This window comes from Bombus pyrosoma, linkage group LG10 (assembly GCF_014825855.1).
Source record: "Bombus pyrosoma isolate SC7728 linkage group LG10, ASM1482585v1, whole genome shotgun sequence".
Lineage (NCBI taxonomy): Eukaryota > Metazoa > Arthropoda > Insecta > Hymenoptera > Apidae > Bombus > Bombus pyrosoma.
In genome coordinates, this window is record NC_057779.1 from 15,623,232 (window position 1) to 15,767,410 (window position 144,179).

A 144,179-nucleotide genomic window follows, 5' to 3' on the forward strand; every position below is an offset into this window, starting at 1 on the left:
AGTATCAAATTCCCCATTTTATATATACATCAAGATAGAAATTCTTTTTTACAATTTTAATACGAATTAGTAAGAAAAAGTGTTTACTCAATATGATACATGGAAAACTATATATAAAATTTAATAACTTAAAATGTATACTCTTTTAATTAGTGAAAAATTTAGTTTAAATATAGCTTATTTCCTATAGTATAATGTCAGACAATAGGACTTTATACAATTCTATTTACTTAAAACGTTTAATATTGTTAAGATTGCGTTTTGTACATTTCGCTTTAACTGTGAAATTAAAAAAAAGGCATTATTTTTTGTCTAATTTTTTTTAATGTAATACTTTTGTGACATAGAACAGTGTTGAATTTGAGAAAAATACAATATTTTCTTTTAGTTTAAAAATCTTATTACGATGTTTTTTGCCTAGAATGAAACTATCGGTATATAAATATAATGTATGTATGTGTTGTTCTTGAGTGTAGAGTAAAAACTGAAAGAATATCTAGATCTCGATGCACGTACTGTGGTAGAATCAGCAAAATATTGTTTGTAATACAAATTCACTAAATCTTTGTGTCAGTCTTATTTAAATCTAATGTATAGATGTTTATCACTATATTTTAAAGAAGTATTGTGTACATACTGTTTTCCAAATATTAAATTATTAGGATCGGTTAACACAAATACAAACATACGCGGTATATATTATGTACACAAAATCAATTTATTTTATCCTATTTTTCTTACCAATAAGGAAGCAATAATCTTTTTACCTCATTTCATACCTCACACAATCATTATAAACAATTCGGTATTTTTCATTTTTGTCTTATCATAGCCGTGTAAAAAGTACATTGCCTGCTTACTTTTCTATAGTAGTTTTCTTCTTATTAAGTTTAGTTTATAAACAAATTATAATAATCTTATTGTTAAAAATAGGGACGTAGGTATTTCTCAGTAGTCCCAAGCGATGAATAAGAAACTTGATTCTTCCTAATATATCTGTATTTAAATTATTTCCTATCATCTTTTGCTTTCCCATTTGCACAAAAATATTACGTTACAATATTTCATTGTAAGGCATCTTGTCTATACGTTTGGAATAATTATTACGCCAGCATTCATATCATTCCATATTTGTATTAACAGAATATTAATAAGTTTGCAACCGTATTGCGATGTGACATTGCCTTACGCTGAACAACGTAACGTACACTAACGGTAAAAAAAATTAATGATAAATAAGATGAAATGAGATAGGGGACCAATGTGAAATATGAAGTATTTTTCACTTTGTACAAAAGGGTAAACGAGAGATGGAAGAAAGCATTGTGTACCTATATGTATATATATAATATATATATAATATATATATGTATATATGTTTGCTTTTGTTGTCTTGATAATACAGATGTATTGCTAGACGAAAAACGTGAAGCTATTACAGTTTTTGTCGTGATTCCTGATGATTCATTTTATTTTGCGGCAGTAGTCTGCGTTGTTGAAAATCTTGCTGAAAGTGGCGTGGTTTAATGGAATGATGATTTAACGAGTTATGAGATTTGTGGATGGACAGGAAACCTGAAAAGAAGAATAAATATTCAAATGTATTGCATTGTATTGTTTGTGTATAATATTTATATTACATCTTCTTAAATATTTTTACTATGTAACCACATGAAACCATTTTGGTAACATTAAACATAAATGACATTGGAAAAGGAAGAGAAAGGTTGTTGAGACTGAACTTATAGATGTCAGGAAGCTATGATGACTCACCAGCGGTTACAATGCGAATTGCATTGCGGTCGCAATGAATGATTTCCATTAATAGGGTTGGTGCCTTTGGTTCTGACGACCACCTCCCCTCTGCTTTCCGCCGTAGCCTGAGCCTCCTGAAACAATATCCACGATGTACGTTAGTCCAGCAACTTGGATATATACCCCCGCTTTCTTCCTCCCGCCGTTTTTTTGAAGAAATTACAAATTATTGACCACAAAACGGTTCATTTGTAGAAATTACCGCACGCACACTTCTATTAATAACAGAATAAAGTACGAAACAATATATAAAGATAAAGACTAACGTAATGGATATAAAACTACGAAGAATCTACATAGAGGCTACAGGCTAAGGTAGTAAGCTGCAAGGCTGCGTTCTGATTCATACTCTCCTTTTCTCCTTACACATTTCTGGAATCTGCATATGCTGAAATACTGAAATTTCCATATTGCGATACTGTGTACATACTTAAACAGATTTCAAATTACTTAAATAATTTACAATTACTTCACTAAGACTTTACTTTATACTTATATTAATAGTTCTTATATACTATTACCAAAATATAATTTATAGATATATCATTAACATCATAATAACAATTTGTTGTTTTTATCAAATAACCAGAAATGTTTAAGGTTAAGGATATGAAAAATGAAATAAAGATGAAAATGGATTTAATACCAGCATGAAAAATTTCAATTATTCATTTTTCTTTCAACTTTAATATGCACCATATTGTACGCATGAGATATGACATGCTTTTATATGTAAGATATATATTTCACTTATTATCAAAAATATATATTCTATATATCTTACATATATCTTTCAGATATATAAATTTCACACACACATACATATATACGAATGGTGTAATGATATTTTAGACTATGAGTAATTTGAAATGATAACACAATCACTTGGAAAATCTTATTAGTATATTAGAAATATATATCAATTATTCAGAATGATAAATTATATATACTCTTAAAAATGATGAAACTATCTCAATATATATAGAGAGAAACTTAGTCTCCCAACACTTTCTTTAACCAAAATTTTATTACTAATAATACCAAAATATTTTAGTATTCACACATTAAGATTTATGAATTTATGAAATTGTACGATTTTCTAAATGAAATTTCTTGTATATTACAATTACATAGTTGTGTTAATTCAAATAAAGTACGGACTACATATATATTAACACATTTTCTTTCTTCTTAAAACTATGATATATCAATGTCTTTCCTAGTTTGTTTTTAATATATATGTGTAAACCAGGAATTTTAATTAATTTACAATAAATTTTTCCTATTTAATTAATTTCTATTCAATAAAATGATAAATACTTCTTCATGAATTTATAATTTGAATTATCCTTAAATAAGTATGATATTTGTACAATAAAGTATATATGAAAGTGTAAGATAATATTTCTTTAAACATTATCTTTTAAAAGCGGTTAAAGAAAATAAGACAAGTGAATATATATTATAAATATTGAGAAATAGAAAAAAAGCTATTTCTAAAAATATGTGGCAGGAATGGAGTATTTACATTTAGGTTACACAATAGTAAATATTTATGTATATAATAATATATATCAGTAATTGCTGAAAATTCATTATTCTCATTAGTATTGTAACTATAAAAATAATAAAATATCAGTTTCATATGCTCACACGTACATGTACACACATACTTAGAGAAAATAAAGGGAAATGATGATGAAGGATAAATATAAACAAACATAGGAGGTAAAGTAATGGTGATGAAAAATAATTGATGAAATGAATGTGAACTTAGAAAGTGGATTTCTGCTAACAAAGTAGGGCACGTTTGGGAAAATACAAAACAATAGAGAAGGAACGCTAATGCGTACCTTTACCGCGTGCACCACCGCGCCCACCACTGTAGCCACCATCGTAACTACCACCGCCATAGCCATAGCCGTCTGCGTTTCATGGAACACACGGTATAAGAGACAAATGGGGTCAGTATTAACATGGACCGGCAATTGTGTATAGTATAATATATCTACGATACCAATAAAAATTATCGCCGGTACACAAGTATGTGTGTAACACAATATGTAAATTTGTATGATCTTAGTAAATTTAAGCTTTAAAATTAAATATTCTCGAAAATATAATTTTAAATGTTATATTAAATTATTTATATATATATATTATACGAATTTTTTAAAAAATACTGCTTAATAATATTAAAAGATAATTTTATCTTCCAAAGGGTTCATTGTTTGCACATCTAACATGTAATATAAGTGCAGAGGCTGTTCATAAACTCATGTATCAAAAAAGATTACAATTGATTTTATTTACCGTTAACACGAAGTGGCATGCACTTAAATTTCTTTACGGCAAGAAAGTTTAGTGTAATAATTTAATTATTTGCCACAGTCCCAGGAAAAAAGTGTGTGCAGGGTCGAACACGCAAATAGATAAATATAAATTCAATGTGGACTTGCTATTGTGTTTTTCAACATTTACTCTTATTTGGCGTATGCAATAGGAAATAATTTTATAAATTGGTTTATAGTGTACAAAATGTTTCTCCGTTTTAAATGATTTTGTTCGTTTTCTCTCATAAATGAACTAAAAATCATGCTAAAAACAATGGAACGTAATTAATAAAATAGATCAAACACAATGATTGCAAGTATCAATAATTCATTATTGTTGAGGAGTGTGTTAGTTTTTTCATGAATGAAGTGGTTATGTGAAATGTGGAAATATGTGAAAGCATGCATATTAGGAAACGTGGCAGGACTTGAAAGCAAGGATTGGAGGTTTAATATTCCATATCATACGACATTATCCTGTATAGTTTTGCTTTAATGTTCTCCACACATTTCAAGTTCACATATAACTATGTTACAGTGACTGCGTGTGTTTTGAAGTCAGCGAGTCTGCAGAACTTATAGTAAAGATAAGAAATGTAAAAAAATTAATTTATTCCACGGATTCACAGACATCAATCAGTGAACGTATGAAATTAGTACTTTTATGTACATTTACTAAGTGAAATGATCTATTATAACATTTACATTGTTTGAACTATTGGTAAATTACTAAAAGAAGTTAATTGAAATGTTTATACACTATTTACCAATTAAATATACGTAAAGAAATTAAATTTTTTGAAAATACCACATTGAACTATAGTAATTCTTAATCATCTTCACACATTCACTGTTACATATTATATGATATCCTGCTTTTCTGCGTTTAATGTGGTTCATATGTATGTGTGTATATATATGTATATATAAGTCAAATATTAATAAGGCATTAAAAAGTTTAACTTAGGAGGTTATTAAAACCAATAAGTTAGTTGATCACAGCTCAAAAACAGCCAACCCTCTGGAAGTAGGGATTTACTTTTCGGATTATGCTTTTTTTATTCATGCGCAATAAAATTTTCTTTTGTAGCCAAAAAAAGGGAAAATATGTATTATACATACTTAGAGGTAAAAAACATAATCCGAATGTACTTCCTACGTATCTGAGCTGCTGGTTTACTTTCTTAATTAGTTTCGTATATAATTTTAATTCAGAAATATCAACACTCAATAGATATTTTCAATAATATTCGTAAATAATCAATTAAAATGTTTAATGTAAATAATTTTTAAAGTCAAGATATCGCTGATCTGCCTGCAAACCAGCGCTCAATTTTCAACATTAGTCATAAATGTAATATATCACATCAATTTTATATCATTTCAAAATATAATTTAGTCATATAATACTAAGTTAGTATTATATTATGTTGAGGCAAATGATTTAAATTTATGTAATATAAATAAAAATTTTCTATAAGATTTTACATAAAGCAAAATTTTATAGGAGGTATGGGTAATTAAAACTTCGTGTCAGGTAATTTTGAAAACCTTCTCGACATCTGATTGTTATTTTCAAAATTCGTCCCATATGTATATGGCTTAAAACATTTACTTTGAATATAAGCTATCATTTTTAATAATACTATGATGAACTCTAGAATTTATTAATTTATTTAAACTTATATTTGCTAATATTATTAATCAATATTTATTAAATTACTTCACAAAAACTCAATTATTTACTGTTAATACTAATCAATTTTAAAACAAATATTGTGCTAAACTTTTTGTTTAACAGGAAATATATTTTGCATTCTATAAATTAAATAGCTTTCTAGTTTCTGATAAAAAAGAAACTTTATTAATATTCGTTATATCGAATGATTTGCTGAATGTCTAGAAGTTATTTCAACATATACGTAACATTATTGAATTTTAAAAATTTTAATGAGCTGAAATTTTACCAGAGATTTATATAAATTGCAACAAAAAATAATTTAAATGCATGAGGAAAGAAGCTAAGACAACAAATGTAACAATGGCAATAATTTTAATATTACGTTTGTTTACCGCATACATTGGGACGATAGCAGTAGAGAATTATCTGCTATTGATTATTATAAAAAAGAGAAATTAAATTCTTCAATATAATCCTACACAGCGATAAGCGCGTGTAAGTTCTTTTAGTAATAATCAATAAAATTACCGTATCCACTGTAGTCGTAACCACCATAGCCGCCGTACCCACCGCCGTAATAATCGTAGCCTCCTCCGTATCCATCATAGCCACCGCCATAACCGCCTTGACCGTAACCGCCGCCATATCCACCTCCGTATCCGCCTTGGCCCCAGCCACCTTGACCGCCAAAACCGCGACCTCTACCTCCTCTACCACCACGACCGCCTCGACCACCAGCGCCACCGCGCATTCCTCCCATACCATCAGGCTTAGGTGTTGCTTTCTTCACATCGACCTATTTAATATATTAAAATGCATTAAGTAGGATCGTCAATATGTATAACATTTTTTCTAAAATTAATTATTTTATTTATTGGTATAGGACGTACCTCTTTACCATTAATTGTTTGCTTAGGAGTTTTCAGCAATTCATTTACTACTTGTTCAGATTCGAATGTAATAAAGCAGAAACCTTTCCTCTGGTTCTTTGTCTTGTCAAATGGCATTTCTACCTCAACAATCTGCAACATTTAATTTCATTGTATTTTTTTCTAATAGGCATAAATATTTATAGCGACAAATAAGAAAACTAAGATACTTACTGTTCCAAATTGAGAAAAGAAATGCTTAATATCATCATCTGACAATTCTGTTGAAAGGCCACCAACAAAGACTTTGCCATGTCTAGCCTTTGCTTTCTTAGGATCAACTTTCTTATTATTAATTATATGATCGCCAGCTGCCATGATCTGAAACATAAATAATCTCCATGAAAACTTTAATTATTTAGAATTCGCATGATTAGTCCTAATAACTTATTTTCAGCAATTGGAATTACATCAAATAAAGTCAGTAGCAGAACTGGATAAGTTTATCATCATATTAGTTTTACTTTAATATGTAACTATTGGTTTCATTAATTTTACCTTATCTAACGATTCGGCTTTAGCAAAAACGATGAAGGCAAATCCACGCGACCGTCCGGTATTAGGATCTGTTTTGACATTGATGCTTTCAATGTCTCCATATGTACCAAAATGATCCCTTAATTCCTCTGTAAATTAATGTGTTTATTTAAAAATGTTAGGTATTGAATTCTTCAATTATTTATACTACTAAATTTATAATACAAAAACTCAGTATTAAATTTAGTCTCATATGACTTGTCATCTGAAGGTGTCCTAAGTAAGTAACATCATAGTTTGTAAATATCTTGTAAAGGACTATAATTCTTAAAATGCAAAATAATACTCACTGTCTGTAGTCTCCCAGCTTAAGCCACCCACAAATAATTTCCTGTAAAAATAAAAATAAAATAAGATTTGAATTAAATTAAATAAATTTTTTTATGAAAATGAAATAAAATATTAATTTTTGAAATTTTTCAAAATTTTGTAATTGCATAACTATTCATTTATAAATAATTAAATGTTAACAACTTATACTTTAATTTATACATATTACAATGTGTTTAAAACTATTACAATGCAAAAACTGTTTGGGAAACATTTATTTTCATTTTCATGTGCAAATTAGAAAGTAAAGAAATAATAATGGAAATAGAATGTACCTATCATTTAAAGAATCCTGATTACCTCCGGTTGACCTGCAAAGCAATGTAATGTATGTTATTATAACGATCTTGAAATTTATATAAATTTTTAGGACTAAGGTTGAAGCAAAAATTTAAGTTTTGTTACAAATTATTTCCATTTATATTTGAAAAAGGAGTTTGACTTGACCCCTGGAAAAATTAGAATAAACGTTAAAATATTAAAATTTAATATTGACAATATATAAGAAATGCAATAGTATATCATTTGGAAAAAGGGCACTGGATAAACTTTTAAAGACATTTTGGTAAGGAATTTTATTTAACAGGTAATGTATGCAATTTATTAAATGCTTCTTATGTATATAAATATAAATATATACTCATGTATAAATGTAATCTACAATTGATTAAGTGACCTACATTAATGTCTACTTTAAAATTTGGAAGAATAAATAACTTTGCAAAACTAAAATTATCTTAATTTCATAGTTAAGGTATTAATAAGGACACAAAAATACCTAGAATAAATTAACTCACTAATACAATCTTATATGAAAATTGTGCGTTTATCCTTAGTAAGAAACATAGGATTATATGAAACAACCATCAGAAGACTGCTTTGCACACCACATAGACCTTGATTTGAACTTCAGATAGATGTGTTTATCAACAAAAATTAAAGGAAAAAACTTGGAAAAAAGTAGATATGTAAAAATTAACGCATTGAGAGAGCAAAGTACTTTTCACGACGTTCATGTGAACTCGAACAATAGTTATAACTCCAGTTGACATACAGCTGCTCCTAAAGGAAATAAGATTTAACTTTTCCAAGTTGAACTCTGACTGCTGATTGGCCCAAAGAATTGACATATGGTAGATAGACTGCAACTCTATTAAAAAGCTAAAAAAATTGTTTCCACATTACAAGTTAATGATGGTCACTTCTTGATACTTTTTAAATATCTATATATGCACACAATATTTTATGTTTATTTATAGTATATTTATATATGTATAGTATTTCTCTCTCTTTGTTTATTCATCAGCAAAATATTATATTTCAAGTCCTGATATACTTTTCAGCCTTTTCATATACAAATATAACAAGCTGCAATATTTTTCACTTTTCTGGCAGTGTGATGATAGTTGTCTGTACTTAGATTGATCTTTTCATATATCATCTAGGGCTGGTGATAAATACCGTAGGCACCAGTCACTCGCCGGTAATCAGTTGTTGGTCGGGTCACGGTTAGCCGGTTGCGAGCCGCCCGCCATAATCGCACTGGGTCGTTTGCCACCTGCAGATCAAGCCACATAAACTGGGTTAATGGCATTCCGACCTATCGGAGTTTTTCGCTTTGGCCCTAGTGACTCTGTGCTTTGATCACGCCCAAACAGCATTGACATCTGATCAGAAATTACTCTACGCGTGACCCAGCAGGCAAGTGTATGTCTGTGCGAGACTTATTGATCTGACGTAATTGACTCGACTTCCAGTGCTTGTGTTGTGACGAAACATGACGGACTTGAACTTGACGTAGACTTCTCACAATAATTCAGACTCAGAAGTCAATCATAAGGCTTCACGGTTCAGTTCACAGATCCCAGGTAAGCGTACATATTGTCAATCATGAAGAATTGACTAACCAGAATTCTGCTGCAATGAATCAATGAGGAAGACTCAGCTGGCCAAAAATGCATTACAAAGTTTATGCTCTATAAAAATATTACAATTATTATTTGTGTAATATGTAGAAATTTTTATCATTGATGAAATCACAACTTGTCTTTATCAATTACAAAACTAGAATAGAATTAACTAGGAAGGAGAGCAGAAATAAGGAGTTTACAAAAAATTACAAAATTTTAAACAGATAAACGTATACCTCGCAACAACAGCACATATAAAGTTATAATATTTATAATTCTTATATGTATATAGTTACCTTATCATAATTTTGCAATAAAGAACATGCAATACTTAATTTTGTTTTTATTTTTACTTGTATATTAAATTGATATAATAAATAAGAGAATGCCAGTTTTCAGTTATTTATTTTTGTTACCTTATGTATAGATATCACGTCCCTCAACACACATTTGTACTTTCATTATGGGTGAGAGGAAGCATACCTCCAAATTCTTCGTACCTTATATATATAATTTTATATTTTGTACTCGACATTTATACAACCTTTTGTAACATAAGAATTTGAAAATTCATATAATTTTACTAAATTTGAAGGTTACATCTTCTTTCCCGATATCAATTTAAGTAGTTCTACAAGTTACAATCTAAAGTAGCTTACCCATTTTGCAAAAACATACCCCAAACTATGTAAGAGTTTGTGACAATCCAAAGCTGTAGGGATACAAAGAAAAAAAAGTCGAATCCCTTAGGTATAGAACTAAAAATGCTGTGATAATAGTAAGAGAATAAGAACGAACGTACAATGCGATATTATAAAATATTTACATAGACTGTGTCCGTACATCAACATTGACATCTAAACTTGTCGATGAGCAAATCGTCCAGCTTGAGATCTCGTTACGCTGAAAAGGGGGAAAGGCAAGGTGCTGTGCCCACCAGCCACCAAAAATCCTTATAATCTATTAATATTTCTAAATATCACGACAATACTAAATAACCAATAATTATTGCGCATTACCCTCCCTGAATAATCTACATACTCATATTTACGTAATATGTATATTATTTAGTGTTTTGGTTTGACGCATAAATGCGTGTTGTGTGTGAAAAACACGAGGACGTGATACGATATGTAATGGTAACAAAAATTGAAAAAAGCGAGCCCAAGCAAAGTGTATCAAATTTATGCATGAAATTGCTTGGCTTGATATAAAAAATTGATTTTTCTGTGGGTTTACTTTACAACAATGCGTGGGCGCGCCCTTTCTAAACTTGCGGCCGGCATTCCTTTTAATTTGACCGACTCACTTCCTTTTCTTATTTGTTGTTTCTTTTCGAAAAAAAAGATTGATACCTAGGATTTCTTTATACTGCAGCAATACAAAAGAAGTTAACTGCAATACTAGGAACGCTCGCTTTAGAATCGATGGGAACGGATTACGATTTTCGGGATCTCGCGCATCCGCCATTTTGTCATCGCGACAATCGTATCGCACAAAGCAACTCTCGTTTGGAAGCTTTACTACATATTCCCGCGCGCTCAAAGTACCAAATGAATCGAAGTCGATAATTTCGTAGAACAACGATTAATTTAATTGCAAGATCGAAATTTAAGACGAAAAGGGTTACCTGTCCTCCTGTGATTCTTGGCCATTTTCTGCGGCGTCCCCGCCGCCGTTCTCTGCTTCGCCGTTCTGCTCGAAGTTTTGATCGGCAATATCTTCGCTGAAGTCCTTGTTCTCCTGATCGGCCATTATTTATTCTATTTTTTTTTTTATTTTAATAAAACACTTAAAACACAATTATAAATCGCGCTTTAACAAATAATTAAATACACTACACGAGCTAACACACTCTCACGTCCGTACTGATCGACCGCCAAATGGAGAAGGAAGAGGTACGACTTGCGCTCCGTTTGACTCAGGAGATTCCGCGCAAAGCATCATGGAATCTCTTTTACTTTCCCCTCCCCCTTACGGCTCTCTCAGCCAATCAGGTTTCATCACACAGTATCGTACCTAAAACTCCCAATGCCACGTTGGTTTGCACTTTCCAAAAATATCGCGTTACTTTCAGCGTGCTATAATTATATATGCATAGCAGTCAAGAAAAGAGAATTAATATTTCTTCTGTAGCATTGTTCACGACGCTTAATCTTTAGTATCTGGTTTTTCAAATTTCGATAGAACAAAATGAAATCGAATAAAATTTGAAAAGTTATAAGTAATAGACGATATTATCAAAGATAATATTATGAGTATTAATATATCTTGTTTAGCAAACTGGTCCTCTATTTTACTTGCATCGATAGAACTAAATTTTACATCAACTACGAAATAAAAAATATTTTATTCTGTATCTGAAATCATGAAAAATTATTTAGTTTCAAAAAGATAATGCATACACATTATTTCATAGCATTGTTACGGCCCTGTTACACCAATCGATGTTGCCGAGTATTTCAGTGATGTTAAGGGGAAATAGTTAATACAATGGCACGCATACGAAAATTTTAGCTTTGCGTGGGGAATGGAGCGAAAACGAAGAGCCAATAAGATTCGTGGGAAATACTGAGTAATACGTAGCAGCCAATAAGAATTCCGTAATGATTTGGCTCCATTCGGCATCACTTCCCAGAATTCTGTGCGCGTAATTTGTAAGAAATCAATAAAATATTGCTCCCAAATTAATTTTGATATAACAATTTCTTCAATTTATGTTGTTATATTTTTATTTTTATTACTTAGTCATGACTCATTATTTAAATGTTTAAATAAGAAGGAGAAGTCCATCTTTCCGTTGATGTCCAATAAAAGCGGGAAATGTTTACTGTTGATTCAGCGTTCTTATAGTAGACGCTAGTAGTTGGCGCCAGCATCAACCTAGATGTCACTCTAGTTGACTCGCTCAATGCTATTATTTTGTGTATATATGTATATATATATACACGTATATATTTACGTATACGTATAAATATGAATATTTGCATGTGCTATCATATACATATCACATGCATTGTAAGATTATAATTTAATGAGAATTATTTGCTTAGCCTCTTTAATCGATATCTATATTATATCTATATATCTTAAAGTCTTTATGTATTATTATTATTTATTCGTTATTGTGACGACAATAACAATAAGTAAACATTATAATAGGTCATTTAGTGCTCATTTAACCTAACGCTTGATTTAATTAACGTTCTTCCTATTCGTTTACAACGTATTTTTTTGAATAACGCTAGTAAATAGAATATTACTAGCAAATTACAATAACTAGTAAAACGAATATTTTATATCTCTATCAATGTTAACGTTTGTTTTTTGTTTGTGAACGGAATTATCGTTTACGATTAGCAAAATTTATAGATATTTACAGAATAAAATTTTTGTAATACCTAACATTTTACTTTTTAGTTGTCCAAAATGCCTGAGCAGCAGAAGGTAAAGCCACGATTTCTATCACACTTACAATAAGATATAGGGAGAAAATACGTTTAGTTTAAATAACTTTTCACGTTTAACAAATGCTCTATCTATAGATTTTGAGGCTACAGGACGTTTGGCGTACTTGTAATAAAATCCGAGCGGCAATTTTTCGCGTGGGTATTAATTTATGGAATTTTTACAAACCGCTAGATCCTAACAATAATTGTTTAATCTCAGGTAAGGTTACACAATTTCAATTATTATATTAATTACAAATTTTTATTTTTGTTGTCTTGAACACCTTTAATCGTGTTTTTCAATTGTTTCGTAGTTTCCGAATTATCATATTAAAATTTTATTTTACTCGGTACCGTATCTTGATTTTTAGCAGATATTTAGTATTTACAAACATATTGTTTCACGAAGATTGTAAATGACGATCGTGAATTATACAATATATATTTTTAATACGCAGAATCGAAATTTATTTCGGTATTGGCTGGGCCGCTGAAGGATCAAATTGGTTTGTCTGACAAAGAAATTTCCGATTTGGCCGATTATTTCCGCGTTCAGGATGGTCGAATATTTTACACCCAGTTTTGTGAAATAATTCACGATAGTGGTATGATGAATTTATAATTTGATATATACTATAATATTAATATATAGTTTACAAGACTAAACAAAATTTTATTAAATTATTTTATAATTATATTTTATAATTATATGCATTACACAGATATTTATAAGTCTCTATATTTATATAAATGATTATATTGTAATATATATCTACAAGTAATTTTCTTTCTTGACCCTCTTCGGGGTAAGTGTCTTAGGTATTTAAAACAAGTAAGCAAATTTCTATTATTCTGTAAGAATAAATTTCAGAAACTGTTACTGCCGTATCTGAAAAGAAAGGAATTTGACTGACATACATAATCCGGTACCGTTAGGTGAACTCATCGTCGGAACAAAATTCGTGTCCTTTTCTAAATGTTCCTTTATTTCGTTAAGCGCATTAGTATGAACAGCAATAAAATTGGTGTTTTTCTTGTAGCCCCTGAATTCGACAAAAGCGAACCGCTTGTAACTGGTTTGGAATGGGAAGATCCAGAGCATGTAAATCGTATAAGTGCAACGGAACATCGAAAATTATGTCTCGTACTCACTCAAATTGCCGTTCTTATAAACAAAAGAAGACTCGTGTTGAGGCCTTACTTTCAAGATTACGAACTGGTCTGCGTGAAAAATAATCTTCTCCCTAAGAATCTATCGATACATTTTTCTATTTTATAATTATACGGTAAACGTCAATTATTTATCTTTTAGATTGCAAAAAATGCCGGGACTGTAACATTTACGCATTTCGGGCGAATCCTAAAATTTCTAGGTATCGTTCTTGCTTCCGAAGAATTCTGTTTGCTTGTAAAAAGATTCGCGAAAGATGCTTATACGATCAACTATGTGGCCTTTTTAAAGGCGATTGACGAAATTCAATCTTACTTTGATAAACATCAAATGCTGGCTCTTGGTGGAGTAATATTTTATTCTGCATATTTTACAAATGTTCCTCTTACGTTCATTATTTACCATTACCGATTCATTCGTTTTGTTATCAGACGTATTGAACGATAAATCTATGATAAATATTGTATCTTATTTATTTAAAAGGAATTACTTGATCAATTTCCTGGTCGAATTATTACGGCTGAATTACCGAAACTTCCAAGGCCGGAAATTGGTAAATTCATACCAAGCAAAGTATTTGGGAAACAAGCTGTGTTCCATCCGGTAATGGAAGAACGAAGAAGTACAATGCCCTTGATAGAAGTTATTCAACGTATTCAAAGACATATCTTTGAAAATCGATTACGCATTTCGGAATTCTTTAAGGTAATAATCCTTTATTTATAAAGATTTGTAATTAAAATTTTAAAAGTGGGCTTGCTATTTTTATAAAAATATTATAACTCGGTATAACTACCACGCTCATAAAATATTAGTTACAGTTTATTTACAATTGTTATTATAGTAAAATGGATATATCTATTTCATTAAAATGTCAACAACAAATAGGAAATTAACGATTACGACAAATAATAGGATTTTGATCCTTTGAACGCGGGCAGAACGACGATTTCCAACTTCAAAAGAGGATTAGATGGTCTTCAGATTTCGAGCTTGGGACGCCTTTATCTTGCGGAAACGGAAATTGACGCACTCGTTACGCTTTATAAAGACCCAAATGATCCAGATCGTGTATGTTGGCGTACATTCGAAGATGACATCGATAAAGGTATTTTTGGGACAGAACCCATTTTCCCATTTTCGTTATCTGATCGTGATCGTTTCAAACTTTACATTTTACGAACTGTTTCTGTTTACAGTGTTTACCGTGAAAGAAATTGAAAAGCTGCCCAATTTGAAAATTGAGTCGCCGCCTAAAGAAATAGCGAAACTAAGTCGAAAAGGAGCGTCTAATTGGCAATGCGAAGGGAAAGATATAAGAGATCTTTGTGAGAAAACATTATTAAAAGTTCGACATCGAGTCGAGGAAAGAAGAATTATGATAAAACAATTTTTTAAGGATTATGATCGGTATATGTATATTCCTTTAACGATATTTATATATTCCCGAAAAATATTTTTTTCAAAAATGTACGTATATTTTTATACTATTATTTATATGCTTCCGTTCCTAATTATTTCTTAGACATAACAAAGGTCACGTATCACGTTCGCAATTACGTCAAGTTCTAAGAACTGCGGCTGTACTACTTTCTGAAGAAGAGGAGTTTGCATTGGAAAAGAGGTATAATAATGATTTAGGTTTCAATTATAATTGGTTTTTAAAAGAATTAGAGGCTCAACCAATCGAAGAGCCCTTGTACCACACTATGGTGAAAGAAAAAAGAAAAATCAACGCTGAGAAACTATCACCGGAAGCAACAGCTGGTGAAACAAATATCGTTTTAATTTTAGCCAAAATCAAAGCAAAAGTTGTGCGGGAAAGAATAAAGGTAAAACACAAAATGTGGGTATTTTTATATTTTTCCTTTACATCCTTTATTTGTTCTTTTATGGGAAAGGTTATCGAATTCATGCGTCAATATGATATTCATAATGAACACGTTATAAAAAGAACAGAGTTTCTGCGAGCTTTGGATCAACTACGTTGTAATTTGACTTGCACAGAAATGGGAACTATTATGAATATTTTCCAATCACCTTTAAGGTACATAAATACATGTAAACTTAACATATATTTTACGTAATTAAGTAATAATTAATACGTTCTTTATTTTATTTCATAATATCTGCTGAAAAATATTTCAATTTCCAAATTAATCTCTTCAATTACTTTATTTATATTTTCAATATTTAGATCAATTTTTAATTATTCTATTATTCTGTTATTTTATGTTAAAGATCAGATTCCGTGGATTATGTGAAATTTGGGGAAGTGGTCGAAGAAGCTGTTGCTATGGGAAGTTTAGAAAGAGCACCACTTTTAGTGCCTGTACAACACGTGCCTTCGGAAGCTTCCCCTAAGACATTCTTGAATTTCGATGAAAGGCACATGGCCACAACGGCAGTAGACAAGCTAAGCAGAATGCAACAACCAAATCTTGAGGAGTTGTTCAGGGTCCGTAATTACGAAAAGAACATATTGTTTAAAATCATTAAATAATTTCATATTCAAAAAATTAGTTAGTCAGGATTAGGGTTTAATTAGTAAGGATTGTAAGGATTCAGAACTTTTACCATCAATTCACGATATTATATTTAGAATTAATTTCATAATTTAATCTATTGGCTATTTGGTATTAATTTATTGATTCTAAAATCGTACAGACCTTCGTATATATGTACAAAATTCTGAAATCATAAATTTCGAAATTACAGGGCTACGATAAAGAGAATATTGGTACAGTTTCGAAAGAGTGTTTGATCAAAGTTCTGTCTATCAGGCGTATGTTACAATTAATTAGCAACAGAGAACTGGACGCTGTGCACAAATGTTTCTCCGTAGAAAGAGGTGGTCGATTAGAAATTGATTATCGAGCATTTTTACGCGCTTTGTATCTGATGCAAGAGAACAGAAAACATCTGTCTTTCTAGCTATCTTGAGCATTGTATTTTGAGCTAAAAAATAAACATTGTTGATGCGTGAAGATATAAAATATTTTATGGAGGTAACTCAAGTATGTTTTTTTTATTTGTCGATTTTTATGTACATATAGTGTAATGTCCCCATAAAATATTATGAAATATGAAAACTCTAATTTTACAATATTTTGTTTTTGTTTTAGAACGTTTGGACGATATTATTCCGATTGCAATACTCGAATTACCTTACATAATTTTTGTAAGCGTATTTAATGTATATTATGTATGAAATTTTCTTATCTATTAAATTAATTATTGTATTATATACTGGTATTATATTTATGATTTACATGGAACAGTTTATATTTGAATACAATACTTTTATAAGAAGTGAAAAAAATTTTTTTTTTATTTACAAGTACTTTACAATCAATTCTCACATTGAGAAAATAAAGATTATTTTTACGATTTAATTAATCCTAACTTGGAAAATCCTGGCGTATCGTTGTGTTGTGATTTAAAACCATTATATGGCTGAGAGAATTGAGGTACTATTTTTCCTTTATTTTGTACCTACCGTTAATACTCCGAAGAGACAATAAAACCTTACCCTCTTAAGCAAGATACGATCCTTCTGATATTTTACCTGGCCTTAGCAAAAGACACTTTCGTTTCTTACATGAGTCATAAAACGAACATTGTGAAAAGTAAGATAGTGTTGTGTGAAACGATGTTTCTATTCGAGTTTTCACTATTATTTATACATACAGTAAATTAAAAAGTATTTGAACACTCCTAGAAACTTTCTATGTGCACAGATGAAGAATTGGAAAAAATTTAGCATCAATCGAAAATAGTATTAAAAACCAACGACAATTTTTTAAGAGAATAAATAAAGAAAATAAAAAGAAGAATAATAAAAATTGGCAATAAAAAAGGAAATCCCGCTTTATACATAAATGTAATGTATACATTGAAAATTGTTATAAATTACAAACAGAACTTTGGAACAAATAATAAAAAAATATAAACATGACTAATTCATATAAGAGTAAATATATTTGTATGTGTGGTGGAAACAAATATTTTAGGTTGAGTAATTGTTTAGTTAGTGAAGTGTAGTTAGGAGAAGGGTTTGTGTTGGTGGGGGTACAATTGAATCATGACCTTGTCTTAACACGCTACTTTTCATTACATACAAACACGAGATAACTCACTGATGGAAGAATGTGAATACAAACGACTACGACTTTGAATAAAGATATGAGACAAAACAACGCGACGTGTGACGAGGCGAGAATTCCTTTCAAGGAAGAGCGGAAGAGTCGATTGCGGACTGATACGTTACGGGAAATATAACGTAACGGTGAAACAGAATTATTCACTGGACATTATGTTTTATATGTCTTCATACATTCGGAAATATAAATTTTTCGATGATCTTTATTATTTTAACGCGAGTGACCTTGTGCTCGATCTGTTACGGAGAAAGTAATTTAAAGGATTGGCAATTTCGTACAAGTTAGTTCGTAGTATGTATAACTATGTAGCCGAAACAGTACAGTGTAGACAGTATAGTGAGAGCTGTAAAAGCAGAAAAGTAGAGAACAAGCAGTGCGGATACAACGTCCAAAAGTAGAAGTAAAAAAGGCGTGAAGATGAATACACACGAGCGACATTTTACTGCGCGATATCGCTGCGATCATATGTCTGTTTTTGTTATTTTTAATAAGAAAAGAAAAGAAAGATAGCAGAATCGCGCAATCAAATGTAGCTCGTACATTCAAGTCAGGGCCGGCGTGACCTTTTGCGGGGCCGGGTTCAAAAATTTTGCGGGACCTGAATACACATTCAAATCCTATACTTAAATTTTACAACGAGGAATTATTTATTTACAAATGCTGTTACATATTATATATTTTTTATAAGGTGAATATTAAATAATAATACAATCCAATAATAATATTAAATAATTTTTCTCGCTTTTTTTGACGCCAAATCTTTGATAACATCATCAAAATCAATTGAATTTGCTACTTCACTTTCTATTGACAGAATAGCCAGAGATGAAAATCTCTCTTGGCTTATCGATGATCGCAGATAATTTTTTATTAGTTTCAATCGCGAGAAACTACATTTTGCTGAAGCTACGGTTACTGGCATCGTTAACATAATTTGTAATGCGATTAATAAATTTGGATATGCTTTCGAGAGATTGTTCTTTATAATGTAATTCATCGAATCTAAAGTTGAATAATTGGTTTGCGTTATTGACCGGAACATCTTAATTTCTTCAAACATTTCAGTTCCGTCGAAATCTCCTTCAAAATGTAAGTGAAGATCTTGACAACACTTTAATAAATATTCATCATCTAAATTCCCAATCTCATTCATGTATAGAGAACCAAAAATATTTTGGTGATTTGCATATAATGTAAAAAACTATTGATGTAGTTTAATTTCTCTAAAAAGCACATTTCTCTGAAAGTGCCTGGATTTTTTTATCTAAAGTAGTTTCCAGGATATGAGGACTTTATGGAGTTACACTTAACTTTGATGATTTTTGTCACTCCTTTAAACTGAATCATCGCTACTAAAAAAATGTCTTGCATTTGTTAAAGGTATCATCATTCTGTAAAAAATTAATCAAAATCGGTGTTTTTTAATTGGGTAATTTTCGTAGACTGCTGGACCGGGTTCCGTCGTACGCGCTGAATCTGCCTTGGGCCAGCTCTGCTTCAAGTTAAAAGTTTTTTTTTTTTATTATTTAATTTGTACTTTACAATTTGTCCAGCTGCTAAATAACATGTGAATGGCTATCCCCAGCGGGATACCATCTCCGAGTTTGACTATTTTATTTCTTTAGTGAGGTCAGTGGGGTGTTTTCTTTTTAGTCTTCTTTCTGAGAGTTTCGCTCGCTTCAGCAGCCAGTCGGTTTGGATGTGTTGCCGTTCTTTCCTTGTATTTTTCTGCGTACCTGCCGATTTCTTCTTTGACAGTTGGTATTTTTAAGTCTTTGCGTATATCCTCGTTTCTGACATACCATGGGGCGTTGACTATTGTTCTCAGTATCTTCGATCGTAGCGACTCTAGTTTATTTATGTGGCTCATTGTTGATGTCCCCCATAGCGGTATTGGTTTTATTATCGTTTCTGGTTTCCAAATTGGTTTTATTATCGTTTTGTAGATTTTTAGTTTATTTTCTATGCTGAGTTTAGAGTTTCCACTAGTTAGCTAGTACATCTATCTTCTTTTTATCCGTATTTTGTCTATAATTCATTTAGTATGTTCTTGATTTTGTCAAAGATGTCTGTTGGAATTATTTTTGTTTGCCTGTTGTTTGGTTCATAATTAGTAGTTGCCCATGCTGCTTCTTGTATAATTTCTGTCAATGTTGTTACTGCCTGTTCGATATGTTCAGATGTTTTTAGTGGAATATTGCAGTTGATTTTGCTCTCAATTAGTTTTTTAAATGTATGCTATTTGGTGCTTTTATTGCAAAGCGACTCTGATTTGGATTTTATAAAGTATTGCCTTGCTTGTATATTCTATTATTATCGGTGTACAATCAGAGCTAAGCTCAAGACTGGGTGATATTTTTAATTTGTTTGCGTTTAGTCCTTTTATAACTGCAAAATCAAGCAAGTCAGGAGTTTTGTTTAGATCTGTCGGCCAGTATGATGGTCTTCCTGAGGATAATATGTTGAGATTACTAGTTCTAATATATTTTTCTAGTGTTCTACCTCGAGGTGTCTTCATTCTTGAGCCCCATAGCATGTGCTTTGCATTGAAGTCTCCCGCTGCGATGTATTTGTTACCTAAGGATTGAAAATACTGTTCCCATTTTTGTAATGTCATTTTGTATTACGGTCGTGCATGTACTGCTGACATCTGGAAGTAATTGCTGTTAGTTTGTATTGTAACGGTGGTTGCTTGAACGTTTTCCTGACTAATTTGACTATGTAAGTGGTGTTTAATATCATTTCTTATCACTGCAGCCTCACCATGTGCTTTTCCTGAGCAGTGTTTGTTATTATAGATGGTGTAATATGGTATTTTCATGTAGCTTTTTGGTGTGAAATGTGTTTCTGAAACAAGTAATATGTCAATATTATTGTTATATAGAAATGTTTTAGTTTCGAGGGCCCGTTGTTGTAGGCCATTGGAGTTCCAAGCTGTTATTTTCAGCATACCCATTTCTATTTTTTACTTAACATGTATTTTGCTCACTTATCATTTTTGTTAGCATTTCAGTGTTTTTGATGGATTGCTTGAGCAGTTCCTTGATTTCTACAGCGTTGTTATTGTTGTTGTCTTGGTTGTTTAAGGGTGGTGTTTGATTAGTTACTTGTGCATAACTTCGGCTACCAAAGGTGTTCATGTTTCTATGATTAGTATTCGGTATGTTTTGTACATTTGGTGTTAGCTCTAGTTCTACTATTTCTTGTTGTGGGGGATAGTTGCCATATGTTCTGCTTCGAAGTGATGGAAACAGTTTTTGTTGTAGTTATTTTCTGACTTCGCAGCCTTTATAGCTTGCTAGGTGGTTTCCATCACAGTTATAGCATTTTACTTCGTTTATTTTTCCTGCTTATGGGCAGTTTGTTGTTAGGTGGTTTTCTGCACATTTGACACACTCCGGGTTTCTGTTGCAGTAGTTTTTTGTGTGTCCATATTGTTGACACCATTTGCATTGCGGTATGTCCTTCTTATAACAAGGTGGCTCAATTGTTACTATTGTGTTTAGGATTTTTTTAATGTCTAAGATTTCTTTGTTATTACCTTTGGGTAGTTACCCAAGGGTAGTTAACTTTACCAAGTTCTATTAGAAACAGTGACAATTGCTGTTTCGTATTGTATCTGGTTATATTATTTATTGTTCTTGCTTTGTTTCCGATTTTTGCTAGTTCCTCACATATACTTTTTGTGTTTGTTCTTGTGTGTAGTCCTCTAATTACTATTTTGTAGTTTTTTTCTGTTTTGAGCTGGTATGTATGATACCCAGTGTTTTTCTCCTTTAATAGCGTCACTTTTCTGAAGATTTCTGGAGTTTTTGTTTGTACTTTCTCTTGTTCTAGTTTCAACTGCTTTATACTGCAGTTTTCTTTTCCAGCAGTGTTATTCAATAATTTGATTAGTGGATCTATTATTTGGGCATCTATGTAGATCGGTGGTGGTTTAACGATATGAGTTTTAACCTTTTCTTTTGGGTCTGTATCTATTTCTTCTATTAGTGAACCGAATGAATTTCAGAGTGGGATATCTTGTAGCTATTGTTGCTTTTCTGTATGTGAAGTTTTCATGGCGTTTGGGCCTGGTATTATTTTACGCTTTTTGTGCGCTGTTACTGTCTTCCAGTGTTCATCTTGGTATGATAGTTCGTCATCGTAGCTGTTTCCTTCTTGGTTTTGAATCATTTCCATTTTTTTTATAGCTTTATTTATGTAATATATTTCACCTTTGTTCGTTATTTTGATTGGTGGTATTTGCTGTTGCATTTTGTAGCTTTACCATTTGCCAGTGTTTGTTGTCTTTTCATTCACCTAAATTCACTGCTTGTCACACTTTCACTGAAGCACAGTTTCTCACATCTGGCTGCTCAGGTAGAACTGAAGTTAAAAATGAAATCAGAAATCCTCGTGCAGAGAGAGACATGTTTAGTTTGTTTTCGATTAGTTTAATATTTTCTTTCTGTCTATATATTATTTGTTTAAATAAATATTTTATTTTCGTATTAAAATATCCTGAGACGATCAATGCACGTGCAAATTCCACGTGTTTAACTTAACAATAACGATGATCGATGATCGATAATATCATAACAAATCAATGCTCGAGTTAGGCCTATGCAGACTCGATGTGTGCGAGGATCGGCAGGTTCGTATGAATCTCCATGCGCCCTACTTCTGAATTTTGTGGATGATTCTGAACACCAACTGCTCAATGTATATCTAATGCCGTATATTTAATAATAATAAATTTATAATTTTGTAGAAATAAAAATATAGATTATATAAAATAAGATATGAATAGTTGTAAGAGAAAGATAAAGAAAAAATAATAATCTGCCTGATAATACTGCTAGAAAATTTTCTTGTAATGGGCACAATGCCTAAAATATAATAAATTATTATTATTATACACGAGTTCACACAATTACACTAAAGAACATAGATTACCCACTTCAGATTTCATTGAATAGTTGTAATATTGTCAATGAAATTTTTTAAAGCGGATGATTAATTTTATATCCAATGTAAGCAATATTGTCCCCAGCTATGTTCCCATCATAAGCCACATTACTTTGTGTCGTTGATGATTTAAAAAAACAATTATATCGTGGTACTCCTTTTTTGTTAGTTGTAAAAATCTATTCCATAAAACAAAATAATTAATAAAATACAATATATTTATGAATTTATTAGGCGATTGTATATCTTACCATCTTATAAGTTTCACTTACAGTAACATATAAAATATCATTTATGTATTTTATAACTGTACCAATTGTTAAATTTGTTGCCTTATGTAATATAAAATTATAATATATATCTGATAAAATAGGTGATAAAATTGAACCTTGAACCTTTTGTTATGACATTAACCTTTTCATCTATTTTTACCTATAAATTAAAATATCATGTTTTGTAAGTTCAGATACTAATTTTAGATAGTATTTATAGTATTTTAATAATACAATTTTCTTAAAATTTTTTTTCATAATTTTTGACAAAAAATGAGCAGAAATTTTTTTTGTAACCAGCTGTTTTTTACTTGTTGTCAATTCATATTTGTACTTGAATATAAAGTACCAGATGTTAGGAGTAATAACAAATTTGAATCAGCAAAATATTGTTTATAACATACAATCTCATCAACAAATTTTTTACTTATAATCGCATAATACTATTACAAATACTTGAGTATCAAATTTTCAAGAAGATTCTTATGAAGAGAGAGTGATTGTTTAATGTTATATAATTTCTCTAAAATATAAAGTAAGAATTTTGGTACTTATTTCTAAATATATCAAATATATAAAATTGAAAGTAACTGTACCTTATATTTTAGGAGCAAAAAGACTTGTTATATCATAAGATATAAAGATAAGTGTTGTTTCTGTATCACATCTGTGTTGAATAATTGATCCCCATTTGTTTTCAAAATTAGTGATTCTAAATATTGTAGTTATATTCAAATGATTTATTTCAGGTTTCTTATGATAAATGGTATAATACCTAGAAAATAATTTTTTAGACAGTTTGCTTGATAGAATATAAAATTACTTGTATTTAAATAGTGTAATTACATATATTGGTTTAATATACTTTGGTTTAAATATAGGTAGTAGAATTTTCAGAATTTTTAGAAATTATTATATACCTACTAGCGGCTTCCATTCATTACATTTTGTATCAGGCTGCAAGACTTCTGAACGTATTCCTTTCTTAAATTTCCTTTGGATGGAGTTCCAAGTTGAATATACGATATATAATGTTCCATTATTATTTCCAGAAGCTGATGTCATATGAAAATAAGCATGTAATATTTTTAAAAGAAATCTGACAAAAAGTCTATTCAACAAGACAGGATAGTAAATGTAAACAAAATTTGATTGTAGCCACAGCAATCAAGTTTTGTTTATATTTACTACCTTGTTTTGTTGGATATAAATATTATATAAATATATTCATATGCTGAAAATTCATTGTTATATTTTGTTAAAAGAATATAATTATGTATATTTAATTTTTCAATAAAAGGTTTCAAATTAAACAGTTTAAAGCATGATATATCCAATACCTGAAATATAGTTCTTTGTACTTTTCTTAAATTTCATAACTTTCTAAATAAGAGGAATATAATATCAAAACGTGGCTTCAATTGCTTTTTATTAACTTATATTTACATTCTGATTTTAGTTGTTTAAATTCTTTTTTATGGATTAAATGTTTCAAAACATTAAAATAATAGAATTTTTCATGAGGTTTCTCAAATTTTTCTAAAAGTGAAATAAGGACTGAAATAGAACCAATAATTAACACGTTGAATGCCATGCTAGTTTTACAGGGATTGCTCATGGTACCATGATGAATTTTTTATTATGTGATACGTATAATGTTGAAATATTATAGGTTGAATGCCATTCACTGGTGACTGCTGTGGCATTCAATGTATTAACAACAAAATTATTTATCATAGTTTATTTTTTACAATAAAGTTATATATTTCATTTCCATTTTTATATTTATTGAGAAGACAGTCTTTCAAACTTGTGTAACATTTATAATGAAGATGAATTGTATAAATAAATATCTAATTCCTTACTCATTTATCATAAATTCATATACGTTTTCTTTTGGAAATATTTTTCACTTTACTTTTGTTTGTTTTAGTCCTGGTCTTTATTAGAGCTGAATCTAAAATAGTAATCTATTATTATTAATCTACATTATGGTATTTTTAACTTGTTAATCATATTAAGTTTACATAAATTTAGATATACTTAATGATATAAATGATATAAGAGTAACAAAGTTTATTTGAAATATCATAAATATGAAATTTAGTATATATTACATACAGCGTGAATAGTCTACAGTCAATGCTTCATTTTGTAACTTTTTTAGTTTCTTATTTGTTTCCGATTTAATATTGTCAATAATATATAAACAGTCTGATAAAGTTCTAATATTATTTGATGTCCCAGACACTTCAAAAGCGCCACATTTATCACGTTTGAGTAATATTTTATTATGTAAACAATACCTAATTGGGAAAAAAGGAAAGGAATTAAAAGAATAAAAATGTAAATAAGTAATTAAGATAATAATAAACTAAAAAAAGTACGAACTGCAGAAACGTTTTACCAAAAGTTTGTTCTACACTTTGTGCCGTAGAATTATCCATCATTTATATTTTATATTTAAGACGACAATATGCCAGAATAGCGATATCTCTTAATACAAAAAGAGCATAAATATCAAACACTGATATTACAATATCAAAACTACTTGATTAAGTATCAAGTGCTTACTACCCCTTTGATAAAACATAATACTAGAGAGGATATAATACGTATATATACTATACGATATGTAGCTACCTGTATCATTTGCACCCTGGTGGCAGAAATAGAAATTAAATTTTAAAATTACATCATTTCGCGCGGTGTCGTATTGAAAGGTTGGTAGAAGCAATTGCAGAGAGTTCATCATAAGTGTGGAAAATTTGATACACATTGCCGTCTCATTGCTTCAAAATGGTGAGAATCTTTATTTGAATTATTCTATATTTGCAGTTATTAACATTGCAGACGAAGAAATCCATGAGCATTCTCGTTTTATTTTAATGCCTGAGGCTGATTACGAAAATTCTCGTATTTTCGTCGTTGTCATTTAGTAAGAAACAATTTAACTATACCTTAGGTATAGTTAGTAATAAAACGATTAATTAACACAATTTATACTGATTTATTGTATTTGGATGTAGAGTTTTATTTAGATAGATATCGAAATTTCAATCATTTGAATAGTACCCGGGTACTGAGAGAACTGGATACGTTCCTGCATCAAACGCACCCTGGTGGTAAATTTCGAAATTAAAATTTGAAATTGCACCATTTCGCGCGGTGTCATATTGAGAAGAGGAAGCAACTGTCGAGAGCTCGTCATAAATGTGGAAAATTTAATATACAAAACCAAGTCATTGTTTCAAAATAGTGAGAATCTTAATTTTATACATTTTACATTCATAATCTAATACAATTTATAGTGATCTGTCGTTTTTTAATGTGAATAGATGTTTACTGTTTTTCAATCAAAGTTACGTCGAGAAGTACAAACCATTATTGGAGTGAAATTCTTTTCCTTTTCACTGCCCTCAATTTTTTTCTTTCCTTCTTTTCTCTGGATAGTTTTTTTTACTTTCTTTTCCTTTTCTTTCATACATCATTAACAAAAGAAATATAGTTTGATAATATCGTTCGATTTTACGGTAATAATAATTATGCGATCTTAATTTTTCCGTAAAGTTTTATATTTCATTATCTTAAATTGTTCGAACAATCATTACTTTTTTCAAAACAAATTATAATAATTCACATTTTGTTACAGGTATTTGATTACTTCCTCTTTTTCTTGCTCCTCGAAAAGGACGTAGTAGTGCTTGAAAAGTCAAGAATGTAAGTAACATTTTATTTTGCACTTCATTTAATTCTCTTCCTTATATTTTATAATAATTATTATTAATTAAAGAATAGAATCTGATTGAAAATTCAATAAGTGTAAACCTCTTATTCTTCAATTGAATATTAACACGAAATTCATTATTTAATAGAAATCAAATTTTTATCATTAGAAACTTTCAAAATAATTAACACCATTAGTAACAACAAATAATCATATTTTATACTTTGTTATAGGTTTCTTCCAACCTTCATTTCTTTCATTGAATTCGACAATTCCGACTAGATGAGAATTTCTATTGGGCAACAGTATCGATGACAACGTTGTTCGTATATAATCGTAAGTCGTATGCATTTTTGTCCCTTTCGTCTATCAATCATGTTGTAGGATGAAAGGTCCGAATCGACACGGGTGACTGGTTATATTACGTAGAATTTTTGACGGGCATAGTGACCACGGATATTTATTATACCTGTGAATAGTAACATTTTCCTGTCTGTATTTTATTTGTTAGTTCAGGATTGGTTTCTTTGCACATCGCGTTTTTAAATGTTGATGGTAATGCATTAATATATGAGTACAATATTTACATATTACAATATGAAGAATTTGTATGAATAATAAAATATTAAAATTATTTATGAAATTAAATTACATATATTCAATATGTCTACTTATATAGATTAAATAATCCTTACAAGCATGTACAACAATATTGAAATAAATAACGAAATGAGCCTTTTAAATATTTTATAATGAGAAAATCTGATACCATTTGACTGCCTTATTATGAAAATTTCAATTATGGTTGAAATTATTACTGTAATGCTAGTGATGATTATATTTAATTTTATGTTCTATTTTACGATGAAACAACTTTATTATTTGAGTTCCATATTCAGCATAATTTCAGTAAAATTTTAAATATAAAACATGGAGGTATTAAACTCTAATTTTGTCCGTCCGTTAAAATATACCAAATTTTATGTCCAAGAAGATACTTCGCAATAGGCAGATTCTAGAATCAAAACGAGTTTTAAATGACTCTTTGTGTTTCAAAGATGGATTTTGACGAAGGGATCGCCCAAGAATATTTTTATTAATATTTCACTTACAGTTATTAATATAAATATTATTTGCAAATGGATAAAGTAAAGTAAAATGTAAAGTAGAGTTATTAAAATTTGAATGAAATGATTTATTAATTATATAATTATATAATGTTTTATTAATTATCCCGTTATATGCAAAATATAATAGATGTAAATACGATTGCTAATCATAGTTTTAGCCTTCGATTTTCAGATTTAACCCCTTCCATGTTTAATTCCAGCTACTCACTCACGTGCCTAGGTTCTAGTTGTGTGGGAGAAAAGCAATGGGCATGATGACTAGTTTGTGAGCTTAACAATTTTTCAGTGACTGATGTTGCGTTAGTATGGTGCACGTACTTTGCACTGCGTGTGTATGTGTGTGCATGCGCACGTTTGTGTGGTTAGGCCGTGGAATTGCGTCGCTTTGGCTATTCATTATAATTTTAAAATATTTATAAATTCGCAAATATGAATCCAATTACAATTTACAATAACGATGCTAATAAATATGTATAGTAGATTATAAATAGTAATATTAATCTTAGTATTAAATTACAACGATAGTTAAATTAATTCAGATATCATGATCTATTCTAGTAAAATTATTTCTTTGAATGATATATACATGATTATATACGATTATGAATATTTAATTAAAATTTAAATTCAAATATACTTTATTAAGGTTGAAATATACATGATATTTTTATGAAATGGTCTCTAAACATCGTCAATTGATTTCAGGAAAATGATATGTAAATTAGAGTGTGAAAATTGTGTGCTAAACTCGGGTGTCGAAGATGTCCCGGGACGTCTCTCTTGTGTAGGTTCTTATGTTCGGGTTATGTGTGAGAAGCGTGGAGCGAGCGTGTTGGTATGTCTGTTTTGTTATTTTTTAAATATAGGACTAGATAGGATAGGTAGCATAGCCTCTAGCGTGAGTGTTAATTATAAGTAAGTAGTGCCGGACAGGTTGGCACAGTTTCTGATCGGGTAGGCGTGTTTTCGCGTGGTCCAATCTATTTCAATAAATTTGATTTAAAAGATTGACGGCGAAGCTTGTGTCACAAGTGGAGCATACCATTTGCCTCTGGCTGCTGATTTGCCCACCGATTTTTCAAATTTTGCGATTGTGGTCGTGAGTAGATCTCGAAACAAACGATTACATGTATTACTCGAGCATGCACATGCGAATGAACAGCGATCACTATGATGTGCACTTGAATTAGCTTCCGCGATTTATATTTTATTTTATCTTTATAAGTTGTTCTTTGTTTCCCGATTAGAAAGTCTCGAGCTAGATTTAAGTTTCAGTGGGCATTGTGTTCGAAAAAGGAACATGCTACGAGTCGCAGAGACCCGGAAAAATTGCCATAGGAGAGACACAACTACTAATGGCTTTCCATCTTTTAGATCAGCCAAAGCATGGAGAGTCATTCTCATTATTACTTTGCCACTATGCTCGCTTTTAGCATTTGTAATTGTAGTATTTTTTTCGGCCTATGTATACGTCGGTCCACCATCATATAAATCGCGGTTTTTTTCATTAGCGTTGTAAGAGATTAATTATGGTTTGAATTAGAGTTGCGAAAAAGTTTTGTGGCTTTTTGTTAGCGTCGCGAGGGACTGATTACGGTTTAAATTAGACTTGTGGAAAGATGATAATCGTGTTTATTTTAATGTTACGAATTATGCCATCGCCATAATGATACTGTCCGGAGCAATTTTGATTATGAATAGTCAGAATTTCTGAGAGAGTAATTCATATTAGAGTTTCTCTTGTGTCCTTTAAAATTTCTTGTTTTATTTAAAGTTGGATTTAGAGATGTTAAATGTCCCATTGATTTTATAATATCGCAGTTTGTAGTAACACGATATGTGAAATAGCTTTTTCATTATATGTATGTGGATATTTATTTTATTTTTGTTTTAAGAATTAGCGTTGCGTTCTTCCATCATGATTGTTTTAATTAGTTTTAGTAAATAACTAACTAGTTAAAGTAGTGTTGCGCCTATATCATGTCCAATCTTCTTTCACTGGGCTGTGGAAACATATTCCTGCTTCTGTATCATCTGGTACTGTTCCAATAGCCTTCTATATGGCTGCACTGCACCGTTATTAGTGTTGTGAACATATAAATGTGAGTGGATAGATTAATATAGCTATCAATATTGGACAAATAATTCGGCATAACAACACCGGTATTGTCTATCTTTTTTTCTTGTTTTTCTTTATCAATAGAAAATTAATTAATATTACAAACGCGATAAAGCACTCATTGAGATTTCCTGCAACACGTTAAAATACAGTTAATCGATAGAATTTTTAGTGAATCAAACAACAATTAAAATTTCGTGTCGGATAAATAAATTCTTATTGTGCCGTTAGAAAGTTCAGTCTCCTAAATAATGGGAACAGTAAATTTTGAAATACTGATTGTACAATGATATCGAGATAGTGATTGCAAAGGATGTTAAAAAATACTAAAAACCGTTCCTATAGAAAATTGCCTTTTTCCTTCCTAATCGAAGGATCTCGTACAACTTCCTTTTCGTGAAGAATTCTTGGTTCCTCCATTATCTGAAACATTTTTCCGCGTCACGGTAGCTGTGTTTGATGTGTTAAAATTCGCGTCGCATGCATGGAGGACGTGAAGGTAATTAAGTGGAGAAGCGGAATCCTCGAGGTTGTGTAAAAGACACGGAGGTCGCAGCTCGTGACCCACTTTGTTCATCGACAACTGCTTCCTACTTGGAGAACATCTTATTCTTCCCTTGTTGAACGTAGCAAACGTAGGCACCCTCTGCCTCGCAGAAATATTATACCTTAGAAAAATCGTGTCGAGCGTTAATCGCACATCTTTTGAGAAGCTACTGGTCTCCGAACGTTTGAAATCGTGCGTCGAGATGTGTATTCGTTTCGAGGTTGTGATTGATCGACATCGCAATCAATCGGATTTAGTATGTAGAAATACATCGGCCCACGAAATACATATTTCAATACTTGTCCTAGAAAACTTTTATATTATATAATTTATATATTATATGCGTTACATAAAACATTTAGAAATATCATTAGCGATGTTATGAGACACGGCTGTAATGGTTATATTGGTCAAATTTCTGAGAATCTGAAAATGTATATAGAAGTTATAAAAGATTTATCGCAAACACATATATGTATGTACGTACATTTTACGTATGAATTAACGTGTACATATAATAGTTAGTAAAAAATTAGTATGCACCATGGATAGCCATCTTAAACATGCAATAAATGTTAAAAATGGGCTTTTGAATATTTGGGCTTATATAATAGGCAACTCAGTATTTAGATACTTTCGCAATCTCTGCAAAACGTTTAAACTTTAATATTATACATACGTTTGGATTGGTAATTATAATGTTTCTTAATCATTAACCATCTTAATGTGCTATTGTCATTGTGATTAAAATTGCATGTAGTAATTATACGCGAGTTTCAAAAACTCACGAATTTGTAGTGTAAAAAGAAAAAATTTGTTGGGCAATTATAATTTTAATTAAGGATTAGTTGGAACCTCCTGGATTTGAGCGCGTTGTGTAAGAACATACGTACTACGAAATTTTACACGTGGAGAATCCTTAGGCAGATAAATATTTCATAAGAACGTTAGTACTCACGCTTGCTAAATTATACGTGTTTGTAATTATTGTAGATATATCTTAGACTGTGCTCCTTTTCTCGCGTCCCTTTGCTATTTTTGTACAGCAATTCCCATAACTATCTCTTTTCATTCTTTTAGCGTTTTTAATGATTTATGGTTTTATAATTATATGCATAGCTCTGTAATTAACAACAACGTTTGGGAATGCATTAATTTACATATTTTATAAGATAATGATAAACATTTTGTTTATATAACGATCTAAGATTGTTATGGATCATATTAATTATGACATTAATTTAGATTAAATTTCAACGACGTCCAGTTTGAAAATTGATGAATTATTTTTTGGTAGGTAATTAACGTCATCCAGTTTACATTTATTATTGTTTTTAAATGAATTTAATATAAATTTACTTTTCTCTCTTATCTTTCAGAGTTTCTTTAGAAATAAAATTGATCTTTTCACTTCATTGCATTTGCCAGATTGCTACTTTCGCTAACACTGGGATACCATTCTTGCAACCAGGTGATCCTCAATATCATTTCTCATAAAATTGGCAAATTCCAAAATATTCGGAAATGACAAGTACGAGAGGCAAAGAAAAAAAATAGTTGCGTTGTCTTATGGACTGTTAACAATGTGTCGAATGTAAAGGATCGGAAGTTCGTTTTGCCTCATCCACCTGATGAAGTATTCGATGTGGTAAGATTAAAAGCTTTGACATTACTGTGCTATTTAAATAGGACAAATAAATTTATTATTCTTAAAATTGTTTATCGCAAGATGATATTTTATAACATGCATCAACTTTGCTTTAAGCTATTAAAATATTGAATCATGTAACAAGTTTGTGAGATCTATTTAATAAGTGGTATATATGTATATCTACTATTTTGTTCTATTATCTTTTGTAAATGAATTAAGTAACTAATAACACTATTATTTATTTCACCACTTCAATATTTTTGTTTTTTTTTAAATAAATTTTCTTTTATAATGATAGATATAACATTGATATATTCTGATCATATTAATATGTGATACTAAATCAGATTAAATTTTGGAAACATAATCTTTTTAGTTTGATTCTCTTGTAAAAAAATTTCCATAAAGGTATATTTTTTGTTATATATTTAAAGATATATATTTTGTATATTCCTCAAATTAAATGAATTCCTCAAATTTAACGATCACTTGTTGGAAAAAGCTTTCAAACTATAGAAATGTTTATTAGAATAGTTTACTAAAATATTTATTTATTTTAGTCTAGAAATTGAACTTGGTTTTACATAAATTATGAACATAAATCACAACTAAGATATAAAGAGTAAATTAAAATATTAATAGCACAGTAAGTCCAATAATCTCAAATATCGTAAACTTGAAAGAAACTGTATTAATTGAAGGAGCTGCAATTTAATTTATATTGTAACAAACGATTCTTTTATTAAACACTCATAACGCTCGCTTTTCTTCATTGCTGTGATTAAGTGACGCGGTTTATTTATCGATTTAAAATTACAAATATCTTACGGCTATTAGAGAGTATATCATGATATTCGATCATATTATCAAATCATTAATCAAATCATATCATACTACAACATAATAAAAACATTATTTATTATGTAAGATTATATATGATAAGACTGGTATAAACGTAACGAATGTATACATATAGTAAATATATATACTGGAATATAGTGATGGAAATTTTGCAAAAAAATGTTTATATTTTTTGAAAATGTCTATTCCAAACTAACTACAAATAGCTCATTTTTAGGTAACAAATATCCATTTGTAGTGAAGCACCTTTCTATGAATTTCTGTGATCTCTTTCTGTCACACCAAAAAAAAACTCTGCCCTGTAGTAGAGTCGTAGAGCTATTTGGAAGAACTTCCCATGTAAGGTAAGGCTACTTCATTCATCTCTGTCAACCTATGGTAACAAGGTATGTCATTAGTCCCTGTTTCATTATCAGATGATAACGAGTAACATAGAACACAATGTACAAATATAAATACGTACAAATGCGAAAATTCTATTAGAGCAAAAATATATCGTAATATGTATCTCTGTGTTTGTAAATAATAATAAATGATAAATGTTATTAATGTATAAGGTGCCTCTATCATATATTTTATTAGAGAAACTATTTTATTAATCAATTTTGTTTGATTTATGCATGCTTCTAATTTAATTTTGTCGTGTTGTATCTAGTTCTATATAAATTGTTCTAAATAAATTGAAAATTTTGGGGTGATTTGATAATTATGTAATCTAATAATGTTCCATTTGTTACAGGAGGGCAATCTTAAAATTCAGTACATCGTTAATTCAGTCTATAGTATGAGACTGTCCTTTTATTTGGCACTAAACACGTATTCTTCCACCCTTCTCATAACTTTAAAGATATTGATCGTCAGAATATTAAAATATTATTTGTTTTAAGTTATATTATATATGTCGGAGAAGCGCTGGGGTAAGGGCGTGAAAGAAACCTTCGTTGTGATTAAACGTGGTCGTTATGCAATAGAGAAGATATTGACTAGAGCAAGTATGATTGTTACAGATATCGACAAGTAACCGTGGTAATTAGATAATCGAGACGCTAACGACAATGATCCTAGGTTCGATAACGAATCCGCGGTCAACGGGATCGTAGATGTATGATCTCACAAAATCTAAGTCCGGATCGTGAAGATGGTACTCTGTTCGTTAGTAAAGACGCAAACAGGAATCCCTCTTCGTCTCGATGGTGCCACCGAGGAAAACTATGACGGGTCTCCCCAAGCGCATGAGGTCATCGGATTCGTGGAGCTATGCCTTCGTTCAGAGGGTGAGGGAAATTGACGTTGCTGTTAATTGGTCAATTTCCACGTCGACGGTTGGAAAAGAATGCTAGCCCCCCTTGAGGGAAAAGTTGCNTAATGAGGAGCGTCGTTCGAGAGAAGGTATCTATCTTCCCGTAGTTGGGACAAGACTGTTTTCTGTTTGAAGGACTTGTAATTAACTAAATCTTAAGATTTACAACGGGTCCTCAGGCTAGCTGAACGTGCACTGCCGAAACGCGTCGGCATCTGGCGATCATCTTACCTGGCGAATAAGGTCTTTGTTAAACAAACGTTCATCCCTTGACCGCGGCTACGTTGGCGACTGGTTGTCGCCTCGATCCCAAGCTCATTGTCACGGGTCCCAAATAAGTACACTCAGGTTGACTGACAATTGTTTAATTACGGCTACGGTAGAATCTAAATTACATTATTAAGGGATTTTCCCAAGGTTCCAAAGGAAGGCTCCGGTGTTCCTTCATCTCCGACATATATTTGACTTCTAAGAAACTTCTTTAATCATATTTTTAGACCTGATAAGTTCTTCCCACTTTTAATTATTTTATGTTAAAATATGCTGTTGTGTTTATGTTAAAATATGAATCTTCATAAGATAATTTACAGAAATATATTTATTATATCCTTTGCTTCTGACCTGTAAGCGATATAGTAATTTATGCAACGAATTTTACAAAGACAACGCACGATGTACGACAGCGTGTTATATGCACGAAGGATTGCGACCAATACTTCGAACACAACACCCATTTGCAATCTACGAGGACATCACGTGTGACACAACGGGTTCAGTTTATATCTGGAAGAGCCACGAACTCGAACCACCCTTGATACCCGTGGAACCCGGTTCCAGCGTATCCGGTTACGAGATTCCAGACTGCACGTGCCTATTGTCGTCTGGTGCTTCACCTGACACGTGGCAATTTTCAATTCCCCAGTTCGTACGATGTGGACTGCTTGACTTTTTCATGAGATACTTGACAGAGGAGGTAACCCTAATCGAATCCCCTTTGCCTAGCGGCGTCTGTTGTTTTATCCTTTTTAATTAGAGCGCATGATGAAACGCTTGCGAATGAGTGTTAGGCAATATGAACATATTTAACAAATTAAAGAAGTTGTTGTATCTGTCGGTTAAAACATGAATAAACCATGATACAAAATGTAACGACACGATAACGTATATAAGACGTGACAAAACTTATTTCGAAAAATTATGAAAATATCATTATGCGACAAATATTTTTTCTGCTTCAGACTACTTCTTTCTCAAGATAAAGTATGTTGCCTACCCTCGTGCGTTGCTGTTATCATAAAAACCACGAATCTCTTCCTAAATTCATTTATAAACAAAAATAGCTTTAAAAATCTATGTAAAGCTTACAATATTAACTATATATATATTACTTAACTATATAATATACTTAACATAATAAAATTGTACTTAATATAATAATATAATAACCTATATAATATTACTTGATGATGTGTCCGTGTTATTTTAATATATTTTATACTTTCTCCAGGCATTGTATATAATACCTTGGCATTATAAGGAAGGAGAAGTGATAGGCAAAATATGCGAAGAGAGTTATGAAAAAGTTCAAAAGATATGTGACAAAGACAAGGTATATGAAAATGAAAGGAGTAAAGTACAAAAAAGTAAAATACGAAGTAAAACACAGGACTTTCTTATTGAAGAGACAAGAGGAAGGGGCGATGATTGTGCATGTAAGGGTACACTTCACTGATCTTGATGAAATTTAGGTATGTTGTTGAACTCAACATTTTGAAAATTTTTTCTTATACATACAGTCGCAGGTTGGTTCCAGTTTCTGAGATATTCGGGAAACACTGTTGGTACTACTGTAGTGAATTTTGTCTACAATTGTGCGTCCATGACAGCATATGCGTTAGTATTACGGCCAGTCTTACGGCGGAAACCAAAGCCGAGTGGGGATTATATGAATAGGAAAGAGTTCTACAACATATTAAAAAATCATCGAAATCAGTGAGGTAACAGTATTTCTAAATAGTTACCACGTTTTCCATATTTTAAAATAATACTGCCCATTAACAACAACAACAACAACAACAACAACCAAATTCTTATTCTTTATTTATAGTTTATATAAGTTTGGTGTTATCTTTTATTCGGCCACTATAAAGCTGGCTCTGACGCATATGCTGCTACGGTCTCACAATTATAGACAAAATTCACTGTAGTAGTACCGGCAGTCTTTTGCGAATATCTCGGAAACTAAGAGCGAACAACTGTTACATTTATAATTTAAGAAATTGTGAAATATTAAGCATTTCATACTTTGCCCCATTTATTTATTTCCATTGCCATTTATGCTAATTTATTTCAATTTCATTCCCATTTATAGAGTTCTATGGATTTCCCGGGCATTAAATAAAATACCTGTATTTTACACATTGTCGGTAACATATACATATATTGACAAAGTACGTTAGAATCACTAACGAAACAAAGTGTTTGATTATTCCTTATTCATTATTACAAGACAATGACCTCTTATTAAAAGCTTAAGCAATAAATTTTCCAAAAATATCTTTAATTCTCCTTATAAGTATCTATTTATTGTAATGAAGTGCGTCTTATGTTATAGGATGCTCTGTGATAAAATCGAGTTCTCGAACATCGAGGGTGGTTCGGTACTGGAGTCGGGATATAAAAGCGAAGGTGCAGTTTCTAGATCCGAAAGAGTGGGTCAAGTGATATCGACCATGCAGAAGCAGTAGAGATATAGGAAGATTCGGTTTCGCGATTCATTCTGGGAGTATCTTTGTTTAGCCTGAAGAGCCAACTGCTATATTTGCTCTTTGTCGTACTATAGCGTGTCGTCTACCAGTCGAGACAGACCAACTATATTTGTCTATGCTTTCTGTTGACCTATAGCAAACGTGGCAGCGACGCAATTCGTTGCTCAACCATTAATAGCTTTTTCCGTATTCAGCCTTTTTCATCTTTGACGTCAGCATTGGCCATGTCTTGCCGGATGAACTTGCACGAAGAATGCATTTTATTTAAGACGACGAATGATCTGTCTCGAGTACACGAGTCATGCGAAAGTCGTACACGAATCAGAACACAAATCTAGAATGTGAGAAATAATTTATGCTCGTTAATTATCTAGATACCGTTTCAATTTATAAACGGATTCTGGTTTTACCATATAATCAGCGACTGATTCGTTCATTTACGTTTCTTAATTACTTGCCCAAATCCGTGATAAATTAATCATGCGAATGGGAAATTTCTGTGAAAATTTCGTGAGTAAAATTCTTTAAACGAATGTTTGGTCCCCATATAGTACATCAAAGTTTTGTGAAAGATTTCTAGTAATGATAGTAATTGAGTTTTAACAATAATTTTTGAAACACTTAACGGTTTTAAGATAAACAAGTTTTTAAACAAAAAATGTTTTTACATTCTAATAAAATTATTTATTCAATGAAGAGCACGTAAATAGTCTTCCTAAAAAAATGTTATAGAAAGTATTGTGAATTATAAAATGTATAAATGTAACTTCTAGGGAAATAGCATAAAATTACTCTATTTAGGAACAATTACGCTATATTAGACAATAACTCGATGGAATTTGTTATATTACTCTGTTTGTAGCCTTTCAAGGTGTTTATAAAAGTCTCACAATACAAAAGAATTTCAAATATAGTACAGATGTACGCATTATCTTCTTTTTCAAATGAAATCATGAAAAATATTGATTTTGTTAAGCGTTTCATATACGAGCATTACGTCTGTCAGTACTTATTTATTTCCAATCGTGATACACAGCTAGGTATCAACATAAGTCATAAAGATTATAATACTAAAAGCAAATATCGCTCTAGTAGTAACATTAAGAAAAGCGAGACAAAACATAAGCTCTATAAATCTTATCGAAACCATCCTCTTTACTAAAATTCCATCCTTTTTTTAATATAATTGTGTATACTACTATATATAATGATAATACTATACATAGCATACGTTATTCATTCATTGTTATGCACAACAACGATTACAATTTATAACGCGAGGTTTATGCGTTTTATAGTGTTTCGTTTGCGAGGTCATACGCCTTTCCACCTTCATTGATGCGATCCTCGACCATTACCTTCCTCCAGTTTACGCCTACGTGTACGCGCAGTCTCACCTGGAAGACCTGCACACATCGCGGTAGATCTCTAACCCGTACAGCTGCTCAATGGTATCTACGTTATCCACATTTTTTACGTCGATCAATAATTGTGTCAATAAATATCCACGAATATTTTAACGTATTTTTACAAAATAATTACTTCAATATAACAAAATATGTAATTCCGCCAAGACGGTCACGGTCATAGTCAATACAACTATAAGCCTTAATTAAAAATAAAAGTAGGATTATAGCAAAATGTTGCGTAATTACTTGCACATAAAATACTTGAATTAGTTCACGTAACAATTTCAGTAATTCACGTATACACAATTTAATTATTCTTGGTTTTCGTTTTATTTTGAGTTGTAAACTTTCATTAACTCTATTCGTGGATATCATAAATTATGATTCAAGATGTATTGTAAAAATCTAGAACCGTGATTGTTCTTTCGATCGATCGGTGTCTATAAAAGAATAAATAGGGTGAATGAAAGGACACGAAACTCACATTGCAAACAAATACTTGGCAAACTTTATTTTCAACGTATAGCAAAAAATATCCGCATATCGGTGTTTCCTGATATCGTATCGCGAACTTTGTATAATTTTCCACGTTTCGTTAATTTCTGTTCAAGAAATCGCACAGTCGTTCAGAAACGATCTTACCTTAAAACATTTACAATACATTTCTCCACGAAACGAAGTATCCTATCTAAAAATTCAACAATTTGAATGTCCCAAGCTATCGCTGTTACAATTTTTAGTCAAATCGGGTCTATTTATTTTTACTGACCCGAACGAAGTGGCAGGTCGAATCGATGGTGCTCGGCGCGCTTCTACCTACCTGAACTTTTTTTTAGCTCGCATAATTAGTCAAACTAGCCTACCTTGCCCGTAATCATATGTCGAGATACTTATACACTGTAAAGCGAGAGAGAGAGAGAGAGAGAGAGAGAGAGAGAGAGAGAGAGAGAGAAAGAGAGAGAGAGAGAGAGAGAGAGAGAGATAAAGAGAAGGAGAGAGGCCCGTTCAGCGAGATTTCCGTTGATACGGCTGAGCCATGGGGAGCTGATATGTCTGTCGCGGTATTTTAGGCGCAGACTCGCGGTTCTTCACCGAGTCCACGCCCCCGGCTTCGATCCCGTCAGGGGTTCGAGAGAGGAGTGAGGACACGGAAAGGGAAGTGGAGGTGGACGAACGAGAGAGGGGTGCGAATTAAAAGGCCGAGAGGGAGCGAGATGGAGGCAGTGCGAGAGGGTAGGACGCACCCCCGTGAGTCTGTATGACGTCACGAGGGTCGAATCAATATCACGGAACCATTCCTCCGCTGTCGGTCCTTGACTACGAGAAAGATACCGACTGTTCAGTACGAGGTGGCTTCCACAACCGTTAAGGACACCGAGAGCGCGTCGTTCTGACGAGAACGACGACGGCAACGACGGCGACGACGACAAAGAGGAAGACGAGGACGAGGACAACTGTCACGGGCATTGCACTCGTTGCTCGTCATCCTCTGCTACTTCCGTCACGTTTCTTCGTTAGGTTCTCGTATCCATCTTATCATCTTCCTTCGCGCGATTCCTTGCTTTTTCATGGTTGTTCCATCGTTTTCGAACAAGTTTCACGTTACTGTGAATGGTCGACGCGCAACAGTGACCGACAAGGAGCCGTCGAATTGTTCACGGACCGCTTTTCACCTGCGACGCTTGGAACGTGCGCGAGTGGTAGAAAGACGTTCGAAGATCACAAACATCGTTTGGTGCACCTGTAAGTACGTTTTTCTCAAGTCTGCAGTTCGATAGCTTGTTTGAAGAATGAGGTTTTTATAGACCCCCGCTGATGGCTTTGAACCGAGGTAGAGTTGTTTTGTGTATACGCGACCAATTTCATTTCCGCGTTGTCTGCTGTTGTTGTTCAGTTGGTGACATAAATGCGTGATACCGTTACCTACCGGCCAAGGTAGTGCGATCTATCGATTCCGTACCTTGTAGGTATTTATGAAACGCAAAAGGAAGAAACGTTCGTCTATCCGGTTTCTCCAGAAGGAAAACAGAATTACCGACTAGTGCCTGGTTTTATCTGTGTTACATGAGGTGTACTTCTCTCCACATATACACGCGGTTATGGTATTTCCTGGTTACGCTCGTACAAGTATAACATTTATTATCGTAGTGCCGTTTAACAGCAACATAAATCGAAATAAGTTAATAATAAGTCGATACGAAAAATTGATATTCTCTATCCAAATTGTTACAAATATTATTGAAACGTTGAAATTATAAAATATCTTGGTGTCTTGTGCGAAAGCGATCTCGTGTAAGAATATTCTCAAGTAAAAGTAATGCGATTATTCGGTAGCTCTTCGAGTAGATCAGATTGAACGAAAGAAGTTTGTTCTCCACTGTCACATTTGTCTCGTTTTTTTTTATTTTGGAAGAAACGCGTATACGTATCTAGGAGGATCCAGCTCGATGTATTTCAGGTGAATAACTGTACTGATCGACACGATCGGTATCAGTGCCATAGGCGAAGCAAAATTTCGAGAAGGAAGGAAAAGCAGCAGCAGAGTAGCAGCACGCTTGGTGAGTTGGGTGAAAATCGATGGCCATCAGTGCCCATGGGCGGCCTCGCGTTTAGAACAAGGAATAGCCCCTCCCAGAAGACCTCGCTCCGGTGGGGCGACTGCTGCCCCCCAAATCCCAACCCTCCGTCGTCGTCGGCCGTCTGGAAGGACCGTCATCAGGACATGCCGCCGGTACCCGTGTGAGGCTGTCCCCCACTACTTCGTGATTGTACCCCGCGGGGTCTTCAGAGGTACCAGTAGTTTATTCTTATCGATCCACGCACGAAAATTCCTCGACATGCATGTTTCGCTGCATAAGCTTCCTTTACTTTCTTCTGATTCCCCATGCTTTCATCTCTTCTTCGTGTATATGTAAAAAGGAACTTATCGGAGATTTGAATTTGAAAGAAGATATACCTTAACGCTGTTTCTATGGGTAATTGGGAAATATGATTTTGTTAAAAATGAATTTATCGAAATTATGAATGTACAAAGTTCGTATAAGTGGAGAATATACAAAGTATAAATTGGATATCGATCAGACGTGTTGGAACTTCGTTATGAAATTTTCTCATAAATCGCGTGAGATATCAAACGTCGGCTAGCCATCGCAATTGCAAATTTTGCTGTTGTTTAATCATCGGAATTTTCTTCTTTGAAGAGATGCAAACGCGATATCAGTTTTGCATTTCTCCTGTTTAAGTCTGTGATTTTCTTACGAATATTTCACTTCTAAGTAATTTACGTTTCAATAATTTACATTTTATGAAGTTACTATAATTTATCTGATTATTGCTATGTGGTGTTAAATTGTGTTCACGATACACGGTAAATTTATAGCAATTTTATGTTAAGATGTAAATTTAAAAAATTAGTCGTGGTAACACCGACCCGAACTTTGTTTTCATACAGTCGAGAAATGCAACAGATAGCAGATATAATACGATGTTTCATTCTTTCAATTTCAATTATTGCAAATTAATAATCGGTACCAATGTAATATGCAGGTAGTATCAACATTTCGAAGATATTTACCTCGTGTTAAGAGAGTGATGCAAATAATCCAGCTTTGTCTATTAATTCCGCTGCATTTATTGACAAGGCCTTGAACCTTTGTGTTTTATTTACGTCTTCTTGCTTTTTTACGTTAGTAAAGCTATGCGTTTTTTTTTTCTTTTTTAATAGAAGAGTTAGCCCTATATAGTGTGAAGCAAGACTAATGGGATTAGAGGGTGAACTCAACCGGGCGATTTAAATGCCTTCTGGGTAGGAACATGGAATTTACACTTAACTGCACGCATTAGGTGCGAGCGGATCGACCGCCGCATTAATTGACTAGAAAAGCAGAGTGCAATTTCACCAAGATGATTGAATTCAAAGCGAAATATAGATTCTCTGGGGTACCTAATGACGCGCAACGTTTGAGAATGTTATGACATTAATTATTACATACCTAATTAATCAGTAGTGTTCCCTATTAAAACGATTTTAACTCATGCTTTAAAGCAATTTACTAGTTGGATTTGATTAATTTTAGTTAATTTAAGTTAACGAGATTCGGGGATTTTTCCAGAAATTGTTTAAGCTGAGACTAATTTGACGATCTAATTATAACTAAGCTCATGAGTGGATAAATGAGTTCAGTTGTATGAAAAATAGCCTTCTGCAATAAGTTCGCAATGTGGCGTTGTTTTATTGTACAAATTGTGCAACTCTTTTACTTTACATTTATTCAGTTGAGACTGAAAAATGGTAGAGGTATCCTTCATTTATTTAATATATTTAATCTTTTAATATTGTATTTAATGTTTATTAATTTAATCGAGTCATTTACCGCGCAGTTAATGTAACTTTGATAGCAACCTAAGAACTCCTATACTAATCCTTATGTCAGTTATTTTCAATAATTGCTACTTTCTCATAATATATAGCTTTTCATTTTCTCTCTTACTTTTCTCGATTTTAATTTTAATTCGTAATCAATTCGTGACGAACCAGATGGTTGTCGACACAAGGGAAATTTTCTTCTTAAATTTCTTTTAACTTTTCATCTGTATTGAAAGAGTTTTGAACATTTGCATTTAAAGACGTCGATAAGTAGACCGTGGAATTTTATGCATTTCCGAGCTCAAAGGCGAAAAACTGCAGAGTATATGTATACAGCGTGGAAAGATACGTGAAATATTCAAAATACAGTATTCACGTAATATCTAACCGTCATGAGATTAATGTCGTGATATGTTACAATGCAACTTTTAAGAGGATTGTTATAAATGTCCTGATACCATTGTGAAGTTCATTGGACATAAAATCCTATTATGAATGAAACTACACATCCCATTTAAAAAAGTAGGATTAATCCATATCTTTTAAATTTGAGCGTATTATAATTTTATACTATTATATAACATTGCGTTCATAGTTAAAAAAAAATTCATCTCGAAAGGATTAGCCAGTGAAAGAAATTTCCACTCAATTCCAATTTTACGAGCCGCGTGCATAGGAATATAACTTTACACAAACAAGCATCAGCAGCTTACTAACAAGTATCGCAGAATTTCTTCAAACTCGTTCGTTATTATTGTAACATCGATATCGACAATTCCTGGAATTATTTTACGAATGGAACCTATTTCCCATTTGTAAACAGGTATCCGAATCTCCCAAAATCAGATCAACCGCCATACCTCTCGGACTTGCGTCTCCGTCAGTTCGAGTTCACGCAAGTGGACCCGTACTCCCCGAAGATGATCAACATAGCGGGTCTCGTCTCAATCATCCTGTTCTACGCGCTTATCCTAGCCGTAGGAATATGGGCGGCCAGGAAAAAGGAAGCTGGCAACGACTCCGAGGAGGAAGTGATGCTGGCAGGTCGTTCCATCGGTCTGTTCGTCGGGATATTCACGATGACAGCGACCTGGGTCGGCGGCGGATACATCAACGGCACCGCCGAAGCTATTTACACGAGAGGTCTGGTTTGGTGTCAGGCTCCGTTCGGATACGCCCTTAGCCTCGTTTTTGGTAAGTTTTACGACGTACAATTTTCGTCAAAATCTCAGTTCTCTTCGTTTCCTTTGATTCTTTAACACGTTCATCCTGGTCTCAATGTCTGTGAATCATAATGGTTTACTGCTACTTTTTCTAAGATAGTGCACTCTGTTTATTGCTGTAGAAAACTCATTGCGTTTTGTCAGTCAAAGTTACGAAAATGTATCATGATAGAGAATAAAGTTATAATTCAATCAATCGAAGAGTGCTCGTAGAAGACGCTGTAAGTGCCGAGGAACAAGTCTTCCAGGTGAAAAAAAAATCTTATGCGTTTATGTAGCCCAAATTCATGAAAAAGGAAAATGCATCTGTAAAAAAGTCTGTATCTCTTAGTTGTAAAGAGAAATCAATGATCCATTCATTTAGATAGATGGCATAAACAAAGCCTAAGAAATAATTTATATATACTACAGTATTCTCATAGGTATGTAGAATATTTTCAAGAAATCAAAATTTTTCAAGTTTGGTACTCACAATGTTTTCTATAAATACTCTTCAATTATGAAACTAGGGGGATAATACTTTGAAAAGTCGAAGTATTCTGATTTCCAACCACGATGATACTCTACTATAAAAATTTGTATATATAATATGAAGTATATATCAAATTGTTGTTATTAATCATTAGTATATTACAATGTATACGTACCAGTTCTCAACAGCTTAGATATTTCGAATTGTAATTACTTAGAAATTGATGGATAATTGAGACTCCGATGTATCTGTTTATATATGTACATATAAGGACTCAACTGATACACAATATACAATATATAGTATATGTATACCGCTTGATTCGATTAAAAATATTTCTCGGTGGCTATTTTTTCATAGTTGGAGAAAGCTTATGGTCGTTTGGAAACTTGCTATTTCTTACGGCGTAGTATAGCAAGATAATAGATCGTAATCAAGACTCCTACGCGTAATAAGTTTTTAACGTAGTCGAATGGCCTCGAGAAAGAATAAACATGTGTATAACCATCCATTGAAACTATAGGCGTCTGTTCATTGAATGATTGTATAAAAAATGTATCGCTATATGTACATGATGCCGACTTATAATGTAGAATGTAGACTATAGTCTCTCTGTGCAAATTCATATTTTTATGAATACGATCTTTCCTTTCACACTCGACGTTGCCTACAAGCAACATTGTGTACTTTCAAATATTATTGATTAAGTAAACAACAAATGTATATATTTTCACTAAAATGGATCCTAACATCGGAGTACTGTATGTATTTTCCTAAAAAGAAAATGCGAAATCCGTGTTTAGGTTGCTAATAACTGGCAAAAAAGAAGTTTCATCGACAAGACGAAAGGAATATTTGACAGTAAAAGAGTCGAAGAAATGAACATTTGTGTCAGCCCGTAAATTGCAAAATCAATCCTATACTTTGGATATTCTGTATATTTTGGATATTATATACACCTTCACGCATAAATCATAGGACACAGTCTAATTTCAAATACTAACTTTAATAAAATGGGCTTATATTATATATAATTGAACACTTCTTATAATATATTAATTATCCTGTGATTTACAAATGGTAGTGTGCGTCCTTGTATCTTCTTTTTATATTTTTTATAATTGCCATAATTATTTTATTTAATAAATAAATATATATATACATTTTATAATTATTTTTCATTCTCTTACAATTTGCTGCACGTTATCAGTACTAATTGGTATCACGTTGATTGGTGTTACAGGTGGTATATTCTTCGCGAACAAAATGCGAGAACAGGGGTACGTCACGATGTTAGATCCTCTTCAAGATGCGTTTGGCGAACGTATGGGAGGTCTTTTGTTTCTTCCTGCCCTCTGTGGCGAGGTCTTCTGGGCCGCAGGTATTCTGGCAGCTCTGGGTGCGACGTTAGCGGTCATCATCGACATGGATCAGGGAACCTCGGTCATTTTGAGTGCCTGTATCGCAGTTTTCTACACTCTCTTTGGTGGTCTTTACTCTGTTGCTTATACCGATGTTATTCAACTTTTTTGCATCTTCATAGGCTTGGTGAGTTGCGAATGTTTTTACGTATACCATGAAATATGTACACACTTATTTTTCTTTCTTTTCTTTTTCAATAGTATTGATATATTAAGAAAACAATCTTTTTTGTAGCTAATAAAATAGTGAATAATATGTTTATTAATATAAATATAATATATTATTAATATTCTTATTGCAAGTGACACAGTGAGTTCTATAATGTCAATTTTTATGTCATCTTCTAATAATAATTTTTAGTTTTCTTCCTTTTTAATTTACCATTATTTCCTTTCCTTTTCGATTTCGTTTCATAACAATATATGCTAAGTTTTTTCCATGAAATTTGATATATAACATATCCTTCGATAAGAATATTTATTATATTCTTTAGGTACATTTCGATTTGAATTTATTGCGATATCTTTCTACCTTGCTCAGCAGGGAATGAAATTATTCTTTCTATAGGTTGCTATATTTATTTACAGCAACTTTTGTTTCATAAAGCCCTTAGGGGAAATTTATCATGCAGGGTTACAACGTGAAGGTTATCATCGATTTTATTCTCTGCTTTTACAAACCTGTTCGGTATTTTGTAATCGCTTATAGTACGTTATAATAATTACATATTCGTGTCTTAGAAGCAAACGTGTTCGATCATTCCTTAAACACAGTTTTCTAAATATATCATTACATCGCCGTATTATTTTTGACTCTGCGAAATAAAATTAGCCGTGAGACAAATATAGCGTTGTATCGCACTTGCAAAGTATCATTGATAAATCACTTCTATTTAAGGTAATGCGTTATTAGATCAGAAAGTTCTACGTTATCGAGTCGCTCGATTATCTGAGTCCTGTGGTAAAGTTGGCTTTGCTGATCGATACGAGGGCTCAAGTACCGCAAGTATTTATATTACCAAATTCATTCAATGTTACGTAGGTAGTGACCTACTTCTTCTCGCAAGAATATTATCAAACTATCATTTATTATAAGTTTTATCAGATTAAAGAATTTGCAAGTAACCTAGAACTTTTTGTCTTAGAGTCGCAATTTATTTTTATCGCCCTTCAAAGATATGCTTCCTTATATTTTGATATTTTAAATGGTTTCCTAAATATCTCTTTTTCATTCGATATTTATGCAAATTTAAAAATTATGCAAAATAAATAAAGACTCGTTTCATCTACTAAAAATTGTAACGAGTACATTCACTAAATTTATAAAAATTTCACTAGAAATATAAAATAAAATCTATAATTTACAGACATTTTAACTTTTTATTCTATTTTCTTTTGTATAGTCTTCTTTCGTACCCGTCCATTAAGTATAATTAATCGCGATAGTACCAGATTTTCTGGAAATAATTGTCTTTAACATTTCTACAAGTCAATGGATTGTAATATCTATCACAAGATGAGGATAACGTAATCTGTATTCATTCATTTGTAATTACTTTACTCAATGATAAGAATCGTTCTAAAGCCACCTTTGTAGTTTATCGCAAGATTTTCTGCCTTTCTCCCATTTAATTTGCATCCAATTAATTTTAATAGCAAAGTAATGGTATCTACTTCGTTCTCTGCTTCCAAAGAAGGAAATATTTCAAATTAGCAAAACAGTGGAATTTATATTTCATACAGAAAATATATTACATTAAATACAAATATTAATTTGCATCTTAGATTTTATGTTCGTTATTTAATTAACGACATTTCAAATTAAAAAATAGTGGAATTTATATTTTATACAAAGAACATGTTGCATTGAATACAAATGTTAATTTACATCTTACATTTTATGTTAGTTATTTAATTAACCACATTTCAAACTAAAAAATAGTGGAATTTATATTTCATACAGAAAATATATTACATTAAATACAAATATTAATTTGCATCTTACATTTTATGTTAATTATTTGATTAACAATGAATCACTAGAAGAAGCTCTCACGTTAAGAACATATCTTCTTACTTTTTTATTGAAATTTAACAAAAAGTAATATGCTGTGTCATGTGATATCTAATTTTTAAAGAGAGTATTATAATTTTGATTGCAGTGGATGTGTATTCCTTTCGCTTGGACCAATCCAAAGGTACAATCCCTTAAATCCATGGACGTGGATTGGATTGGTGAAGTGAAACCAGGAGAATATTGGTCCTACATAGACTATGGGCTTTTGTTGATATTTGGTGGCATCCCTTGGCAAGTGTACTTTCAACGGGTCTTATCTTCGAAAACGGCTGGAAGAGCGCAAGTGTTGAGTTACGTAGCTGCGGTAGGCTGTATTATCATGGCAATCCCACCTGTTCTAATTGGTGCAATCGCTAAAGCAACGCGTGAGTAAAATTATATTAATCTAAAGATACACATTTAGAATACTTTTATCTTAAACATGCACTAACCCATTAAGGTCATTGTTGCGACAAGACAACATTTCGTTTGCACCTTTCTTTCAAATCTATGTTATCGATCTGAATCTATTTGATTAAATTATCAAATTAATTAAAACATTTCAAAAATTCGTTATCGTTTTTCTCAACTAGATTCCGCAATTTTATGAAATTTAAAGAAATCGAAGTATTTAAAACATCGTGATAAACCATGAGCAAAATTTTCGCTAGTATATTTATAAAGCGATGCACGTATATTATAATAGTTCACTCTATAATACTTATTTATACTTTGTCCTTGCACTATCTGTTCATACGCGTATTTATGTATAGAATTCTCTTCGGAGTCGAAGGTGCTCGTACCATTACAGGCGCTACTGCATCATTCTTGTATTTTCTGTGCGACGTCGTGATTTATAACAACGAATTATAATTTTCACAATTATTTATACCACCAGATACTCTATAAATCTAAATTCTATCGTAGAATATTCCTCACATAGAAAGTGCATCAGTTTTGCAAACTCGTTTCGTCATTCGCAAACACGACCCAGCTGTACATTTTCTATGGTTTGCTAGAATAAAGAAAATTCCAATCTCATCGTATTAATAGTAAACGAGACGTTGTACGAATGGTTCGGGCGTCTTCCTACGAGCAACCTCTTCTGCTTTCGTTCGAGGGGAGAGAAACATGTTTCGTGGGTCCCCGAATCTAAAGGGGATTGAATTAGACCCGGTTTGCTCGTCATCCTCCCCATTCGCGTTCCTAGGCTACTTGACATTTGGTAGTACTGCAGAGAGAGGACTACTGGTATTTACAAGGTTCCAGGGCTAAGCAGGTCGGTGTTGTAACGGAAGGGTGTGTGGGCGAAGGGTGCCTTGATATCCCACAGCGTGTACAATAGCGTGGGATTTTGTCATATGGTGTTCTCGGTACGAGGGTGAGGGTGATAATGCGACTCGTACACTAACGCAGAGCACAATAGAACCGCTGGAACTAATGCGATACACTGTATCGGTATCTTGTGTATTTTTATTCCGAGGCACGAAAGCAAATAATTTCTTATCTACACGTGTCTACAGGTTGAGGTGTACGTCGATACAAAAAGCACAGACACGATGTCACATCTTATACGTACATGTATAGTAATAATATAGGTGTTACGTATATATGTAAGATTAAATTTATAGACGAATTTGAGAGAATGAATGAAGAAACATTTATACGTGAGAATCTTCGAACGTAAAATATCGTTCAAATACTGTACAATATTTTTCCTATCTAATTTATCATATTTTACCATCAAAATTCTCTGCTAGTCAAATAACGTATTTGTTTCGTACTTTTGTTACATAGTGGACATTGCATTCGTTAACATCTTCCATTTAATATGACAGGGGGAATATATTAGGGAAGATAAGCCGTTAGGATAAAACAAGATATTCTATAAACTGGGAAATTTTATTCGTTCTGAAACATTTGTAGCATTAGATGGTTTAATTGCTAATAGATCGATATAGAAATATAAGACCAATAATTCAATTATTAAATTCCCCTCTATTAGACGTTTCGCGTAAATTGAACTTCGTATTAAATTAGATTGATTTGTTCACTGTTTGGGATATCGCCCTTTTATAAAATATTTACATGGCATATAATTTTCTATCAATTCGTTTATATAACAACGAAAAATATTTCGAAATCTGTTGTAGCTTGGAACGAGACAGGATACACCGGTCCATATCCTTTCACCGAGGCAGAAACAAGCATGATTCTACCAATGGTTTTGCAGTATTTGACGCCAGATTTCGTTTCCTTTTTTGGGTTAGGCGCAGTATCAGCAGCAGTGATGTCTTCAGCGGATAGTAGCATCCTTTCGGCTAGTTCCATGTTCGCCAGAAACGTTTATAAATTAATCTTCCGTCAGAGGGTAAGTTCTTCGTTCTTACGTAGATGGTCGACTTTCTGTTTTTAATTTCGTGTTGTGTCATGCATTTAATCGTTCGGCAATCTCGCCTGTCATCGCTTTTAAATTTTATTTGACATCATGTGACGCACGAATCATCATCAGTATTATTTTCATCATGGCCATCGTCATCACTACCATCATGCGTTCTCCATCTTCGGTTCTGACTATTTATAGGAAAGTGGTTACAAAATTCGAACGTGTTTCACGTTCGAGTAATTGTTCGAGGAGCGATATATCGTTACTTTTTGAAACGGGGACGAACGTAACAAAATTGGAATCTACATTAGTTATTCGTCGCTTGACAAATAAGTCAGCAAAGTCAGTACCACAACAATGCTTTAGGTATCGGACGGCTCCGTCGGAGGAACGCAACGATCATGCAGTTTCGATATTGCATTCTAGTATTCGACGCGTGATGCAGATTCTTCAAACCGTAGTATTTCACATACGCATGAATATGGATCACGTGTTATCGATTTCCTTCAGGATCATAATTTTTAGTTGTGCATTCACGAGTAAAAATAACCGTGTCAAAAACTTCCACGTTTCATAGAACATCTTGCTCGACCATAGAAAACGTCTTCATTGGTTCGTATTTGCGTAACGATGTTTCACCAGTATCGTGCTCTCATCATCCCATATTTTCGTATTTGCCTCAAATCTCCTTTCTATCTCGCTCACCCGCCAATCCACTTCCTCGAACGATGCAGCCGATCGTAGAATCGAATCGACGTCCGCCCTCTCTACTAGCCATTTCCCCGTTAAACAGGCGTCGGAAATGGAGATCATCTGGGTGATGAGAGTGGGAATAGGCGTGGTCGGCATATTGAGCACAGTGATGGCATTGACGATACCCTCGATCTATGGCCTCTGGTCGATGTGCTCGGACTTGGTCTACGTGATCCTCTTCCCTCAGCTGTTGATGGTGGTCCACTTCAAAGAATACTGCAACACTTACGGCAGTCTAGCTGCTTACATAATAGCCTTCATTGTGAGGATTAGCGGTGGTGAGCCGTTAATGGGTTTGCCCGCGCTCATTCACTATCCAGGGTACGACGAGGAGACGAACACTCAAGGGTTCCCCTTCAGGACAATGGCGATGCTGATGTCGTTGGTGACGTTGATAAGCGTGTCGTACGGCACGCAAGTAGCCTTCCTGACGGGCAGGTTGGCGCCTGGATACGACTTCTTCAGATGCGTGGTCAACATACCAGAAGACGTCGAAAGAGTCGGACCAGATCCGGCGGAGGGCGAACAAATGGCTGTCCTAGCTGCCGGTATTGGTAGACTTTACGGTAGCAAAGACGAATCGAACGGCCGAGTTAATCCTGCGCTCGAGCCGGACTACGACATGGAGCCGGAATGTAAGATAGCCGGGGAATCGGATGGCGTCGTGGCTGGAAGCGGTGGAGGCGGAGGTAGAGCGCACCTGGTGCCTCATGGACCGAACGTGCCACGACAGCCGCAATCCAGCACCGCGTTCTAATTCCTGGTTCCGTGATCGGATGCTGTGACCAACAATAAGTGCGGCGGTGCAGGTCCGTCTTCTGTTCTTCTTCTTTTCCTTCAGACTTTTAGTTCTTTTCGTTTCTTCCTTCTATACGTCATTTCCATAGCATTCGTTGTGAAATTGTCTGAAACGTCGATTTAGATTTTTTATAACGTATATACAGCGAACAGTTTTCATCGATCGCGTTCGTTGCTAAGATTAATTTTGTACGAGATCGAATATATGATCGTTAAGTATTATTTCGCGCGATTATTCTCCTCGTTGAAGAGAACTTTGTCGAAGGATAGAAATCCTGATTCTGTTGCTTCGGTTTCCCAATTTGCTCTCACGCTTTTTCTCCTTCCCTCCTCTCCTCACGTCTAGGAAGCTCCGAAACATGCCAATCTGCTCCAAGTTCTTCACGAATCTTGTTTCATAGTTGTGTTTATACGTAGCTACAGTTCTATAGCGATGTGTACCTGTTTGAGAATGCTCATGCGTTCTCTATAATAGTGAAAGCAATAGAAGAAAGGAAATGTATAAAAGTGGTCGAATGAGCGCGAAAATGGAACTGGAAGGAAAGTGCAATACTTTTAAATATCGGAGCTTCTTGGATAGTTGGGCGAGGTAATTTCTGCCTGTACCGCCAATTAGGCCTAGTAATCTGTTTCCTTTTTGAGAAATATACACACAAACACACACACACACATACAATTATACGTATATAAATTACATTTATATGCAATTATATATGTGCGCGTACGTATGTAATTGTATATAGACATATCAGAAATTTAGAGTTTATCAAACTGCTTGGGAAAACCAGCGTCTTGATGCACGACCGATTCGTCCTCGTTACTATCAAGTGTATTTCAGAAATCGTGAGAACGCGAGGGGAAAGCAACGAGATTATCGAGAGATTCAATGTCGGCTGAAACAGTTCATCAGACACTGACTCGGGACGAGCGGCTATCGTCGGATAGGATAGAGTCTATAGATGAACGTTACATGCAAAGTTTTTAGAACGAGTTAAATTAGACGGATCACGTTATCGTTTAGTCCTCTTCCACGTGTATCGTTCCACTTTCTTCGTCCTATTCATTGTCATGATATTAGTATTTAATAATATACCGTCATTGGTTAGAGTCCATCTTAGAATCTCGATGTTAGAAAAAAATATAAAAGTAAGAAAGAAACAAAAAGACGTTAAGAGGCTTTTGTACGTGCGACTCATCGTTCTTCCCTTGCTTAATCTGACTGGAAACATAGTCAATACATACGATGCATATATACGTTCGTTTATACTATAAAAAAACGAAGCGGAGTTAGGCGTTATAAATTAGTATGTCACGTAGCCGCTCGTAGAACTCCTCGAGATTTTTCGTGACTCACGCGTTAAAGCTACCGGGGTCAGCCAACTCGAATTTTTCTTTTGCATCGATGATGGTGATTTGAAGGCACGTAAATCTCAACTCAATCAATGATACAGAGCCCGATGTTATATTCGACACATTCGAAACCACAGTTTTTGTTCTTTATTTATTCGATGTACAACTGGCCTCGGAGTTAGATCGAAGGGTTCGATAAAATTTTGCCTCGGTAAATTGTCGATTTTTATAAAATTCTTACGTTTGTCTGATAAGCACAATGAATCGTAAAACTATAAACGCGATACAAAAATTAGGAAATCGTAAATATCGTAAATGTAGATCACGATGTAAGACGACATCGTAATTATTAAAAGACATCAATTGAACTTAAAAAATAAAATATTCGATTCGATAAATATCATACCGGTTAAAAGTTTTTGTATAAGTATTGCACCGATTAACTCACATCTTTGTACTAACTCATTTCTAAACGTCCATAAACGACATAAACGAATAAATTAACGATCGAACACGATGCGTGAGTGAACGGATGATCGTGTACACAAATCGGTCGTAGCACAGATTCGTTGTGTTTATTATATAGTATATATACATATATATATAAAATGTATAATATAATTAACATTATCGGCATTAAAATGAATTGCGAGTGAATTAGCAGTATCGAACAGAAGAGAAAAAGAATCAGATTTCTCGCCGCATGTACACACACACACACACACACACACACACACACACGAAGACTAAAGTCGTAGTTTTTAATGTCGCTGATGCGAATTATCGCCGCTGTTGTTAATTTTGACGATTGATTTATCGGGTAGGTTATTGTTTAACGTAGCCGTTACGTTGTTCACGAAGGCCACACGGTAATGCCTATGTAGTAGAATTATTGCTCGTTATAGTTGCTCATCCCATTCTTTATCGCAAAAGAAAAACAAAAAAAAAAAAAAAAATGTAACAGAGAAATCGTGAGCAAGTGGTGTGTGTATAATTGTTAAGCGAGTAGTTCCTACTCAGTCTCCGAATTTCACAATGTTTTCCCACGTCCCTGAATATCCTTCTTTGACGGTCGAAAGTTTCGTTGGACGATGATCGGTGAACGTAATTGAAGAGAAACATAAACGGAACCTCTTAACGAGTTTCTCATTTACCGTTTTCGGTAATGAACATTCATGGACAAATATATGATCGTTACATCTACAAAAACGCGCGCGAGAATTAATTTTTTTTGCGAAACGAAGCGTGTGCGAGTTTTTTTTACCTGTCACGCGAACGTCCAAGCTCTTTCGACGCTTGTCTCGAACCTTTTCATTGGTCGTCACGGTCGATCGCAATCATTTTACGCGACTCAAGCGAATAACGCACACAATGAAATCGTAGCAGTTTTACGCAATTATTTTAAAGTAGACATGAATCGTCGTTGGAAATAAGCAAACTTTCATCCGTCGTTATCGTTTACCATCCTCCTTCCCAACTAGGGGTATTCAATCATTAGAATGTGGTCGTTTTGCCATACCAACCACAGGGTTAAAAGTCACACGCGGATTATTCATTTAACCTGTCAGATCTTAGGAAGCATCTTCTTAATCACGAGGTAACGGTATAAGAAAATAACGACGTTAGTTCCGTACGGAAGTAGCTTTTAAGCGTACGCTGTCGTAGAAGATGTAGCGCTCGTTAAGCGAGGCGTCTTTGCACGACCAACGGTGGTGAAATTACATCTAGACAAATGACAGAGGGAAGAGAATGTTTCCTGTGCATCACGATGTATACACAGACGCATCTTCTGTGTATTTTCATTCGGTTGCTGTCAACAGATAGAAGACTTTCACTCGGCTATTAAGTCCGCGATGAGTTGGCTGGTTAAGTCAAGCTATTTGCAGACAACGGAGAGCGGAATTATCGTTATTATATCGCCAGTGTGGCCACTTTGTAGCTGGTAACCGCGTTCTTTTCGCTATATCCTTTTTACAACCAGAAACAGAATTAGACGATCATAAAACGTTTCTTTGCGGATGATCGGAATTGCACGTAGCTCAGATTGAAGGAACAATTAAGCGAGGAACAGAAAAAGGAAAAAAGAATTCCGGGTTCAATGAGTTTGCTTGGTTTCATACTGGCTCATCGTTGAAAGATTTTACGCTGTCAATGACATACGTACGCCGTAACGCGAAACCGAAGATACTTCAAGTCAGGAAGAATACGGATTAGAATGCGTTCAGAATTGCCTATATTATTTTATCGCCAGTATTTTAATGATACGATAGGCAAAGTTATTTTTATGATTTATAATAGTTACTGTATATCATCTCGATTCTCGATAGAAGCTGAATTTCTGATCGTATAAAGTATATAAAAAGGATCTCGTTTGAGACGACAGGTTAATGTAATAATTCATAGCATATCTTGGTTCGTTAATTCACCCTGTTCCATCGAAACGGCATACCGTGTAAGAGGAAAGAAGGAGAATCTCGCGATATGCGAATGAATATTGTTGCGTAGATAAATCTATATGATAAGATCCGATGTATTTCTAGTGGCGTACGTGTTAATTATGAGACAGCCACTGTCACGTACATATCAAATACCATGCATTGTAATCAACGATGTAACGGAAAATCTATACATATCATGATGCGTGCTCTACATTATACATACATACATTAGGTATACTAGCGTGTAAGGTAAGGAAGTACGTAAGGAGGGGAAAAACATGATAAAAAAATATATATAAGACATGTATATATGCGTATTATATATATATATATATATATATATATATAATATAATATATAATATATATATATATATAGTGTGGTTATCCTCTCGCAAAAAGAGATCGATGGTTTCGTAACTCCACAGAATTAGGGAGACCCTCTTCAGTTTTTGCGAGCGACGAGTGTCTCCTTAATTCCTCTTTAATTCCGGGTGTACTATCCAGCGATCTGGCCAGAGGAGAAGAGAAACGAGGGCTCGCGTGTATCGCGAACTAATTAAAAAGCGAAGAAAAAATGTGCGAACGATGGGCTGCCTGAACGCCGAACGCGAAACGAAAGGTTCAATCGAGCTAGTGATGCGAACTCGTTACTATAATAATACGCAGCGTTACGGAAACGCAGTGTTCCACAACTACTCACCTGCTTTGAAACGGAATCGCGTACCTAATGTTATTGTAACTTTCGTCCTATCTCGCAAGCCTGGGACGCCTACCTATCATAGAGTATTATTATGTGTAAAAACAAAGAAAAATGCCCGACTTACCCGTAAGAGCATATATATGTATATGTATTACGAAAGCGTTACCGATACTGTATTATACGACATATTATACGTGTATAATTGAGAAATTGAACGCGATGTTGATCGTAAATGTTAAAAATAAAAAGTGTACGAAAAAGTTAGAGTTGTTATTTTAATAATTATCCCCAGCAGCGAAATAAGAGTCGCAAAGAATTGCATTTACGGCTACGTAAACGCGAAATTGAAAGCGCTACGTTGCTTCGAGAACTTTCACTTTGATTAACAGTCGTTAACCCGGTTAACCCGTTGACTAATGTTGGCGCCTAAAGGCGCTTATTGGATTTGCACTTGTGATACTGCAGGCGCCTAAAGGCACTTAAAAGAATTGCTCTTATGATACTGTAGACAACTATAGGCTCCCGGAAAATTTTATCGACCATAATTCCAGGAAATGTCGCTTGAACCAGATGTAAGCGAATGCTAATTCGACAATTACATATTCCGTTAGTCATATATTATTTAAATATGTTTATTTTTCAGTTATTTTTTTTTTATATCCTTGAAACGAAAAATTGGGATAAGAGAAAGGTCAGGAAAAGTACATGCAAACGTGAACCAACGAATAATTTATATTTCTGATCCTGTGGAAACAAGTGATTTCGAATAAATGAGAATACGAATGAATAAACGATATTGCTTTTATGTAACGGAATTCAGTGTTTTAATTATTTCAATATAGTTCCTCAGAAATGTAAGCCTAACAAAAAATTTCACTGTTCTTGGTTTAAGTCGCGATAGAACTCCTACTGTATGGTATGCCTGGTACGTCTCAAAGTCTGCCGTAGTCAAAGGGTTAATACCATCGCGGACATATGAAAATTTATATCTCTATGAACCCAATTGGAGAAATGAAACCTACTCGGAGATTTGTTTTACTCGTTATATATCATGACGAATATTTTGCATATTTCGTATATTTTTGTATATATGCATTCTTTGCACTTTTATGCCTTTGATGCCACCATGCTTTTATCCCATAAATGCGTAAGCATCCCCAGTTGCGAATTAAATTCATCGTCCTCGCGTTTCTGAACGGATTTCAAAGAGGAGACCTTCGTTTTTTGAAGAAACGAGGCTAACAATTATTCTCGAGAAACGTGGTCATTACCTGACGTTGAACATCTATTGCAGAAAGGGAGTGGCAAATAGGTCAGGACGCATTCCGTTATAATTCGAGCGAATCAACGTAGGAGCCGTAGGTCCCGATATCGATACGCGTTTTTAGCTAGGTTACGACAGAAATAGAAAGAACTCTTACTTATTCATGCCTTCCCGGTATTCGAGTTAGGGAATCGATAAATCGACCGACCGACTACGTCGCCCAACTAACCCTACGACGAGCTCAATCGCCTTACGTGTATGTATAGTCGTTGGTCTTTATTCTAGCTACAAAGGGTAGGTCGTGTCGCAATGAACTTCCATCCGTGATTACGTTTCTTTTTCCAGCGTAGCGGCTTTATTAGTACAAAAAGCATTTTTACAAAATAAATAAGTTACAGGCTCTGAATGAGGAACGAATTCATCTTCGTGTCTCTTTCTTCCTTTCTTTCCAATTTGCCTGCCTCTTTCAGAGACTCTCGTGCGTACGAAATTCGGTCCTTTCGATTCGATGCGATGGTAAGTATTATCAGCGGACGGCTTCCTAAGAGCAAATAGGAAGAGAGGTAAGCAAAAGCGTCCCGAGTCTTTTAAGTTTCTCGTATTCCCTTTCTTCCGTTTGCTTTCAGAAATACGCCTGCTACGATACACACTGAAGTCCTCGCAAGGCAGCGGCCGTTACCGCGTTACTGTTAAACTTTTAATGCGGATCCTGAATACTTGGGCGATGATTTTAGGTTCGCGAGAATGACCTCCGATTCCGCTTCCTTTCTTTTCGTTTCATCGGCAGATGTTCCATTGGTCTGGTTAAGATCAACGTTTGGAATGAGTTTGTTGTGTCTGGATCGTGACATGGAGGATGTCGATGTGTCAAAATTCTTTTGGACCGTTCGAAGGTGGTTGATGGTTGGTGAAACATGATCGAAGGTCGTCGCGCGAGATGAAAACTTCTTCCGATTAATATTGGTAGCCTCCGTTGCTGGCGTAACTTTGACCACCTCCGCCGCCGGAGTAGCCACCGCCACCACCGCCACCGGAGTAGCCACCACCTCCGGAATAACCTCCGTTACCACCTCCTCCAGAGTAGCCACCGCCGCCTCCTCCAGAGTAACCACCTCCGCCACCTCCAGAGTAGCCACCACCGCCGGAATAGCCACCGTTTCCACCTCCGCCGGAATAGCCACCGTTTCCACCTCCGCCGGAATAACCTCCGTTTCCACCGCCGCCGGAGTAGCCTCCGTTTCCACCTCCGCCAGAGTATCCACCGTTTCCACCGCCGCCGGAGTAGCCACCACCACCGGAATATCCTCCGTTTCCACCTCCAGAGTAGCCACCTCCGCCTCCAGAGTAACCACCACCGCCTCCAGAATATCCACCGGAACTAGAACCGATAACGATTCCAACATTTCGATTAGTGATTGTCAAAGTTTCTCGATACATATGTATGTACATGGAATTATATACAGCGAAAGAGAGAAAGAAAGTTTTAGAATAAATTTCTAGATATAAATTAAAAACAGGCTGGTCTCGCTAAAGTTCTCGAGCCTGCTGCTTCGTTCTTTCGATCATTTTGGATGGAATTGCATTCTTTCCAAATTTAAAGAAGATATGAAAGAATCGTAATTGACAGGCATGACTTTTTCGTTTGATATTGCGCTACAATTTCTCATAAAATGTTACGAATCCATTTCGCTTGAAATAAGAATGAGATTTGAATACTAGAGAAGCTGGAGAACCGCAGTAGGATTAATGTGTGCAATACGTGCTGTGAAAGGATTTAATCCTAATTTACTTAGAGCTACTTGAGTATGAAAAAAATATCGTAAAAAAAATATTTTACCCTCCGAAACTGCCACCACCGGTGCTAGGTGTACCGTAAGTGGAAGATGGTCTCGAGTATCCGCCGCCACCGCTGCCTCCAGTAGGCGCGCCATAGCTGGTGGACACTCCACCACCTCCAGAAATAGGTGCTGAGTAACTAGCGGATATCGATGATCCACGCGATGGTGCGCCATAGCTCGACGACAATCCACCGCCGAAGCCGGTGCCGCCTCCAGGAGCGCCATAAGTGCTAGACGGTCTTCCGCCACCTGATGGTGCACCATAGGTCGAGGATGGTCTGCCACCACCGTTGGAAGGTGCTCCGTAGGTGCTAGATGGTCTTCCTCCGGATGGAGCGCCATAGCTGCTGGATGGTGCTCCATAGCTACTGGATGGTGCTCCATAGCTCGAGGAAGGACGACCGCCACCACCGCCGCCGCCGCCTCCACCACCACCGGACGGTGCACCGTAGGTGGAAGATGGGCCACCGCCTCCTAAGTTCGGTGTCCCATAGCTTGTTGATGGTGGTAAGTAGCTACCCGAAATTGGAGCTGTAAATAAACGTTTTTTCACACCAGGAATTCTCAACTTGTACGCACGACCTTCAAGCAGATCGCTAAGTAGTTTCGCGCCGTTGTTTTAATTTTTAGTAAAATAAGATTTAGATATATTAATATTTGCAACATGTTGCACTGATGACGTAAACATATTTGGTAGATACAGTCGCAAATATATTGTTAGATTTGTTTGTACGAGTATTTCTTATTACGTTTCTATCGGAAGCATTTTGCTGATCTGAGCTCTGTTTAATATGTGAATTTCGTTATATCACAAATACACAAATACAATACAACAAATATTACAAATGGTATATTTTCCTATTATTTTTATGCAATTATTCCTTTGTATTTTCTTCTTATAACTATATATATAAATATTGCAACTGTATGGAGGAAGTTAAATCAAAAGTCCTGTCTTCTTTGTAGATTCCGAAATTTCTATTACATACGTTACATTACAACATTAACGAGATCATGATTCTTCTTGTGTCTTTTTGTTCTTATCTTTGTCATTAGTCGGTGAAAGTGTGGGAGATCTCTAAATGACTTCGCCTTGTTAATTATGTCGTGTGATCGTAGTTTATAACTTCATACAGTGTTCTCTAAACTCATCTACAACCTTCTCGGCGAATCTGCTGAGATACCACTACCTTTGAAATTGCCGAGGTCAAGAGCCACGATCTGTTCGCATTGTCTTTAATCAAGTTCGTGACTGAACTTCCCCTACTGTCCTTTATTGTTTCATTGCCTGACAGAGCATTGCCGGAAGAATATTCGTAATTGAATATTCAAGGTTCGCTTAATGACTTATTTCGCTATTTAAGAACTACAATCTTGTTTTCAGGCCATGTCATGAAATAAGTGAAACGATGCCTTTCGTCGAGTACTTTTTCTGTGAATAACAACAAAATATTTCACGCTGGTTTTCACTGGAAATTTTTTTCGTATTTTAACTAATTTAGACTTAAATAATTTTTACTTTTAGGCACTTTTGTTACAAAATTGTTGATTCTCAGTTAATCTTCTTACAAAACGAATATTATAATTTTTGTATATTAAAACGAATGTAAATTAAAATAATTTTTGCCATTCCATGTGAATTTCAATTTCTCAAAATTGCATAATTGCATAATAAATAGTTTCTTACGTAAAGTGAAATTTTGATACTTAATTCAGTCAGCACGGAAGTACTTACGTGATTACTATTCATTAAACATAATTTAAGATTTCTTCGATAAAATAAACTATAAAATAGATTGCAACAAAATCGCAAGTAGATTGTAACGATTTCTATTCAGAAACTTGCTTGTCCCGTGTATTACTTTTAATAATAATGATTACATCGCTTGCGATATCAAAATAGAAATTATATCGATTCCTTTGATTTCGTAAAAACAAAACGAAAAATTATTCGAGTTTCCTGCTCTATATTTTATCACGGCTACATAATGACACAATATTTCCTGAATCTTGCCGTAGATGAGAAATACAAGTTCTTTACTGCGAAAACTATATGAAGGAAACTACTGTAAGAAGAAAAAGATGGAAGAGCAGCCTTAAAATTCAGATTAATGTACCGGTAAAATATTCAAAACCTAATCAAATTAATCAATTGATCCCGAAATCGTTCTACTATTCAATTTTGCAGCTTAACGTGTATCTCTCTACGCTTTGCGTAATTTTTAATATATTGCTTGTCAGGATATTCAATTGTTGAAAGATATTAAAATATCATTGTGTGTAAAATATTATTTGGTTTCTACAAAACAGATTCTCTCCACTGACAGCTATTTTACGTTAAAATATTTCTTCTTAGTTATAGAGCCACGTAAAGATCAAGGGACAGAAATATGTTTATCGAGTTTTCTTTCTATCATCTTGTGTACAATATCTATATACTGTGCAATACTGTATAATATCTAAATAATGTATGGAATTTATATTGTATATAGTACAATATAATTATATATAATTATATACAATTTAAATATATATACGTGTATATATTTATATAAAATATATGTCTGTATATACACACATAAATATGTGCATATATACTGTTTATACATATATGCAAGTATACTTTGTTTAATGTCGTGCTGAAAAGTCTCCTCTCTTTATCCGATCGATTAAAAGACGAATCTAATTTTGAAATGGCCCGGTGCGGAATATTTGATTTTATCGAAACGGTTTATATTCGTTCGCAACCATAGAAGAAGTGTGTCAGATGGCGAGATATCGGTTCAATTTTCACATTAGCTTACTAGTACGTGCGACATCGTCGATGAGCCGTATCGATAATTCACAGCGCCTCGTCCTTTGAATATTTCATTCCTAGTTGCTCGAAGCAGTGACGACGATTTCTATTTTTTTCCGCGTGCTAATTTTTCAATTTCACGTCCAATTTTCATTCACCAGCGAACGCAGGACGTTCGTCCACGAGGAGAAACTTAGAGCTGCGCGACCGCGTGTAATTTATCTTTCACCCGGTTCAATCAGTGCAAAGTGATAGTTCCGCTACGTGTACGCTAATCAGAAGCATCGTGCTATCATGTATGTCGCTTTCTGTCAATTTTTTAAACTTTCTAGTTCTTTTTCGTGGCTTTCGACTTTCTATGCGCTTCGGCACGTTTTCCGTCAAGTAGTTTCGAAGGGTAATAAAACGTCTCGACTATTATACTTTCGCTTCGCGACTTTGATTTTTAATCGTAAATCGGGTTTATTTTTACGAGTCTTTTTCAGATCGTAACTAGCGTACAGCCAGAGAAGTATAGTTGAACCGACTGTTTCAACCTGACATGGTTTTTCAACGTTGCCACTTGAAAAGTACCAACTTTTATGTCGATTGAAGTTATTATCTCGAGTTTGGAAACTAATATAGCTCGACACTTTGTTAAATGTCGTGTTATATTTTACTTTTAATGGATATTTTTAGCCGAGTATTCGTAATTCTACGTAACAAAAATATCGATCTCGTATTTAATTGTTCTGGATATTATTACTTTCTTCGCGTAGGTATCGAATTTTTCTAAATATTCTTACCCTCGGCGTAGATAGGTTGCAAGAGCAGGGCCGTAGCGAGCACGGTCGCTGCCAGGGGAGCCCATGTTTTCGCGGGCCTCATGATCCCTGACGAGTGGTTGATGTAGCTTCAAGATACAGCCGAAGCCGATTCACATGCACGAACTTTTACCCCGAGAGGACTTCTCGATACGCTCACGTGTGTAACGTAGGAAATAGGACGAAGAAATAGAATCAACTGTGAGCTAGAGGCGCGGAGGCGATGTGGCCTGCTCGACGCATCCGTAAGATTTCGTCTAACGTGCTTCAAACATCGTCGATCTCGCTTATATAGTTAACCGTCTTTCGGAGAAAGTCCTCGCGCGAGTGCAAGAGGATGCTACCAGGTAGGCAAGACTTCTTGGTGCACGTGGGAGGGGGGCGAGTTGTGGGGTGAAAGACAGTGAGGGAAGTGGAGGACAGGAGGGGATCGAGGACCTCGGGTGGAGGATCGGTAAGAGATGCGTCTTAGCATCGTGGTTGACCCTGGTCAGGCTGTTACTCTACTATTTTTTCCCTTCTTTGTCTCTTACATCGAAACCTGTTCGTCTTTGTTCTTCCTTTTCGATCCTCGTATTGTTCGCGTCTTTTCTTGTCGCATCACGAATTTAAAGCTCTTGTTATGATAAATTACCGCAGACGCGGCCTTGATGTCACAGCCGATGGCAGAGATCGGGAGATGATGACGACGGTAACGATCACCCGAGGCACCGACATGCCTGTTCATCTCGTGCCAGTTATTCGACGTTTCGTCATTTTATTAAATATCTATGTAGATTATTCGTTGCGTTCTTTGGTTACAACGACGCTCGCCGAACGTGAACTTTTCAAAGGATGGCCTTTGACTCGGGCTTCTGTCAACTCATTTATACGATAATCAGAAGTTAAGCTTTTAAAAGGAGGAGAAAAAGAGCGGACAGCTCGACCGATCTTAGTTTCGAACGACTTTGCGTAATTTTCGGTATTCTCCGAATGATTTACAAGCTTGCTCCGGAAGTGAAAACGCTGGCCTGTTCAGAGTGCGAATTTAATTCCTATTGTTAGTCAAATTTTGGGCGCTCGTTTGTTTCAATCGTGATGCGAATATAATGACGTCAAAAGTTCCTCTACGTTGATTTATCGAATAGGAAAGTAGTTGCATTCTTAATAGGAAGCTTTGTGTATTTTGAATTATAAGTAACCGAGTAGTTGGCCAATACCGTGTCAAATATTACGGGAATCTATTCTCAACTATGTGTTTCAATTTCATTAAAAGGAGTTTCTCCTAAAGTTTCTCCAAAACGTGTGTGTGGTAGTCATGGACTCCCTTGCTCCTTAAAACACTATACTTTAAAACCGTATACTTTTTTCAGTATGAAACAATCGTGGAATTGTTACATCGTTCGACGATTAGCCTTTAATCAAATCGAGGAATTTCCTCTGTCTTTCAGAAAACGATCGTGTGCTATACTACACAAGACAATCGTAACATTTATTAGTGTAAGTGTACGAATTTGTTATATTACTTAATGTAAAGTAATAAATTAAAAAAACGTGATTTGATTTGATTTATGTATTTATGAAACTCAATTATTGCGAATCGTATAATTCCATTATTCGTATTGACTGGTCAATAGTAATTAAGAGGTACAGTAAATATTAATACATCTACTAAATATGTATATATATTTATATTATATTATAAATTTATAACATATCATAATATATATAATACGTAATCAGGTATAGTGAAGCGCATAGGTTTCAGGAAATTCATTTTTTATTCAAATTTTATAGATATTTCCATGAATTGGGTAAAGCCATAATTACTAACATTATCTGATATTTTTTAAGCTCGTGCGACCGTTATACCTAGATATTTATAATTCATAACAGGGTATAACTAGGATGTAATTAGACGTGACGTAACACAGAGTGCGTTGGTATAGGTTTTTATTTCTTTATAATACACGAAGAAGACAACAGCGTGACGATATTCGCAAGCGATCGTCGTTCCCAATTCCTCCTACAGACGCAAACGTAAAGATTCGCTGACGTTTCTTACAGCGATCACGATAAAGGCGGTCGGATGTAGAATCCTCGTTTCATTTAATAATCACGCTCGATTAATATAAATTGCCTGGCGATGGCGGAGCGCCGGTTACACCATATTTTTTGCGCAACCGGCAAAGATTCATCGCTAGCCATAGTCCCGCTAAATTAGGATTAAGAACTTTAGCGGTTGCATGGGTGAGCACGACTAACGTCGCTACTTAGGCAAGCATTTGCCCGGAACACGTTTCGCTCTGACCCATTGCGATATACGGAGCACGGATGACGATGGGCATGATTTCTAGGCCGAGGACACGATCTGCCTACGTGTACGAAGTTGTTCGTGAAAATGACGATATCGTCGATGGAATACAGATACAGTTTAATGCTCCTGCGAGGCGAACGACTAGCGCGCAATCTAGCAAATCGACGTATTACCGCCGCGTCGCTCGTACGTTTCGTACCCTCTTACTCGATCTTCGTTGTCTCGATGATGTACAGCGGCTGATCGCATCTGAGCCTGTGCCGTGCAAATTTATTCGCCTAGTTGGACGCTGCAAATTGGAAGAACGATATGATGCATCGATTTCTGTCACGGTTCTACGTTTTACCTGCAACCACGTGCCAACCATCGTGGATTTTGCTTTACGTTCAGCGGAGCGCGAATTTTTCGTTGCTCCTACCCTTTTCAGTTTTCCTTGCCGGGCTGGAAATAAACGAACGTGGGAATCGCGGCCGCGTACACGGGTCTGTTTAACTGTTCGATTCTAGATAAACGTTCGGCTTCTCGATCTTCGGCCACGTAAGTACGTTCGACGGATCTATATCGTTCCGCCTTCCGTTTTTTTCTAATTCCCTTTTACGCCGACGTACACGGCGATGTTCGCGAAACACTCGCGGCAGTTAGCGCGCTCTCACTGATTGCTGAAAGAACATTGCTAAATCGACGATTTATTATTGCTCGTGTAGTAATAACGTAGCCGATGCTAGCGTACCACAGTTGCTGAGATGCACCCGCTATGACAACGTTGCGGTAATATGAATTGTTGGCCCAGATTCGAATGTGTTTATCATCGGGGCACGTCATTGATTGGACCGTTGCAACATCGGCCGCGGCGTAACCGAAAAGAAAAAAAAAAGAAAAAAAAATTGAACTTCCAAGTAGTCGATGTTGTAGCGTGTGTTGATCGATAAGATCTCTCACGTGATGAAGAACGAAAGCTTGCGCTTTTTCTTCGGCTAATTTACTAACGTTCCGTTTCTTGAACCCAGACATAGGTATCTGTTAACGATCTTAAAGCGTTACCGATACAGCGCTATGCAAAAGTTTCGCGTTAACTGCTTAAACGTTGGTCTCACGTGAACTGATATTTTTGAATATTTTAGTTTTTTCTCGTAAAGAGAACTTTCAAAAACTATTGTTATAGATAGAGTTGCGATCTTTTGGAGAGTAACCGAGCTTCCTGAAATACTGGAAAGAGGCAGATAGAAAATATAAAAACTAGTTTATTGTCAGATTAAATTATTTCGAATTGTTATTAATACACGATTCTAAAACTTGATAGTATCTCTGAGAAAATGGTTGTCGTCAAGAGAGCAAAAAAAGAGTATATAAAATATCGTTTACTTTAAATTATTCAATATCTTTTTAAGCAATTACGAGAAATAAAATGAAGCCAATAGCGAGTATCCCTATGTTTATTCCTAAAACATTTTTTTATAATTCTGTATTTGCTAACTATCTGATCGTGCATTATGGCAATAAAACTTACGCAACAGTTACGAACGTGTACCTTCCTGATAAATGTAACGAAAAATTTGTACGTGTATTGAGCAAGTCTAGTTCCATTAGAATTCGGTACAAAGAAGTTACGTTGATCGACGTTAAATTATCGAGTCGTACGGACTAGAACACAATAGAGGAATCAATTAAGAAACAATCATCGAGTCGATCGATATGCTTACTTTACATCAACCAGGCTATACGTTTCATTCATCACGCTCGTATCCGAGCGACGCTAATTTTACGGATTTCGAAGCAGTTTCTCCGAACAGTCTCTAGAAATCTATCGATAAATCCTAATTTATACTCTGATGCGAATGCGACGGTTCATAAATTCGCCCGAAGGATTCAACGTTTAATTCCCAAGTTAACGATAGCGATAAAACTTTCCAGCCAATTATCGATCATCCTCGCCTCTGTTGTCCAAACGATCTGAAAGATTTTACAGCGAGGGATCGAGTTTACCGAGATGCGGTTGATCGCCAGCGACTTGAGCTCCTTTCGATCCAGTTGAGCGATTTGCATCGTTGAAACAATGGTAACTGCGGCGCGGCGCCAGGGGAATTCTGTCGAGAGACGAGCAGGACGACGTCTCCGTTCCAGGAAAAAGCGAACAGCACTCGCCGTGTTCTCGTTTTCGGCGCGTCGTGATTTCCATAGCACGCAGCAGATGAACGGCCCAGGGACTAGCTAGGAAGAAGTGGAGATGGAAAGGAGGCTAGATTAGCGTGGGGTAGGAAAAAGCGAAAGTCATGTCAGACCAATCGCAGCTGAGACAGACGGAGCATTGTGCGCATCTCTGCCCTAGATAATTAATATCCGTGGTCGGTAGTTTTCTGCGGGCGAGCGCGGTGCATCGCGCCGACATAGTCTCCGCGCCACGTCGATTGCTTCATTTTCCCGTCGAGCTAATTGATTAAAGGGATTATTATTACGACGCCGTGAGCAGGATGCTCCGCCGACCGGCACACAGCCGATTTCCTCGCCTCGTCGCCACTCTCGTTTATGACAGCCGGTGTGTTGCAACGCCTGATTTTTCCACCCTTTTTGTCTCAATTGTTCCGATCACCTCGCTACGCACATGAATCTCTTTTTCGACGAGCGTTCACGACACCTTTCGAACGCGTGAGAATTATGGTGTTCGGTGAATGGTTGATACAGTCGAACGCACTAACTTACGAACAAAATCTTTTGTATATTCTTCAGCGACTCACAACCGTGGCACTAGTTATCTGATCGCAATTCTTGTTACTTTCATCACAGAATCTTATCATTTGATAGACATTGTATAATTTGTAACAAGTAATAATAAATAGACTAGAATAATAGACTAAATAAAAATAGATGAAACAGCAAATAGAATAAATTTGTAATAAATTTCTTCAATCTCGCGAGTCACAAGTAAGAATATATCGACTGTCAAGAACGCTGTTGATTTACCCAACAACTTGATACGTTTTAAAACCGGATATCTCAATAATCGGACAGAAAGCAAGCTGCGATACAAATTGCGTTTGCTGCTGACCGGATCTTCGTTATCCATGTTATAAGCTACGTCTGTGTTATGATCTACTCTTACGACGTTTTCCAACATTTCGTTTTAATTTGATCTGGACTTTTAATTAAGGGCTTGTAGTTTGTCCTGTATTTACTTTTTCATATTTACAGCTTTACACGAATTTCCATGAGAATTTTTCATTTCTGCCTTGCAGTTACGAAGCAAATAAAGGTACTACGTGTCAATTCGGATGCGAAATTTTAATTAATATATAAATTGCGGATTGTTACGTATTTGTGAAAAATTTGAGAGCACAGAATACATAGAATGTACGTAATATTATACAAGATACAAAAACGTACAAAGCAAAGTACTTTCATTATGATATTTAATACATGTGCAACATAGGTGAAATGAATATCTGCTTTCATTATTTTCTTTCATATTATATTTCAGGCCTGGAAAGATCTTCATACGGAAAATATTGAAAGATACATGCACTGTATTTTTAACTTGCATTAGGATTCGTAATTGTGAAGATGATCGGATGTTCGATATCAGTATTAGATATCAAATTAACGAAGTAATTAGTGTGATGCGATATTCTGTGAGTAAGATGGAGAAAAGGTTTGAAATCACAATCTGTACGTGGTTGCATTAATGGAAATACAAGTTTGAAAAGTGAAAATTGGTCAATTGAGTAATTTCCTCACTTGCCTTGTTTTATCTCAGTAAATCATCAATCTTTTCTTAAAGAATAGAAATATTGCACGATATTATTTATAATACGCAATATGGAGCGTCGGTTAAACAAACTGTAATCTTCTTCGTTTTGTCATTGTAATGATTATGTACTTTTCGTAGATATTTTTGTATTGATATTGATAATACCACATAATATTCTATAATAGACGTTTAATCATACAGTTACTACAACGTTAACTGTGTGATAATAAAATGTCATTTTTCTACCGATATTAATTGCAAACAAAATATAGTAATAATTACGCGTCGGGAAAATATACTTTCTGAAACGTGAATACGATTTTTAAATATTAAAATTTGAACGAATAAATTCTCCAATGAAATTGTTTCAGAATCTGTGCTCGAAATGTCAGGCTGCAGTTTTCGTTAAAAATAGTAGATTCATTTTTCATTCGTCGGCTGGAAGATTACGTTTCGTTAAATTCAATTAAAGTATCGTACGATCTATGCTAAATTATGTAGAATAATTAATCTGGTACCGAGCTGTACTCATTACCAAAATCTACTATTATATTCTCATTGTATTCGACGCTACTGTTTTCACAAAACTGTAATGTAAGTTGTAGAATGTAAATGCTTGAGCTATCTGATAATTCAACAATGGATGAGATTAATATTGTTGTTAATGCGTTTGTGTTCCAATCTAATGGAGTAAAAATATCTTTCCACGAATCTTTCTTGCATTTAAAATGGAAAAATTGTACGAAATTTAAACCTTTTGATTTACTTTACAGTCAAGACAAAATAAGTAATAATTTTATTAGACATTGTATCAATTCATAGTTATGTTTCGAATCAGTTAAGCTACTTCTTAAACATATATTCCATACAATAGCGTATAAAAGTTTTATTTAATCAGATCATCTGCCAGATAAAAAACAAATTTAGTTTTTATGAATGAATCTAAGATTCTCATTATTAGTTTCATCCTTTTTATTTCATCGTTATTTCTCAAGAATAACGTCTTGCACTTTTGCTGTCTTAAACAAACTGCGCTCATTTCTCCAGAGATCAATCTTATGTTAGTAAGATCGAAGTCAGCGTTGTCTATTTATTGCAACACGCATAATTCGCGAACCAGAAATAGACATAACGTAACGAATATCACGAATACGCGAGCTGCATATAACGCGCATAAATAAAATAAATAAACAATAAGAGAAAATAAATAGCAAAGAAAATAATAAAACTTGTAAAATATTCAAAGTAAACTGACCGTTATGATATTTAGAGGGTAAAATTTTCACCTTTATTCACCTTTCGCTCACGTTCCTGTATTTATTTGTACAAAAATATTAATTCGCATGATCATCCGAAGTCCAATAATTCAATTTCAAAAATTTCAATTCTTATTTACGTATCCGTTCGAGGATTATAATTTCCAATAATTCGAGATGATCTCGTAAAATCGTATTTAGTTGTCAAGTTACCAATTCTGCAGTATAACGCATTTGCACACGACGCGAGAAGTAGTACATGTGTCTCATAGCGTTAACTACATAGTCATTGCTATTGTCACCACATGTACGACTTGCCTTTCTATAGCGATGGATATCGAAACAGTCGATTGTATTTAGCCGTGAACATCATCGATGAGCGATCTTGAAAACGATTTCTTTTTCTCCCTTCTCCTTAGATCATGAATGGGTAGCATGTTAAGTAACATTTTTACGTTACGTACGTCACATAACGAAACCGTTGATCGTTTCAAGGTATAATTAATAAAGAATAATCTGCGTTTTATGCCGTACACACTATCGTATGGAGTGCCATTACAGATATAAGAAAGCCGACGCGGCCGTTTTCATCGATTCAAGGCTGTGCGGGTTATTAAAAAGTAAAAAAAATGTTCTATAATCGCAGACCGTGATCGGAAGAATTACCTGTGAAAACCAAGGTGATCCTTTTACTCGCTTGGCCGCTATGTTCTTTAACCTTTCCGTTTATGAAGTAGGAAATTACGGCTCAGCTGAAGAAACAGCTGTACGAACAAAAAATTCCTCCTAAATTACATTACAGTTTCGCTGTAATTATGGGATTGTTCGTATTTGATCGTTTTTATCGAAATCTGTCTTAATCCATTAAGGGTGGCACAAAGTGACTGTTATTGAACAGGAAGATGGATATTATAAATCTACGAGACTGTTTCTTAAAAGATAATTCCCTTGTGTATATGACAGAAAAACAGAATGTAATAAAAGATGTCTCATGAACATAATGTTTAAAAGACACATGTAGTTAAATTAAAGTGATACGTTAAGTATTTTTTTTATTATGCATTTTTATTTGCCAAGAGTCAGGATTACTACAAAAGCGATTAGCGTGTGTTTTGTAACGTAACACCTACGATACTACTTTAACTTATAGCTACGATGAAATTTCAAAATTCTACTTTTTCAGAGTTTCGTGTAACCTGGTTGTTTGGAAGTTAATTTAATTGCAATTCTAACTTGTTAATTTCTTAAACAATATTAGTTATCTCCCATGGAGACCACATTTTCAGAGAAATTTGACGTAATTTGGAAATCTCCTCATTTTTACGTTTCACTATAAATTAATAGAATTTTCTAAAAGAAGTTTCAGCGAGAAAACTTCGTTGTCAATTCTCCCTAATTACGTAACTTCTCTGATAATATAATAAAAGCCTCTACAGGAAATTTCAGTGAAATTTCGTTGTCAGAAGCAACGTGGAACGTATTAACTGCAGAGGCTGTCATTACGTTAATTTTTGTATTATTAACGTTTAATATCTCCAAGTCCTTTCGTATTAGCCTCTTCATCGCGTATTAATTCCAGATCTTTGAAATTCTAAATTAAACAAGTTTTTTCCATATTAAGAAGAATCATCACCTTTAACGTTAACTGTACGTTTCACGTGGCCATTCATGCTATATACTAATTTCTTACCAAGCATACGTTTGCAATAAACATCTTGTAACTTCTACGTACAACTTCGTACTGGTTTCAAATTATTATCTTATTTTTAATTATTATTTAATTATAATGCCCCGTTATAGTTCCAATGGAATTGTAAAAATCCCCGTGGAACGCGTAATATATTCGTTAAATCTTTCCGCGCTAAATGTTCAAATATTTCCGTGAGTCACTGTACATATATACATTAGAATGTTTTTTTTTTATTTATTATTTGTTTAAATTTTACAATTTGTCCAGTAGGACATTTGGTAAAATATTATAGTTTAAATATGACATTAGAATGTAGCTTTGTAATTTAGCTTTAGACTATCACCATCGTTGCTCCGATTTTATTCGTCGCATCGAAGATCCAGTAGTTGCAGACAATTGTCGGCTCGATGATGAACGGTAGCTGGGATATCGGTCGACTCCCACGAGTCTCATCAGCGGACACCTTAAACTAGAGAGAACCACGAGAAAGTTCGTAATTTTCTCCGGGAACTCGGTGACGCATCGTCGTCGTCGTTGTTGTCGGCGTCCCCGCGACGATCTCTTCGAAGTCGTAACTGGCCGTGCGATACGGTCGATGAGATACGATCCGCGTCTATTAATTCGAAAGGTCGGCTTCATAATAATCGTGTCGCTTTGGGCCTAGAAACAAAAAGCGTCAGCATGATTTATTCCGGTCGATGAGCGAACTCCCTCGATGCGCCATGACTTTACCTTTATTCTCCATTGTATTTCTAATTTCATTTCGATTCTGGTCAGCGTCGCGCTTTTGTATCTCAATTTCCAGACAATTCGACAAGTTTTTACATTGTGGAGATTTGAACTTTACTTCCACTCGCATGTGTAGTACAGGAATTCTAGCTGTTTCGGTGTTTTTTTAACACTTTGACTGCCACGTTGGTCACAGTTTCTTCTGTGAGGCCACGCTGGAACTTGTTACAATTGTAGAAATTGAATGAAAATTTACAGTTACGGCATTTTGAATATAACCGACAAATAGAAGATACTTTGAAATAAAAAAGTGCCCCATTGAACAATTGAACGTTTTTATTAGAACATCAAAAAAAAAAAGAAAAATAGGAACAAATCTGGCATCTAACGGTGCACTGTGTTTGCATCCATATCTTTGAGAGGTAATCTACGAATATTATTATAAACACACTTTAGAAAATAATAGTAAATGCTGCTTTATAATCATATAATTGAAGTTAGAAGTGTGCACATACCTTACTATTATATATAGAATAAGTAAATACTGTTTACTAATATCTTCCACACGTTTCAACAATATATTCTGGACGTTTTGCTTACAACGAAATAACGAATACGAATGGTTTGTTGAAATAAACGAAGTCTTGTTATAATATGTCGCTATCGACTGTTACCAAGGCGTCACGGTGGTCATCCGTGACCACCAATAAGATAAACGGTCCATTGGGGAAGAATGTTGTCTTACATCATCAATTTAGTATTATTTTGCCATTATATGCTTCGAATAATAAAAATACTCCCGTAGCGTCCTGAGCGAAACATGTGATTTCGGCGTGGCATTCAAAGTGTTAATGGAATTGCGTTTATTGAAACATATCGGCAAACAGAACAGCTCTGATAACTTGATATGGCAGTGATAATAAAACATGAAGATAGTGAAGGTGTTGCTTTTGATTATTGGTTTACCATTAATTCGTATTAAGGACGGCACGTTAAACTCTCGAAACTCGAGTAAATGATAATTTGCGTAAATTACTTGCGAGAATGTTGTGGCCATATAAACTTGCTCTTATTTGACTAATAACAATCGAACTGAGTTCGTATTTACACTTTGCACTTGTTTTAATTGGTATGATTTCATCAACTCATTGCAATCGTTTTTATCGGGAAAAAATAAAAATTTAGTTTCTTATAAAGCCGAAAAGACAGCTATTGTTAGTATTGGATTACTTTTGGTGTTAGTTTTAATATTGGTGATTTTCACCTTAAATAATTCGATTTTCTGAAAGAAAGCTTCTTAAGATTTTAGTTTCTCATAAACCTGAAAAGCGGCTATTGTTGGTATTGGATTAATTTTAATGTTAGTGTCGGTGACTTTGACCTCAAAGTAATTCGATTTTCTGCGAATACGTTTTTTTAAGATTTTAGTTTCTGACAAACTGGGCTGCTTAAAAAAGGAAAGGGAAAGTAAGCGTTTCGAGTTTCAGAGATTCGAGAGCTTCCAAAATTTTGGATTCAAGTTCCGTGACTCTAATTAAGTGAAGACTTCCTATAGACAACCCTATAAGTGTCAAACATCAAACTTTCCATCAGAGAGAAAATAGCATCTCTGATTTAAATTTCTAAAATTTCTTCTGATTTATTAATAATGAGATCATATAATTATAATTATAAAATAAATTATAAAATAAATGTTAATTATAATAAGATAAGATTATAAGATTAATTGATTGATTAATTATAAGATTTTAAACGTACAATAGTCCGGATGCGTCGGAAAATTTTCTACTTTTTGCGCTAATTTAGATTCATCAGAGAAATTGCATTCGTAGAAAAGCCTGTACATGGCTTTTAGTCGTAGAGAAAACTAAACTAGAGAATGTGCCGCTCGTTTAAATGTGCAAGCACTGTAAGTACCAATCCTGCTTATCCACAAATAGCTTGTATAAAAACAAAAAATACATTTTTTAGAGATCAAGATGTTTATTTCTACTACAAAAGTGTGGTTCATAATGTTTCCAATAAGAATTGTTATAACATTGCATGCGCTTAACTCACAGTATTACACAGAGGCGATTTTGGACATGGCATCTCCTTCAAACACATACGTAATTATTTACAAATTGGAAATTGCTCTCAAATTCTATGCTACGGTGTTTTCATCGGCACATAGGACATTGTATCATAAAAAAAAACAATATTTTTTAATCCTCGCGCCTACAGTGTTATCTGTAAAAAATCTTTAACTCACGATTAAGGCAACATTCAGATACCTACTGTTAGTAGAAATCCACCGAACCGTCCATGTACTTACGAACGAAGTGTATAGAGTATTTTTAAAACTGATTATCAACTTGTTCGTATAAATTGAATTTTACTGTACGTTACTAAACGTTTTAGCCTAATTCGATCCATACTGAGGCAACGATTACGTCACTACGGCGATTGGGACGGTGTCAGCGGCAGATGGCAAACTCGTAATTAAATGTCCACCTGAAGTGTACTCCGTCGCCAAGCGGTCGATCGATTCCCATGTTGCACGCGTCTCCACGACTATGTGTACACGAGGTGCATCCAAACCGCATGCGATTATGCACGTGCAACGCGCGTGTTGCGTGCTACGCGCGTAGTTCCGGTTTCGCGTTGTTTTTGCTTTCCACTTTTCCTTCTAATTAATTCTGATTAATCAAAATATTTCTGTAATTAGTCACACGATGTACGTTGTTAAATCATATCTTTTCTAAGCCAAAGATGGAAATTATTTGTTCGATGTGCGAGTTAGAGGAGGAATAATTTCGTTATGGATGCTTAACTTTGTGTGAAATTAATGTTATCTTCTCTCCGATGTTGGAAAGATCGAAACGTTGAATTCCTTCATGAAAAGCATTCTGTATGTGAAAAATATCTATTCGAATGTTAAATCTTCGATGTTTAATGGGATTAGAAATATCGTGAGTAGAAATCGATGATGAAATTCTATAAATTAATAGTTGTTTCTTTGATGAATCCAGGTTCCATTGTATAACAATTTGGGTAAAGTGATAAACGGATTGGAATGTTTTTTCTTTTTAAATAATATTCACACGTATATTTGCTTCTTTCTCTTTTCAAGGTACTTAATGGTATAGACCTATTTAACTAATTAACAAATACGATTAAATGCTAATATATGCACGTTTTATGTTATTTTTATTAGTTACTTAAAACACTGTTCTTGTCAGCTAAATATGGGTAGATTTTAAAAGGGAAGAGACTGAAGCATGAAAACGTTTATTTTAATTATGCATGCGTAATTATGAAGAGGATAAGGGTTTTGGAAATCTGCCTTCGTGTTGTAAAATGTTCGAACTATTATTCTTGGTTAAACACATGCTGTTTTGACTCTACAAAATGTTTGTTACGTTTTGGTATTTATGTATTTCAATGAATTCTACGCACAAGATCTGGGGTTAGGTCAGTTATACATTTAGAAATTGTAAGATAATACGTACATGTGATTTATAAATAACAGGAAAAATTAATACAATACAATTAGCACATATATACACATATAATTAGTATATCACATATAGTATGAATTATATATAATACGTAATATTATTAAATAATATAAAATATTATGAAAAAATTATAGTTTAATAAAAAGTATCAGTTATGTTAATTATATACTGTGTCAGATTTGTCTTCTAATATGCGTCGTTACTATAATGGTTAATAGTTTTAATTATTTCCTACTTAATTTTACAAGGGTGCTTGACGTGTATGTTAACCGTTGAATGTAATTCACGTTCCGCGAAAGTCGCGCTACAACCTTTTTTGGTACAAGGTTCTCCAGACTCCAGGTCAAGTAAAATAATTCAAAGTTGTATGTCGCCGTGTAGACTGTGTCGTTGCGAATAAAGGCGTATTGGTAGCATATTTAAGCCGAAGGAATACGATGTTTAAATTGAAAGCTGCGCCTAGAAAATTGCCAGATAACAGTGGAAACCGTCTTTTGACGAATTTTTATTAACATCGTTATACTTTTCCAGACTTGATTTATTCATAACTGGAGGGTCGCTGACTCAAGCGAAAGAAAAATAGGTACTCTTGTGTTTAAGTAAAAAGAAACGCTAAATACTGGAATTTTAAACGAAGGCTAGGATACTCTTCCACCTTATTTTTTCAACATTAACAAAACCATGAGATACAAGTTCGTTTCTCGTAAAAGTAGTTAAATTAAAAATCGATTAGATGCAAATTATTGATGTTAATGCTATTGCATTGATGAAGCTGCATAAATTTTGTAATACGAATCGAAAGAGTATGCTATGAGACTTACAGAAATATTTGGAAAAATGCTGTTGATAGTTTGTTTAGCAGCTAGCTCTAGCGTATTAATTGTTAAAATTCAGCGCGTATTCCGCAACTTATGATCACCATGCGATCATATACCTATTATGCTAAACCTGACAATACATTTCTTTGCCATTAAATACTACTACTAGTAACTGCTTTACGTACTTACTACCAAGAATCGTAGTATACTTGTCTGTGTATGTCGAGCATTCATTATTTTTAATGGATCAATGACACGAACAAGATTAACCTGCATTGCTTGTTTTAGAAAGATAATGAGATCAAAGGAGAAAGGAAATTTCCCTGATGTGGATGACGTTGCATCCTCGTGGATTGATGCATTTCGCTTTTCGCAACCTGCACCATTCTTGCCACATACGTATACATATATAATCTAATAATAAAACTATACTGTGTCTGGCTGAAAACCACACAGACTTTTCTATGATACTATTATTAAATTTAATAGCAAATGAGTCAACCAGTATGAAGTTCGCTATAAAATCGACTAAAAGTAATTTGATGAACGACGAAGAGCTTGAAAGTTTCTTATGTTTCTTCGTAGCAAATACAGTAAGTTTCGTAATTACTTTACTTTATCAATAATTTGTATACACCTCTATACACTGTTAAAGTAATAATTTAATGTTTTATTAAATACAAAATTTATATATAACAGAATAACTTGAAGTATTAACGTTTAGTTATTAAGTATTAAGTATTATATTAAGTATACGTTAAGTTATTAAGTATACGTTATTAAGTATTAAATATTAACGAAGTACTAACCGCTCAATTCTCTTATACATCTCAAACAGGAATGAATTTGTTTTATTGCACATTCATTCATTCGACACATACGTGATACGCTCGTCTCATGGCGTTTCTCTTTTGTCTTCCTCTCTTTCATTCCTCGCTCGTACAATACCGATATGCATATATTTATTTTCTAATATATACATACGTCATAAATATATAGCGTCAATAAATTATATTTATTGTTTATCGAAATAAAACTTGGTTTTTGTGTAAGGTATAGCAAGCAGGCATGCGAACAATTTCTGAAATTTTAGGATAGTAATCTTCTTCCAGAAAATATTAAATTTTAAGCCGTTAATAGACCGCAGCTGCAACGAATTGCCACGTTTAAACTAATATGCACTTCACGATTTTATCATTAAAAGAGGATTCGAAGCATCGAGCCAGTAGAATGTCAGTTTATATCTTAAAAGTATAAAAGTATAAAATACGGTAAAAAGTTTCAAGCTTTCACCGAAGCGTCAGTCAAGCAAATGTTAGTTGGATGTTACTTTCTTTTGCACTTGTAAATATCGCTGAGTATCAACGCCGAGCGTTGTAAAAGCATCGATCACGGAGGAAGTAAATAGAATTCGGTGAACGTGAAACGATTCCAGGTGGATGTATTTAATAAGAGCGTGTACAGCCATTTGGAGTGGATGGAATGTGGTGGAATTGATATTCTGGCGTATCGATATCGCATTAGCGGCATCTAAACGAAAGAAGACATCTTCTCTATAGCGCTCGTGTTATTAAATTGAAGATTTATAATTGAAGATTGCGATCGCTTACGCATTTGTAGAGAATCTCTGATAGAAATCGCAATAATTATGTACTTTTTTTAGATATTTTTGTATTAATATTAATGAACGTTTGATTGTATAATGACTACAATATTAATTGCACAAAATAATAATAAAATACTATAAACAACAATGATAATAAAAAGCCATTTTTATACCGATATCAATCGTAAATAAAATATAATAATAGTTAGACGTAGGAAAACGTATTTCCTGAAACGACAGTATAATTTTTATCGAGTATTAAAGTTTGAACGAAATTGTTTCAGAATCGACACCAAAAACATCAGCAATAGTTTCATGAAAAATAGTGAGATTACGTTTCGTTAAATATGCCAAATTACACGCAACAACTAATTTGATACAGAACCGTACTCATTACCAAAATCAATTATTATATTCTCATCGTATTCTACGCTATTGTTTTAAAGTATAAAAACTTCTAAGATACGCATTATTATGTGTAATTTGTTCGTGTGTGCCTTATTTGGAAAAAGTGTCACAAAAGAGCTGCTGAAGATATTATGTAAATCAGCATCTGTAGGAAATATTACGTAAGTATTAGGACGGTGCGCTGCTTTGTGGAAATTTAAGGCTAGTCATTTTTCATTGGAAAGGAGCCGAAAGAAAAAGCGGGGAAACGCCATCGAACGTAATGTTTGTAAAAATATTACCAGAAATAATGACGGACAAAGTGTGTCACACGGTTCGAGTGAGAAAAGCAAGGAAGGTGAACGAATAAATTCCGCATGAGTTAAACGATATGCAAAAGCTTAGACGAATAGATAAAGTTATCAGAATGATAAAGAAATATATAGAAACAGCAATATATAGATTTTTAAATCTTGTGGCAACGAGCTGATCATATGCATAATCGAAAATATCAACAAAGGAGAGTATAATATGAATAATAGAAAATAATCCTACGATGACTCTATTTTGATGGCGATTCGCGGAATTTCTTTAGTTCTATTTCTCACAATTTCAGGTTACTCGAAGCAGAAACGAGCAAACAGCTAAACGAAGATGAAAATGTAAACAAGTAAAACGAAATGAGGATATAAACAACTAAATGGGACGCGTGCAGAATTAATAGAGAAGCAGAATTAGAAAATGGAAGTCAATCCTGCTGCACTACAACGCAATAACATGTGTGTTGAAAATGACTGTACAAAAAGTCGAAGCATTATAACGTGAAACATTGCAACATCTTTCCTATTCGCGCGATCTTGTACTTACAAGTTTTTGTATTTTTTTTCAGATACGTGAGCAATTTTTCGATGGATACGAAATAATCGTCTCGTCTCGAAATAAAATTAAAAGTAATTGTGAAAGGAGCGTTAGAGAAGTCGTTAAATCATGGAATTGTTAAAATCTCGTCTGTATCGAAGGCGACTTTATCCCTTCATCTTAACGTAGCCCGATAAGATACTGACTTGATATGATAAAAATTATAATAGCAATAATAGCCAATGATGTGTTGCAACTTCGTCATGTTTGACGTGCCAATTTACCGCGTGTACACGCTCGTGGTAAATTGTTTCGCCAGTAAAAAGGGCGACGATGTACATAATTGCACGCGAAGCACGTATGATTTTTCACGTTCGTGCACCGTACAACGAACAGTGACGTGACAATGAGCGTGACGTGCATTGCTGATCTTTATTAAAAAAGCTAATCCCGTAATGCAAGTCGTTGGCCTGTATCGCGTAATTAAGAAACACGCGTGTTGAAATCGGAGGATTTGCAAGTGGGTAAGCTTAAGAACGGTAGAGGCAATTCCTTTCTATAGAAAGAGGCAACATTTCTTTTCGCTCAATTTCTTGCACAACATACATATATTGATATATGTGATAATTTATTAACGGAATTATTGACTGTGAATTTTGATACTTTTTGTTACAACAGGTTTTCACATTCTATACATTATACTTTGTAAACTATTAGAGAATGTCTTAATAAATGCAGGAAGTAATTTAGATTTTCATTAACTGTACTTTACACAATATGTAGCTGATGGAAGTATTTGAATACTCATAGAAATCTTTAAAAATTATATTTAAAAAATTGTATGAATATATTCTGTGCATTTCACAACATCTTGCAATTTCATCAGCAGCGAAATGGATTCTAGTCACTCAGCTATCATCATTATATTAATACGGTTTGAAGCAATTTCTGGGAATATCTATACACAGAAGATATTTATTGCAAGTATACGTATATATCGCAGAGATTATAAGATTACTTAACCGTCATTTTCGCAAGATGATGTGTCCCTCGGCTGTCAAATTGACACAGTGGTAACGCATCGATGAAACGAAAAGACAAATAATTCATTTTTCTCTTCGTCGTTCACACGCATTTGCACTAACCCTAACGTTCTTTCACAGCTGTCGCATTTCAAAGTCAAAAAGCTTCAGAAACATCGTTTCATAAATGACCGAACAATAGAATCTTTTACTGAAAAAGTATATGAAATTGACACGAGGGGTTAAACATCAGTGAATTATCCATTGTATTAACAAGCCTAAATATTCAGTGGGACCATTTTAACACTTATTGTATACATGTCTATTAGGTTGTCCGAAAAGTTTCTTTCGTTTTATGAGGAAATAATAGACGCACAACGTTATTTGTTTTATATTATTTTGTCGAATTACGTACGAACATTTTGTTCTGTTGAGATAAACGCCGCTTGTGCCACTTGGTTTCACGTTTGTATGAAGGTGCATTGTTGTAAAAAACACGTTTGCGAAAGAAAGACATTTTTTGGACAATCTAATAAATCGATTTCAAATTTTGCAAATTACGCTATTTTATTTAACATGTACAATACATACACGCATAAAAGTTTTCAGACTACCAATAAGTGTTCAAATATGCTCGCGAGCTACTGTCTTACATCGAAGATAATATCGATGAATTGTCAGTTTCTCATGGAGATTACAATATTCTAAGTAACGTATGTCCGTCTAATTCAATTTTACGATGTACTGCTGGAAATTTATAGGTTGTAAAAGGAATGAGGAATAAGTTTTAGTAACGCAGAGATTGCATGTTTCGACGTTCAGCGGGGTAGAGTAACATGGTTATACTAGACCGTTCTTAATTGCGAAACGTGTAAATCTATAGTTCTGAAGTATGTGTTTGTTGGTTTCTGATCGACGTATGGAAACGGTTAACCTGATTACTCATGTACACAGATCTGCAGACGAATTAAATCTGTATACTTCGTATCTGTGTGAGTGCGACAAATGATTTCAAAATATTCGAAGGATCGCTTTATTATGTTGTGCAGAGAGGAGGTAGTCTTTGCATAGAAGAGAGTTCACTTCGTGTAAAATTCGACGAATGAAAAAAATCTTTTCTAGGTGTTGCAACATCGTGTTAGACGGTCCTTCCGTGGAAAGTCGACATCACATAGCCAGACTTCTCTCTCTCTCTCTTTCTGCCTGGAAGCATTGTTTGTGTAAGTAATATCTGTTTGCCAATTCTAACAATAAGTCAGAAATTTACGAATACGTTTTACTTTCTCCAGCTGGGATGTTCTCCCATTGGCGGTCAAAAATCAAGAGAGAAAGTATGCGATAATTGGCAACAAATACATACCTATGATTCAATACTGCAATTGGCGTACGATTTCCTATCTGCGTGGATCTCGTGTTTTGACATTGATCACTGGAATTCTGCGTTCCATAGCGTACGTACACATGCAGAATTCTATAATACACAGAATTATCATAATTTGCGTATGTTGTACATATTTATTTACTTGTATTTTCATATTATATTATTTGCATTATTATATTATATTACCTGTAGACGTGATAAAGTGCACGCGAAAACAAAGCCTCAAACGAAAAATTTTTATTCTATATTTTCGACTTCTTTTTTCGCGTAGAATCACCCCCTTTCCGCTTGTACCACCAGTTACCAACCACCCTGTATATATTTATTTATTTTTGTATATATTTGTATATATATAAACAAAAATCTGAATATTGTACAGGATCGACGTTCGTTTTAACGTATACATTTGACGTATACTGAGCGTATGACAATTGAACAGGGACTTTTTCCTACTTAAAAAAATAATTGGAAAATGTAGAATAAAATTTTGTCACATGACGCTTCGTTTCTGAGAAAATCGAGTTTGAACGTTGTATAATTTAATACTTGGTTAAGTATCGATTAGGTATGAATAGACAGTCAACAGGAGGTTAATATATTTTTATATATTGTATTATTTTATATATTATTATATTTTATTTTACTATGTGAAAAAAAGCCAAAAATGTAAAATAAAATTCTTCCGTTTATGGCCTCAGTTTGAAGAAAATAAAGTTTAGACGTGTGTAATTATTGATTTGATATATACACACGTATTTTCAAGATTGTTTGTCTCAAAAATAGAGCATCTTGTGAAAAAATTTATTCTGCATTTTTGTCTTATTTTCAAATGTTTAAACATGTTTTAAACACTTGTGAATTATTTAGTCTTATTGAGACTGGAATTAAGCAAATTTCAAACGTTTAAGTAAATTTTATCAAATCTTCAAAGTCGATTTTCTCAAAAACGAAGCCTCAGGTGAAAAAATTTTATACCAAAATTTTTCTCTTTTCTTTGGTATAGCAAATATCAGTAACTTTGAAATGTTTTAAGCCATTAAATGATTTAATCGAGCTTTACAGGTAGATACGAATTACAGATAAAAATACATACTATAATATCAGTCTCATTCCTTATTTATTACATCCACAAAATCCGAAAGCTCGGAGTGTTATATTTTTACGTAACTCAAGTATCGCGTATCGGTTACTGTGACTTTTATTCGTTTGTTTCAATATTTGACGAAAACGAATAAATTTACAAAGGCTTATCGTTACACAGTTTCCCCATCGTTCTCGCTTTAAAGAATCCATTGTAAATAACATCCACTCTAAGAAAAGCACACCTCGTACAGACGTCCCATCGACCGACCCAGATATCGACAAACTTTGATTTATTTCCGATTTTCATGTTGAATGCAAACACCGTCAGATATCCAAAGCTGTGGATAAAGGTATCTCTGACAAACACTCCAATTATAAGTCTTGATTCCCTAGTGTCTTTCACGGAACTTGTGCTAATAATCTGTGAAAGTTTCAGATATATTTGAAACATTGCTACAAATGAAAATCTAGATAAGAAAATTTAGTTTCTCCAATTTGAGAGTAATAATTGCAAGTGTTTTTTATTTATTAGATGAACGAAGCGCGTGTGTGTTTTAATTTACTAGTTAAAAATTGGTTAAAAAAGAATCAACTTAGTTAAGTCGATTTTAATTTTGGCAAATGTAAATATAACACAACGCGTTTCGATTGAAACATAGTCAAAACTCTATAACTTGAACCTCAAAGAAAAAGATAAAATCTTTGAGTTACGGAGCTTTCGACTTATCGAAATTAAATCACCGAATAAAGGAAGCTTGACAAACGAAGATTCGACGTACAGAAGCTTTGTACGAAAGTAGAATTACGTTTACACCTTTCTAAAAATTATTAGTATTTTATGCTTCCTCTTGGAACTCATTTTATTCGACGTACGCAAATGCGGAAGCTACGAACGTGGAAGGTGATGGCATTTACGTGTTCGACTGATGAAGAACGATTAGCTTGCGTTGATATGCACGTGATCGAAGAGCGAAGAAGTATTAGGTTGTCCGAAAAGTGTCTTTCTTTTACAGACATGTCTTTTACAACGATGCATCTTCATACAAACATGAAACCTAATCTGTCGAACGTTGTGATCTTTACTTCGATAGAACAAAATAGATCATACGTAATTCGATAAGATAATATAAAACGAAAAATGTTGTGCATCCATTATTTCCTTATAAAACGAAAGAAACTTTTCGAATGACCTAATAGACACACGGCTTGCGTCGTCTTACGTCATTAGGGACAATACTAACGGTTAGTTAAGTTAAAAAAAAGGAGATGATATCGAACGATTAGTTTCTCACACCTTGTGGCATAGCTATAGGCACACTTCGACTTGCAGATGTCTGGCTATTTGAAATAACGCATCTGGACGTGTGGAAAATAATTCGAGTTAAAGTGAGTTTTACTTTGACTTCTAGAGGTGCTCGCAGCGGAGCTGAAGGGACCGAACAAAATTGTAATCTTGTAAAGTTATAGAGGTTTCGAGTTACAGAGATTCAAATGTACGATAGTAAAAGAGCTACTTTATTGGATTTAAGAAATATTCACCTACCATACGGCACAGCCTATGATGATTAACGTTCAGCAAATATAAACTACAGTTTCGTACGATCTACTATGTCTAATCTATGTTCGAGACTATTAATAATTACACAGAAGTTTCTATTTCTTAACGAGTCGAATAAATGTATGACCCAATTATTCCGTGGAATCGGTTTAACCTTTCATTCAATTTTAATGACGTTCCATTCGTTATTATCAAAGTTTATTGCACCGCTGATTCAGCCCGGTTTGGTAATGATGGAAACTTTGAGATACATAGGTATGTATGTGTGTATGTATGTATGTATGTAAGTTCGATAACTGGAGCAGCAAAATAATCCGAAAACTGTAGCAAAGCGTATTTTCCTAGTCGTCTGGATATTTAAGGCTTGTAGTTGCGAAACAAGATAATAAATCTTAAACTTGGGGTGTTTAGATAAGATTGTTGTATTATGCTAAAGGTCAAAGGATAAATTACGCCGTTCAAACAGTAACTCCCCTCCTGGATGATATTCAAACAAGTGTACAAGTCTTTTAGTGTTACGTGTATTACACGAGACATTTACAAGTTGCTTTAGGGAGACTCGACTATAACGATTATATGGATAAAATTTGAAATGAAAAAATGAAAATATATATACAAGGTACAGGATATTTAATGTAAGCACACATGTTACAGAGATCATGAATGATATTTAAGTAGTAAGTTACCCATCATATTAATAAGCCTGATGAAAGTATTCAAACACTTGTAGAAGTATTTAGGTTCGAATATGTTACGTGTATTACACGGGACATTTACAAGTTGTTTTAGCGAGACTCGACTATAACGATTATATGGATAAAATTTGGAATGAAAAAATGAAAATATACATACAAGGTACAGGATATTTAATGTAAGCACACATGTTACAGAGATCATGAATGATATTTAAGTAGTAAGTTACCCATCATATTAATAAGCCTGACGAAAGTATTCAAACACTTGTAGAAGTATTTAGGTTCGAATATGTTACGTGTATTACACGGGACATTTACAAGTTGTTTTAGCGAGACTCGACTATAACGATTATATGGATAAAATTTGGAATGAAAAAATGAAAATATACATACAAGGTACAGGATATTTAATGTAAGCACACATGTCACAGAGATCATGAATGATATTTAAATAGTAAGTTACCCATCATATTAATAAGCCTGATGAAAGTATTCGAACACTTGTAGAAGTATTTAGGTTCGAATATGTTACGTGTATTACACGAGACGTTTTGAAGTTTCTTTAGCGATGTAATGAGAACGAAATCGACTATCATGATTATGTTAATAAAACTCGAAATCAGGGTGAAAATATACATAGAGGCTGCAAGATATTTAATGTAATTATTACACATGTTGTACAGATCATAATTACATTTAAATAGTCATTTAGCCATCATATTAATAAGCTTGATTATTCAGTGGAGCAATTACGCTATATATTAATTTTTTAAGTAAAGTTAAGTAAATATCTTCTAACTTCTATATACATCATCTAATTTGTTTCAGATTTTGCTAGTATGACATTGGTAGTTGCGTTCCATTACAGTGACGATGATGTTTCGAAATATTTTATATTACGCACACGATACACGTATAACTAGATATTTTCTATTGTAAGAACTAAAATATTTCTGCGGGCCATTTGGTTCGTTTCGAACAAATGGGGAGCTCTTATCGGAAATAAACTACCTATTATCTAATTTACGAATAATTTTCTATTCCATTCCATTTAGTATTTATCTTCGCAGAAACACTTTGTGCAATAAATCGATGCTGGCTTCCGGTTTGGATATTTCATGAAATTTTCCATTATAGATTTCGCATTAACGAAGATGACGCGAGACTTTGGCTCTTCTTCTTTTACATAAGTAATGACAGTTGATCTATAATCAGACGTTCTATTGCCGTGTCAGCGGAACTTCGCCATAATCCTCGGACGTATAAATGTTATTTCGGCAACGTGGTCGTTAACGATGTCGACGTTGGTGAATATCTGCCATATTTGGGGGGACGCGTTACCTTCACCTTCGGGTTATTTTTACGCACGCAGAAGGAAACGTATTGCACGATCTCGTTATTAAGATAAAAATCATCACGAATGTTTCGTGAGAAAAACGTCGGGTATCTCGTTCTATACACGAGAAATGGATGTGTAAAGTGGAACGGTACAGTGGTATTTGGAAAGACAATTATGGAATTTTTTTAAGATATTTATCTATTAACCTATGCTTTTTATATTTATATTATGCTTGTTATTTTTATGTTATACGGTATTCCGTATTCTACTTTTACAATTTGTGAAATTGTCACGAAGTACTCGACAATGGTGTCAGTGAAGTAGGATGAGAAAGTACTGGAAAATTATGTTTCTTTTAAACATGTAACAGCAATTTCGTAGTTTCGTACTTTCAAATATCTCTCGTTATTCTGAAAATATTTGCGAATTGAAATACGATTGTTTCATCTCTGATGTTTAATCGGGCACAATCTGCTTCTATGTTGCCTCGTGTATCAATTTGTTCCGTTACTGAAACAGCATTCTCAATAACGTTATTTCTGTCGTTCGAGAAATATTTCGTAGTTTATAAATACATCGATCGTTGACCAAGCGCTCGCAGGTAAAACACGCAGGATTGGAAAGCTGGATATTTTTCAAGCGAAATTGGCTACCGCCAAATTTCAGAATATCGGTAGGAAAATAACGATGTTAGTATCGAGGCATCGACTTTTCGCATCGATCATACTCTGTTTTACATGCTGTTAATCATTCCACTCGACACAGCATATTCCCAATCGAATGCATTACCAGGCAGGTAGCAGATATCCTGCAAGTAATGTGATTTTTTCGAGAGCTGTACAACAGTGAAAATGATTAATATCGAAGTTTCGATCTAAAAAACTTAATGCAGAAAAATAATAAAAAACTATAAAAAAGATCGGAGAGATTGTGTCATTGACCAATCGCCAACAGATAATTTTTTATTTTTATTTTATTACGAAAAACGATCGCATTGCATATTTATAGGGCGATATAATACTCGGAACGTTCGAAATCTCGAAATGTGATCTTAATTAATTATTGTTACTACTATTCCTCGACATATCGATGTTTTCGTAAATTTCCAATCGATGCAAACCTGCACCTGCAATTTGCGACCTCGAATCGTGCATCACGTTTGCAATATCGCTTTAGCTTGTATTAATTAAAACCGGTCTCAGACGATATATAGTAGGACGATATATAGTAACTATAAAAACTATTTATTGTAAATATCATATACATAATTAATTATGATTCAATTATACCAACTTTTAAATAATTTTAACAATATAACAAGTTTCATGTGACTACAAAAATTTGATACTATGAGAATGAAACTAGGATTTGTTTAAAAAACTCTACTTGAGATCGAAGTTTTATCCAATTTCTATCAGTTCGTGTAGTTGTAATAAAAAAAAATCAACTATACCCAGTGAAAAGTGAACTATGCTGGAGTGCATGCAGGTACTCGAAAACATCATCGAATTTTTGCAATCTTTTCACTGCCAAACCTAGACGTACGTATTTTCGTCTACAAAATTTGCACAAAACAATTGTTTAATACGTAAGACAATTCATTTTGAATATCACCTGCTACGAAAGAGCCGTTAAACAGATCGTTGAATATCCTAAGACGAACGAAGGTTACTGAATTCCACGTGGACATTGCACTAAAAAAATAATGCTCTGTCGGAAACTTACTTTATCCTTATCCTCTTTCGCTTTCGTTCGTTTCGGAAAGTTGCGGGAAAACGAAAATCGCGCAATAGAAAAGAAGGAAAATTACGATTTCTTCGGAGTCGGAGTTCCCTGTTTCTAAACACTGTGCGAGAGATGGTGTGTGCGTGGAGAGCAGGCGCTTCTGCCGGAGCATGGGATTCGATCAGTTACCGGCGCAGGTCGTACAAATTGCTAGCGGCTGAATTTCATAATCGTGGAGGTCGATGCAGGGGAGGTGGTGGATGTCGTGCACCCGGTTGCACCAGCGTGTTCGCGTTCCCGATGAAAGGAGAGGCGCGTAGGCGTGGTGTAAAGGGGTGGAAGGCGTGGCCAACGGCGATCAATAAACCACCCCCGCTGGCGGTAAAGTTCGGAGGCGCGGAGGTGAGTCGTTTGGGGGTTGCAACGCGGACGGAGCACCTCCAAAAAGCGGTTTCGGTATCGCGGTGGCGGCGTGGAGGTGGCGATGGTAGTGGCAATGGTAGTGGCGATATAGGGGTAGAAAGTACGTGGGGGTGGATGGACTCTGCCAAAGCATATCGATCCCTCCGGTTTTCCCTCTTCACTCTGCGATCCTCTCTTCTCCGCGAGCTCTCGTCGAAAGTACCATGGCCTCTGGAATTACGCAGGAGACTTCATTCGTAACACGCAGTCACGTAACCGTCTGCACACGCAGTCGCTCGAGCCAGCCGACTCGTGAAAACTCTCCCCGTGCCCGTTATTAGCCTGTTTTCGTGTCCTCTATATGTATACGTTTCCGTTGAAATCGTTACGCTTTATTTTCTTTCTCTCGCAGCATTAATTATTTGTTATCGACCGTTCGATTGCAGAGCATCTGATTGATATTTCAATGGAAGAGTACGCAGGAAGATTATCATCTGCTTTTACCGATTCCCTGGCTTTTATATCGCTTGCTGGCTAAGTAAAGGTACTTTGATGTAAAATAGATAGTAAAGAGTAAAGAAATAGTTGGAAATGGGAATAATCCGATAGTTTTGAAGATATAAATCTTTTGAAAATACGTAGGTAGGTAATAAACGACGTTTCATTCGGAGAGACGAATAATGTTAACGTAGTTGTTATGTCAGTTTGATTTAAGCGACATTAATCTGTGTAACTAAGATTATTAGTACTTTTATAACGTGTTCAAAAAACGAAGAAGGATCAGGTGTCCTGACGCGGAAGCGCATTCCGAATTACGTGTGTGATATATTATAATTCAGTAATACTTAAGAAATCATGTTTTATTTCATCTATTGATTTATAACGTCCACGTAAGCGCCCTAGTTTTAGATCTTCTTTCGATCTTTCTCGATCTTCGATTATCTTATCGAGAGAAATTCTGCAAATCACGACGTCCGCTCCGAGCTAACAGTTTATTCAATGTTCGTGAACGCTTCTCATTCTCTGTGCATCTACGCAAGAGATTTCACACGGATCGCGTTTAGTCATGCAATTTTCTTGCTCTGCGATAAAATATGAAGCGAAGTCTAGATGGATGAAGTTACACGCGTCATCGAAGAAGTCGTGCAACAGAATTGCATCGTTATTTTGACCTTGTGCGATTTCAGTATTTCTCGTATCCTTGATCTTCGTTCGTCCTGTGCTACGAATAAAAAATTACGTGACTTCTGCTGGTACTTTCAGCACGAAATCGCGAGGGAAACTATATTTAGCGATGTATACTGGGAGAAACTTTTATTTCTTTAAATTTTATGTCAACGAGGAACACGTTATTTGCTTCTCATTAGTGTAAAAATAGAGCTGTTGTTTGGTATAGCGATGGCAAGTGAAACGGTACTTTCAAAGCTGACTGTACTATAGATAGGATGTTCGCTATATATGATTATGTATATGCTATTACGATATGGGATTACTATAGCATACTATCTTGTAATCTACAATTTTATTAGCTCGATTATTCCACGTAACCTCTGTTTATTCCACGTAATTCCCAGATCTTGACCTTACCTAAATGAATTTTAATTTGGAATAAAGTTAGACAACCAAACACTGTAATCAGAAAGCAGAAACTATTTTTTAATTTGTGTTAACGTATTCTTCGAAAAATAGAGCAGGTGAGCCTGAATGCGTGAACGACGTACACGTAAATGTACATCATCATTCAGAATAAAATACAAGCCTAAATAATCATGTCGTATACTGCATTTCATTAACTGCTGTTACGTACTGTTACTTCGAAAATAATTACTGATTTCTTTCTTTGATGAGATTCGATCAAATGAAATTTAATAAAATTCAATTGGATTTAACAAAATATATCTTCTCCTTCTCCTTCTTCAATTTAATGGAAACCTTTAATTAATATATCATCTACGATATTTCTTTGCTATTTAATTTGTTTTCCTAATATGTTTAAATATATCATCTCTTAATTGCTTTCGTAGTATATGATTACTAAGCCCTAGAGGCAGTGTACAATTATATTATCATTAATGTGACGAAATAGATATCCCGAGGTTGAATCATATACAACACCAGTGCCTCTCGCATTAGATGCCTACGCTTTTTTAGATTATCTTGTTACGGTTAGATAATGCTTGTTACCTATAAATAGCCAATACTCTTCGTGATTCATGTGCGCTATTCAGAGAAAATATTTTAGAAAGTTATAAACACTAAACACTATTATAAAGCTATATATTATCCTTTCAGGACACTATACGTTATTCACCTTGTTAGATCTTGTCACTTAAATTGTTGTAGCATTTAAATACTACTAGGTCATTCGAAAAGTTTCTTCCGTTTTATAAGGAAATAATGAATGCGCAACATTTTCCGTTTTATATTATTTTATCGAATTACGTATGATCCATTTTGTCCTATCAAAATAAAGATCATAACGTTCCACAGATCAAAAGGTAAAAGACGTATCTGTAAAAGAAAGACACTTTTCGGACAACCTAATACTATGTTGTTGGTAATTGTTGGTAATTTGTCAATTAAATTATCGCGTACGAAAGTTTCATAGTTTCGAGGCAGAACATTCTTATTATATCGTATCACGCTTCATAAAAATGTTAATTTTGTCTCTTTAAATCGAATATATTTTTTATATATTCGATTCGATAGTTACATATTTTTAGCAATATATTTCAGTAATTATATTCTTCAGTAATTATATCCAGTATAATATTCTTCACACGATAATTAAGTTACTATGTTTACACGTTCTGAAATTAAACATTTCTTTCTGTTACGATCGGAGTATTAGGTCGTCCGAAAAGTTTCTTTCGTTTTATAAGAAAATAATGGATGCACAACATTTTCCGTTTTATATTATTTTATCGAATTACGTATGATCCACTTTCTTCTATCGAAATAAAAATTACAACGTTCAACAGATTAGGTTTCATGTTTGTATAAAGATACGTCGTTGTGAAAGACGTGTCTGTAAAAGAAAGGCACTTTTCGGACAACCTAATACAATGATATTAAAGTACTACAGTTTTTAACTAACCGAGGTCTTTAGTAATAATAATAATAATAACAATAATATTATTTTATTATATTTTATTACACGTATTATATTGTACGTATAATAGAACTATAACATCGTTCGATAATATGAAATACAAATACGTAGAGATATGATGCACATCGTTACATATGACTGCGAAATTTGTGTAATTTTTGGAAATTCGAAATAACGAAAATATCGTCTATTATATTTTGACTACGTTCCATGCGAGAAGAGAAATTTTCACCAGTTATTATTTATTTAAGAAAAATGAAAGTTCATATACGATTTTACGTACCTGCATAAAGATATCGAATAGAAGCTTTTTCAAGTCTGCCTCTTCTTGATGTCTTAATTACCGGCAGTCTTGAAACTTAACGAGCAATCAAACATTAACTAACAAGGCCGTCTTTTCCATTACATTCTGCCTTAACCCGAATCTCCAAATTATAGTATTTTTTTTTCCATTTTCGTGTAATGGCCGATCAGGAGAGAGAGATTCGCTTTACGAATCGTTTAATACTCTTTTACGTTATATTTTATTGCATCGCGAAAATATTGCACACGAAATGGAGATGCGCTCGAGTTCACCGCATTCTGCTGTAACTGTGCTCATCGTACAAACCGCGAGTAACTTATTTCACAATTTGCTTGAGAAAAATCGCGATGCAAATTTCAATCTGTCTTTAAATCCGTATGGAAATTTATAAAATAACCTGTATGAGAATATAAATTAATAAATCTCGGTATATTTGGATAAGAGAATGAAAGGATACAAGCAACAAGAAATTTAAAAAGAGAGTTTTATGCTGATCGCACAGTTTCGTATTTCCTCAGATATATGTATATGCATACGTGATATGGATTTAGATGACCATGACTCATTTCGAATCGATTTGCTCTGCCCTGAAAGCGGCACGTTTTATTTAAGAGTACGCCGTTCTTTCTTATTCGTTCATCGATCTCCCTTCATCCGATGCCTGTGATTCGAGTTATTGGCGTTTTCTTAAGACTAACGGACAGCTGAACAGAGACAGGAATTGTCGAATCCTGTCACGCAGACGTTTTGATACCATCACGGAATGACTCAACTCGTGGCAAAGTAGGATCAGGCAGAAAGAGAAAGGTGGAGGGTAGGACGTAGAATTTTTATTTCTCGCTCACAATAGAAACGTATCGCGGTATATATCATTTTGTGAATTGATAAAATGTATAACTTTTAAATTCTCTAGCATATCAAGTGATAATATAATTTATAATTATATTTATTAAATATATTTTAATTATCATATTATAATTATAATTTATAATTATATTATCACTTGCGATTATTTGTTACATGCTATGCTTTTAGGATAATTAATGTATGTAATTTTAACGAATCCATTCAACGATAAGATACATGAAATATTAACGTTATAAATTGTAAAAGTAACGTTGTAAATTTTGTGAGATAAATGTTCAGAGCCCTTTATGAATATCGTCGTCAGCGTGTGTTGCATAAATAATTAATACATAAATGTGCGAACCTATAACTGTATAATTATTAGCAAGTTAATATCATTGTCAACATTGTCAACACACGGAGAAATTCAAATTTACAAAACATTACTGAAACGTTTCTATGGATGATTCGCATGATCTTGTCGAAGAACACGAGTCGTCCGATCTCTAATTTTTGACTTTGAGTAATTTTAAGATATGAGTCGATGGATTTGTTATTTTTCGTCGAAAACGTTAGACGTACTTTCGTACGCTCTACGATGTATCGAAAACGAAAATCTACGGAGAAGCTAGCGGTGTTCATCCATTAACCATCAGTTTTATCCGCGGTTTTACCCAAACCAATTCGTCTGCCAACTTTTGTACTATGTTAGAGGATATTTTCAGCTTTACAGTTCAGTCGCGGACTTTCGTCATTGAAAAATTTTCCCACAAGTGTGGCTGCTCTTAGAATATGCTAGAGGAAGAATAAAAGTAAATTAACATCGGTGTATAAATTAGCTCGGTCTTAATCCTTATAAGTGTAAATGTGATGTAATTTATTCTTAACAAAAGAGAAAAAATAAACAAAAAATAGGGAACACCACGATTAAAAAATTATTTTATCCAAGTTACTGCCAATGTAAACTATTTACTCGTTTTTCTTCATTTAGCGATTGATATTATTTATGCTTTTGCAAAGATATTCTCTCGACTTAATGTTAATAAAAATCATGCACAATAAAGTATAACATAAATATAGTATTATAAGTATAATAAATAGTGCAAAGTATATATTGATTCAATAATAGGAATTCGTCGAGATACGTAATTGCTTTCTATTATTATATGTTATTAGCGATTGACCTTGTATTCGTTCTGTCAGATCGTGACCATTAACTCACTTTGCTAAGTCACTTTGGAACCGTGCGTTTTTTACCTACGAACATATGGCAACATAACGTTTCTTACGTAGGTAGAATCCAGTGAAATTTAGATCCATTGTGATTTTATAATTTGTCTAGTCCCGCGAGACCTTCATATTCGTGGCATGAAGCGAATTAACTGAACAAAAATTACAATACGAAATGGGTGGAAGAAAACAGCGGGTGAATTTAATTCGAATCGAAGGATGAGAGGCAAGAAAGAAGATAAATGACGATAGTAAAGAAAAAGAATGACAGACTCGATTAACCGTTGCGAATTGAAATCTCTAGAAAACAGAGAACGGTCATTCGTTTTTGCAAGATTAGTACTTTTGAACGTTTATCATGTATATTATAATACTTGGTTAGGTATAAAAATAAAGGAGCTATGCTACGGTAATATTATGGGAAGTTAAAACAGTATACGCTGCAGTCTATAGGATAAGATGCCCGAATCGCGTCAGCCGGAAGCTGTTTTAGCATTTATCCAAAACTAAATCAATTTCTTGATTTGAAAAAATTTGCATAATCACCTTGAACGCTTAGTAACGAAGATCTGTAATCGATGTTTCATAAAAGTTAATACAAACGGTATATGAAAATAGAAGGAATATACTAAGCGTCACAAAGAAGAAATGCCAGAATTACGTACTTTGTATGTTGGAATGCGACTTTAAATATTAAGAAACAACGTAGTGCATTAGCCGCGAAAAAACAAAGCGCTAAGGAGGACTTTGGAAACGACGAATTCCTTTGTTCTTGTCGTCACGTAACTGGCGGCATTTCTATTTCGAATTCCAATTGCCATCTTCAGACTGGAGGACTTACCAACAAAGATTGACAGGGCAATAAAATTAGGTCGAGGATGAAATTTGGGAAATTATCTTATGCTAATTGTTAGATTTTTTGACATAGTTTAGAAAGTAAGTGTTAGTAAGTTAGTAGTAGTAACTTATACTATTATTTTATAGCTATATACTATGTATATGTACTATAGATATGTACTATATAATATTACTTATGCTGTATAGCAGTACTATAATATAGAGTACTATACAGTACATATCTATGGTACATATACATAGTATATACCTATAAAAAGATAGTATAAAGCAAGTTCAAGTGCTATAGCAGTACTACTACTTCTTTTATAAATGCTACAGTATAATAGCGGAAAGATTATGACTTTTACTAAAAATTTATTGCCCCGATTCAGCCACATGTACATACATTCTATTTCTCATATGTTAATTATTCTCGTTCTAAGCTAACGATAACGAAAACATCTTATTTGTGTAATAACGTTCTACGTATTAATAAGCAACAAATATGAAATTTGCTTGAGCCGAAGAAGCCTATAATACGTAAGTACATAAATTACTTTCTTTCTATTATTTTATCTCGGACTTTGATATATGAGATTTCAGTTAGCTTTAACGCAAACAATATCCGAATCTATAGAAGTGATTTGTTCGCAGCGGAAGATTTATCAGTCACCTCGGCTGCTCCCATAAACGAAACGCATACAATGGATAACGGTCGTGCAAAATGAAGATTCGAACATCTCGATTTAATTAACTTTCACTTTATGATCCGCTGGCGAAGTAACGAAGGGTCCTCGCACCTATTACGTCAAGAAAGTGGGGCCAGAACTAATGAGCCTCACGACGTGCTCGTGTTCGCCATCACGATCCAGATTCGCGATTCCACGTGGCCGTCGATTCGATGCACACGTTCGCCCGATATCAAGCGAAACGCTTGAAAAATGTATCATCAACGTCGGTTAGGCCGATCGTAGGTGTCCCTAATGATCGATCGGGACCGAAATTAAATCGTGTGTTAACCGCTTGCGAAACCGCCCATTACGTCGAATCTCGTTCCGTTAATTCCATAATACCAACAAAGAGCGAGTCGATTGCATCGCGACGATGGTAATCGTTTGCCAGTCGACTAATGGGCTTTACGTAAGCGCACGTATCGTCGATGTAAACATGGTCGTCGCGCCGCTCGGGTAAATGATTGTTACGTTCCGCGAGAAGAAGCAACCGGGGACCAAGTTCTCTACTGTGACGAGAGAGCTACTTATGTTCGCAAGCTACTAAAATTAGTCGCGATGCATGCGATATCCAAAGTATTTATCACTAGAACTACCGATAGTTAACACGAAGTTTCTTTCTACCAAAACCAGTCAAAACGACTGGTCTTTAAAAAATACATAATAATAGAATATTTTTATATTTATTGATTTATTACTTTCTTACAGGAGAAACAGAAGAGAGGAGGAAAAGGATAAGGGAATCCAAATATAACAGATACTACAGAAATATAACCAAAGATGAGATACCAAAGTACTTGGAAGGGAGGATGAAATGGAAGGACAGGAAAATTCTAGCCAAATTCAGGGGTGGAAACGAGACCAAAGCGAGGGAACACTGGAAAGAGGAGGGAGAAAAAGGTGCAGATTTTGTGAAAGGGAAGAAGAGAACCTGAGACATGTAATAGAAGAATATGAAATAACGGGAGGACCAAGAACTAACAGATTTAAAAGCAATAATAGAGAAGAGAAGGGCAAGGGCAATACAAGACGGGGAGGAAGGACAAGAAGGTAGCACAGCAAGGAGGCAAAAGACCAAAATGACAATAATGTGTAGTCACAAGTTGCAATAGTTTGTAGTCATTAGTTTCAGCGGCTAGAGATAAGAATATGCTAAGGAGTGCAATACAATAAATGTAAGAAATGTAAACCGAAAGTTCGTCCAAAGCCGAAAGGCACGGTCTAAAATAAATAAAATAAATACTCTCTTACAGAAGAAATTCCATGTTATGTAGTACATTTTTGGTATTATTAATCCACCTGGGACCATGATCTCTAAACGAAGGTAGACACATGTACAAAATTGTAGAACCAGTCGTTTTGACTGGTGTGGTATTTCTAGTGTTAGCATCTAGCGATCTAGCGATCGATCCGGAATTTTCCTGATAACTGACATCATCGTATCGAATGATACGCAGTAAAAATTTTAAAAACGTGTGCGAAGTTGTAGAACACGAGGAAACTGATTAATTGGTTCGATAAACAAATTGCAGGATCTTTTTACACTTTGACAAGTACCACTCATTTTGACTGGTATTGGTATACGTAGCCTTGATACAAAATTATTTTGAGTTTTAATGCATAAAAAACAAAATAAAATCCATTATATTATTCTTTTAGTTATCGTTGTGATACTCGTTACATCATTGCGGAAAAAAAATATAACACGAAGAGGAATTTGAAAATAAAGTTGTAAAACCAGTCAATTCGACTGATGTAGTGGTTATAGTGTTAATTAGACATTAGAACTATTAAAACAGGACTATGGATAGCCGAGTAGTTTCGACTATAGAGGTTCGCTAACTATTCTCTTCAAAAAAATCCAACGAATCAGAATCGAAAGAAGAAACACGAGTTACTTGGCATGGGCACGTTCTGAACCAAATGTATGTAGCAAACGAGGGTAGCCTAAATGGGGTCAGTTAAATGTCTACTATGTTATTTACGATTGTACAACAGAAATTCTACGATGTATGAGGTACGACAAGCTATCTCTCCATTAGCACTTTCGCTTGTTGTTTCCATTTGAATAAAATCGTCATTGTCGCCGTCTTTGTCGCGATGCAGTCATTTCATTACATCAGTGTATTTGAAGTTTTTCTAGCGTTTCCAGCATCTCACAATCCTACGTGCTTCGGCTAATTTTCAATATCACGTTCCTGCTTTTTGCTGTCTTTGATCGTGATTTTTGTTAAACCTGTTACACTTACACCACTTCCGAGTTTTTTAATTCTGTCGTATTTTGTTTTGATAGTTAGAACGTTGTTAGTTTCTTATCTATCGTACTAGGTTCGTATAATCGGAATTTACTTAATCGGATAAGCGAAAAAATACATGTATGAATATAATGTATAACAGTTACAAAAATAAATGTGTATAAACATTAATAAAATCTGCGCATATTCGACCGGAACAATACATTCGTTATTGGGAAATATGTTCGGATAAGCGAGACTCTACTGTGTTCGTACCTGAAATTGTTTAGTTCAGGAGACATTTTAAGACTTAATTTTGAGAAGCTCTGCGTATGGAAGATGAGAAAAATTGCGAGGCAGTGCTGTCGTCCTTATGTCTACGAAATAAAATAGTATATCGACGAGCATATAAGAGGATAGAAAATTTTCGATAGCCTTAAAATCTCGCAAGAAGATGACTCTGAGAAAAAAATTCGTCCCACAATTAAAAGTAGCTCTTCAAGCAGTATAACTTTCTTCAACGAAATTCTTTTTGTACACACATAAATCAAAAAGATATTTAGGAGTCTCTTTTCTCGTGACTCTGCACAGATTCTTACGAAACGATGTTTAAATATTTACAAGGTATTTTAAATTATACGAAGAGAACCAAAGATGGCAGAAAAAGAAGAATACGATAAGATGAACTTAGAAAGAACGTTTTAGCTCAGGTCAGTAGTAAGGACAAACGAGGTTTCACCACACTAGTTTGTCAAGGGCGGATGGACGAAGCGAAAGAGGGGCCGAGGCTAAGGGCAAAGGGGAAGGAAACGCGTGCAATGGAAAAACCGTAGAACTCTTTAATGCGTACCTGCCAGCGGCAGCGTGCCACGGCACGTTCCCTTCCGTGAAACTAAAATAAATTATTGTTCCAGCGTATTCGTTGCTCGCCGGGGTGCCATCAACCCTGCTGTCTCTCTTTTCATGCCACCTCCGTACACCCGCTGCCCCCGTTACACAGCACCGCGTACCTAATATAATATTCTAGGCAATTACAGTGTTTGCGGATCAAACAGAGGGACTCGTTTCATCTCCCCCGTAGCTCTCTTGCCCCTCCGCGCGACCGGCCAACCCTTGTTGCGTGTATAGGGGGTGGTGAGAATCACGCGGGTGGCAGACGCCGAGACAAGGGGCTGTCGGATGTGGCGGAACCGTTTTCTCTTTCCTCGTCCAACGAATCTATTGCACCACGTTGTTCGCCGATCACATTTTTCCCTTTTTCTCTTCCTTCTTCCTCCCCTTTAGTCCTCCACGTACGCGCTTCTCGATTCTCGACGAACAGACGTTAAACTGGATTCAAAGAACGCGAGTTTAACGTGCTACGTGCTTCGATGTTCGTCCTTGGCGGCAAATAAGAGAGCTGGTGTCTTTAATTATTACGCTACTGGCCAACTTGGCTAGAAGTTAAAGTTCAAAAATCAAGGATTATTCTTGATTTTTATAAATTTGTGAAATTTATGGAAAGAAGTAAGGTAGAAATTAACGTAGCTGTAAATCACAATAAATTTACGTAATCCTTCTTATCGACTTTCGGCGTACGACATTTTTGATTTTGGTAGGTTCTATTATTGTAATTAGTACGTTTGTCTGGTGTATATTTTCACGTAGAAGGAAGGGAGATGTTTAGTTTCCAAATAAAGTAGAAAGTCAAAGAACGAAAGTGAGTTTCTCCTCCGTGTTGTACGAGTTCGGGGCAGAGGTTAAATTTAATTTGAAACACGTGTCTGATTCGAGTACTATTGCACGAACCAGGCGGAAGGCGCAGGTAGAGGGAAATACGAAGAAACTACATTTCTTCTTTTTAACAATTTTTACGTAAAGATGGCGCGTGCATCCTCAGAATAAAAATTTCTGCCTTGAATGTTTTCTTTCCTTTCTTCTACCTTGCTGTTGGAAAGGTAATGGTATTTCAATGTACTTTTCGCAGATTTATCCTTCTTCCTTATCCGTATTAACGTTAAACAATTCCTCGAGTGATGCTTTTTAAATCTGTCAGATTGCGCAATATCGCGGCAACTTTCTTTCGAGTAATTGGAAGATTCGCGGATGCGATGGAAATTTATTTTAAAAATAAGTTCTTTGCCGGAACCTTAATACGGCAAACAAACGCGGCAAAAAGTTTCATCGAGTCTGTTAGAAAGTCGGCTTGACTCTGTAATTTAAATTATATGATTTACAAGTCAAATGCAGTCTTCGTTTCGAAGTGTAAATTGCAGTTATCGTGATCGCAGTTTAGAAAGCGTTCTAAACTGCGACATGTTCTTTAATCGATAATGTGTGGTTGTCTCGCCAAATGTTCGAAGAATACCAATGTTTCGTGCGAAGAGCAAATTGCCTATGAAAAATTGCCTGATATAGTTGGTATTAAAAGAAGATCGCCTTTACGAGAAGAATTCATACTTATTCGACGAGCAGTAATTTCTATTTCAATTTGCAACGTCCATTTACTCGGATATTAGGTGAAAAACACCTGTATTTCCTTCTACCTACAATTACCAATTGAGTTGATATAGCATAACGAATGTATGAATAAAATAACGAAGAGCTAGACAAATATCTCGGAAATAAATAATGCATGTTTTTCTATACATTAGCAAACAAATTGCAGTAGATTATTTTCCCATAAGTGCTACAATTAGAGTACGACATTAACACTAGAATTACCAATAGTTGACACGAAGCTATTTCTACCAAAACTAGTCAAAATGACTGGTCTTTAAGAAATACGTAACAATAGAATATCTTTATATTTATTGATTTATTACTTTCTTACAGAAGCAATTCCACGTTATGTAGTACATTTTTGGTATTATTAATCCACCTGGGATCATGATCTCTAAACGAGGGTAGACACATTTACAAAATTGTAGAACCAGTCGTTTTGACTGGTGTGGTATTTCTAATGTTAGCATCTAGCGATCTAGCGATCGATCCGAAATTTTCCTGATAACTGATATCATCGTATCGAATGATACGCGGTACAAATTTTAAAAACGCGTGCGAAGTTATAGAAAACGAGGAAACTGATTAATCGGGGTTCGATAAACAGATTGCAGGACCCTTTTACACTTTGACAAGTACCAGTCATTTTGACTGGTATTGGTATACGTAGCCTTGATACAAAATTATTTTGAATTTTAATGCATAAAAAACAAAATAAAATTCATTATAATATTCTTTTAGTTATCGTTGCGAAGGTTATTATATCATTGTGGAAAAAATATAACACGAAGTAGGAATTTGAAAATAAATTTGTAAAAATCAGTCAATTCGATTTGTGTGGTAGTTTTGGTGTTAAGTAACGAATTCAAGTTTTCTTTTAACCGGATGTACATTGTACATTTCCTTCCTCCACTAGCATGTAACGTTTTACTCTTAAAACTTTATTCTCATAGCCTGATTTATTTATTCTTGGACAGTTCTAACTCAACAGTTAAGAAAACTAATGAATTTAATCAAATTCAAATTAAAATTTATCAATTAAAATGATATTAAAAGACGCGATAAAAACTTTTAATAGTACGGTGATAATCTTTGCACAAATTTTGCAATATTTTTCCACCGTATCTAATTGTCTATCCGTATCAAACCGTATCTACCGTATCTAGCAAGATGATTAAAGATTTCTTACAGACAACACCGTAAGTGCAAAAATTTTGAAACGTTGTCTTTTTTGGCATATAATGTTTTACTCGCTAATGGGAATACTGTAATATAGAATTTAAGAGCAATTACCATTGGTAAATAATTGCTAATAGTCCAAAATCGCCTTTGTACAAAACAATGTAAGTGCCATTAAGCGATAGATACGCTTCACACTAAATAACACCAATTTTGTAGCAATTCTTACGTTATGAAATATACTTTTATAACAAATACGAGAAGAACACCTTAAAAAAATATATTTTCTGTTTTTATATGAGTTATCTTTGTACAGTGCTTGGAAATTTAAATGAATGGCACATTCAATTTTCTCTACAAATAAGACGCACGTACAGGCTTTTCTACAAATGCTATTTTTTCCGATGAATCTGTATTAGTGCAAAAAACAGAAAATTTTGTGATTCATTTAAATTATTGTACGTTTAAGATCTTACAATTGAAAATTTCGAGAGTAATTTCAAATCAGAGAAGCTTTTTTTCGCTCCCAAGAAATCTATCGTTTGCTACGTACAATGTTGTCTGCAAGGAGTTTTCAATTATTTTCCGCATTTTCCTTACGCTGCTTGCTTTTCCATTTGTCCAGAAACGTTACGTCCCGTTTGTCTTCTACGCGAAATTGTCTCGCAATTTCACGATTATCCGTGCTTTTACAACGTCCTCTGTCACACAAAAGTTTCCCATCGCCGGCGAGGCGATTAAAGGCTTTCTTAGGAAAAAACGGAAACTCGAATGCAGCCAGCGAAAGTCTGACGATGACGTTAAAGAGAGGAGAAGAGATTTAATAAAAAGGGAGTAGAAAAGAGGCAGAGAAAGAGAGGATCGGCTTCTACGGACGAGTTACTCGTTGTTCGTTCTCACGTGCGAATGCCTGCGATTTTTTACCTTCTCCCGCGGCAGGATTTTTCCTTTTTCGTACGTAGAACAGGCGAACTGGGCGCTTGTTCCAGTTTTTAATTGCGCTGGAAGGAAATGCCGCCGCGGGCGGCAGACGTGGCCCAGTATCGTGCGATTTATATTCTCCTGTTGCGCCTTCTTGCCTCCCGTACCTACGTATAATGCGAGTCTTACCTCATCCAATTCTCATAAGCTCGTTTCGTAGTTGCACGCTGCAGACGGACGAACACGTTCCATCTTGCGATTGTTCCGTGTTCCTAATTTACAGGTGCAACACGTGGGTGTGGAAATCGCTTCTGGCACCGCATTATGTGCAATTTGTAATGTGTATTCAGTGTTATAAAATTTCAATTTAATCGTTTGCGATGGGACTCGGGTTGAACGTGATATTTGCATTTGAAATTTCGCAAACGCCCGATATTTGAGTCGAAAAACGTATCGCTCTGAAAGAATTATGGGTACAGTGGAATAATACAGTGGTCTCCTTGCTTATAAATATCTAGGACTTTGATACTCAAGGAAGCTGAAGTTCTATCACTCTTTGTGCTATCTTTGTCCTTGTTCGGTAGATTCAAATTATCTATCCGTTTTATAAGAACCTGTATAATACGAGAAGTTACTTGAAAGGACATTTTAAGTAAAGAGGGGAGAGTAGTGTGCTGAGAAAATGCTCATCGTAAAATTGACACGACAAGTTTCCATTGTGAAATATCATTTAAGATTAAAAAAGTACTTTTTGATATTCAGCTTGATATTTAGATCAGGTAGAATTAAAGTTAGTGGATAGGTAAGTGGATGTAACTTTTACGGGTTTATCGCTTTTTGAAAGAGCGTTTGTTCTTGCGATGCGTTCGTTTGCGTATTAATATGCATAATTGCAGCTTTCAATCCCATTTTGGTATTTTTCGTGATGGATTTTAATAATAGACTCAATTGATCCGCTAGGCTACGTTCAGGTTCGTATTTATGTCCTTTGCGCAGCCTGTAACTGACGCTACTTATGAAGCGATGTAATTCGTGCGTTTGGCTGAATTCGCTCGGCCAAACCTTTAGGAATTATGTTCGTCCATAAGCTGGTTTTCATTTCATATCGAATACTATATGATAACAATCTTCTATCAGTTATGGTTCACACGTCTTTCGATAGCTTCCGTTTTCTTCATTTATGCGATCGTATATTTTTCCATTCTGTACCAATAATAAGGCGATTAATTGTTCACGAGATATGGAGATTAACAAAAACGAATATTTTCGACGCGTTGACGAATTTGACGAAAATGGTGCTGCTAAATCTTAGATGTGAACGTAATGGCACATGAAGCAACGAAAGATTCGAATCGGGAGAGACTCATATTGTTGTGCCTTCGAATATCAACGTTGTTTTGGTTTGCTAGGTTCAAAGGTAAACGAACTCTGGACAAAATATTATCGCCGTTATTTGTAATCGTTAACCAAAGTTACATTCGAATCTTTATAATACCACCAGTCGACACAAACAGACGAACGTGCTCTCTAGGACAATCATTATAGCGAATTATTATAGCGAGTCATACAGTCAAATAGCGAGCGTATAGTTGAACAGTAGCATTGAGCGAGCGACGATTACGACCGGCATACACTATCTCTCTACTTGTACTTAAAGTGATTTTAATATACACTGACTATTACAATTTTATCACTTGTCTCTCTAATAAACCAACACGTATAATAAACCACCTTATGAAGTTCTCCAACATCCTACTCACCTCGTTCCAATGAATCTTTTTCGCTGCCAAAATGGTTTAACATTTTGACTGCCACGTTGGTCAACCGGCCACGGTTTCTCCTGTGACGCCACGGTGGTCATTGGTGACCGGAACGCTTCAACTTCTTACAATTGTAAAAATTGAATGAAAATTGACAGTTAGGGCATTTTGAATATAACCGATAAATAGAAGATACTTTGAAATAAAAAAGTGCCCCATTGAACAATTAAACGTTATTATGAGAACATCAATAAAAAAAAAAATGAGAACAAATCTTGCATCTAACGGTGCATTGTGTTTGCATCCACATGTTTGAGGGGTACTCTACGAATATTATTATAAACACACCTTAGAAAATAATCATAAATGGTGCTTTATAATCATATAATTGAAGTTAGAAGTGTGAACATACCTTACTATTATATATAGAATAATTAATATCTGTTTACTAATATCTTCTACACGTTTCAATAATATATTCTGGACGTTTTGCTTACGACGAAATAACGAATGCGAATGCTATGTTGAAATAAACGAAGACTCGTTATAATATGTCGCTATCGACTGTTACCAAGGCGCCACAGTGGTCACCCGTGACCACCAATAAGATAAATGGTCCATTGGGGAAGAATGTTGTCTTACATCAATTTATTATTATTTTGACATTATATGCTTTGAATAATAAAAATACTCCCGTGGCGTCCTGAGCGAAACATGTGATTTCGGCGTGGCAGTCAAAGTGTTAAATGATGTTTTCTTGCACAACGATGTGCAGCTCCGAAAATGCCTGGGAGATCGGTTGTCTTCAAAAACTGCGAGATTCTTCGAGCGAGGAATCCGAAAATTACTGAAACGTTGGGAAAAAATCTCAAATAATGACAGAGAAAATACATTGTATTGATGGAGTAGACGAATTTGTACCAGATATTTGAAAGAGAACAGTACTTTTGACATTCGACAGAAACGCACCAGCTTATAAGTATCGCACTATACTTGGGACAAGTAGGCTAGGGATACTTCAAATTATATTAAATTTATGTTTTTATGAATACAATTAAAAAGATAGAGTAAGAAGATGGAAACAGGTGAAGAATTTACCTGTTAGGTTATTGAATTTATGTTAGGGTTTATCTATCGAATATTATCTAAATCTAATCTGATCTATATTATCTAATCTAAAATTTAGTGGATAAAACAAAAGCTAAAAAAAAAATAAATCTGGATAAAACAATACAAAATATTTGAAATATAAAACTAGTCATAACTTTTAGTAGGCGAAATAAATCTTTTGTACACATGGACCGTCTGTTTGACAGACGAGGAGGGGGGGGGGGAGGATTACGAGACATTTGGTACATAGATTTTAATTCTTATACATTATAGGGCTATCGCCTTTTAATAAATAAATAACAAAAATAATTATCAAATTAATGAAAAACATAATTATGCAGAAGAATCGGAGAGCATTTGTAGAAAACACTGTAAGTACCAAGAAACAAGCTTTTCAGCAGAGAAACAAAACCGAAGCATTGACGTCCTTTAAATTCATAAAAAGAAAATGTGTATCTGTAGAAAAACCCGTAAATGCAACCTCTTAGTTGTAAAAAAATTCCATTCGTTTAAATAAGTAGCACAGACGAGAGCCCAGAAACGATTAACTAACTTTTATTGACACTGATATCTTTTTCTATAGTATATATAGTACAATGTAGTATAATATATATTCTTTATAGTAATAACTGCTTAGAGAGGAAAATTTCACTTAAATCCATACTATACCACTACAATACTGCTGCAGCATTCTCATCGCTATGTAGAACATTTTCCAATAAAAAATCAAAATTGTTCAATTTTAGCACTTACAACGTTTTCTGCGTGCATTCTTCAATCGTAGAGGGACAAAAATAAACCATTTCTCATCTTTATTTGCCATGCAGATTAGTCTCCCGAAAGTTTCTCGATACATGAATATTGTAAAACACGCTCTACCCATCCGTGGATTTATCGAAGTATTTATCAAAATACCAACTCGATTCATAATTCATGTTTCTGTATTTAGCAACAAAATTAGAAAGCTACGGATGCATAAAGAGAGCTCGAGACAATTCTACCAAGTTTTAAGTCCAACGCGTCATTTTTTAGCGTTATATAATCCTTCAAGAATGTAGATACAGGAATACAGAGTCAAAAAATTATGACATCTACCTGCTGCTGCTCTGTTCTGAATCGTAGGAAACTCCACGGTTTCTACTATGTAAATGTTTGTTTAATTTTCTCGAATTACTTCATCCCGAATTATTTCATAGTCTTGGCTGATGTCGTTTAATTGCATTTCGCGTTTTTGTTTTTCTAGATGACTTCCGGTCGATGATGCTGTCCTTGACGTTCAGCTTTCAATTCTTGTAGTTTGTCAATTGCCATCTCGGCGTAATTATTTCTTTTACGATGAACCTTTTTTCACTTTGACATAATTTAATTTACTTTTCTGTTCCCAAAAGAAATAACAAATATTTTATTTAAGTAGGTCAACGATGTTCGTCAAAGATTAATGCCTGGATGATTGTTAGTGTTTCGACAATTCTTACTGAGAAAAAGAAAGCGATAAGAAAGAAAGTTTCTGCGAAGCTTGCTTAAATTTTCCAAGTTGTGTGACACGCCAGTTTGCGGGATTTGCACTGGCGTGGCTGGCGAGAATTGGTCTGGGATGATCGCAGAGTCGATGACGACGGTTCAGGATTAATGCTATTTAATACTGTTCTCCAAATGTAACATAAATTCACTGAAATTAATTAATCTGATGTATTTCTGATAAATTTCTAAATTTCTACTTTTCTTCCAATTTACTAACTAAATAAACTAACGACTAATTTTCAAAATCGAAACCTTAACTTTCTTAGTTAGAATATCTTTAATAAGCGCAACTAAATTTATGGCTTATTCAGTAAACTTCTCTTTCAATTTACTAACTAAATAAATTAACGACTAAATAATAAATAATAAATAAATTTTCAAAATCGAAATCTCAACTTTCTTAGTTAGAATATCCTCAATAAGCGCAATTATATTTATGGCTTGTTCAGTAAACTTACTTAGATTTCGATGCTCTAAGTGACTCATTTTGAGCGACGTTCATTATCTTGCAGAAACCTACAAAATAAATATTATTTTTCTGTTTGTAAACATATTGTCTATTAGTTAATGAAAAAACGTATTTGCATTTCTAACATTATATGTACTATATAAAAATTGTTTTATATTCACTTTTCTTATGCAGGGAGGATCACCCAAGAGTTTAAACTCAATCAATTATATCGGAGAATGTTTCAGATGAAAGTTGCATGGCTTCATAGAGGACATATTTTCATGTTATTGGTTTTTCTGTAGAAGGAAAACAGATACAAAATTAGTGCTTTATTTTTTTCTTTGTCTTTCGTACGATAAGTTTTACAAACTAAAAGTTAAGATATCCACTAAATTAGTAGTTTTTCGACGTAAATAGGTTAATAATTTTTTATAAAGATTCTCGAATTGCGTGATTAATGTATTAAGAAATATATGATTCCACTTAAAAAAATATAAAGTTGATCTTTGCACGACCTTTACGCGCTTACCCGCAGAAAAATTAATAATATCAAAACGTGCTTCCTTTGAAGTCATTTAACTTTTTCTTGAAACATTTTTCAATATAATTAGTTGCATCGACAATATTTTAACTGAAACTCACAGGCGACTCTCCCTGTAAACGCGACATTTTTCCTTTTTCCTCGTTTATTATTGCACTTTGTAACGGTGCAGGACATTTTCCTATACTGCAAATATAATTAAACAAAATACAAATAAAATCGTGAAAATTGTTATTAAAGTTATACAATTATTGACTTGTTTTTGTACCAAATGATCCACATAAAGCGTTACATACAGTGATAAAAAATAACAGTTATTTTGACATTTTTTGGGGAAAAAGTCATTGAATGAACATTCAGCTTTATTTAAACGACAACCGATTGTTAATAAATCCTTCAAAGAAATATCTCAAAAGATTAGTCGATTAGAACATATCAATTTTCAACTGTTCGATTACGAATCGCCATTGTGAATGATTACAAATTTTTTGCCTCTCAATAACCATTATCGATGACGGAAATTTAATTTCGGTTGTTAGTAACCAATATCGATCAGTAAACGAATTTTATTGCGATATTTTATCAATAATCATATATACAGGGTGTTTCGTTTAACCAGAAACGGTGGAATATCCCACAAGGAATTAGTTATCAGAAAAATGTTCCAACAAAAGTTGTTTGGCTCGAAGGGGAACATCATACGGTGCAAATTAATCTTTTGCAGATCCAGTGGTGGGGGAGATTTTAAGGTCAACTTTATTTTTTTTAAATAGGATTATATATTTCTTAATACATTAATTAATCCATCTTAGCATTGCCTATAAAAAAAATGTTAGTAATATTAAAAACTATTCGTTTAACAGATATTATATATATATATTTATTTGCTGATTTATTATACATATATAATTAATAAATTATACTATAAATATATATATAATTATGTAATATAATATAAACTCTACACATATAACTTTAATTTGTCGTATGAAAGGCAAGGAAAGACGCGAACTGCGGTATTTGTGTTTTCACATCGTAATGTACGAGAGATAGTACAACGTAAACACAAACATACCGCTTTCTTTGTTTTTAATTTCACGATTTTAGAAATCCATTAAGTCAATGCTTATCTATCATCATATTTATCCAACGACGATTGGAAAAATATATAATACAATACAATAATACAATATAATATACATAGATTTTTGCAAAAGTCAATCTTCTTTTACGATTTATCGCATTAATATATGGCTTCTTTCACGGTACTCTGCCATGAAAATCATTGTTTCGTAAGATTCGTCGACATTCCGGATAAACTTCTTTATCAAATATATCAGTTACCATACTTGCCAGTTGAGAAGCGGATGTAGTGGGATTTTTTTTTAATTCGCGAATGATAACTTTCTCCTCTCTCCCAGTCAATTTCTTTGGTCCACTTGATCGAGTTTTGTGTGCAAGTGTTTCCTCATTCTTTCACTTTTTGACGATATAATGTATTTTCGACTTACTTCTGTTCACAATTCCGGCAATTTCGTTATATGATTTGCCGTCCTCATGTAATCGGAATATTATTTCTCTTTCACACTTTTTGGTATTCATTTTAAATACTATTGTGCACACTTTTGCGTTACTGTAACTGAAACAATATCCTAACATCAAGTGAACGTACCAATATTTTCATTTAGCAACGATGTTTAGATTCGGTGCAAAGGAAGATGAAAAACTATCAACAGTGTTACAGTGTTCGAATACTTTTGTGAGACACTTATCATGAATGTTTGTAATAAATGTATAATAACTCCTATCTATATTATTGAATCGTTTCCAAATTTTACTGATGTAGTCTTGAGACTTTCCCGTCACTATAGATACCAAATTGTTTTAACAAATTAGTTTAGTACACCTCGTTTTATTAATTGAAATTTGTAAGTGTAAGCGTTCGAATACTTTCGTGAGCCACTGTATATATAATAATGTAGTACAATACAATACAAAGTAATAAATGCGATACAAATACGGAGAAATATACAATTATACTAAAAACATACGGCATATTACGATACAACACAGCGAAAACGCTCATAGTATTAGTGTGTCAATATTGTCAACAAACATTAACGCACAATATACTAACACACAGTAAGCTAAAAGTATTAAACGTATAACTTTCGAATCAATGAATTCCGACGCTCAAAACCGTTGCATTTTGTTCCTATCCGCCGAATACTATCGGAAGATGTAAAAGGAATTTAAACGAAGGTGATTTTAATCATCAAAATTTTAATGGCGAATTAAATAATGATTATTCGCGGGCGGAACAATTATAAATTAATATTTCTTACCAAATAATTTTTTGAGAAATATCTTTGAGATTTATTGATAATTAACTTGTATTTAAATAAAAATTAATTTCTACCCGATGAGTTTTTTCCTCAAAAATGTTTAAAATAATAATTATTTTGGATCTTTGGAACAGATCCACTTTATACGTAAATTTTAAACAAGAATTTGTTGGAGATACTAATAATTAATTACCTTTGGTTCGTCCGCCGTGAAACACTGATCAACTTACACACACATCTTTATTGTACGATAGTAATAGTAATAAATGCTAATTAAAAATCACTTTACTACAAACATTCTCAACTCTGCATAAAACCACAACTGGCTTTGATCTGCTCTGGTGCTACACAGACTGCTGCGAATCGTTTTTAGCGACGTACAATTTGAAATTGTACGGTTTCGAACGAAGTATCCGCGCGTAGGTGTCTCCGACTATAGCTTGATACTTCTAATTAGACGACAGAACTTAGAAACCGAGTTGGAGTTAAATATGGCCGGATTTCTATGAATAATAATTTAATTAATATTTCGTTTAATTAATAATTTTTATTTAAATGGGAGCCAGTCGTCGATAAACTTCAAGGAAATTTCTAGAAAAGAAAAATGACTATAATTAAAAAATATTAAATGACCATTATCAATGATTGAAATTTTGGTTAAACTTCGTGTTCGGGCACCAAGTTGCTTTTAAGTTAAACAAATGTGTATAAAAAGTACAGATCATGAAATAAGTAAGATATCTTCTTTTTTGCTGAAACGTATTTTCTTGTTTTTAGCAATTTCCAATTTGTAAACTCGTGCACGGCAACGCTCGTGATATCGGCATCAGGATTTTAAGCATGAAATTTTCAGTGAATTTTCACGTACGTGTCTTGATTTCGTATACAAAAGTACTAGGATACTCGTATCAAAACGTGACTTAAAGACTATCAAGGATGAAGTTTTGCCTTTTGCGAATTTTGTTTCGATATTATTATTTCATAGTAATATTACTGCAATGCTACTTACAATCAGCCCAAGTAATAACTGTTCTGCCGTTTAACTAGCATTGAATAACAACGACACGAATAATTATTAAATATAATAAATTAAATTAATAAAAAATAAATAAAATAATACATAGAATAAATGAAAAAATACATACTCAGTTATTATTTCATCTAATACAAGGCACATTAACGTAATGTCTTTCGATCGAATATTTAAAGGTTAACGAATAAACTAAAATAGAAAATAAAATAATGTAAATAATAAGTTACTAAATAAATAAACTTCTTTGAATGATGTTCGTAATTAATTGTTTCCATCTAATGTTGATAATTCGCCAGTCGTGGGATCGATTCATCAAAATCGAAGATTGCAAAGTGTTGCGCAAATGATCGCAAGGAAACCTCGTCCATTGAGAAAAATGCGGCTGCCGGCAAAATCCTGCAGGATTACGTTCCCTCGATTCTTTCCGTTCTAACGAGATTTTGCGAGAGATTTGGCGCTGTGTCGTCCCATTCAGAACCGAAGTGAATTCGATCGTACGGAACCGAATTATACGGGTCGCTCGCTCCACGTTCCGACCTGAAATGCTTCGTTCTGAATCGGCTGCTTTCCTTTTCTCCTTTCGCTTCCTCTCCTTGCGCCTTCTCGCGAAATTTCGCAAGGTAGAACGTGACTCGGCGTCCATCGAGGGGAAAGGTAGACCGCAAGCTCTGCCCTTCAAAGTGGCAAACGTATTTCGTGCATTTGTCTGATTAAACTTTGACTTCTTCTAAATCATTAACGATCGTCTCATTATTGGCACATGATTTATCAATATATCATCATTCATAATCATAAATATACAAAAGATATACACAAGAACATATGGAAGAATAGATGCATTTTAATACAATGCATAGGATCTCTACGTTATATTAAGCTTCTGTTTCTATATTAAACGGATTTTCCTGGTTAAACTTTGACATTCTTCCAACCAATTAACGATCACCTCAACACACTTGATTTCTCAATAAAAGCGATTAAACGATCGTAAATATACAAAAAATATGTACAAAGGCGTATAGAAAATTAAGTGCTTGTTAATGAAATGTGGAAGTATAATTGTTACAATTTTTATTAGAAATCATTTCCGCATATGTCTTTTTCTGTATTGATCAACAATTTAAATATTCAAATATAAAAACCGATTCTATCCTCCGTCAATTTACGAAATCTAATTTTTGTTTTTACTGTATTGCTATACGATGAAAATTGTTGAATTACGCGTAGAAGAAATTTCGCTTTACGCGAAGCACTGTAACAAGAAGCGCGTCTGACTGGATGCGTTATGTTAGTCGATAATCAATGTTACATATATATGTTTCGTTATTTCCGAACTTGAAGATTTCATCAACGATTCTAGAAAGCTTGAGTAGAACATATGTAGAGCAAAACTACCCATATGAAATAATAAGACATATTGATAGAAACTAGAGAACTGTGTTTATGGCAAAGTAAAAGCGACAATTAGCTGCGAAGTCTGTGAGTAAAAAGAAAGTGCTATTTAAAATTTATAATAAGCGATAGTCGGGGATTTTAAGAAACTTATTAATTAACGTGGTTTCATTATAGAATCACAATATTGTATTCAAGTAATTAAGCATAATATTCAATAGGTACGTGGAATAATGATTCGAAATTAATTAACGCCTAAATTTGTTATAAGATATACTTAATAAGCAACGTAGATCATCTTATACTCACAATTACCATACATATACATAGTATGTTATATTTATTACATACGTACATCATGTTGGGATGTAAAATATATTAACTACTTTTACTATACTATCATTACACCTAGACAAACTTATATTACAAAGATTTATACGCGTAGCAATATAACATATATAACATGTATAACGTATAATGCTTATACAAATCACCGTGCTTTACTCAAAATCTGTTACTGGCGTTTCTACCGATGAGCTGCTCTTCCGTCGCATTGAAAATTCAAATTCAAATTCGAATTACTCTGCGTATTGTTACGAGCACCGTCATTTTCCGATACAACGTCGATCAAATTTTGCGCTTGCGGACAATGCACGTGACGTATCGGTCGCGTTGAATCTCCCCCGACACTGTCACGTAACGTTTTCATTCTTTCCCGCTGCGTCGATTCATTAACGCGATAAACGTGCACGACGTGAGACGCGGCTTCCACCGTGTGGACATAAATTTCATCGTAATTACGCATTGTACGATTAAAATCGCTCAACATCGCTTTCTCATCTCGCGCCGCTGAGATTTCGCCCAAGATTTCGGCTATAAAACGTGCGGGCCAACCTCGCGATTACGAGTGGCTCGATAACGCAAGGGTTAGCTGCGTTTGCAGCGAAGCAAAACTACCGGTTCGGTTCGACGAATACAATCGCACCGGCTAAGAGGCTATTGGCGTTATCTGGTTGTCGATAGAAGATTTCCATTAATTTGCTCTGCGGCTAAGCAGCGTCTCGTATCCTTCGGCAACGGTTTTTAAATAATACGGTCGGTTATACGGCCAGAGAATTAGGTACTAAATTGTATTCTCTCAATGAATATTCTGTATTTACCGTGTTCTCGGATCTCCAGGTAACGATCTCGACTAACTCGTTACGGAGTCACAGATCGATAAGGCTTTATACATACAATGTACAGTTTTATTTTCACGAGTATGTATGAATATTTATTTGTTTTATTGCAGTATATTTAATTGTATATTTTATATGTATGTATATATATTTTGTTTAATGAATATATAGATTTTAGTATATTATATATAAAGTGCAAAACTTTGCACGATGGTATTTAACATTTTCGCGAATAGTTGTAGAATTGGAACACGTGAATTTCAAAGCTACGTTATATAGAAAGATTTCGAACTTGTATGAATATTTATCGATTTTATCGTAGTGTATTTAATTGTATCACATGTGTGTGTATAATATATATATTTGTTTAATGAATGTACATATTTTACTATATATTATATATAAAATTTTCGCACGATGGTATTTAACATTTTTGCGAATAATTGTAAAATTAAAGCGGTACGTAGTATCACACGTGAATTTCAAAGCCACATTATGCAGAAAGGTTTCGAAATTGGTTGACATTTTTTCTCATCGATTAGCACCCGCATATGTAGCTTTTTAGTCGAAACACATTCGACGGCTGTAATCTTGTTCGCGAAACCGTTAAACAATTACCATATCGATGCGATTTAAAAATGTTTCATATAACAATGAAATATTTCAATGTCCGTAAAAGGTTTCTGTAAGTGCTGGAACAATCCTTTCTGAGATATTTCTTTTGGATAAAATGCTTTCGTAGACGGTTGTACGTGAGAAGCTTTGCATATTTTAATATGTATTTTAATATGTGGAATAAGCCCGGCGAATCGAGCGAAGCGATGGAACGAGAGCTTATCGATCGCTTTGAAAAATATTTGCTCGTTACGTTACACATAGCTGACAATCGAAAAATCAATAGAACCCTAATTGATTAATTCGGTAAAAATTTATCGGACATAGAGAAGTTATGATAATCATTATATATATACATATAATGATATCCATGATATATATAACTCTATATATGATAAAAGTAGTAAATTCGTTACTTGAACTCTGCGCCGTGGCATTTCATTCTGTACTGCTTCTATTTTTCTCATCGATGTGAAATCATTCTAACTATTAAATTAAACGAATAAAAATTCTAGAATATTTCTTACATTGTAAGAATTACGTCAATTTCGTCGCAATTTGGATCGAATAAGACCGATCGCGTTGAGGAAATTTGTTAATCATCGAAATTAAAAAATGATGGAAAATTGTGAAACGTCACAGATTGGTAATGTGTAAACAACAGAAAATTTTGAACGTGATATCATAAATAAACGCTACAATAAATAATAATAAAATTAATAAATTTCAATTAGGACAAAGAATAATAGGAGATTGAAATTGTCTCATTTAAAATCCAACAACTAAAAGAATATTTTGTACACACACAATTATCTTTTATAATTTACAAATCGAGCAGGTGATTCGTGAATAATTTTGAATCGAAACATTCCAAATATTTTCCTACATTTTGTTGTCTTTTCGGTTAGCATTTCCTAATCCTGATTTACGCGTATATATTCTTCTATCGCTCTCACGTTGTGAATCTTGGCCTGTGAATCGTGACTGTCTATCCTAGCTTGTTTTAATCTAGGAAAAGTAAAGCTGTCAGACAGACTGCACTTGCCATTCGCGATACCACGAAAGATTAGCACTTTGCTGATCATTACGAGTTTATTTCGAGTATTTGTACATGTAGCGATTTAACCGTGATTTTAAAGTAGGACTATTGTATATTGCGTTAGAGACTCTTCAAAAATGTCCTGATTATCTCCAATTTTTTAAATAGAACGATTTTTGGCATGATTTTTAATTTCTAGTAAACTAACAAGTCGTTTTGACGATATGATTTGAATAAAGAAGTAAAGCAACGAGTTTTACATTACAAATAGACTGGGAAGTTTTATGCAAATTTGTATGCTTATCAACATAATTAAGAAAATAAGACAACTGTAAGTGCCAAACATCAAATTTTGCGGAGCGAGAAGAAGCTTCTCTGACTTAAAATTATTTTCCAAGTTTTCCTTTATTTCGAACGTTACGAGAGCCTAAGCGTACAATAATCCAAATGCGTCATAAAATTTTCTATTTTTTGCACTAATATAGTCAAAATTTTTCAGAAGAAGAATCCTATTTGTAGAAAACTCTTAATTGTAGAGAAAACTGAATATTCCATTTATCTAAATTTGTAAGCACTGTACCAAGATAACTTGTATAAAAAGAAAAAATATATTTTTCCAAGATGTTCCTTTTATCTTTATTACAAAAATATATTTTATAACGTTCCGAGTAAGAATTGTTATAAAGCTGGTGATATTTAACGTCGAACGTGTTTATCGCTTAATGGCATTTACATTGTTTTAAAGACAGACGATATTGAACTTTTAGTAATTCTTTACAAACTGAAGTAAAGACCAAAATGGTGGCTTCAAGATTTTTGAATAGAATTATTACCGTGGCCAGCATTGAGTGCTGATCTGAACTCGATCTAGAACTTGCGAGGAATTCTAACGAGAGAAGTTTAGAATCAGGAGAAGCCACGTATAAAAAATATCACTGAATTTAAGAACAGAATAAAATCCGCGTTGGCGGATATTCAAAAGGAAAGATAAGAGAAAATTTAATCTTTTCAGACTTCTAAAGAAGAAATTTCCTGTAGAAAATTTCCAAAGAGGAAATGTTTGTTGCATCTTATTTTGATATTATGAAAAATCTAAAGATGGCTTTGAGTCTATAATTATTCACGGTACTGTGTTTATGTTCGAATTTCAATTATGAAAGTTTATTTCGATTACGAAAATAATAGTCAATTACTCGTTAATTTTTCTATAAAATAGTCGGTCAGTAACGTGATAGGAAGATTGGTCGCGAGTTCTGAGTATCTCTTGCTATGCATCTTGAGGCCTGTGACTGCACGTAGATCAACTAATGTGAGAAATTTCTCCGTAGACGGAGGCGGTTCAATCTTTTGAGTCTACAATTTCCACGTGGCGCAACCAGGTTGATGCAAAGAAGGCACCGTTGTTCACGCTCCTGTAAATCACGATGGTTGAATCGCTGTCTGCGAACTGTGTGAACAATGCGAGCGATTAGAATTTTATAAATTGCGAATTTCTAGAAATGAAACGTCTTGGGAAATCGGGACTGCGGAATGAGAGGACTGTGTAAAGTATTAAAAAGTATAAAAATGCATTCAGATTTTGGACTTCAAGCTCTCATGATGGTGAGATGTTTTGATATTGCGAAATGCAAATGCAAAATCGAAACGCGATTATTTATCCCGAAAAGCCAATATCAAATTAATGCATTGAGGCGTTTTGTGATGTACAAGATGCGACACATTGTAGCAGTTGTATGGTTATAGCTTTTCAGGAAATTTAATTAATACGCGATGCTTATGATGTGCGTGAATCAATATAAATATTATTTTTTGAAATATTTCTTCGGAAAATAAATAAATTTTACACACGAAAATACGATACTTCTGTTTGCTGGATATTTGTATTTCTTCACGTTTCGCGACCTTTTTTATTTTTAGTTAAAATTTAATTAAAATCCTGCAACAAAATTGCGTTGCATGTAAAGAGCGCAGCTAGTAGATTCTATAATTGGAGTACATCGAATCAAATAATAATACAGATCAATGAATGTGTTGACCATTTCAAACTTGAAGCTGGGATACTTGCTTCTAATATGTATATCTAAATTTATTGCTTATTTTGTGCGGTCATTATCGATCTGAACTGAATTAAAATGATCTCCTTCGTTATTTGAATTGTTTCTTATTTAACGAACTAAATTTCATACGATGATTTTGCCTCGGTGTAGATATAAAACGTGGTCATTTAGATTGCATTTAATTATTTCTGAAAAAAAGCTTTTCCCTCTAGACAATTGTATAGACAATGATTTTCGGCTGCGAAAATATTCCTGTATATATTTTACATATATGGAAAGGCTGTATTCTTACATAAAAATATTTAAAGAGAAAATTCCTATATCTTTAGCGCTACGCCTTAATTAGCTTAAAATTAGAGAACTATATAGACAAGTATAACACTTTAATTTCTCTCCTTTAGATTTTTGATACTTTGTAAAATTAAAAGTTTTTAATTTTAATAGTTGCAGTATTCGAAGTTTATCAATAATAATTTTAGCTTAGGTTCATTATCTGCTTGCCAATCTTTTATAACAAAATAAAATCATTCTCGCTTTAATAAAATAAAAAGTTTTAAATTTCTATTCAACAGAAAAAATCAAAAGAACAAAAATTTCAGATTTCCATTCTACAAAAATCCTAGATTAAATTTCAGAGTTTTCGATGAAAAAGCTACAGAACAAATTTTTGAATTTTCGTTTAATAAAAGAATCACAGAAAAATCTCAAATTTTCAACCGACGAGGAAAGAACTATAAATACAAAAATTACGAATATTCGTTCGGTAAAAGAGTTACAGAAAAAATTTTAAATTTTCGTTTAACGAAGAAAAAAATCATATATACAATAATTACGAATTTTCGTGCAATAAAAAAATCACAGAGAAAACCTGCAATTTTTATTCAACGAAGAAATTATAAATATAAAAATTTCGAATTTTCGTTGCATAAAAAAAATCACAGATCAAGTTGACGATTACAGGTACTGTTTATCGATGCTCGTGTTCTAATTTCCAAGTAGATACATAAGTAGATAGTGAGATACTGCGCGGCGCGTCGCGTCCACAGCGATAGGACCAAGAGGATTTGTAACACCAAGCGTTCAACTCTCGCAGAGAGCTTACTTACAGTGTAGTTTCTTGGCTCGATTAAATATTCTGAGGGGCAACCTTACATTCTGTTAAATAGATCGACGGGAGCGTGAGAGCGCGACCGGCTGGTGAGAATACAGAAGAAGATCTGTGGTATTGAAGTATCTGTGCATATTTCTGCATCGAGATGTAAAAACGCTTGAATGAATTCATCGAATGAATGATTCAACGAAGCATCGTGCCAGAAGATCGGTTCAAGCAGCGATGAGATTACGAGAGAAAATGTGACAGATGAGATAATATAGTGTGAATTAAATTTTCTATTTTGTTGTTAATATACTATGTGTATAGTATACAGTGGGTCACGAAATTTTCGTTAATACTGCAACGAGACAGAATCGTTGTACTTATGTTGGTAAATGTTAGTTGATAAAAGCTTAATTATTATAAAAGCAATCGTGCGAGATGTATATGCCAAATCAAAGCAAAAATGTATATAGAAGTTACGAGACGTTTATTGCAAATATAGTTAGTAAAAAATGAGTATATGTTGTGAACAGTGTTTTTAAGAATGTACATACATAACAAATGCTAAACATGGTTTTATTAAATGTGTCACTTACTGATATGATAATTGATTGTTTGAATTTTTTAATACTTTGGTGAGTTTGCGAAGAGTAGAATATGCTTTCGATATATTCAGAACAAGTTTCTGTAATTCTCCATTTTTTTCGTCAGTCATTGTACGAAAAATTACATTCTATATCTATACACGTTTCAAGAGATAACTTTATTGATTTAATTGACTGAATGTTTTAGAATAAGTTGGTTCCAGTTATAACTTTGATTATCCTGTCTATTAACGATCGTGCATAAATACGAGTACATAGCTCGATACACGAAAATATCCGTAGCCGTTTTATTGTTCACATAGTCTGCTTCGACTTTACGTTGCAAATGTAGAGCTCAAGTAATTCTGCGCGTTACCAACTTTCGAACTAATCCAAGTATAAATTTATTCGTATCTATATTTAGCGAGTCCATAGCGAACGAATCGGTCCTTCCTAATTAGGAAATATCCAAACTTGACCTACTATTATGTGACAATTAAAGATACGTCTATTTTAAACGTAGATATTTAATTGTGAAGTAAATTACAGTGGATAAATCGTTGATGAAAGTTGCATCTTTTCCCAAACTTTTTCCAAATCAAATTCTCAATCAATATTTTGTTGCACATTTCCCCTTTTTAAAGTTCTCTTCAAAATTTGTACGAACCAATCTATGACAATTTACAATTAATTTACTTAGATGTAGATAAATTACATAAATATACAATAACACAAATTAATAGTTCAAGTAAATGTTAGACTACTTGTATACATAATATTTCATCGCGCTACATAATTTAAAATCGATTTAGAAAACCTATCAGCAGCGTACAATAAATTTAAACGTACTTTTATAAAAGCACAAAAGTAAAGAACAAAACTGTAATTTGCAATTTAATGAAAACTTACGTCGAGTCTGTTACGTCGAGACATTTCTACAACTATTTATAAAACCAAAATGTATTTTTTATAATTAAATGTATTTTTTTTATTAATACTCCTCGTACTCTTTACAAGGGTAAGTATATTCTTTATATGCTCCCTTTATACACATTCGTTAATAAATTCTACTTACATCCAATAATAGTAAAGGATGAGGGGTGTGAATACACTTTTCTTATAAATCCACCGCCTCTCATCAATAACCGCATACTCTACATCACAATGCTGCTACTATTCATTTGCAAGTTACAATACACTAATTTCTCCACGCAATGGAGAAATTCACGTCAGGCTCGTATCCAACAGCGGCGTATCGTCGGAGAATGCTAAAGAGAGTTCACAAGCACGATTGAATCAACCAAAGACAGAATCAGCAATCTGCTGAAATCAGATCTGATGAAATGAAAAATAACGTTCATATCCGCGCAAGCAGATAGTCCACTTTCAAGCTACTTTATACCGTGTAGTACCATACTTAAATTCTATACCTACAAGGAACGCGCGAGGAGGAAAAGAGAAAGAAAGAAAGAATGGAGATGAAGGTAGATAATGTGGAATGGTTGCTAGTCGAAGAACACTGTGCTGTGTCGTGTTCACCGTGTTCTCGAACCCCTTTTTCTCGAAGCAGCCAGCAGCCCACAGTCGTACAGGTGAAGCTCATATCGACCTGCCGCCAGAAATACCGCGCAGCATCGACCGTCGTCGTTATACCTGGTGTGCTTCCTCTTCCCCCGGGGCCGTGCCACCCCCGAAGCATGAAGCGGCTTGGGGGACGAGAAGAGGTCAGCGGGGGATGCGGATAGTTGGCACGATGGTGGTTGGGGGCTGACGTACGGTCTCAACGCCGCGGCCAATCCCTGGATCCTGGAAACCGCGGCTGCGCCCTGTCACAGTTTCCTCCCTGGCTGTGGGGATGACAGGGACGGGAAGAGGGTAACGTACAACACGGTGGCGGGGAGAACTTCGAGGGCAGACGTTTCAAAGCTACCCCAACGGAGAGACACGCCGAGACGCCCCTGCCATCGGGAGTCCTTCGGTCTCAGTAAGTATTCTCAATGACTTTCCCTTTATTCTGCATGTAACCGTGCCGCTCGCGTTTGTTTTTTCCCGTTTCCGTCGTCCGCTTTCCGAATCTCCTCGAGTGGTCCTGTCATTTTCGGTGGCTCGTGTTGACATCACCGGGCGAGGGCTTGCTCTCCGTAGAGGTGCGAAACTCGGGTATCAATCGGTGAACCTTCATCAAGCGTTCGTACCTGGTTTCCATTCTATAGATACCGGCCAGTTCTAGGGAGTTAGGGTTCTAGGGAGATCAGTAACTTTTTTATTCTTTCGGTGTTGTTCTTCTACTTCAGCAAGTGACGACGCTGATTACCTTGGAAATATCCATGAAGAGATAAACGGTGCTTAGCTCGTCTGTCAAGACGTGGTGAATATGAAATGAATTGCTAGGACGATAGATTTTCGCAGGTCGGGATACCGTCGCATCGATTGAATACGAAGGAATCGAGAGTTATATAACGTGTCATGATGTATATCGATCATGAATATGACAATATATCACTGCAGGGAACGACTTTCTTTTATTACGATACTTATTTCTTCCATTTTAAAACGAAGACGTCCTAATGATGACATTCGTTAAATAAAATTCTGGCGACTAAACGGAAAGGATGAGGAATTATTTGAAAATTGTCCCGAGAATGGGGAATTGTTTTGCTTAAACAGAGTAAATAGCATTAGAATACTGAATGGTATGTGAAAATAACGATACTACAACATGGTAAATATAATATTCTGTCTTTCTCCCATGTGAGGTATAGGAGACTGTTATAGATAGATGTTTCAATTCCAAATTTAGATCGGTCAGGGTTTAACGCGTGTATAAGATAATAGACAGGTTAGGAAAAATTGTGTCGGTTTCGAAGAACGAATGGGCAAAAAGAGCTTATTGTCAGCACGCTATAGGCAGAAGGGAACGTGCTAAAGACCGACAACTTTTTGATTACTTCCGTGGAAATTAAGTTATTATTAAACAAAGTTATGCTATATTAATATTTAGATATTGAAAGACAATTGAAAAGGATACTACAACTTTGTATTAAAAATTTGTTATAGAATACTTGAGAACTTAGAAACATTAAATAAATACTTTAGATTTTAGGAAATACTTTGAAGATTATGGACTATGGATTGTTACGGTAGCTCTTTCTTGTCTATGAAACCACTAGCATAATAAAATATCAATCGTGTGCGAAGTTATTATACACTAACGTTTAGATATTGAAAGACACTTAATGGATAGCACAACTTTTTACCAAAATTTATTATAAAATATTTGAGAATTTAGATACATTGGGTAAATATTTCCAATTTGAGGAAACTATTCGAAGTGTATGAATTATATATATGGATTATTAGGCTAGCTCTATCTTGTCTGCAAAATAATAGAATATTAATTGTACTCCAAGTTACTTCAACATTTGGATATTAGAAGAAACTTAAAAGAAGACATTACAGTAGAATTTTATATAGACTTATCGTGAAGGGGAAGGGGTGGTTCATATATATTTAAGTTCATGTAATAGGAATTTACTTTTGGGTAAACGAATTTAACTGGAAAGTGTTCATTTAATCGGGTAGTAACTAAAATTTGGTTGAAATAAATAGAGCTTATATAAACTGTACTTTGTTCGTAATTGTTATTCTACCATAATATTTTTTGTTAAAAGATCGTTCAGAGATTTAGAAATTCGCAAATGTTAAAAACTTAAAATTTTAAGGAATATCTTTAAAGAACATTGTTATGCACTGTTGTACGAAATACTACACTCGTTGTTTCTTATCAACAGATTTCTCGTTAAATTACTTCAATATTTATATGCTATTAAAAGACAATTAATAAAACTTAACTTTTTATTAAGGAATCATGGAAAGAATTTGAAAATATTAAATACTTTTACTTTTGAGAAGTCTTAAGCAAAGAACTCGAGGACTATGGGATATAAATTACTGAATCCGCTGTTTCTTGTCTATCGCTATCATAACTGAATATTAGTAGCGTGCTAACTTACTTCGATACTTAGAAAATTATTTCCTAAAACGTATAAATACTTTTTTATTAAATAAGATGTTGAAATATTTGACAGTACGAAATACTTAAAATTTTTAATTAATATTTTTGAAGATGGAATATTACGTCTGCTGTTTCAGGCTCGGTTGCAAATTCGGCTGAAAAGGTGGAGGGCCCGGGGACGCAAGAAGCTAAGGAGTCGGTGAACGGCTCGAGGGTCGAGACCGGACCGGACGTCGCCTCAAAATTGAGCAGTTTGTTCGCCGGACTTCCTAGTCTGGCGAGTCCTCAACGCCTCGCCAGTTCCCTCAGGCAGAAATTCGCCAATAACTCCGGTAAGTTTACAAATTTTCTCAGTGCACGGCGTTCCCCTCGCCGTCAAGCTGTACGCGACTATGGAGGCTCGTTACGATCGTTGACGAAGTTACGGTTCCCTGCTCGCCAACCAGTCATCGTAATTAATAAACGAGGGTGCGGACACGCATCGAACGACGTTGAGAGGGACGTCGGTTTACGAATGATCGTTTGACGGAAATAATTAATCCGTTCTGGTCTGGCAGAGATGCGGTGTTTAGCGTCTCAAACGAGACACGACGACGCCTGACGATAATTTGGATTAAACACGCGTTTAACATCTGTAACGAGATTACGTATGTCTTTGGATAACTGTGAAATAATCGAAAAGCTCTGACGTGTACATTGTAATAATTTATTCGTTCTCGGTATTTCCATAAGAATCCTATCTTTAATTCAAGCTATTCCAACGAAACGAAACCTTCTGTTCTTGGCACTGAATGTTTTATCGATACGCAGAAGAGGCAGATATCGAAGGGGTATTAAATCGAGCTTTGTTTTCGCATCAGAACGTACACAACACGCGTTCAGCTGCTGTCTTTCCTTGCCTAGCAAGGTTCATTAAATAATTACCACGCAGCCCATTTATAGAGTAAAGCCATACCATCCACAACTCGACCTTCACCCTCGTTTCGCTGGCGAGACCCCGTGTTTTTATCTCTCGTAACACGATACGCAATACCAGACATAGGTAGCTAGGTTCAGATCGTGCTGCCTTATCGAGGGGGAGCCTCCACCCGGTGTCATGTTCACTTCTATACCCACCAGAAGCAACCGAGGAATCAACTAGACGACGCGTGGTTGGTAAACGGAGTGAAAACCTTCATCAAACGAAGACAAGCTCATCCATGCTGTCGACGATCGTAAAAGGTCGGGTTGGGGTGGGATGAATCGGTAAGCGGCGATCAGGCCGGGTCAGGGCTCCCCTTTCTTTCGAATTTATCAAAAAGAAATTATCCATTGGCCCACGGTGCAAAGAAAATCCCGTAACGAATGTTCCGCCTGGTGAATTATAGAACCCAGGAAAAACGGGAGATTGCTATTAAAATACCAAACGAAAGATAAAAAGAACGAGAAGAAAAAATAAAAACACATTGATCGTAGGAAGATTTCGGGAGCTAACCGTGCCAACTCGGTGATCTGTTGTAGGTTACCCCCGGCCCGGCCTGATGCGCGCCGCCCAAATCGCGACGATTTCTTCGTCACGATCACTCCCAAGGTCGCATCAAGTGATCGCGATTAGTTGCTCTCGCTAGACCCTGGAAGCCGTTGCTGATCTATTAAAGGCGGATATCTAAAGCAACCACCATGACGACGATACCGATACTCAACATTGAGTTCGGCGAGCTCAAGGAGATCGTGTGGACCAAGTTGCAGGAACCGAAAGCTCAACGGAAGCTAGTTCTGATTATCGTGTCGATAGCTCTGTTACTCGATAACATGCTGTATATGGTGATAGTGCCGATCATACCTGATTATCTCAAGTACATCGGTGCGTTTGGGGACGTGGAGGAAGAGGTGAACGCAACGGGGCCGCCTTCGCATCACGGTCAAGATTCAGCCACAGGAGTGTTGTTTGCATCGAAAGCTATCGTTCAACTAATGGTGAATCCATTTTCTGGCGCTCTCATAGACAGAATCGGTTACGATATACCCATGATGATAGGACTTTGTATAATGTTCCTGTCGACGGCTGTTTTCGCTTGCGGCCGAAGTTACGGTGTCCTGTTCTTCGCCAGGAGTCTGCAGGGAGTGGGTTCGGCGTTTGCGGATACCAGTGGCTTGGCTATGATAGCGGATCGTTACACGGAAGAGTCAGAACGCTCGAAAGCCCTTGGTATCGCGTTAGCCTTCATTAGTTTCGGATGTCTGGTAGCTCCACCCTTTGGCGGTGCTCTTTATCAGTTCGCGGGCAAAGAGGTGCCCTTTCTGATACTCGCTTTCATCAGTCTAGCAGACGGAATAATGCTTTTATTGGTAATGAAGCCGCTAAAAGAACAAGTGAAAGACAGCCAAAAGGAACATAAACAAACGATACCGATCTGGCGGCTGCTCATAGATCCTTACATCGCTGTATGCGCTGGCGCTCTGATGATGTCCAACGTCGCGTTGGCCTTTCTGGAACCCACTATTTCGTTATGGATGGAGGATAACATAACTCGCGACAATTGGAAAATGGGAATGATTTGGTTACCCGCGTTCTTCCCTCACGTGTTCGGTGTCGTGATAACCGTCAAGATGGCCAAACAGTATCCTCAACATCAATGGCTGATGGCTGCCTCTGGCCTCGCGTTGGAAGGCCTATGTTGCTTCATAATACCATTCTGCAGGTCCTACTGGGTTCTTATGATTCCACTCTGCGGAATTTGTTTCGGTATAGCTCTCATCGATACTGCACTGTTGCCAACTCTGGGTTATTTGGTGGACGTGAGATACGTTTCCGTATATGGTAGCATCTACGCTATAGCTGACATCTCGTATAGCGTGGCGTATGCGGTGGGACCTATTATAGCCGGTGGTGTCGTAGAGGCGATCGGTTTCACAGCTTTAAATATCGGCATAGCCCTCTCCAATCTAATGTACGCACCTGTACTCATGTACCTGAGGCACATCTACGACTTCAAACCGTTCCAGGACGAGGCGGACGTTCTCATGCAAAATCCACCCGACAAGGAGTACCAGACGTACGTGTTGCAAGAGCAGAGGCCACTCTCCGGCGAAGTAGGCAATCATCTGAATCAAACGCGTATGGAGACGAACGTGGATCAAGGCTACGATCAAAATTACCAAGCTGGACAGACTTACGATCAGAGTGGATACGGGCAGAATATTAATGCCTCCGGATATACTCAAGCTCCTACAGGTTACGAACAGCCACCTATGTACGAGCAACCGGCTAATTATGGCCAACAGCCTATGGGTTACGCCCAACAGAGACCTTACGGACAAGAACCGCAGGCAGCAGGTCAAGTAGATGTGAATCCATTCAGGAGACCTCCTAACGTCGATCAGAAGCCTTCCGGCGATAGCAATCCATTCAGACAAGGAATGTATTAATATAATCGACGAGGCTGCGTAGTTTATCGGGTATTCGTGATCGTTCACCATCGAATCTACAGGCTACTTTCGCGTCACGTCACGAATATCGCGAAATAGTCTTCGAGATAGGCTTCCAATTGTCAAGAATGTTAGCTGTCGCACGCGTATTGACGATCCTCTGCGAATTATGGCGATCGCAACGTTCGTTCTCTTTCGGTGATTTCACCAAGTGCATCGACGTCTCGTCATCTTGTGGTTACGAATTATCGAAGGGGGCCGTGTCGACTTCCAGAACGATGATTACTTCGAGATGTTTCGGAGCTATATCTCTAGAAAGTACACCGCGGAGTTCTATGCTCGCGTAATATTCGACGATGGTCTTGGGATCATTCGCAGTGGTAGTGTTGGGAAATTTAAATCGGTCTTACGGATCAGTATTTTTTATTCGACAGGCAATCGTTTCTTCGACGAAACTAGATGCGAAGGGAACGATGATGAAATTACGAAAAAAGTAGTGTTTATAAATCGTGAAAAGACGTGATTGGTACTTGACATATCAGTTGCCATTAACTCGATGACTATTCCCGAGGTTTTACTATTTTACAATTCGTTTTACCATCTTTTCTCTGCCTTTTGATTTACATTTTTTTTTTTTAATCTTTATTCTATGTAAAGTTTCAGTAGTTCGATATCAGATTAAATGTCAGCATAAATTCATTTGGCTGTTTATTAAATGAATATTAGGAAATTAATAAAGGCATTTGCAACAAGAAATAATTTGAAACTTAACGCAATGTAATTTTCTATACGTGTAGTAATTAATAATATCGGTATGAAATTTAAGTAATTTTAAATTTATTTATAATTAACACGAGACATATGACACTTGCAGCGTATTTTAAACATAATTTAATAGATATTTTTGAAATTATGAATTATATTGATAATACTTCGTAAACAACAGTCATCGTGTTGACAGGGAAAAATATAAATCGAATACCGTAAAATCAGGTTTCCTAAACATATCCAATTCTATATGACAAGTAAAAGCAGCTAGAATGTAGTGAAACAAAGTCGTCACTTTCAATTGTAACGTGCGAAAGTCGAAACGTTTAGAATGACAAATTCCTACCTACAAAGTGATCAGCGAAAAATTAAGAGAGAACAGAGGAGAAAGGGATGATCCAAGAAGATGGAGAATCACATTCGTCCACATCTCGTGGGCCAAGTTGAAAAGAAGAACATAATCGCAACGGAGGCTCCCCCTCAACAAGGACCTTTGCTCGCGAATTGCCACGAACATCGGCAAATCCTCAGTTTTTATTCGTTTCGTTTGCATTTCATTGTTGAACCGAAGTATCATATCACTAATTAAGGCATCAAACTAGTAATTATCGAAGCTTTCATGTAGGTAATTGTATAGATAATGTGTACGGTAAGGAAGAAGTAAGTTTTCTTTAGCCGTGATGTATAATGATATTGGCAAAGTACGTTGCGACTGTTACAACGCGTGATAACATATCATTCTTCTTTGATTTTATTTATTATCATTAACAATTAAGTATTTCATTAGTGATGTTTTAATTTTCATTAATTAAAATTCACGAATTAAAACGTCGAACGCAAAACAAACGAATGCTAAGGAACATTCAGTTGGACGATATTAGTTGGATCGCGTCGAAGCATCGGAATGTTAAATTCGCTGATTAATCATTAATGGTAAAGATCAGAAATTTTATACAATTTGATATTTATAATTTACGATTTAACGAACATCAAAAAGACTCTAATTAGTTAGCTGAGTTAGCAGTTTTTTAGTACTTTGTCAACAGTATTGGTAGGGCAATTATATCTCAAGAGTGAAGTAATATTGGATGCTACATATCTGTATTTTCATGAGCTTAGTTTTGTATGTAGAAACACTTCCGTTCGAATCTCGTTCGTTTGATTCGTCGTGGAAAATCGTGCAATATTTAGATAATACGTAGTCCTACATTCCCATACATATTATGTATATATATATATATAGACACACGTATTTAACTACTATCGTGTGCCAGCGGCTCGCACGTAAAGCTTTACGAGTCCTTCGAAATTCTTTTATCGAGGCAATTAAGTTCTTTTTTATTCTCATCCGCCATTGGGCCAAACGAAGGTTATTGGGCTGTTCGGAAAGTTCGTAGTGTTTTTATTAGCTAACACGTATCAGATGATGAAGTACTGGTCCTTGGTTGGACATGAAACTTCACTTTTTACGAAGTTTTCTATTTCATGAATCAGATACATAATTAAGATTAGTATCTTAAGAAACAAATGACTTATTTTCATGAATTTATTTAACACAAAGAGAATGTGTTAAAAGATAATATTTTAAATTATCGTTCTTTTTCCACATTTCGAATTATGGAGTCGATCAGCTTGGCTTCCGACAGGTTCATATACGAAGAGCAAGTGAGAAATTTTGGATCTTAGTTAAAATGTTCATTTCTATTTTTCTCAATCGTCGAATATGGTATGATTCCATTTTTACAAAACTTATTATAAAGTTTATTTATAACATATAGGCAAGATTTTTAATATTTTAGAAATCTGTAAAAGTCACTTGGGAGAATTCGTTACCGAAAATGTTTTTTTTATCGGTATTCCTTGAAAGGCACATATATTATTCTAAATACTAATACTAATACTAATACTGATAAAACACCAGTTGTGTAAAAATACATATCCTTCAAATGTTTCTTAATCTTCGCTACAAATCTTTCGAACAACCTAATACGTTTTCAGATATCTTTTAATAGATAAAATCCATTTGCTTCCGTTTTCACACGTCGATCAATTTCAGACAGAAAATCTCGCATTTCCCATTTATTTGTCAAAAAAGAAAAGAAGAAGAAACAAACGGTCGCGGTTGCTATCTTAAGTTAGATCGGTTTTTAGGAAGCAGTGGCGAGGAGGCGCGTGTTTCAGAGGCTCGTTAAATTTTACGCTCGTGTCCATCGCATGTTCGTACCTACTCGTCAATACTCAGAGACGTCGCGAGAAAACGAACGTACATAGAAACGTCGTGTCGTCGACGACAATGCGCGCGATTCGAAAAAGATTCGACGATTTCCGGTCGAAATCAAGGTCACGACGATCGACAGCCCGAGGATTCGAAGCGCGTTCACGACAAGAATACTGCGCGATATTTAGCGATATTTAGTTTGTCATTGTATACTGTAATACTGTCGATACGAGATTTCGTAAAATTGCATGAAATAATTTGATCGTGACCGCATCGTGGCTTTAGTATGTAACGTCGATGTCGTTCAACCGGTGCACTTCGTTTTTTCTGTCTTTCATTTCGACCTCACAGCATTAACACTTCGTCGCTAATAGGCACGACGTACTACGAGGGCAAAGGGAAGTACAAAAGAACGAAGTACACTGATCGAACGATATTGGCGCTACGTACTGAAGTCACAATATGGCCGCGATTTAGCTTCTCACGCGGTTTCACGGGATCTCGTGTCAATGGTATGCATGTCAGTGGCGATACTTCGTCGAGGAACCGTGGTCGAGTCGTCAACCCGCTTCTCGTTCGTCGCGTCCTTTCAATTAATCGTCGTGAGTGCTTTGAGTTTACAGTGCCTGAACTTTCAAGTTTTTACCTTCTCTCCCGTTGTTGTGAAATTCGTAACGCAGAACCGTACCTAAATCTCCCGACTTCGATGATTACGTATACTCGAGTCAAAGCAGCATAGAAACTTTAGATACGTACGTATATTTACATTTACGCCATAGGCGGTCGCAGTTTTCGTATTTTTTGTTCCGTAGTTGAGACGAAAATTCTATCTCGTGATAATAAAATGATTATACATATATACACATACATATATAAATACATAGTATATATACATATATTCGGACACATTCCTAGCAGACCTACGTTTTACGAAATATAACGTGTTATGCATCAAGCTAGGCATTACCACGAGTAAAATAATAAAATATAAAAATTGTTATCTAGAAATACGGGTGAGTGAAATGATACTAATAAACCGGTACAAAGATATATTGGCTTTCAGATGTATTGATTAAGGAACTAATAACTTCCTCGAGTAATAAATATTTTACTTATAACATGATTTATAACAATTGATTACGTTCGATTATAATTGATTACACTACGAATATTTCTACGATAAAATATCTCAGTACTGATATTAGTATTCATAACGTAATATTTTCATAATCTGCGCGTTAAAAGGGATCGACCGATATAACTTGTCATATTTCGTGACACGTAGCTTTGTTAGGAACATGCCTATACTCGCATTGATAATTTCGTTTCTATGAGCTGGCCTCTATTATTAACGATCTTAGCGTAACGGTCGATGAAATAACAACGTGTCGCTTGCCGATGGTTATCGATGAGTGATGAATGATCGATTCTCGAGAGAAATATTTGTGCCGTGATTTACGTGGATAACATTCTCACTTAAGTTCGTTTGGGAAAAGTTCAAAGTCTTTGTTTGATCCTTAAGAATTGGTTGACTATTGTAGACTTTGCTACGGTGATGTGTACATATGTTGCAGTTGTTGCAACTCTCTGAAGGTCGCAACAATAGAGTTTGTTGTGGTGAAGTGTCGGAATATTGTCCCTTGAGTTAGATATAAAGAATAATGGTAGTGCATTATTATACTTGGTAATGTTTAGGAATATAAAGACGACATCTATTCCTCTTTTATCAGATATATTGCGCAAGGACTTATAACAGAGAGGATCGTTGTCTATGTTTGTCTTTCTCAAGAATTTCTGTTCGATATATTTCAATATCCTCTTCAACAATATATTCATTGCATTACATAGTTCTTATAAGTGTACCTGCAACTATATCGCAGAAAAAATACTTCTAGTTAAATCATGAAATCGTAGAGGTCGTGACAGAGGATTTTAAAAAAGCAGTTATTTTTCATTCGACGATAAGTCAAAACATAGGTCATAATATATATATTATCATATTTCATAATATCGATTCTACCGCGTTATGAGTTTAACTTCTAACTATTAGAATGGATTAGTATCTAAAAGATGGTAAAATTTGACGAGGGTTGTTTTCGTTATTGTTTTGATAAACTTCACAATTTATTACACAGTTTAATTCTTTATTATTGTTTTATTAAGTTTTGATATTGTAACATATAAATTACTTTGTATTTGTATATTTCATATTCCATATTAGCATATTCTGTGTTTAATATGTTGCGTATTGCGGCTATACAACGAATTTTTCCCCTATTTTCACTAAATTTGTACAGTAGTCTATCGAGAATTCACGGGACAAAATTCTGCTATTTCGCAGCGCTCGTTTTCTGCGTGCATTATAATTTAAATTATTATACCGAAGTTATATAATATTATATCATATTGTGTACGTATTATGTATATATATATAACATATAATATTATATAGGAGATATCTAAAATATATTGTACAAGTAAAACATGTTCTATACATATAATCCTATATACATAGAAGATGGTCGGAGATATCCCTTTTTTTCGTAAAACGGATTCGCGTTGTCGAAAGCAAACGATAACTGTCGTGCATGGCGTTGCGCGTACCTACATCGCAAAATTCTATCACAGTTATATATACGTATACGTAAATAATATAACATTTACGTATAGGCGCGTAACACACGTACTCGTAGCTTCTTTCCTTTCTTGTAAATACGTTACACGTGCGCGAATATATTAAAAAGAGAAAAGAAAAAAAGATGATATTATAGCAATCTCCCTCCCTTTTTCCATGCGAGGGAGTATACACTGCGTATATGTATATCTCGCCTATATGTATTATATCGTTTGTGTGTGTTGATGGCGCGAGAGCGAGTGATCTAAATGCAAAAAAGAACACGAAGGAAGAAATATCAAACAGAAATGAAAAGAAAATGTCGGGTGCGGCTGTGTCCGTCAGGTGAACGGGCAAAGGTCATTGCGTAGAGCAGTGCGGACAGGCATTTAGGTTGCTCGCGATATTTTTCTCAATTTCGCGTGTTCATTACCTAACTTTATCGCGCGGTAAAGCATAAAACGGATAAAAAAAACTCGAACACTAGTAGAAATACGTACACGTCTTAACCGTAAATTAAGAAGGCCGTCGCGTTGCAAACGTTGGATCGATGCAAAATTAATGGGAGTTTTTATTTTTTAATACTTTCATGTTTTCTTTCTTTTTTTTTAAGAGAAATTTGAAGAAAAGGTAATGTTTTGTAATCGTTCTTCAATTTTGAAAAGATTTTGGTATATCTGAAATTTAATACACTTTGTATTAGTTTGGAAAGATTTGGTGTATCGAGCTGGCGATGATTTCTGTTTTTTAATTTGAATACATTCGCACGCCTATACTTTGAAACAGTATAATCTGCTGATTAGTATCAAATCGATGTATATTTGCTCAAAGTTGAAGTTTTTTCAAATTTCACTCTCAACCACGTGGTGCAGCTTAACGTAATTATAGAAGGTACAATATTATCCAAAATATCTTGTACATGCGAAAACTTCTATTATCCTTGCGTCAATCTGTTCTAATCTGTCCTTGCATAATACACTTTGAGACTGTTTAAACGAACACAAAGGAAGAAAAGAAAAATAGTGTCAGGGTTCCGATACACCAGCACTTCTGGTGTGTATATACATACACCGAAGCTAAACGCACGTGCACACACTAACGAGTATATATACACGAATATATTTGGCGGTACACGGTACATGAATCTAATAACATCGTACACAGAAGAAAAACAAAGATACACAGTTGGATTGGTGACGTACACAGCGAAACACACATGTATGTATGTATGTATATTTAAAGAAATCAAGTGTCGAACTGCGTATGTACTTGAAACCTATGATATTGTAATGTTGTTGAACCGGTTATTAAAGATGTCATTGTTACCAAAGAATACCATGAGTTGTGTTCTTTAACACGTCAATGATCATTTATTAGTTTCGTAGCGAATCCAGTGTTTTATCGTTCCGAATGACTTGTTGCGTTGAAACGTTTGCCATGTACCGTCGAGAATGTTACGGTTCATTCGCAAAGTGAAGTTGTTGATTGATTGAATAAAAAAAATGAATTAATAGAACATTTGTGTTTATTTTGAAATATGTTCATAATTTGAAATACATTTGAGGTGCAGAAAATTATGTTTGAATTTTCTGGAGAGAACATGTTGTCAACCAATTCGATATCAACACTATTTTTGCATTCTTTTCTTTTTTAATTAAAAACGTGTTTTGTTACGCTTTATGAACATTTAAGAAACATCGATATTAGTCACCCAGACTGAATATTAAACGAGTTAAACTAACATAACAATTAAACTAGTACATATTTGTTTCTTACGAAATATTATGGATTTATTACCTATTTTCAAAAGTTACTTACACTTCTACTTTCGAATCTACAAGGTTCTCTCCCTTATCAATTGTTTTATATTGCAATATTCTTTTTCTATTGCTATCCAACATAAAAGACAGAAAATCAATAAAAGTGGACATGTCGTGTTATTTTCACGTGATCCTTACGTGTTACACAAAACGCTTAAAGTTTCATTAGTATTGCAATTAGAAATGAATATCTTGCCATCTTTATGTACATTTTCGGATTTATTTCAAACTTTACCAATATAATTATGATGATCGTGTCTTGTCACAATATTAACAAAATTTCAAAACATTTTGTAAAACACACATAAAATATTCGTAAAATGTTTCTATAAACGTCCAAACATTTCTGTGCATCGTAGAAAATGTGAAATTTTACGACTGTCTGCTATCCTACACCGACTGCAGTGGTATTCATTAAACAGTATTGATTGTTTCCATTTGGTTTGCTGGTAATAATTTTAGGCTTGGTATTTGGGTGCCAAAGGCAGTACAGGACTGACAACCCCTAGATATATGAATAAATTAGATAACGCTCGTTTAATACTCATTATGGGACATTCGTACAGAGTGAAACAATTATAATCAATTTATAACGTAATTCTGCATCGATTGGATCACAATTTTTATTCAAATTATCATATACTCGTTATTTGTAATCTTCAAGTATCAATTTAAAATTTTCCCAACGTAAATATAATGCTTCTTTGTTCGAACACTATGGAAGTGTATAAAGTATATTTTTACAGCATTGTACAAATGGTTTTATAAAAAGAAAAAGTTAGAAATCATCGCTGAATTCATATAGTAATTTTTTCCTTTCCTCGTTTTCTGTCGGCGAAAGTAATACAAGAAAAGATTTGTACACTAGTATCACTATAGGTCTTTGTAGGAACATTTTCATTTTTTCCCAATTTCGGACAACGCTAAAAAAACTAAAAATTGAAGTTGCTAACAAACTCACAGCATTTTGCTCAATTAGGTAGAAATTTATTTCCAAGCAAGCAGCTTCCTTCGATCATTTTCACAGCAACAAAATTAAGACACCGTCCTAGGGTGCATTAAACGACATTAAGCTTGCTCGAAGTGACTCTTGCAGGTTCTCCGTCGAATGGTCGGCAGAACGTTCAACCGTGAAATATTTAAACGACTCGCAGAGATATCGAGCGAGGCTTCGGCCGCTTAAGTCGGCGAAAGTAACGGCACGCGCCACGCGGAATTCGGGCCTAATGAAAAAGCAAGTATAAAGCGTGCAGGCGGAAGAGGGAGGCGAGAACGCATTGATGGGATGTCTGCGGGGCCCAATGTCAACCTAACCCCATCAAAGTGTAATAATATTTATATTAGGGCGCGGCTGAGAGGGTAGGCACATCGATTGGGGTGCGTGCTTGGGGAACAAGCCATTCGAGGGGTGGTGGACTAGCCTGGATACCCTGGAAACTCCCCTGATACCTAACGAGTGCTTCGCTCGTTCGCCATTCGAGATATCGATCTAGCTGGTAATTAGACTTAAATAATATCGATAGCTGTTGGACGAGCGCGATATCGATCGCAACCTTTGCCACCACCTGCGAACCTGTCGCGCGCTGTTTAATTCAGGGCGTTGTTTGAGCTATGATCGCATGTTGTTCTACATTAAAGTTATTCCCCCCTCGCGTACGTTTCTAAGACAAGGGTATCGATCTGTTTCTATTTTTAACGCCGCTTCGTTACCAAGATTTTTCACAAATTTCGCGCAGCTGACAGTTTCTGGCTGGTTGCTCGTTGTATTTGTTGAGCGATTGATTGGCCGTGACGCGTAGTTGCGTTTGTAGGGAGCTTTCACGTAGTTGATAATTAGAAGATCGAAACGAAATTGTCATGTATGCCTGTTTGGAAACTATGCTTATTGATAGGACGCTTCTAGTCTGTGGTTGAGGAGTTGTGATATTTAGTTACAATTGTATTCACTGGGTTACTACTATAGTTCTTGGTAAAAGTATTTGTTTCGTACATTTGAGACATTCTTAATTTTAATCAGAATTTATAAACATTGTAGTAAGGTGCTACTACAATTGGGACAATTGTTAACAATTGGGAAAATATTTATTTAGAACATTTGAGAGGTTCTCAATCTTAATCAGAATTCTTAAATATTTTACAACATATATGTAGTAGTAAGCTTTTAAAAATGAAAAACCATATTTTCTGTGGAAAATGGTAAATATTTAATATTCTTCATTTTCATTATACAAGCTTGTATAAGGTGCATTGCAAATATGAAAACACTCTTGCAATATGTTGTTACGTGCGTATTAGCTAAGAATACAGCCCATATGAAAATATGTGTAGATGCATATCTATTTATTTTCTGACTCTAGATGTTAATTTATACGTAAGGGAATTAGAAGCCTGAAATTAACTACTCAAAATTTGGCTACCGAGCTCAACGAATGATATAAACGAATAGTACGAATTTATCAATTAGGAAAGATTAGGAAAAATATATATTAGTTTCTCCTTAAAAATTCCATGAACTTATTCCTAAGGAGAACATCATTGAATTAAAATTTCTAATAGAAGATAGAGATCTAGTAACATTGATTATTTTATACAAATGGTTCTTTATATGCCAGTAGGTCAAAACGTGGGAGTATAAGGTGTTTGATCATGTATTAAATTTATAATAGAGACTATTTACTTATTTATTCATTTAGAAACTGTTATTAACATCATTTGGCTGTTTATTATTGAATATCGTATACATCGAATGCCATTTATCTATTCATTCTTCATATCTTATGCCCTCAAAATTTATATGTAATTAGCGTAAAAGACAAAATAATAATTGTGCAGCAACAATACAGCCAATGTACAGAACTAATACGCAGTCAAGTATAAATTATAATAATATACTTCTAGCAAAGAATACTATATACATACATACATAGATACATACATGCGAGAAGAAATCTCACCTTTTCTGCTTGTTTCACAGAGAATACAATATCTTATATGTCGTGAAACAAAATAAATTGAAAGTTTGCTTATTGTTCGGATATGAATGCAATACTTTGCTGAAGGTCCGGAGTGTATAAAGTTCGTATCGATTATTCTTTTCCTCGACGAGAACATGAACGAGGGTATTGAAAGCGTGGCGAGGACGATTGTGGAGATTTCAACGAACTTGCCGATGACTTCAATGAATTCGCTACGGCCATACAACACTGTTTGGATCACCGTTTTGTATTAAACTCGAGTGATGACACGTAAATATATTCAAAATCGTGTAATTTGTCATTACAGACTATTTTAAATATTTCGTTTCGGTATTATTATCTTTCTAATAAAAAATAATAGACTAATTAAATCATGGAAAATGATCAATAATTAATTAAAACGGTTAAATATATAATAGTTTCAGTATTTGATCAATGAATTTAGCTTTAACGCATAATACGTTCTTTTAACAAGGAACTTAAAATTCTTATGGGCACACTCTTATAACTTATCACGCCCAAATATTACTAAATCAGTAATACAAAAATTCAAAGGATTTTATGACAGGATTCTAAAAAAAAAAGACTTAAGCGGTTAATTTTAAATATTTTGTTCAGAATAAATCAACACATTCCCTTCATAACTAATGCTTTCTTAAGATTATTAGCGATACTTCAGGAGAATATACCATCTGCAAGATGTTATACTAATTTGTCGAGTAACTTGGTTTTCTTGATAAAAATTGGAGAGTGTTTGTGGAAAACACTGTAAATGCCAAGATTGGAAAATTTTTATTTTTATTGGGAAATGTCCTAAATACCAACGAGAATATTGTAGTGCAGAATTAAAGTGCGATTTCCCTTTCTAAACAGTTTATAATACAAGAACATTGGTGTCACAACGTCGTCTCTAGAAAAAAGGATAATTGAAGATTTCTTGTAGCTAATGCTGTAAGTGGAAAAATTAAAAAATGTTTTTTTATCGTATAATATCTTACATATCAATTGGAATACTGTAGTATACAATTAAAGAGCAATTTCCATTCGTAAACAATTACCAATAGTGTTAAAACGTGATGCCACCGGTACGTCCAACATTATCTCTGTATAAAACAATGTAAGTTAAGCAATAGACATGCTCGAATACATGGATACTAAATATGTTTAATTCTATAACAATTTTTACTGGGAACATTATAAAATATGCTTTTATAATAAAAATAAAAGGAACATCTTAAAAAGATATATCTTTTGTTTTTTATATATGTTGTCTAAGGATAAACAGGATTGATAGTTACAATGACTGCAAAATTAAATGAATGGCACATTTAGTTTTCTTTAGAACGAAGAAATAGCACATACAGGTTTTTCTTCCAAAATAATTCTTTTCCTGGTCAATTTTGATTATATTAATGCAAGAAATAGAAAATTTTGTGATGCATTTGGACTATTGTACATTTCAGATTTTATAACGATCAAAACAAATCAAACCTTGAAAGTAATTTCAAGTCAGAGAAGCTGCCTCTCTGTATTAAAAAATTTGATGTTTGGCACTTACAGTGCCGTCTACAAGAAGTCTTCAATTAACAAATTGTGAATTTCGTCGTCTTACAAATTGTCTGGTTTCACAGAATCTATAATATATCGCGGTAATTCAGATTAATATTGTCGCCAATTTCACGTAGGACTTAAATCATTATCACATCTCTGATTATCAAAACAGACTCGCTAATCGCGTTAATGATCACTGAAAACGATGACGATGCTAAACTAACAGTGTTGCAGGCAACACGAAGAGCGTTGGTAATCCCTAAATCCGATTATTCGCCTCATCGGTCCTCGACAACACCAACCTGCCACCCTCTGTGTTCAATCAATGTTTCTTTTGCCACCGTACATTTTCCCCCTTTACCGCTCGTCTTTTCCTCTCCAGCCTTTTTTCCGCGATATTATTGCCTGACAAATGCTTCCGGAACACCTGGCAATTTTTGTATTAGAAAAACATCAGAGTAATAGATTCTTGAACATTAGCTCATTGCGAAATATATCCTTGGTAAGGTAGTAATAGTAGCAGTAGTAGTAGTTTACTTTCCTCGTCTTCCGGCTTTGAAAAAGGAGGTTTGTGTCTACAATCTGTCTTAGAAAAATTAATTAAACGAAAAAGAGATAGAAAAAAAGAAAAACAACGTTAATATTACAAAACAGAAAGTAAATACATTAACTTGCTTTCAAGTACGTAACTTAAATATCCTTGCTTACTTAAGCATCTCTCCCTCGTGTCAATCTGACACATTTTTTCGGTAAAAGTTTATATCATTCTACCATTTACAGAACGATTTTGATGAAACTTTCTCGATTTTTACGTACGAATAAAATCCGATATCCCTGAAGATTAGGTGAATGCATATGAATGTATGGAGGACGATTATACGTGTTGGTGTATATAGTGACGAGACGAGTTGGTACTTAGTGTAGTCAATATATTTAAAACTGTTCGCAGTACAGAGTTAGTCGTTATTCGCTCGATAAAAGATTGCTCGATACTAACTCGCTATAAGAACGCTCGATAAAGATTGACTGATAACTGATCTAAGAAAGACTGATTGATAAGACGGTACGATACTGACTCCTCTAAAGACCAACTGTCTTAACGATTGTGTCCGTTTATTTCTACTGGTCGGGAGAGTACCGAAAAGTTTAAATTCAACTTTGGTTAACGGTTGCAAGTAGCGGCAACATTGTTTTGCCCGGAGTTCGTCGCTACATTTGGTACGTCAAGATGGTATCAATGTCCCAAGGCAAACATGAGTCGCTCTCGATTCGCATCGTCCTCTGACTCATGTGCCGCTACAAATGACAAAGAGTAAAATTAATTACTTATCTTTTCGTTTCATTGATGTTTTACCATCGTGTCAATTTGATGATCGAGAGACACATTAAGTTGCGAAAATGAGAGTTAAATACAATGAATATCTCCTAGTTTCTACGTATAAATATTTCCAAAAATTACTTCAAATCATGTCGATATAATCATGATAGTGAAGTGATTAGAATTCATTTTGATACCAATGAAACTGCAAAATGTTGTGAAATATATTCATAAGAATATATTCATAAAAGATTTCTATAAGTATTCAAATACTAGCATGAACTACATACTGTGTAAGATACAACTGCAGAAAGAAGAAACGGATGAGGGTTAAAGGATCTATAAAATAAAGGCAGATAAAATAAAGATAAAATGAAAGGCAGATTTTTCTTATTGCTAGTTTAGGAAACTTAGTTCCTTGCTTTGTATCTCCTTTGTCTTTCTTCCTTTGGTTATCTCTCTCATTCATTCTTTTTCTCTTTCCTCTTGCTATCTCGTATCTTGTTATGTCCTTCATTCTGATCATTCCTTCGTATTCTCCCAGTGCTCCATATTTTCTTCTGTATTTCTCTATTATCTCTTCGCTCTTTTTCATCTCCGCATCTAAATCTCGCGATCATTGCTTGATCTCTTCTTCTATCTTTCGCCTTCAAATACTCTGCTTTGTTTTCTTCTATGATTTCCCTGTCCTTGTTGTATCTTCCTTCCACGATTCGTTCTTATAGCCTCTGTGCATAGGGCTCTATCTGTGGCAAATCGACCGTGAACATTCTTTCCGTTGTTCCTCCTGTAGTTAGGTCTCGTCTGTCTATCCCCTTCCGTTCACAGTACAGCAGCGGTTAATGTTAATGTTCGCTCGTTCGAGTTCGCGTGGCGAACATTATCCGAGCAGGTGTATCTCACGAATTGCTCGAGGCTCGGGCTTATCTTTCTTCGGCTCGTTCGTCTCATGCTGCGCCGAGGGCAAAAGTGAGACATACCGACAGTAATAAAGACGCACTGAGAGCGAAATGAGTAAATGAAATATGTTGAGTTATTTTTCTAACTGAAAAAGTAACAAAATTTTTAAAGACATCATTCTGCGTAAAAAGGGATTTTTTACATTTTCAAGAAATTGAATAAACGATACTAAAGTATTATGATATTCGTTTTTACAATATTTCTTTTTCTTATTCAACATTACCCGAATACAGTCATGTTCGATATCATTTTTATTGAAAAAAAACGTCTGATTATAATAATCTCGTAATTATAATTTAAAAAATAAAAAAAATTATGTTCTTCTCCTTTCGATGGTTCTTTTATATTTTCTTTTCTATATTGTAATATCGTGGACAAATGGCTTAAGAAATATCGTGTGAACCATAAAAAATGTCGCAAAAAGCCTAAGTGCTGACAGGCTTATCAATGTGTCGTCGGTCCTTCAGTCGAATAGTTATGCGGAAAAAGGCTTACGTGACCATGGCCACGGATGGTTGTGGAACACGTACGTGGTGGGGCTATGAGAAAAGACAAAGGGATGCTTGGGAGAGAGACGAATTAACAGTCAGTGTGAGTTGAGAAGTCAGAAGATGGTCAGCGTTGTGAGAGAGTGTGGTTCGCGTGAGAGAGAGCGTTGGAACTCTGGTGAAGAGAGTTGTTAATTAACTATTTAGTTATCTTAGTTATAGCACATTATTGTATTTAGTTCACGTTAAATAACCATCGTTTCCTGTTTAATCCATTTTAAATAAATAATAATAAAATCCTACAATATTATGATTTTCATATTTTCAAGAAATTGGATGGAAAATACTAAAGTATTATGATATTCGTTTTTACAATATTTCTTTTTCTTAATCGTGTTTAATTCGTATAATTCAACATTATCCGAATACAGCCAAGTTCGGTATTATTTTCATTGAAAAACCTCAACAATCTGGTTAAAATAATATTGGAATTATAATTTGAAAAAATATAAAAATTATGTTCTTCTTCTTTCGATGACTCTTTTTATATTTTCTTTTCTATATTATGACTTTCATATTTTTAAGAAATTGAATGGAAAGTACTAAAATATTACAACATTCGTTTCATACTTATTTTCTCAATCGTGTTTAACCAGCATAGTTCAAAATCATTCAAGTATAGTCATGTTTCGTATCATTTTTCTTCGAAAAATCTTAGCAGTCTGATTAAAATAATCCCATAATCATAATTTTCAGAAGTATAAAAACTTTGTCCTTCTTTCGATGACTCAGATGATGATTCTCTCGACGACTAAAAAATGGTAACCTGAGGCCATCGATCGCGATTCAGAGATAACACGAACGCTCGTTTCAAGTGTGCCAATTCCAAGAAATTGTGGAAATGATTCCGCGAACAGATGCATTCAAAGGGTCTGTGTCGAGAATTGTGGTAATTTAGCTTGGTCTGACTGAACTCGGATTGGCTTATTCTCAGTGTATCTCTAGCTCAAAACCGAGCGAAAAGAGCGAACACTAGCTCCGGCACTACTCCGTACCTCGTTCTAGCTATCTGCCATTTTGACATTTCCTTCTGTGGTCTCGAATCGACCTCTTTCCAACATTTCTTGATTAGATTATTATCAATAATTCGGTTGCTTCCATCCATTCTTCATATCTTACTGCTCTTCTGACAGCTTTAATCCTCGTCTTATCCACTTTCGTCTCTTCCAATAGTATTTGCGTGGAAGTATTGAAATACAAACCTAGAGTCCATTTTATGTACCTGGTTTGCAGACTCGCCAGGTATTTCAACTATTCGCAGCCCGTTGTTTCCGTGGCGTGGGGCATTATGCTCTTTACCAGACTTTGCAAGAACTTATTTTTGAGAAGGTATTTTTGTAAAATAATTTTGTGCCGTACATATGAAAGAATTTCCTGTATAAGAAATATTTACACTTAATTTTGGTTTAATTTGGAAAAAATTATATTTATTTTGGTATATATTCTTTTAAGAGTAGCATTATTAGTACGTACTTACTAAACGTACTTGCATCTATTTTCCCCAGATTCGAAATACTCAATGCGAAGAAAAAATGTACGTATTATATGTTCGCTTACTCATTTTTTACAAAAGACCCTAAA

The 144,179-nt window shown here is 34.4% G+C and overlaps 7 protein-coding genes and 2 long non-coding RNA genes across 35 annotated transcripts in view; 5 read left to right on the forward strand and 4 right to left on the reverse strand.

Annotated features, from left to right (window-relative positions):
* LOC122571468 (RNA-binding protein squid) overlaps positions 1 to 11,444 on the reverse strand; it is an 11,741-nt gene extending 297 nt beyond the window's left edge. The window contains exons 1-10 of one of the 8 annotated variants that reach the window (XM_043735241.1): positions 11,166 to 11,443; positions 7,901 to 7,936; positions 7,586 to 7,626; positions 7,257 to 7,384; positions 6,933 to 7,079; positions 6,720 to 6,851; positions 6,400 to 6,625; positions 3,669 to 3,740; positions 1,774 to 1,889; positions 1,478 to 1,575 (exon numbers count right to left, since the gene is read on the reverse strand). In XM_043735241.1, the coding sequence (XP_043591176.1) occupies positions 1,822 to 1,889; positions 3,669 to 3,740; positions 6,400 to 6,625; positions 6,720 to 6,851; positions 6,933 to 7,079; positions 7,257 to 7,384; positions 7,586 to 7,626; positions 7,901 to 7,936; positions 11,166 to 11,290 (975 nt within the window). In that variant the 5' untranslated portion in view covers positions 11,291 to 11,443 and the 3' untranslated portion in view covers positions 1,478 to 1,575; positions 1,774 to 1,821. Of the gene's footprint in view, positions 1,576 to 1,773; positions 1,890 to 3,668; positions 3,741 to 6,357; positions 6,626 to 6,719; positions 6,852 to 6,932; positions 7,080 to 7,256; positions 7,385 to 7,585; positions 7,627 to 7,900; positions 7,937 to 11,165 lie in introns of all 8 variants that reach the window. The other 7 variants (XM_043735238.1, XM_043735237.1, XM_043735236.1 and 4 more) reach the window with 7 other exon arrangements.
* A 548-nt stretch (positions 11,445 to 11,992) lies between these two features.
* On the forward strand, positions 11,993 to 18,807 carry LOC122571579. 4 transcript variants are annotated; one of them, XM_043735511.1, is made up of 14 exons: positions 11,996 to 12,553; positions 12,956 to 12,982; positions 13,081 to 13,204; positions 13,443 to 13,589; positions 14,025 to 14,203; positions 14,297 to 14,503; positions 14,639 to 14,860; positions 15,071 to 15,263; positions 15,355 to 15,565; positions 15,681 to 15,987; positions 16,057 to 16,202; positions 16,397 to 16,613; positions 16,874 to 17,172; positions 17,281 to 18,807. In XM_043735511.1, the coding sequence occupies exons 1-13, from the start codon at positions 12,512 to 12,514 to the stop codon at positions 17,087 to 17,089; spliced, it is 2,238 nt and encodes a 745-aa protein (XP_043591446.1). In that variant the 5' UTR covers positions 11,996 to 12,511; the 3' UTR covers positions 17,090 to 17,172; positions 17,281 to 18,807. The 4 variants fall into 4 exon arrangements, with proteins under 4 accessions (XP_043591443.1, XP_043591444.1, XP_043591446.1 ...); XM_043735508.1 differs by having other exon boundaries at positions 11,993 to 12,553; positions 15,681 to 16,202; XM_043735509.1 differs by having other exon boundaries at positions 11,993 to 12,553; positions 15,681 to 16,202; positions 16,874 to 17,163.
* Positions 18,808 to 20,017: 1,210 nt separating this feature from the next.
* Positions 20,018 to 26,140, reverse strand: LOC122572242. Of its 9 annotated transcripts, XR_006318416.1 has the most exons (9): positions 25,932 to 26,134; positions 25,662 to 25,846; positions 25,406 to 25,497; positions 24,465 to 24,595; positions 24,137 to 24,315; positions 23,520 to 23,700; positions 21,308 to 23,447; positions 21,082 to 21,165; positions 20,018 to 20,968 (listed from the first exon to the last, which is right to left on the reverse strand). XR_006318416.1 is itself a non-coding variant. In XM_043737023.1 (6 exons), the coding sequence occupies exons 1-4, from the start codon at positions 25,988 to 25,990 to the stop codon at positions 24,281 to 24,283; spliced, it is 414 nt and encodes a 137-aa protein (XP_043592958.1). In that variant the 5' UTR covers positions 25,991 to 26,140; the 3' UTR covers positions 20,018 to 23,447; positions 23,520 to 23,700; positions 24,137 to 24,280. The 9 variants fall into 9 exon arrangements, 2 of the variants coding, with proteins under 2 accessions (XP_043592958.1, XP_043592957.1); XR_006318415.1 differs by having other exon boundaries at positions 21,082 to 23,447; XR_006318413.1 differs by having other exon boundaries at positions 20,018 to 23,189; positions 23,261 to 23,447; positions 25,932 to 26,131.
* Positions 26,141 to 26,252: 112 nt separating this feature from the next.
* Positions 26,253 to 34,931, forward strand: LOC122572243. 5 transcript variants are annotated; one of them, XR_006318419.1, is made up of 7 exons: positions 26,429 to 26,798; positions 27,193 to 27,260; positions 27,501 to 27,603; positions 28,598 to 32,356; positions 32,443 to 32,711; positions 33,793 to 34,492; positions 34,583 to 34,931. It is a non-coding gene; the product is annotated as an uncharacterized LOC122572243 (long non-coding RNA). The 5 variants fall into 5 exon arrangements; XR_006318420.1 differs by lacking the exon at positions 34,583 to 34,931 and having other exon boundaries at positions 33,793 to 33,919; positions 34,315 to 34,557; XR_006318421.1 differs by lacking the exon at positions 34,583 to 34,931 and having other exon boundaries at positions 28,598 to 29,496; positions 31,906 to 32,356; positions 33,793 to 34,557.
* Positions 34,932 to 34,947: 16 nt separating this feature from the next.
* On the forward strand, positions 34,948 to 39,213 carry LOC122572245. Of its 2 annotated transcripts, XR_006318423.1 has the most exons (5): positions 34,948 to 35,848; positions 36,383 to 36,587; positions 36,672 to 36,872; positions 37,490 to 37,984; positions 38,942 to 39,213. XR_006318423.1 is itself a non-coding variant. In XM_043737027.1 (4 exons), exons 1-3 carry the CDS (start codon positions 35,567 to 35,569, stop codon positions 36,869 to 36,871), a joined length of 687 nt encoding a protein of 228 aa, XP_043592962.1. In that variant the 5' UTR covers positions 34,948 to 35,566; the 3' UTR covers position 36,872; positions 37,490 to 38,901. The 2 variants fall into 2 exon arrangements, 1 of the variants encoding a protein (XP_043592962.1); XM_043737027.1 differs by lacking the exon at positions 38,942 to 39,213 and having other exon boundaries at positions 37,490 to 38,901.
* A 1,082-nt stretch (positions 39,214 to 40,295) lies between these two features.
* On the forward strand, positions 40,296 to 57,294 carry LOC122572244 (high-affinity choline transporter 1). Of its 2 annotated transcripts, XM_043737025.1 has the most exons (7): positions 40,298 to 40,795; positions 41,511 to 41,842; positions 44,242 to 44,612; positions 46,357 to 46,661; positions 48,697 to 48,976; positions 50,744 to 50,961; positions 51,770 to 57,294. In XM_043737025.1, the coding sequence occupies exons 3-7, from the start codon at positions 44,339 to 44,341 to the stop codon at positions 52,484 to 52,486; spliced, it is 1,794 nt and encodes a 597-aa protein (XP_043592960.1). In that variant the 5' UTR covers positions 40,298 to 40,795; positions 41,511 to 41,842; positions 44,242 to 44,338; the 3' UTR covers positions 52,487 to 57,294. The 2 variants fall into 2 exon arrangements, with proteins under 2 accessions (XP_043592961.1, XP_043592960.1); XM_043737026.1 differs by lacking the exon at positions 41,511 to 41,842 and having other exon boundaries at positions 40,296 to 40,795.
* A 1,304-nt stretch (positions 57,295 to 58,598) lies between these two features.
* Positions 58,599 to 64,011, reverse strand: LOC122572227 (loricrin-like). 2 transcript variants are annotated; one of them, XM_043736978.1, is made up of 3 exons: positions 63,702 to 64,011; positions 60,119 to 60,650; positions 59,114 to 59,659 (listed from the first exon to the last, which is right to left on the reverse strand). In XM_043736978.1, exons 1-3 carry the CDS (start codon positions 63,781 to 63,783, stop codon positions 59,236 to 59,238), a joined length of 1,038 nt encoding a protein of 345 aa, XP_043592913.1. In that variant the 5' UTR covers positions 63,784 to 64,011; the 3' UTR covers positions 59,114 to 59,235. The 2 variants fall into 2 exon arrangements, with proteins under 2 accessions (XP_043592912.1, XP_043592913.1); XM_043736977.1 differs by lacking the exon at positions 63,702 to 64,011 and having other exon boundaries at positions 58,599 to 59,659; positions 60,119 to 60,631.
* Positions 64,012 to 73,014: 9,003 nt separating this feature from the next.
* LOC122572222 lies at positions 73,015 to 73,993 on the reverse strand. The gene is made up of 3 exons (XR_006318409.1): positions 73,948 to 73,993; positions 73,436 to 73,653; positions 73,015 to 73,363 (listed from the first exon to the last, which is right to left on the reverse strand). It is a non-coding gene; the product is annotated as an uncharacterized LOC122572222 (long non-coding RNA).
* A 48,242-nt stretch (positions 73,994 to 122,235) lies between these two features.
* The window catches only part of LOC122571475 (vesicular acetylcholine transporter), a 202,259-nt gene continuing 180,315 nt past the window's right edge, over positions 122,236 to 144,179 (forward strand). The window contains exons 1-2 of one of the 2 annotated variants that reach the window (XM_043735258.1): positions 122,236 to 122,387; positions 124,556 to 124,750. Coding sequence is in view for 1 of the 2 variants with exons in the window: in XM_043735259.1 (XP_043591194.1) it covers positions 126,078 to 127,826 (1,749 nt within the window). In the remaining variant the exon portion in view is untranslated. Of the gene's footprint in view, positions 122,388 to 124,555; positions 124,751 to 125,918; positions 134,760 to 144,179 lie in introns of those variants that run through there. The other variant, XM_043735259.1, reaches the window with a different exon arrangement.

What these genes read in the sequence shown, in the direction of transcription:
- LOC122572227 (XM_043736977.1), bottom strand. Translation starts at nt 60,503, where the DNA reads ATGGAGCACCATCCAGTAGCTATGGAGCACCATCCAGCAGCTATGGCG. An exon ending in GGTGGTGGCAGTTTCGGAGG is followed by an intron (nt 59,660 to 60,118) that starts GTAAAATATTTT and finishes TATCGGTTCTAG; the next exon opens with TTCCGGTGGATATTCTGGAG.
- LOC122572242 (XM_043737023.1), bottom strand. Translation starts at nt 25,990, where the DNA reads ATGATGGATAATTCTACGGCACAAAGTGTAGAACAAACTTTTGGTAAA. An exon ending in GACTGTAGACTATTCACGCT is followed by an intron (nt 24,596 to 25,661) that starts GTATGTAATATA and finishes ATATGACATCAG; the next exon opens with CTTCTGGAAATAATAATGGA. An exon ending in TGAATGGAAGCCGCTAGTAG is followed by an intron (nt 24,316 to 24,460) that starts GTATATAATAAT and finishes ATTATTTTCTAG; the next exon opens with GTATTATACCATTTATCATA.
- LOC122571579 (XM_043735508.1), top strand. Translation starts at nt 12,512, where the DNA reads ATGAATATTTGCATGTGCTATCATATACATATCACATGCATT. An exon ending in AAATGCCTGAGCAGCAGAAG is followed by an intron (nt 12,983 to 13,080) that starts GTAAAGCCACGA and finishes CTCTATCTATAG; the next exon opens with ATTTTGAGGCTACAGGACGT. An exon ending in TGAAATAATTCACGATAGTG is followed by an intron (nt 13,590 to 14,024) that starts GTATGATGAATT and finishes TTTTTCTTGTAG; the next exon opens with CCCCTGAATTCGACAAAAGC.
- LOC122572244 (XM_043737026.1), top strand. Translation starts at nt 44,339, where the DNA reads ATGATCAACATAGCGGGTCTCGTCTCAATCATCCTGTTCTACGCGCTT. An exon ending in CGCCCTTAGCCTCGTTTTTG is followed by an intron (nt 44,613 to 46,356) that starts GTAAGTTTTACG and finishes TTGGTGTTACAG; the next exon opens with GTGGTATATTCTTCGCGAAC. An exon ending in TTTGCATCTTCATAGGCTTG is followed by an intron (nt 46,662 to 48,696) that starts GTGAGTTGCGAA and finishes TTTTGATTGCAG; the next exon opens with TGGATGTGTATTCCTTTCGC.
- LOC122572245 (XM_043737027.1), top strand. Translation starts at nt 35,567, where the DNA reads ATGCACGAAGGATTGCGACCAATACTTCGAACACAACACCCATTTGCA. An exon ending in TGAGATACTTGACAGAGGAG is followed by an intron (nt 35,849 to 36,382) that starts GTAACCCTAATC and finishes TACTTTCTCCAG; the next exon opens with GCATTGTATATAATACCTTG. An exon ending in AAGGGGCGATGATTGTGCAT is followed by an intron (nt 36,588 to 36,671) that starts GTAAGGGTACAC and finishes TTATACATACAG; the next exon opens with TCGCAGGTTGGTTCCAGTTT.